Genomic DNA, 113,224 nt, shown 5'->3' with positions numbered 1-113,224 from the left:
TGCTATCACTGTAGCTGTGCTGCCTTAAAATTGAGAGTTGAGTGTGGACTTAGTCATTGGTGAATGGTGAACTTTTCTTCCTTGAATTAGCATTACAGTCAACTGTACGTTTAATGTGAGCTCTAAATAAATATATGCAACGTAGGTTTTTGAAAAGAACGTAGAAGTTTCATTTTTGGAAATAATAGACCCACAACCTAATGCATGGTTTGGGGCTGACTGTCCTGTCTCATTCATGATTTTACTCCCTGACCAGCTTAAAAAAATACATGCATTTGAATTTTAGTAATCTAGCATTATATTTTAAATCTCACATATGTGAGTTATGATATGCAATAAAGAACACGCCTTGCTGATTAGCTACACCCAAGCAGTTTAATATCCATGGTCTTCTGTAATGTTTATACCATGTTGTAAATATTCAGAGAACTTGTTTTAAAGTTTATGCTTTCTGATTCTGTGATTTTCAAAAGAGGAACTTTTTGGAAATTAAGGACTATTGTTTGATAATTATATATGTAATTAAGCTTTAGCCAAGCATTAAATTAATTTTTAAATAGAACCTTTGTTGTATTTGGCTGGCAACTAATTTTAGTTGGAGCATTTCAAATGACTAATATAGTGAGACTATTAGCATGTGTACCCTTGGTCAAGTCAAATAATATTTAGAACAGTGTCATGCACTCTAATTGCTCTGTCAATTTTATCTTTATTGTAGGATCATTGCTTATCCCTACAGATTCATTCTGGATGAATTTTTTGTTACAACTCAGTGGCCTCCTAAATAGAATTAAAATAGAACACTTATTCTCAACTTAAATGGACTAAAACATATAAACTCGCATATATATATGACGTGCACATCATTTGTGCCTTAAATTTGTGTTTCCAAACGCATTGAACCGATTACTTTTCCTGTATCTGCTTTTAAGGACTCTTGAAGTAAACTCAGATTTTTCATCATGTGAAATCCATCAGGCTGTTTTACTTTCAGGAATGAGTTTGAACACCACACTAGGACCTTGATGTCAGGTGAATTTAGCATAGAACTGTGCATAAAACAAGTGGTTTTCGTTTCACAACCCGAAGTTTTTTATTCCTGAAATAGCTAAAGGACGTTCTTTCTTAGGAAGGAAATTGTCAAAAGAGAAATTCAGAGGGTGACATTTTAATAAAGCTGAGGTTTTGTCTTTGCAGTTTTTTCTTTTGGCGCAGTCTTCCAAAATAGATGAGGAAGGTTTTTGAAAAGGAAAGTTATTTCATTGAGACAACATAAACCATAGGCATAAGGAACTGTTAACTGCTGTTCTACCAGGTGAGGATGGTGGCCCATATCCTTACTGATGCCATGGTGTCCTGCATAGACCTGCAGCTCTGCCCGAGGGCTTTCTCTTGGCCTGTGCTACAGGCTGGAGTGTCCACTGCCTAATGTCCCTGGGAGCAACCCTCAGCCAAAGTAAGGAGGGGGAACAATAAATCCCCCAGTGCGTTAGTTCAGGTCATCTGGGGAGCAGTCTCTGAGATGGCATTACATATACTGATACAAGAGATTTGGGGCAGGGAATGACAATGAGGGGCCAAGAGGGAGTGGGAGGAGGTTGGGAGAGCCTTAGTGCTGAGAGGTCGTGAGGCAGGGAAGGAATTAAAGAAGGTGTCAGACATCAGTGCAGTTCTAAGAAAGTTTCAGCAAGGCTGACAAGAGTCCTCAATACAAAGTTACGATTCTGAGGAGTTTCATGTCTCCAGGAGCTGGCCTGCCTTTGTATTCCATCATGCTCAGTAATTGGTGGAGAGCAGTTCTTGGGGAGCATGGCCTGTACAACCAGATTCTCGTAGAAAATCTAAGGCACGATTTCACGTCTACCACACCAGCTTCCTAATCTCATAGGAAAACAGTTAGGTTTCACATCATCTCCCAGAGGGCTTCATTTCATGTGAACCATGGTTGTCTGCAGTGATAACCTCATCACCCAGAACTGGCCAAGAATCTCCCAAGTCTTCAAGCAAGTACCTTCCTCATGAGAATGTACTAAAATGTAGAGTTCCCTAATTGTTTTAAAGACAGGTTTATTGAGGTATGAGTTATAAACTGTAAAGTTTACCCTCTGTAAACATGTATAGTTCAATGAGTGTGGACGAATGCCTAATTCTGTTTTAAATGCTAATTTCCCTTGAAATCATGAAATCCTCCTAAAAATGGTCAGATGTTTTAGAGCTGCAAAATACAATATGAAAACGTCAGTTGCTACATTGTAGTGGTTCTTTACGGTTACAATAACTCTTCTAATTTCTAACATTGTAATATCCATATAGTAAAGGGAGTGTTGCCACTCCCTGATTATGGCAAAGAACACTTTGGTCTGTGGTGTCAAGTAAATGAAAATGAGAACAATTAAACTATCTATGGGTGTTAGGTTCACAGCTGCTGAGAGACTACAGATTGCCCAGCAAAGGCGGACAGGCTAAAAATTGTTATATGGAATTGGTATTGATAGGCAGTGTTGACTGGCCCATGGTCTGCTTCTGGACCTCCGGGCCCCGGTAATTTGTACCGGCTTCCTCCCAGCCCTGTCAGTGCTAACTCTAGCAGAGGCTCAGAGGTTAGACTCATCCTGTACAATGAGAATGCCTAGCACAGAGTTTCTCAGAATGTATACTGTGGTCCACCAGTTCACAGGCTCTTACTTTAAAAGATCTTTAGGAAAATGAGACTTAGCTATAAGACATGACACCATCAAACTCCTAACAGAGAACGTAGACAAAACATTCTCTGACATAAATCATACCAATGTTTTCTTAGGTTAATCTCCCAAGGCAATAGAAATAAAAGCAAAAATAAACAAATGAAACCTAATCAAACTTACAAGTTTTTGTACAGCAAAGGAAACCATAAAATGAAAAGACAACCTACGAACTGGGAGAAAATATTTGCAAATGATGCGACCTGACAAGGGCTTAATTTCCAAAATATATAAACAGCTCATACAACTTAACAAAAATAACAACCCAATTGAAAAATGGGCAGAAGGCCTAAATAGACATTTCTCCAAAGAAGACATACAAATGGCCAACGGCACATGAATAGATGCTTAACATCGCTAATTATTAGAGAAATGCAAATCAAAACTACAATGAGGTACTACCTCAAACTGGTCAGAATGGCCATCATTAAAAAAAATCGACACATAACAAGTGCTGGAGAAAGTGTAGAGGGAAGGGAACCCATCTACACTGTTGGTGGGAATGTAAATTGGTGCAGCCATTATGGAAAACAGTATGGAGGTTCCTCAAAAAACTAAAAATAGAGTTGCCATGTGATCCAGCAATCCCACTCCTGGGCATATATCTGGACAAAACTATAATTGAAAAAGATACATGCACCCCAATGTTCATAGCAGTGAAGTAAGTCAGAAAGAGAAAGACAAATACCATATGATATCACATATGTGGAATCTAAAATACAACACAAATGAACATATCTATGAAACAGAAATAGACTCACAGACATGGAGAACATAGACTTGTAGTTGCCAAGTTCGGGGGGATGGAGTGGATTGGAAGTTAGGGTTTAGCAGATGTAAACCATTATTTATATAGGGTGGATAAACAACAAGGTCCTACTATGTAGCACAGGGAACTATACCCAATATCCTGTGATAAACCATAATGGAAAAAATACGAAAAAGAACGTATATATGTGTATAACTGAATCACTTTGCTGTACAGCAGAAATTAACACAACATTGTAAATCAACTATACTTCAATAAAATAAGTTTTAAAAAGAAAGATCTTTAGGAAAATGTACCATATACCCCATGCTTGATAATTCAAAATACATGGTAAATGATAAAAAGTTTGACAAATCCTGTAGAAAACATTTTAAGCTACTTTACAAAAGCACTTTGACCATGAAAGCTTACCTTTTACACGTACCTTTAGATGTTGAAATTCCAGAGGTGCCTACTGCTTAGGGACTAATAGCCATGTTGAAGAGTGAACATCCTACAGCCCTGATCTCAGGAAGGCCAAGCCCTGTTATGGCTCTGGTCCTTTGATTTCCACAAGAATCCTTGTGTGTCATTAAAACAAACCATCTTAGCTCTCTTGACTTGGTTTCTTTTTCCAAATGAAAACTATTTTTGTCACATACAAGTTCCTTGTTTGCTCCAGTTGCAATTTTTTTTAACTCTGGTATGTGTGAGCAATTTTTCACTCTTTGAAGTTTTTGTTTTATTCTCACAATGATTCTGCTCTCAAACTTACTGTATTTTTGACTGACAAAATTTCTATTTTTCCAGTTTAAAATCTTGTCCTTTACTATGAACTTATTCAAAGCAAACAGCTAACGCTATTTGTAACCTACTGTTGTGTTGCCTCTCAAGACCACCATTTTCTCTTTAACAAGGAGTCATCCCTGCCTGTATAATAGATCTCTGCCGATCCCGATATGAAGGTTAGCTCTAGTCTGTGTAACCTGAAAAAAAGCTATTAAAGATAACTGAATCAGGCTGTAAACATTCCCCAAATTTGCCAAATGCTTTCTAGTATTTTTGATAAGGAAATCCAGGAAAAGTAGGCCCTATTACTAATTTACATGGTGAATCTGTCAAAATTCATAGCCTTGTAACATATGGTATATTTTTTGTCATTGGGATATTCATTTCTAAATTAATAAATCCCATCATTTACCGGGTACATAAGTGTTTTTGACCTAAAGAAACGGCAAATACATGTTTCAACCTGATACAGGGAATTGTCCGTAGGAGAAATAATTTGGTCAAAACCCAACATTTAAAAATCAAGTTTTTGTTTGTTTTTTTTGCGGCATGCGGGTTCTTAGTTCCCCCACCAGTGATCAAACCCATGCCCCGTGCGGTGGAAGCACAGAGTCTTAACCACTGGACCGCCAGGGAAGTCCCTAAAAATCATGATGTTTGCCTTCAATTCATCGAAGCGATTGGAGTTGTTATCTGAAACACCTACGGGCTGTTTTACTGATTGTCTGTGGATGCTGTAACAAATGACCACAAACTGGGTAGTTGAAAACAGCAGAAATTCATTTCCTCACACTTCTGGGGTCCAGAGGTTCGAAATGAAGGTATTGGCAGAGCTATGCTCCCTTCTAAGGCTCTAGGGAAGAATCCTTCCTGCCCTCTTCCAGCTTTTGGTAGCTACTGACATCACTTGGCTAGTGGCCACGTTGTTGCAGTCTCTACCTCTGTCTTCACACTGCCTCTGTGTGTGTGTGTGTGTAATCTCCCTCTGCTGTCTCCTCATAAGTACATTTGTGATTGCATTTAGGGCCTACCCAGATAATCCAAAATAATTTCAAAATTCTTAACTCAATCGTATCTACAGACTTGTTTTCCCTGTAAATTAATATTCACATGTTCTAGGGATTAGGATGTGGATATCTTTTGGAGGTGGTATTTTTCATCCTACCACAGGCCTCACTGCTCATTTTCAAGGTTCAAGATGGTGTCAGCCCATCTCGGTAGGCCCTTAGGACCTCACTAAGAAGTTTGTGTATACCACCTAACTTGTATTTTAAGTCAGCCAACCCCAAAGACACTCTTCAAATTTGGTGACAATTTGTCCAGCTATTTTCAAGTGCTATAATAAAGAAGTATAAATAAGAAAGAGAGACAAGAAAAAGAAGAAATAAAGTTTTTAAAAGTCACTAATAAAATGGCCCTTATGTTTTTAAACCCTGAGCATGTGCTTATTTCATGACTATAGTGATCTATTTTGAAAGGGTTTGGCCAGAGAAAACCATAATTCAAAAAGACACATGCACCCCAATGTTCATTGCAGCACTATTTACAATAGCCAGGTCATGGAAGCAGCCTAAGTGTCCATCGACAGATGGATGGATAAAGAAGATGTACATATATACAATGGAATATTACTCAGCCATAAAAAGGAATGAAATTGGGTCATTTGCAGAAACGTGGATGGACCTAGAGACTGTCATACAGAGTGAAGTAAGTCAGAAAGAGAAAAACAAATATCGTGTATTAACGCATATATGTGTAATCTAGAAAAATGGTACAGATGAACCGGTCTGCAAGGCAGAAATAGAGACACAGATGTAGAAGACAAATGTATGGACACCAAGGGGGGAAAGCGGGGGTGGGTGATGGTGGTGGTATGAATTGGGAGATTGGGATTGATACATATACACTAATATGTATAAAATAGATAACTAATAAGAACCTGCTGTATAAAAAAAAATAAAATCCAACCATTACCAAAAAAAAAAAAAAAAAGAAAGGGTTTGGTAAAGCTGTGGTCTTCTACTGACAGCTCTACTAATAAGAGTCCAGTTTAACTTGAAGAAAAGCAGCAATTCAGACCAAGAACCAAGAAACGTTGACCTAAATTTCCTTAGTTCAAAATCCAAAGAAACCAGGAATAGGCAGAACATCTACTTCTAAAAGGGCCTAGCACCGGTATTTCCCACTCTGAGAAAGGAGAGGTTTCTAGAGCAGCCGCACGCAGACAGAGTTGCACTGGAAGTTTTGCTGTGGGCAAGTTTGGTTTGTGGTCCCAACTTCACTTCAAACTGAGTAATTTTTAACAAGTTAACTTTTCTGTGTCTCAGTAGTCTTAAAAAGCAACTTCCGAGCAACATACTCAATAACATCAACACATCTTCTGGAGCCATAACCTTACATGTGTTTTTCTGGTGCATATCTGTCTGGTATTCCTTCGGGGCTATACAAGTATTATACCTGAAAAGGCAAATAAGAAAAAATCCATTCTCACCCACTCCCATTTCATTTTTCTCTGTCCAGTGCAACCTCCAATTGAAATGGGTTCTTCTGGAGAGGGGGGGAAAAAAAAGCAAGCATGGACCAGTAGAGTATCTTAATGAGTTTAATTCTGAGGCTGCTGTTAGTAACCACTATCGAGCAAAACAGTTTTTCTAAGGAGATGGTACATATTAAGTGAGAGAAATCCCCTCCAGTTCTCAGAACTAAACCTGTGTTTCTGCATATCTCCTTCTATAAAAGAAGTGGTTTCTTTTCTAATGAACTATAGCTACTTTAGTATCCTGAAACCAGGGTGGGTCCAGCTTCTCTAAAATGGATGAAGAAATGTTAAATCAAGCCACATGACAGGGCCTGGAGGGGGAAATGATCTTGTGCAATATGCTAAATTTAAATTCTGCTTTTGCTGTTAATAAAAGCAAGAAGGGGAAGAGGCAAAGAAAGAGCAAAGGCAAGAGGAAACAGTTTCCCGGGGTGCTGAGTTCTTCAGGTTTTCAATTCCTTTTGACCCTCTGGGTTTTGACTTCATTCCCACATTTAGGCCTATTAAGTGGAAACGGAATGAGAAGTCCGTGGGACACACTGATATTAACCAGGAAGCATGATTGTTGAAAAATGAGGATAGGATGAAAGGATAAGATGTCTTTAGTTATGAGATAACACAGTTGGCAGGAGCTACTCGCCATTCAGTGCCGACCATAGCTGCCTCGGCCTCAGTAGAGCCGTGTTGGAGTCTGGAGATCCTGACTTGGGACTTTCCACTCCACTGTACGTACAGCTGAGCAATCTCTCTCTTTTTTTTTTTTTTTCACACACACACACTGTATTTTATTTTTACAAGAGATAAATAAACTGACACCAAGCATTGTAAATGGATGACCACAACAAAAGCAACAATGATTACAATTACCAAACACGAAACACACTCATACTATGTCATAATATTGACATTCAGTCCAGTAATCCTCCACTGTAACAGCTTCTTTACTTTGCAGTGAAAATTGATTTGTATATTTTTTGCCTCTGAGTCCTTGTGGGATTTTTATTTTTTTATTCCAACAGAAAGTCACAAGAATTATAATCATCCTCATCAGTTCACTCAGTCCCATGTAATTAATTAATTTTTTTTCATCTTGATCTTCTGTTAAAACTTTTATGAATTCATCAGTTTTCCATTAGAGTTCTGAAAATGCTTATTCATTCAGTTCAGCAGTATAGTCAGTTACCAGAAACCTGTACTTGTCAGAGTCTTTTCCATGAATTCCTTGAAGATGAAACCCTTTTATAGGAACATATTTGCAAAAGCATCAGAGTACACCCAGAACTGTCTGTAAATGACAAAAGACTTAAAAATGACCACGGTTAAAGATTTGATGAAAGTTCATAATAATGCAATTGACAAGGAAATTTAGTTATTTCTGAGATATACATTTTACGAGCACTCTTTTTTAATAGTGCTCCTGAGAGCTCCAGAGCACACCAGAAGAAAAGGCAGCAAACAGAGTTGTTCCAAAGCAGACATGAGTTTTTCTTCCTGCTACCTACCCAGACGCTCAGAATAAGAACTCGGCGCTGTTCGCGGTGAGACACCATGGACAGCTCTTCAGGCGCTGCCCTGTTGCCCAGCGTGCTGACTGTCCCGAAGCCTCCCCACAGCCAGTCAGGCCGGTGCGGGAGGCAGGGGGTGGTCCTGACACCCTTCTTGGGCACCTATCAATACCCAGCCCCCAAAGCTTTTCCCCTGAGTCCCTCCCCGTGGTTGGTAAGCTCTGAAAAGCCCACGCGAGGGGGCCGGGGAGGCCGCAACCTCCCTCTCCCGGCATCCTCAGCGGTGGGACCTGCAGCTGCAGCTTGTGGAACACGCCGCCCGAGGAGAAGGTCACTGCGCGTGGAGGCGGCGGGCAGCTCACGGCTACCTGGCCAACAGAGCAGCCCAGAGGGGGCGGGACCTCCCCCGACGCCCCGCCCTTCCCCGCGAGGGGCGGGCCTTCCGCCCCCGGCCGCGGCGCCATGCGGAAGAGATGGGCCTGCTGGAGCGGAAGTGACGCTTCGGGCGGCTGTGGTGGTGGCGGCGGCGGCTGCGGAAGAAGGAGGAGGAGGAGCCGGAGGAAGAGGTGAGCCCGCCGGCTGGTGGGGGAGGGGGGCGGGTAGCGGCAGCGGCCAGGCGCACCGGCTGCGGGGCGCGCGGGCCGGCGCTTCCTGAAGCAGTCTCCACCTCCGCAGCCTGGGCGGGAGCGGTGAGTGGCGACCGCGGGCAGCCAGGTACGGGAGGGCAGGCGGGGTGGTTGGGAGACCACCGGTTGTGCGGGGCGCCGCGTCGGGCGTGGGGCAGAGGTGACAGCGGCTGTCAGACTGCCCGCGGGAAAGGCACCGAGTCGGTTTGGGCGCCTGGTCATCTCTTTTGGCGTATAATGGAGGGATCGGGCTGCTCCGCGCTTCTGTCCCCCTGGGAAGGAGCCGCTTTCCCGGAGGTTGACTGCCGGGAACCCCCGAGGAGCCTCGGTCCGGTCCGTGTCCCGACTCGTGACTCTTCCCGGGTGGCCATTCATATCCACGGGGTGCTGCCTGCGGACCCCTCAGCCGGCGGTGCCCTGGCGCTGGGCTGGAGGCGGCGGTAACCTGTACCGCTGCTCTTGCCCTTCACCGCCGCCCCCGGGAGAGCCCGTTGTGTCGGATAATCCTTTCCCTTCTCTCGCCCCCTAAGGCGCTTTGAATCAGCCTTGTTAACCTTCCTTCGCACCTACCTCTTCTTGCCCCGTAGAGGATCGGCTTGAAGTTTTCGAATCGTTTCCCTTTCAACGTAGTTGACAAATTCTGAAGCAGGAAGCTGATAAACAACTCCGAGCGAAATACGCTCAAAATGTTTCCTTTTGGTAAACATTAAGTAAAGGGGAAACTCATCTTCACCAAACCGTTCATGGACTTGGAGTGATAAAACCCTGTCTTGCCTTGCTGTGAGAATTGGTAGCTTTTCCTCTTGCTTTTCGGTAAAATTAAGTGACGACTTATCTTTTGGTATCAACCATTCTCTCCCCAAGCTCCCCTCCCCCCCCCTTTTTTTTTTACCACCCCACCCCCCATCAAAACCTGGCAGGGAGGGACTTCTGGATGCCTTGCAGTCCTTGCTGCAGAAGGAAACATTCGCTTCATTTGCTTTGCTTTGCTTGGTTTTCACAGGGCTGCCTCGGAAGAAAGGAGAATGGCGTTCAGCAAAGGATTTCGGATCTATCACAAATTGGATCCTCCACCTTTCAGCCTCATAGTGGAAACTAGGCATAAGGAAGAATGTCTCATGTTCGAGTCTGGGGCTGTAGCTGTGCTCTGTAAGTCATCTCTCACATCCCAGCTGATCAGGGTCTGTTTTGCTTGAAATAATTCAGATGCAACCATTTTTTAAAGAAGACTCTGATATGCTTTTATTTCCTTTTAATCAGACCTTATTTTCTTTCAAACTTTTATTTTCTTTTCTTCCCCCCACTGCAGGTTTTTGTTGGGGGTGGGGAAGATGCAGGTTTTGGTACAGATTTTTGCTTTCTTGGGTTCTTCTGCTGCTTCTCAAAGTAAATCTTTCTTTCCAAAAAATTACGGTTGCAATGTATAGCATATCACATAAACCTGTAAAATGGCTTGCTTGACAGTTTTGCTGTAATGAACAGCATTTCTTATAGGTCAGTTGTAGTAATGGACTATAAGAGTATTTATTTAATATTGTTGGAGGATTTTATGGTGAGGCGCTTACATTTTCATTAAGAGGATTGTAAACAACCTTCAAAATTTCATGTAAGGTAGGTGATTGATTTCATATTGTTTAAGAAACTACTCTGATAGTTTATTTTAAAGAAAAGGACTACTGCAGCACAAGAAAAATAGTAGATTAGTAAGGCTTGGGTGATTTTGTGGGCAGATGGATAAAATTAAAACTAAAAAGATTAATTTGAATATTACACTTGGTAATATAAGAGTTTGTCTGGTAACCTCAATTTGGGATTATTTCAAATGTGACTGTGTTGTCAGAGGCTCTCTAGTGGTAACGACTTGTTCTATATTATGCTTTTGCTATGTAGGATCAGTTTAGTTATTGGTCATATTTTTTAAAATTAAAAATACCATTTGAAAGGCATACTTACAACTGTAAGCCCCTAAATATTTTAAACTGTTAAACTTTCTCCATATTCAGTAGTGAAGGGCAGAAGACCCTAATCTCTGCATACAGAATACTAACATACAGAATATTAATATCAGTTAAACCTGATTGATCTTAATACTCTGAAATAGCAAAATTTTATCCTGACTGGGGAAAAGGATAGTGACATAATGAAAAGTCTTAAGCAGAGAACAATGTATAAGAAATACGTATTTTTTGGTACATATGGTAACATGGTTTGAGTGACCAGGAAGAGGCTATATGTGTTCTAAGAAACAAGTGTTAGTAATATGGGTTATATTCAGTCAGACTTAATTCATTTACTGATACATTGTTATTTATGCTTAAATCAACTAAAATATCACTTGCTACAATATTAATTTTGCAAAGCATGTTTCTTCATACTACAAATATTATTCTTATACTGATGAATTCTATCCAGATAAAACTGTCTGTGGGGAAAAAGGTTTGTTTTAGCATGTGAAACCCTTTTCAACTGCTTGTGTTTTTTAGTGATTTCCTAATTTGTCTAAATTCTAAATGTTTCTCTAATTGTGATTACTGGTAATAATGGGAAGTCAAAGTTTCAGCTACAAAGTATGTATTACCTAGAGTTATTAGGGTTATTGCTGTACTTTACTCCAAGGTCAGGAAGCCTAAGGATAATCCTACTTCCAAACCTCCAGCAGTCCTCTCTTTTATGCCAAATAATGGTTTAAAAAAACAAAACAAAACAAAAAAACTCCCCAAACCATCCATTTTGGCATTAACATTCATTTTAAGAAAAAGAATCTTAAAAACATTGTCTTAACTATTAACTCTTTTTATTTTCATTAGATTTAGACTATATTAGTAATTCTTTTCAGGAGAATAAAACTGTGAATGTTGCCTCTCTCCGTAAAGCTAACATAAATGGATATATAATCTTTTGGGTATGTCATTAGCTTTTCTACTAATTAGCTTTTCTATGTCAGTAGCTTTTCTACTGTAAACTTTAATATTTAAAATATTAATATTTAAGAGCTAACAGACCTCTTTATAAATCATTTGACTTGTAAAATTAATTTGACATTCAGGCCAGTGATACCAAGATGTGTATTGTGCTGTAGAATGTTCATTTTTAAAACCTTCACATTTTTTCAGTGCCTGTTGTATTCAGGGAGCTGTGCTTGGAAAATACTGTGGTGGTCTGTTTATCTTCACCAATCTCAGCCCTTTGAATTTCAATGCATCTTGCATATTAATCTACCAGAAGAATCTCCTAAAATCATTTTTGATATTAAACCCAAATGTAACCCTATTTTTCAATAAGATTAAGTTCAGACTCCTCAGCCTGTCAATCAAGGTTCAGACTCCTCAGCCTGTCAATCAAGGCCTGCCATCATTTGGTGCCACCCTGTTGGTTCAGTGTTGATCTCCTTTAAGGGAGACTGGTGTTTCCTCAGTGCTCTCCCAAAGTAGCGTGCTTTTTCCAACCGTCATCTTGCAGTCCCTCTTCCTCCAAGACTGCTAGAATGCTCTTTTCTGCCTTTCCAGTCGAAGCCTGTCAGTTCCAGTTTGAGTCTTCTTCCTTCATGAGAATCTGCCCCTCCAGCTCACTCTTGTCTCTTCCTTCCCTTCATTTTGTGGAACTTAGTCTGTATCACAAGATGAATGCTTTTTATATGCTGCTTTTGTTGTTCTCTACATGCTTGTATGCAGGTGTTTTTCTTGAATGTACATGGTGAGAGTGACCCTAGCAGGACTCAGTTTCATGTACCCAAAGTTTGTGACTTCTACAGGCTTCAGTTGCCCGGGTTTAAAGTTTAAACAGTTAGACATCTTAGGCAATACATATCGTTAAGGATTGACAATCACTTAATTTTCTTGGCTTAGGCCAGAAGTGCCATGAGATAACCAATATGAAATGTCATTTTTCCTATTATTAGCACATATTAAAAAATAGGGTGCAAGTGAAAATAAACTCAGCTCATGGATCCTCTTAGGACCCAAGTATCCACTAATCAATCAAGCCTTAGAATTCTGTCTTAATGTTGATAAAGATGTTCAATCAGTCATGATGCTATGACTTAATCAATCGATGAATCAGTGATTTTCAGCCCTGTGTGCACATTATAATTACCTGGGAAGGTTTTTACAAATACTGATGCCTGGGCTCCAGCCCCCCAGAGATTCTGATATAATTAGATTGGGATGACCATTTCTGAGCATGGTTTATATAGGCCTTTCTGTGATAGATTATGGCATAACTTTTTTGGCTCACAGACGCTATCCAAAATAACCATGTTTCCAGAATTTCAGTGCTGTTACTGCCTACTGTGAGGTCCGTAATGAGTTTCCTTGAAACCCTCAGCCTGAACCAAGTGCTGATGTTCCCATAGCACTTTTGGTCTAGTGCTTTTCACAGAACGTGGAACTGTGTTCAGGTTTCTGCGTCTGGATGCTTCACTCCTTGAGGAAAAGGCCCAGGTCTCAGTAATCTTTGTATCCCTAGTGCTTAGTTCAGTGTCTTACTCATATTGCAGAATAAATGATTATTAAATAAGTGGCACGGTGGGAAGACTAACCTAATGTAGATTATAGTATTCTGTGTTTGTAGTGCAGTATTCTGTGTTTGAAAGTGTGGTACCTTTTCATATAAAATTTATTTTCTATCTTTTAAAGAATTGCTGTTTGACCAAACTGCTGATATGAAACACATACGTTACACATTGTTTGGATTTGTTACTGAAAAATTCTCTTGGAAATAACTATTAACCACATCATTAAGGTTTTTCTGAAATGCCAATTAAAATGTGTGTGATGAATGTTCTTCATAACTACCATAAGTACTGTTAACAATTTGTTTTAAAATTACTTTTCTTTAGATGGAAAATAATTTTATCGATTTCTTTCATTGCATTTATTTATTTAAAAAAACCTTTGGACTTCCCTGGTGGTCCAGTGGTTAAGACTCCACACTTCCACTGCATGGGGCACGGGTTTGATCCCTGGTTGGGGAACTAAGATCCCACATGCCTCGAGGCACGGCCAAAAAGGAAAAAATAATAATAATAAAATAATAATAATAAAATAAAAATAAAATAATAAATAAAAATAATAATAAAATAAAAATGTTTATTATTTAATAATAATAAAAATAATAATAATAAAATAAAAATTTAAAAAACCTTCTGAAGCGTTCTTAGATAATAGTTAATATGTTTTTTAGTCACATGCCCATTTTTAATGTTACTCATTTTTGAAAATTACTAGTCCAGAAAAATGTTCAGTTGAACCAAAAATTTGATGTCTCTGGAGCAGTGACTCAGTGTAGCAAGTGGACCGTCTGTGGCCGGTATACTGCGTCTGAACCAGCATAAGCACAAGTGTGATGGTCAGCAAGTTGGAACACTACACCCTTCTTCTTGGAAACTAATTGTTTTTAAGAGATAAAGGAAGACATCTATCAGTTTTGTGTTGAGTTCAGTTTTCCACCACTTTTTTACAGTTAGACACATGAAAAGACCATCACAAGGGACGGACAAGTAGCCAGTCAGACAGATACATGCTTTAAATTCACAGGCTATCTCATTTTTTTACAAGCCATCTCATGCTTTAGTAAAGGTAAATAATTTGCTTTATAATTGTATCCTAAATAGAAGATGGAGTAAAGAGAAGGTCAGCACGTCGGAAATGGAGGATGATTCACATAGACAGTGAGCGTGACATCTGTATTAAACGTAGGAGAGAAGTTTATAAAGGGCATTGGCAGTAAACTCTTTGTTGCAGCTGTTTTCCAAGTCATGTAAATACTTTTTCCTGTGATTATGCATAGCCTTGGAATGGCACCGTTTAACTAACCCATATGTGTTTGGTTTTCAATGGTTTTTTATATTCAAATGTATATGTGGTGCTCACTTTTAGGATCAGCAGTGTTGACCATTTATGCTGCACAGCTGTCTCATAGTCTTACTAGTTGTGTGTGCTTGGTTGACCCTCTGGGTATACAAATGTTAGTCTGAGTGGCGTCTTACTCATTTGTTCGTGAGTGAATGATTGTGCATGTGTTGTATGTCATAGTATGTCGTCACATAAAAGGGAGGGAGCAAATAACCATTACATTAAGATAATATTGGACCAAATGACTTACTTGCTCTAAACAGTTTCTTGTACCCCTTAACCTGTCTTCAGAAGTTGCATAGAGTTACAGTGGTGTGTAAATTAAATATTGTGACGTTATAGATCACCTGTTTAAAAGACGAGGATGTAAGGTGTTGATGTAAATTCCTAACTCTTAAAATGAGAGCTTTTGTTCTTTTGGGTGTCACATGCTGGTATGGTAGGAAGGATTAATTGCTTTTATCTGTCTAGTGGTAAGATTATCTTCAGGCTTTAACTCTGGACCTGGTTTTACCCCACGTTGTCCGTCTAAGTGTCTTTTGTCTACCTTATTTGTTTTCTTTTGTCATGGAAACCTGAGCTGTAAAACTGAGGGATAATATTCTGGAGCTCTTTGTCACAGAATGTGAAGTGTCTTGCCTTTTCTATGAAACTGCACACGGTAAAGGAGTCATACTTGCCATTTACTGGAAGTTACTCTGCTAGTCACAACATTAAGCCAGAGGGGCCTAAGCTTTCTCGTTTCATGGCATCCTTGGGGTCTCATTAAGTTTTTAACAGCACCCGGAAGCCACCGTTCTGTTCATTAAATAGTTAGGTCCAAACAATAAATATTTATGTCCTAACAGCCTTTAGTAGCTGTTTGGAAAAAATATTGCAAAGAAATTGAAAATAATTTATTTCCTTCATAAATAGCCACAGTTCTTTACTTACGGTATGGCAATGCCTGTTGAGCACTGAACAGCTTTTCAGACCTTGGCACCAGATTGAAAAGCACCACCCTCATTGCCTGTTCCACGTTGATTTTGGAGCAGTACTTGTTTTTTTGTTTTTTTTTTTTTAATCGCAGCAACCACTGAAAACCCAGTTTCACTAAGATCTGATGTCTGATGTCATAAAGGAATGTACTGCAATCAAATGTTAAAACTCTGAGCTACCCCAGGCTAATAGTTTGGGCAGTGTCCAGCATGTGTTGAATATCTCCGTGTTTCTTTCCGTTTAAAATATCCCTCGTCTCTCCTGAGAGTTTGCTGAAGTGTCCCAGAACATCTCAGCATACAGTTTAGACTGGCATTAGACATGCTTTATTTCATTTAATTCTGTGGGTTGTACTTTTATCCGCATTTCGCAGATGTGGAAACTGAGGCTTGGAGAGATTAAATAACTTCTCCAATGACATAGTCTTACCATTTGCTTTTTCGCTGTAATTATTATTTATGCTTTTGTTAGGGTGGTGGTTATTATTTGGTGGGGTTGAGAAATGAAGAGCAAAAAGAAAGGAATGCCAGTAGACTTTAAAGTTGAGTGAAATGGTAAGCATTTTCTCATGAGGGAAGTGTTAAACTTGCTGTGTTTTTACCTACAAACTGTTAATATCTAAGAGGGAAACATGGTTTGATTTAGCATTAGGTAATTAGAAACTTTATGTTTTAACTTTGCCGGGCCAAGTTCAATGTCAGGTTTTAGAATTTTGGATGAGGAGTGTAGTAGGTGGCCATGACAAGCAGTGTGCATAGTTTTTTGTTTGTTTTTTTAATTGCCAAATGCTACTAGTCAGCACGATTGCCCTTTAGATAAGTTGCAGTATCTTATCTCTTTTTAAGAAAAAATTTCAAGTTGAGGAAAGAAGTTCCTTTTTTATAGTTGACTATTTCTGTGCAGAAAAATGAAATTTAGACTGGTTATATATCACTTTATGTTAGGGTTGCAAAAATTCATTTTCTTTTTGTAAACAGTTTTTGGAATGTTCGTATTTAATAGAAAAGAAAATAAATAGCAACTTAATATCAACACTTAAAAAAAAAAAATCAACCTTACTCCTCTATCCTGGGCAGCAGGATTAGCCTGCTAACATAGGGCCAGTAGTAGTTCCTAAGTGCCTTCTTTTCTTTACCACTTAAGTGTGCTATGAGGAAGTAAAAGGTGAAGGCAAAAAATTTCTCTCTCACTGAACAGTAAAGCCTTGTTATGTGACTTCTTATTATATGATTTCAGGTCTCTCAGATGTTCTAAAATGTCCTTAAAATATAACTAGGCCAGGAATGTAACAGGATACTTGCTTCTGAGCATGATGGTGTAACAGGATCTGTATTTGCCCTTCCACCTTAAATAACAACAACAACAAAAACGAACAAAAAAATGTGAAACAATTTTCAGCCCTTGAACAATAGGCAGCACAAGACACTGATCCCTAAGAGAAGGGAAACAAATGAGGGGAGCCTTGCGATCGCTGCGTTGAGAGCTTCCAGGCTACAGCAGCAGCAGGATGAACCCAGACAAAGCCTGGCAGTCTCCCTGCGTTGAGGAGATAGAGTAGGGACTTCGGCGAAACGCGAGCATCTAGAATTCTCAGGACTAAGTACCAGAAAAGGGATAACTGCACAGAGCTCTTGAGATTGTAGTGGATTCCACTTGAGACATCAGCTGACTTCTGATTGGTGCCAGTGTATGAGGAAGCTATCAAGGCAGGAAAGAACCACCAAACAGGAGCAGGCAGAAAAATTCCTGGAGCTCAGGGCTGGGCATAGTTCATGCTCCAAACAGCCAGAATAGAGAAAACTGGTAATACTCGGGCGATTGGGTTGAACACTCAGAGAAGGGTATATTACTTCAGTAGTGGAGCCAAGTAGCTCTAGACCACATGCTGCTCTGGTCCTGCCTGACAGAGCTTCAAAGCAAGACCCAAAGGGGTCAAACTGTTTCCAAATAATTTCCAAATAACTCAACTGTATCCCAGAATAAAGATTGACTGTTTATAGGAATACAAAATATATATACATATATCCAGCATTCAACCCTGTCAATTTCACAATGTCTGGCATTCAATTAAAAATTACCATGCATGAAAAGAAGCAGGAAAATATACCCTGTAATGAGGAGAAAAGTCAATCTGTAGAAACAGATGCTTAAATTAATAAGACCATTAAAATAGCTATTATAAATATAGTCCATATGTTCAGGAACACAGGAAAGAATGAACATGTTAAGGAGAGACATGAAAAATGTAAAGGCCCAAATCAAACTTCCAGAATTGAAAAAAACAATGTCTGAAATGAAAAAAATACACTGATGGGGATTAATAGATTAGACTCTGCAGGATAAATGAGTGGCAAATTTGAAGACAAAATAATAGAAACAACCCAAAATGAAGCATAGAAAAGCAGACTAAAATAGATAAACAGAGCATCAGAGGGCTGTGGGACAACTTCAAGTGGCCCCATATGTATGTGCAGTTGGAATGCTAGAAGGAAGGGGGTGGAGCAGGAAAATATTTGAAGAAATAATGGCTGACAAGTTTCCAAAATTGATGAAAACTATAAATTCACGGATCCAAGAAGCTAAATGAACCCCAAGCAGAAGAACCATGAAGAGAAAGAACTACACCCAAATATGTGATCAAATTGCTTAAAACTGGTGACGTAGAGAAAAATCCTAAAAACAGCCCAGGAAAGAAAAAAAAAAAGATATAAATGTAGAAGAAGGAAGATACAAATCATGATAGACTTCAGAAACAGTCCAAGCCAGATGAGAAAGAGCTAGATCTTTAATGTACTGAAATGGAAAAAACAACAACCACCCTGAAACTGTCCACCTAGAATTCTGTACCCAGTCACAAACAAAGATGATGTAAAGACTTTTAGATGTTCAGATGATTAAAAAAATGAGCCAATTATATGAGTAGCAATTTAAATAGTATTGCTTTTCTTTGCATCTAGTGCCAATACATTCAGAAATTTTGAGGTTGTAAAGTCTGAATCGTTACATTTTGTTACTTAGTTATGTTTTAACTCTAAGCTTGAAAGAGGCAGAAAGAGTGGAATGGATTAGTGCAATTGGGGTTAGTCTTGTAAGCAGAGTGCCAAAAGGAGGTATATCTTTAAAAATTGCATATCATGTTTTTACTGGTGACAGTTTAAATTTGCTTGAGTTTTTAAATGGTTGTTAATAAGAATTTGTGTTTTATCTTTTTCCACTAAAATAGATTTTGCAAGTGAAAGCCATTGTTATTCCTCTGTAATGTTACACAATATGAGCAATGCATTCACATTGGAGTGCATTTCATAGCTAACGAACTAATCAAATTACTGTGAGTACATTTGGCATTTGGAGAGGTGCATTAACTCTTAGTGGTCAACTGGACACCTATTTAATTACTCCCTCAGTTCAGGCTGGAAGAATTTATGTACTCTTTACACGCCTGGATGATTTTAAGATAACTTAGTCAGTTAAAAGAAAAAATAAAAAACAAAATACTTCTTATTAAATTATTGGCTAAAACATACTGAATGTTATTAAAATTCTCTCTTCTTCCCTTTTATTATAGTCTTCTTACATAACTTTATAAAGTGTGTTTGCTTATATAAACTAGGTCTTTGCAATAAATATTTATTATGGGTTATGTTTCATTTTGTTCACTAGCCGACCATAGGATTGCTGTCGTCTGTTGAATACCTTACTGAAAGGTAGATAAACAGCCTTTTAATATCCTGTGGACCATGTTCAAAGTATAGGCAGGATGAATCTTATTATTTATTTTATTTTTTAAATTAAAAAAAATATATTTTATTCATTTATTTATGTATTTGGCTGTGCCGGGTCTTAGTTGCGGCACACGGGCTCTTTGTTGCAGCACGCGGATCTTTCAGTTGCGGCATGCATGTGGGATCTAGTTCCCTGATCAGGGATTGAACCCAGGATCCCTGCATTGGGGGCGTGGAGTCTTAACCACTGGGCCATCAGGGAAGTCCTGAATCTTATTATTAAGTAAATGCCTAACTGGTTGTACATTAGTGCTCGTTAGTGGTCTGTCTTGGTCAACGCTGGGGATATGACTTTGGCCTATCTTGTTTCACAATTTGATTATTTTCTTGGAGAGTGGGGTAGAAAGGTCGTTATCAGATTTGTAGATGTTGCAAAGCTGTGTGGGACTGATGCAGAGCTGGGTAGAATAATTTTTTATTTTGGATGGCACAGTTGAGATCCAATTTTTTTCAAACTGAGAAAATGGGTTAGAACCTACAAAATGAAAATGCACTCCCCCTTGTTTGAGTTTTGTGTCCATTCCTGAACCAACTACTGTGGCTACAGGGATATCAGGTGCTACTTGGGTTGGGCAGATGATTGGCAAAAGAAGGTAGAAATTTCTGTGATTGTTTGAGTTCCCATAAAACCCCACCTGTACCATGGCTACATAGTAAGGGAGGGTGGGCACAGGTACTGGGTCGATGGTCACCTTGACCACTGCATTCCTTCAAATCTGCTCTCCTTCAGTCTTCCTTATCTCAGGGGATTGCTCTCTATCCACCTAGCTGCTTAAACCAGAACTTAAGAATCACCCTCTACACCTCCTTCTCTCTCATTTCACACACTCACTCCATTACCACGTACCGTCAACTCAACCTCCTAATTTCATTGAGAATCCACGCAGTTCACCGTTTCCGCTGGTTCTACACCAGTCAAGCCACTGCAGTCTCTTTCATGGACCTTTATAATAGCCTCCTTAAATGGTCTCCCTGCTTCCACTCCCCCTACCCACTCTCCAGTGTTCTTAAATACACAGTTTTGATTTTATTATTCCCCTGCTTAATACCCTTCAGTGGTTGGTCACTGAACTTAAAATCCAAACTCTTTAAAATGACCTGCAATAAAATCGAGTCTGTCTCCCTCTTCAGTCTTACACTGTACTGTCTGTTGGTTTCTGTGTTCCAGCCACATTGGCCCTTTTTTTTTTTTTTTTAAGTTCTGAATGTATCAACTTCTTTCTGGTCTCAGGGTCTTCACAAAAGCTGTTCCTTCTGCTCAGGATTTTATTTTTAAAGATAAACTTGTTCGCACACGTGGAAAAGTACATAAATGATAAATGTTCGACTTGATGGCTTATTACAGAGTGAACATATTCATGTTACCACTGCCAGGTCGAGAACAGAACATTATTGCTGGCTCTCCAGAAGATTCTGTCATGTTCCTTTCCAATTATTATCGCCATCATGATCTGCAAAGATAATCACTGTCCTGACTTCTTACCTCATAGGTTAGTTTCATCTGGTTTTCAACTTAACATAAATGGAATCATTCAGTATGTATTCTGTTGTGCCCAGCTTCTTTCATTCAGTGTTAAATATGGGAGATCATGCATGTTGTAGCATATAGCAGTAGTTTATTCATTTTCATTGCTATGTAGTATTCCATTGTATGAATATTCCACTATTCTGTTGACATTTGCTTTATTTCCAATTTTTCCTATTATAAATGACACTAGTATGAATATCCTTTTACATGTTTTTTGGTGCACATACATACATATTTCTGTTGGATATTTTCTTAGGAATGGAATTTCTGGTCGTAGGGTATGTGGATGTTGTCTGGAACACTTTTACCTGCACTCTTAATTTGGCTAACTTCCTGTTTATTTTTCAGGTTTCAACTTAAAGGTCACTTCTGCAGGCAGGCCGGCCTATTCTAACCAACGCCTTCCCCCACAAACAATTTGAGATTAGGTCCTCCTGTTGCAGTCTGTTGGAACTCCATCACTCTACTTAGTATAATTTGTAATTTTGCAGGTGTATGATTTTATAATGCCTGGCTTCCCAGTGGAAGGTATTGGGGCACTGACTTTTTTAATTCCTAGAACTTTGCCAGGATCCTGGTATATGGTAGGCATTCAGTAAATACTTGTTGCACAAATGGGTGAAAGGTTATTTTTATTTTGAAATGTTGCCAAGATTGGGATGTGCAGTTTAAATAGAACACTAATTTGGATAGCTGAGTATGTTTCAGCTGGAATTTTAGTTATTTACTAATACAAAGAAAACCTTTTTCCTTTAAAATAATTTTCTCTTTATGTGTAATGAAATGGAAAGAGTCTTTACCACCAGCTGGTTATATGATCTTGGACGAATCACCTAACCTCTAGTCTTTTTCTTCTGAAAATGAGTAGCTTGGACTGCACGATCTCAAGGATCCTCTGACTAGAGGATCTCTGCTTCTACACCAGAGTTGTACCTGCATGCAAATAAGCCGGCCACAAACTGCGGTGCATGGAACCACAGGCAAATTGTGTTTCTAGGAAGGTCGTGCTAATTTGTAATCCTGTTTTCATATTCTTACTGGCTTTCTTCAGCTTGGTCTTCTGTATCATCAGCTAAGGAAAGACAGTCTGTTCCCACCTGGAAGGTTTGAGCCACAGCAGAATGTTGACCTTGGATGGCAGGACCTTCAGTGGGTAGCGTAATTATTTAGTTTGAAATATTAATTCATCAGAAGTTAGAGAAATCTACATTTAAATTTAATCCTCAAAATACCATTTAAGTTTTTAAAGAAATGACTTTTTATTTATCTGAATGTCTTAGATAATAAGTTAATTTTATTTCTTTCCATTCAGATGGTAGAGTTCGCAAGGCAGGCGTGACCATCGTGTTGCAATTATCCTATGTTTAATAAGCCTGTATTTTAGAGTCACAACTCATGAAAATCAAGAAATAGGCATATGATTATGTTTTCATCTGAATTTCTGTAGCCTGATCTTTTGTTTCTTATCTTAGTTGCCTTAACTTCTCATTTGAGAAGGGCGGGTGTAACACCAAAAATGCTGAGTAATGCCAGCTATGTCATATGACAGAGTGCTATAAAATAAGCCAATCCAGCAAAAAAAGGTGTTGAGTAATGTGATAGAGAACAATAGGTATGTTAAATTTTGATAGAGAACAATTGATATATTTATACTCTGAGTGTTTTCTGTAGTCTATAAATAGATAATCTCTATAGCTTCTATTTTCATTACTTTCCTGTAGTTTAAATAGGAGACGTAGATTAGGCCTGCCTTCAGTCATGAATTTGTTCAGTTAAAAAACTCTGAAACAGGCACAGAGCTAAAATAATGAATAAGTTATCTGTATTAAGTTGTGGGATATCACTAGCTCGTGGCTTTACGTAGTTTTAAAGACTTCTTAACTCCTTCTGTGATGACAGGTAAAGGTAAGCTTATGATTTTCCAGCTACAAGTTTGACAGAGGAGGATATGAAAGCTAATTTATTTCGGATGAATGTAAGGAAAACATTTGTGACAGAGTATTAGCAATATTTACCCTTCTTGGGCTCTCCATTCTATAATTGCCGAGTCTGCTTCTTTCCCGATTTGTTATATATCTATTATTTGATGAATATATGATAGCCTTGGGAAGAGCAGGCCATGGGGCCATTCTCAGTGCTGTAGAACTTATTGCTCCCTTTCAAGTTTATAGAAGTCCTAGTGCCCATTGAACTTTTGCCTACTTGGAGGAAAATACCTCTCGGATCACTTAGAATCCGAGCAGCCTGTCCTCTCCCACTGACTGGCCAGGTTATCTTGTCTTCTCTCCTCTCTCAGTTTATCCAGGATACCAAAGAATGTTGTCAGAATAAATTTTATCTGGGGAAGTATCAAACATACATCAAAGAAGAGAGGATAGTGTCGTTGATTCCCATGTATCTGCCAGCCAACCTCAGCGATTATCACAGACACTTTTAAAAATATATTTATTTATTTATTTATTTATGGCTGTGTTGGGTCTTTGTTGCTGCGCGCAGGCTTTCTCTAGTTGCGGTGAACAGGGGCTACCCTTCGTTGCGGTGCGCAGGCTTCTCATTGCAGTGGCTTCTCTTGCTGAAGAGCACGGGCTCTACGTGCGCGGGCTTCAGTAGTTGTGGTGTGCGGGCTCAGTAGTTGTGGCTCGCAGGCTCTAGAGCGCAGGCTCAGTAGTTGTGGCACACGGGCTTAGTTGCTCCTCGGCATGTGGGATCTTCCCGGACCAGGGCTCGAACCCGTGTCCCCTGCATTGGCAGGCGGATTCTTAACCACTGTGCCACCAGGGAAGTCCAATCACAGACGCATGTGTTTATCTATATCCCTTATCTGCTATCTCCCCCCCCTCCACCACCACTGTTTATTTTGAAGTAAACAGTGGACATCATTTAATTTCATCCATAAATATTTTTATGAGAATAAATGTTTATGGCACATATTTTATTTTGCTTTAAATTCTTTTCTATGACCTGATTCATATTCATATATTCACTAGGAGTAGATTCAGAGGGCCTTCAGATGATCAGTTCTAATGACGTGAGGATATGTTTAAAAATAGAGCTATAATTATAAATTTACGCTTAAGATAGCTCTGTGTTCTCAGGAAATGCACATTTGCACTAGATTGATGACTAAGATTTAAAGGATGAATGAAAGATAATGTTGAATGTGACATGAGAAGAAAAGTTTTTCCAGTTAAAATAAGGAAAATAAGGAGGGGGTTAGTTACTGTTGATGCCTGAGGTGTCATAGCAGTAACTTCAGAAGCCAGGCTCTGTCTTACCTTCCGGGCTTAACAAATGAGCTGAAGACATGTGGCCCTCCTTACCTCAGCTGAACTGCTCAAGATCTTGATCGGCTCAGAATGACTCCTAAAACAATGGGCTTCTTGGCTATTCCTACCTACCCGTGGTTAGAAATCAGTCACTTGTAAAAAGAAAGGTTTGTTTTTCCTAGCGTTTCGTTTGTTTAATAACAACATGAAAAGGAGGAAAAACAAACCACTTCTCTTTCAAAAAGCAGGCTGTTGCCCTCATGGAAAGCGCAGTAGATAACCTTGAAAGACAGCACTAACAGGAGAGTGAGTAGCCTGAACTTCCGTATCACCATGTTTCCTGAACTTTCATTTCTGCTCATTGTTTCCTCTGAGCTCTCTGCACCCCCTGCCATTTTATACACTCCACAGCTTACACCCTGGTTAACAGTCATTTAACAGTGCCCACTTTCCCATCCTCACCTTCACACCCCACCACAGACGTCACATTTGAAAATTTCCAGACATCACTATGAGGAGCTGTTAAACTTCAATAATGAAGGCATTCAAATGCTATCAGTGGTAAGATAAAATGTTTATCTTTTTGTGTATTATTTTATTTATTTATTTTTAAGTTTTTTAAAAAGTTTTAAAAGTTTAAAGTTTTTTAAAAAAAATTTTAAATTTTTTTATTTAAAAAAAAATTATTATTATTACTATTTTTGACTGTGCTGTGTGGCTTGTAGGATCTTAGTTCCTGGACCAGGGATTGAACCCAGGCCCCCTGCAGTGAAAGCGCAGAGTCCTAACCACTGGATTGCCAGGGAATTCCCCTTATGTATTATTTTAAAACTTACAAAACATTCCCTTTTGTGCCAAAACCTCTCAATTTATTTTTGTCTATTAGATGAATACTTAATCAATAGCTGCAGTGTTTAGAGTCTCTGTGTTAGGTGGGCATCGTGTTGAGATATAAAGAAATAAGACTTAGTTTCTATTGCTACTAGTAGACAAGTGTCTGTGGTATAAAGTAAAGAGAAGAAAGAGATTTCCTTCCAGCCAGAGTAATCAGAGGAAACTTCAGGAAGAAAGCAGCATTTTTTGTTAGGTATTGAAAGGTGGGTAATATTTGGAAACACAAAGATGGCTAACAAGTATTCGGGATGGAGAGAACGTGGTGAACAACAAAAGAGAGGGGAGGGAGGGGAAAGAACATGGAGCCTGTAGGAGGGGAACAAGTTACTCATTTTGGCTAAAGCCTGGGATGCAAGGGGAGAGTATTAAGGGAAAAAGAAAGTTGGGGATGGATTGAGTAAAGTCGTTACAAATGCTGTGTTTTATCTAAAGGTTATACACGTTATTTTAAAGTGTTATGGCTTTCTTTCTTTTTTTAAATTAATTTATTTTTGGCTGCGTTGGGTCTTTGTTGCTGCGCGCGGACTTTCTCTAGTTGCGGCGAGCAGGGGCTACTCTTCATTGTGGTGCACAGGCTTCTCATTGTGGTGACTTGTCTTTGTTGTGGAGCACAGGCTCTAGGCGCGTGGGCTTCAGTAGTTGTGGCTCGCGGGCTCAGTAGTTGTGGCTCGCGGGCTCTAGAGCGCAGGCTCAGTCGTTGTGGCGCACGGGCTTAGTTGCTCCATGGCATGTGGGATCTTCCCAGACCAGGGCTCGAACCTGTGTCCCTGCATTGGCAGGTGGATTCTTAACCACTGTGCCACCAGGGACGTCCCATGGCTTTCTTATTTTAAGTAATCTCTTTGTAGTGGAGGAATCTCAAATTATTTTCTAGAATTAAATTACCAGAGAAGTGGGACAATAATTTAATTAGATCCCTCCTAATCATATATTTCTCTGTATTTCATGGAGTTTCATAAAAGAAGGGAATCTTTTTCCCCCAATTTAAAAAAATATATATGGGGAAGGAATAAAATGGTATTATAAGAGTTTATCTTCATGCCATTTAGAGAAAAAAGCTTCATAACTTAGGAATATGCACATGTATTTTGAAAGTTATTTTTGCTGGCTACATTAAGAAATTTTTTTGAAATTTTTAAATTTCAAATATATGGAAAAGTTGAAGTTTAGTACAAAAGAACTTTTTTTTTTTCTGAACTATTTAAGACTACTAAGTTGCCAACAAGGTACCCTGTCACCCCCAAATACTTTATTACATATTTCCTAGAAAGGTATTCACCTACATAACTCTACAATATAACCATCAAAAAATTAACATTGGTACCTTACTGCTGTCTAATCCTCAGACTCCATTTAAGTTCATCAGTTGTCCCAACAATGTCTTTTGTAGCAAAAAAGATCCAGTTGAATTTTGTACATTTTATTTAGTTATCATGTCTCTTTAGTCTCCTTAAATGCGGAAAAGTTTCTCAGTCTTTGACGTTTATGACCATAAAACTTTTGAAGATGAAGGCCAGTTGTTTTATAGAATGTCCCTCACTCTGGGTTTGTCTGATGGTTCCTCATGCTCAGATTGAGGTTATCTTGGCAGGAATATTACAGAAGTGCTGCTGTGTTCTTTTCATTGTATCCTGTCAGTTGACACAATCTTGACTTGTCCCATTACTGTTGGTGTTCACTTCGATTACTTGGGTTAAGGTGGTGTCTGCCAGGTGTCTCTGGCTGGCTCTTTTTTCCTTCATAATTAATAAGTGTTTGGAGGTGAGGTACTTTGAGGCTATGTATGGTCCCATTGCTCTTCAAACTTTCAGTTTATGGGTTTATTCAGTGGGTTGTAATCTGTTACTCTTATAATTTATTTTGATGCTCAAATTGTCCCAGATTTCACCAGTAGAAGAAGCCCCTTTAAGCCGGCTTCCGCATTTTTGTAACATGCCACCATCATTCTTTGAACACTCCCTTACTTTCTGGTGCAAAAACATGGTATAGGCTCATCTTGTCCCTGCCCTTCCCCTGGAATTTGCTGTTTCTCCAAGGAGTCCTAGTTCCTTTTAGTGGAGAATGGTATTAGAAGGCAATATCTGGGTGCTAGGTGTGCTGTTTGTTATTGGGGTATTGCTGGTCATGGTCCTGTCAATGGCTAGAGCTAAGGAGAACATACAAATGTATATGTATATGCATACATAGTTATACCCACCCATTTGTATCTCTGTCAGTCTGTCTCTCTAGAAAACCGTGAGTTCATACTGGTAACTCCAATTCTGATCATCGCTGCAGTGTCCTTTCTAGTTTTCTCTCTTTCCATGTTTGCAATTCCCTTCTCTGACAGTGAGAAGCCTACTCCTGTGGTCTTTGATCATTCCCCTGTGCATAACCACTCTCCTGTTGCCCCTGCAGCCTCCTTCACTGCGTGGCTGCCTTCTTCACCCCAGTGGGGCTCCAGCACCCTGCCTGGGGCTCCCTCCACTGCACCCTGCCTTCTCAACCCCTCTCAAGCTCCAGCATCCCGTGCCAGGCCACTCCTACTGTCTCTGGATGGACACCACCCTCCTCACTCAGACTTCAGCATCTCCTCCCGGCTGCTCCTCCCGCCAAGTGGATGCTTTCTTTCCCCACCTCTGACTTCAACTCCATGAACAGGGCCACCCTTCTTACTCTACCTAGACTCTCACAGCCTGCAAAGAACCTCCTTCCCTTCACCCCAGACCTTTGAAGCATAAATGGAAAAATAGGTAATCATCTGCAGTCCTTTAGATTAAAAATATTTAAGAAGAAAACACGTGGTTTTCTTTTATGAAATTGGAAGTGTCTAGAGTTAAATGTTTGTATGGCTCTGAAATTGCATTCACTAGTTCATTGAACATAAGTTACTGAACCCCTCCTGGGTGCCAGGCACTGAGCTAGGTCACCGGGGATAGGACGGTGAGCTAGACAAAGCCCCTTCCCTCATGAAGCTGCATTCTCTGACTCTGTTTAAGCTTAAACAGGTTAGTAGCAAATTAGTAATCTCTCTAAGCCTGTTTCCTCATGTCAAGTGGAAATAGTCGCAATTCTGCTCATGGCGTGCTTGTGAAAATTGAATAACACGTGAAAAATACCTAGCCCAGTAACTAGTTAGCTACTGTCTTAATCATCACAGAAACAATATACAAGTACCTCAGCTGAAACAATATTCATCACTCTAAAAAATCATTTAAAATTTTCATTTAATATTTTGAGGGGAAACCAAAAAAATTCCTGGCAGGGAAAAAGAAATCTCATCTATTCTTTGAATCATTTTTTTTTCTTTTAGCATACTTTTATCTAAGAATATGCACTTTAGTTTAAATTGTGTGTGTGTGTCCTGTTTCTGGAGTCTCAGAATATAATACAAAAGCACAAATAACTAAACAGCATGACATTTGTTTGCATGTTTGAATCAGGTGACAGTCTAATAGATGGGTCTTCTTTGGGCCTGAAAGACGTGGTAGATTCATATGTCTGGAGCACAGTTAATGAAAAGGTAATTATTATGCATTATCAGAGAACATTTTGTTGCAGGGTAATTTGTTATAAAATGACTTTCTCTTTTCTAAGGGAAGGCGATGACTTAATATTAAAAATATATTTTCTTTTTAACCCTTACTAGCTGCTGGTATTGGAACCCAACTGGCTGCTGCTAAAACTGATAGATACGTCTAGTAACGTCTGTATTACTCTACTAGTGATAGTATTTGAAATGCATATAGCATGTAACCTGTAAAACTCTGGAATAGTATTTGCCCTGGAAGCCATGCCTTCTATCATCAGAGATATAGCAAGCCTCTCTAAGGTTTGCTTTTGTACATGTGGTACTCTTAACAAGGCAGTATTTAGGGGAAGGAGTTCCTATTTTACTTTATAAAATATTAAAATTTATGTTGTGATGTTTTCTAGCTGTGTTCCTTGTCACTGAGTGTTAGGAGTAACTGTTCTCTAAATACATAGTACAGTAATAATAATAGGAACTCTAGGAATGCAGAATGAAATTCAAATCCCCATAACTTTAGTGGCTTGGTGAAATCTTCCTCACTCCCTAACTTCATACTGGGTGGTTTGATAAAGATAAAGACCTACCCCTAATAATGAACATACTAGAAAATTGTGACAGTATCAGCTAATTGAGTGTCTTAGCCTGTGCTGCCAGCTAGCAGAGCACAGCTCATTCGAAGGCAGAAGTGGGATAACTAGGAAGAAGTACAAGAGTAGATGGTCTGAAAAGAGGTGAGACAGGCGGGGAAAGTGAGCTGGTCTGTAGAACCCTGGAGAAGAGCTTCAAAACAAAGGAAAAGGGCTCTAATGCAGGGTACTGTGGGATATTAGGAAAGCAGTAGACTGAGAAGATAGCCATTTTGTTGGCAATAAAGATTTACAGAGAGGGACTTCCCTGGTGGCGCAGTGGTTAAGAATCCTCCTGCCAATGCAGGGCACACGGGTTCGAGCCCTGGTCCGGGAAGATCCCACATGCTGTGGAGCAACTAAGCCCGTGCGCCACAACGACTGAGCCTGCGCTCTAGAGCCCGCGAGCCACAACTGCTGAGCCTGCAGACCACAGCTACTGAAGCCCGTGTGCCTAGAGCCTGTGCTTCGCAACAAGAGAAGCCACCGCAATGAGAAGCCCACGCACCGCAATGAAGAGTAGACCCCGCTTGCCTCAACTAGAGGAAAGCCCGTGCACAGCAATGAAGACCCAACGCGGCCATAAATAAATAAATGAATAAATTTTTTTAATGTACTATAATTCTGTATCAGAATGTAGTTTATTAGAATTTATAACATACTATCATTCATGTACAGATCATAGAGGAATGAGGAAAGGGGAAAGGGGTAAGTGCAAGAGATAAGAGGTAAATAAGGAGTGAACCAGTCAGCTAAGAGGTGAGTTGGTGGGGTATGGGTAGGGAGTGGATAAGGGAAGGCAGTAAAGAAGAAAAGAACTGGAAGGGAAAGGATAGAATGAGAAAGAGGCTCATACCTTTCCAGATTTGTAGACCTTAGAATGTAGTATTTGTACTCGTCCATTGAGTTACTAGCTGTGGTTTATGTTTCTTTGGTTCTGTGTTCAATTTTTAATAAGTGTATTTGCTAAGAACTAGGCATTTTCCTTTAAAGCTTCAGGATTTGTTTTTTTGTTTTGTTTTGTTTTGTTTTTCCTGAATAGAATAACCACAATAGCCTGTCCTAGGGAAATTATTCTGTGGGTTATATTCGTTAGCAGATAACATTAACTTCATAGCAGAAGAAATCAATCCAGACAAAGACCAGACTGACAGTTTCCCCTCTGCTAGACTCTGTGGTCAAGTACTGCCATTAGCTTTCATTATTTAAATGTTAGTAGCCTTCTGTGCGTCAAGCACTAAGTGTCAGGGATGAAAGGATGAATAGGACAGAATTCCTGCCTTCAAGGAGCAGGCTGGCTAATGAGAAGGACAAGTGTTGAGTATATTTTAAATGTTTGGGCAACGTCAAGAGGGAGCTCTGTGAAAGGCCTGTGCCTGGAGGAGTAAAGAAAGGTTTCCAGAAAGTGACTTTGTGCCTGTGTTTTATAGGGTGAATAGAATTTTGCCAAGAGGCAAAGGTTGGGTAGAGTCTTTCAGGCAGAAAGCCAGATCGCTGTGCAAAGGTACAGAAATGTAAAAGACCATGCTTGGGCCATAGTGAGAGTTTAATCTGATTGGAGCCTAAGATGCAGGGGGTGGGAAGGAGAGGAGAGTTATGAAAAATGAAGCAGAAAGGGTATGTTGAGACCAGATTCTGGAAGATTCTTTGTTAAGGAGTTGGGTGTTGTCCTATAGGGGATACCATAACAGAGAGTGTTCCTGGTATTAGAGTAGGTGAACAGATCAGTGGGACACAGAAGAAAGTTCAAAAGCAACCTCCAAAACATATGAATATTGTTAAAGGTAGTACTTCAGATCTTTAGGAGAGGATGGATTAGTGAATAGATGGGCCTGGAGTAACTTGTTAATTCTTTGGGAAAAACTGTTAAGTTACTGGTTTGAAAAAATATTTTATGCAATGCATTTATGTTAAGAATATCAGATTTAGATTTGGACGTTTTTGCTTGAAACTCTGGCTTTATAGCTAAATAGAATCTGATGTTTCAGGTCCTTTTTCTCACCCTAAAACTATATTTATTTATTTATTTTTATAGCATCAGCAGAAAAAGAAGCAATCAAGAGTACATACTCCAAGGTTCTAGATGCTTATGGACTTTTAGGTGTTTTACGATTAAATCTTGGTAAGTAGTCAATATAATTGATCTATTTTTTTCATTTCTGTTTTTGTCATTCTAAAGATTTGAGAGAGACTATCTATTTCAGACTCTATATCTGAGCTATAAGTGTGGTAACAGCTTTTAAACCTTAATTAAGCTAATCTTGAGATAATGCTTGTTGCCCAAAAAGGCATGCTACACGCTCATGCTCTTGTGATTTTTTTTTTTTTTTGCCAGCTCATTTTATGAGGCTAGTATAATCCTTTTTTTTTTTTTAATGTTTTTATTTATTTATTTTTATTTTTGGTTGTGTTGGGTCTTCGTTTCTGTGCGAGGGCTTTCTCTAGTTGCGGCAGGCGGGGGCCACTCTTCATCGCGGTGCGCGGGCCTCTCACTATCGCGGCCTCTCTTGTTGCGGAGCACAGGCTCCAGACGCGCAGGCTCAGTAGTTGTGGCTCACGGGCTTAGTCGCTCCGCGGCATGTGGGATCTTCCCAGGCCAGGGCTCGAACCCGTGTCCCCTGCATTGGCAGGCAGATTCTCAACCACTGCGCCACCAGGGAAGCCCCTCTTGTGATTTTAAGTTCCAGAGACAGCGTCCTATTTGAACACTTTAAGAGACTGGTATCAGTTGTCAAAAGAGAAAATCAGGGCATTGCCCTTTTTCTTTGTTTCAGTGCATTTAGGAAAAGATGTCTTAGTGGGACCCACACCCTGATTTCCCTGGGTTATAGTGGGAAAGGCATCTGCTTGGTATTCAAAAGGTCTCAGTTGAGCCTGTGTCTGCTACTTAGTGTCACCATGGGCTGCAAAGTAACCTTTATGATTCTATAATGGTGTGACTCGGAGCGTGGCCCAAGGACTGGGCCACGTTCCATAAACTGGGTGAGTTTACGTTCCATAAACTGTTTTGTTATTGGTCTGGATGAGATAAGAAGCCAGCACCATCGTGCAAATCAACACATGGCTTCCTTCATTGATAAAGTCTTAACTATGGAGAAAAAAAGAAGTCAGCGAAACCAAATGGTGAACTTAGTGATGTCGTTTTCTGTTCTGGAAGAAGCACCTTTTCTCACCATGAACTGGTAACTGTGAACTGGTTCATGGGGCATACTTTGAGGAGCTGTGGTCTATCAAATGGAGACTTGCCGTATGTTATGAATCTATCACATGTAAAGTACTGTGCCTGGCGCTTAACTGATACTGTCTTGGGTCATCCTCGCAGTCCAGTGAGATTTGTTTTAATCTTATTTTCTAAGGGTGGATATCTCAGGTTGGTTATGTTAACACAGTGAAGTTGGTCTGGATAATAAGTAGTGGAGGAGCCAAGGCGCAGGGTGCTTCTGCCTACATTAAAGCCCACGTTCAAAGTACACCACTGCTGGTGGTTAAGAATCCGCCTGCCAACGCAGGGGACACGGGTTCGATCCCTGGTCCAGAAAGATCGCACATGCCGAGGAGCAGCTAAGCCCGTGCGCCACAACTACTGAGCCTGTGCTCTGGAGCCTGCAAGCCACAACTACTGAAGCCCGTGCGCCTGGAGCCCTTGCTCCGCAACACGAGAAGCCACCGCAATGAGAAGCCCGTGCACCGCAACCAAGATCGGCCCCCGCTCACCGCAACTAGAGAAAGCCCGCGTGCAGCAACGAAGACCCAATGCAGCCAAAAATAAGATTAATTAATGAATTAAAACAAACAAAAAAAACAAAGTACACCACTGCTGAATTCCACCTTCATACCCATTGCACAGAATTTTTGTCAAAACTAGATGAAAAAATCCCTGTGAGTTTTTTATAAGCCAAATTGCTTTATAAATTGTTTCCAAGGACTTTTTCCACATAGCAGCAGCAGCAGCTCACAGTTATGTGCCATTTTTTCAGCCTTACTATTCACACAGAACTCTCACATTCATTGTCTTGTCTGAACTTCCTAACAATCTTAAAGGAAAGGTAGGGAAGATAACGCATATATTTTTTTAAATTTGATAAATCTTGCATACCCTTCAATTAAGTAGAGGAACAGTTTCATAAATGTGAGATTATCCTGTTAATGTTTAAATGCTTCATTATACTGAATGTATTTAAACAAGGATTTTTTTCCCCTAACTTTTGCCAAAATCTAGTTGTGAACTTAAACATGTCTATGATAAACTTAAAATAACCACAAGGCCAGAGATTTTCAAACATGGAGACACGAGAAGGAAGGCAGAAGAAACGTTGAATAGCTTGAAAAACATTGGGACTTTTCATCCAATTAAAGTCTTTGGTTTTTGCAGGTGATATTATGTTACATTATCTGGTCCTCGTCACTGGATGCATGTCTGTTGGAAAAATTCAAGAATCTGAAGTTTTCCGAGTTACTTCCACTGAATTTATATCACTACGAATCGATTCTTCAGAGGAGGATCGCGTTTCAGAAGTGCGAAAAGTGTTGAATTCAGGAAATTTCTATTTTGCATGGTCCGCATCTGGAGTCAGTTTGGATCTGAGTCTTAATGCCCATCGTAGCATGCAAGAACATACAACCGATAATAGATTTTTCTGGTGAGTTCATATTACATTTTTCCCTTTGTAATCACGTGCTGTGCAACATAGAAGGCTGAGCAGTTATTTCCAGAGATAGCAGCAGTGGGCATTGCCCATTGAGCACACCACTCTTTCCTGCTGCAGGATCCTCAGCAGAGCATAGCAGGCATCCACTGTCATTTTTTTAAAGTCGTCATGTGATGTGAATCCCATTTACTCTCCCTGATCTAGACTGACCTTCCATTTCAGACATATATTTTAAATACTTATTTTAAAATTAGGAACGAATTAATTGTAATACAATTGTGTTACTCACGTCCGCTGTTCTTAGTTTCGAGGTCTTGTCTCTGGCAGCATTGCCTTTCTAAGCCCACATTCCCTTATTATTTTTAATTTTAAGGTTGTAAGTAGATGATCTTGATTCAAGAGCAACCGACTACGAGGAAGTAGTACGCTGGGATAAAGTTTAGCACTGTAATAAAATAAGACTTAATAAAACTTATCATAATAAAGTATGTTAACTGTGCCATATTTCACGATTATGCATAAGTGCGCTGTATTGTTAAGTAAGCACTAATGGGGGCAGGGCCCACATGACTGTAATTAGTATCGCTTTATTGGAGCAGACCAGATTTCTAGTATAGCTGTTCTCTTGTCCACAGTCAGCATCGATGTTGACTTTTTTCCTTCACACAACGGACAAATTTCATTTCATTTGTTTACTTATGTTATAAGGCCAAAGTCCGGGACTCTCTGCTCTCGGTCTCCCTCAGTAGTTCAGATTCAAGGTGTTTCCTCCTGTATGCTTTCCCTCCCACTTTCACTATCTGCCTTTATGGTCCTGGAGAAGGCCCTGGGTGTCAGAGGGCTTAAAGTCAACAACGTTAGGACAGGAAGCTAACTTCAGAGCAATAGCTTGGTCACCTTGTAGCTTACATGGAAGTGTCTTGGCCCAGAGGAGTGGCATGGGGGAACAGAGAGGGCAGAGTGAAAAAGGGCTTTGGAGCACTGTAGTCAGAGACTTGGAGCCTAGCGGAGGAGGAGCCGATGGGGGTGGGGTGCGGTGGGGAGGGCCGTGGGACAGATGAGTGGACGGAGTCCTGTCTGCTTGTGTCAGCCCTACACTTTTCTGACGGAAGAGACATTGAAGATTCTGCAAAAGGTAACGGTGTTGCAGCTGGACTTAGGGCAGCTATCCTTACCGTTTTCCCCCCTGCTCATTTTTACCCAAAGTTTCTTTGATTGAGAGAGAAAAGTTTTCCTGCCATAATTAGAAGTCCAGGCAGGTGCAGATGCATTGGCTAAATGGTCAGCAGTCCAGAACATCACTAAGTTTAATCAGTGGGAATAATTCATGTACCTTTTCATTCAATTATGGCTAGAGGTGGGGCAAATTTAGATAACAGATTGAAGGGTTTATCCAGCAGGAGATAGGCTGAGCGAAGGGGAGGCTGAAATGCCAAAGGTGAGTTTTGCTCATTTTACAGTTTCTACAGTTTTGCTAAGGATTGGATTCTGGAGCTTCACTTTGCATAGAAAAACGAAAGCTCTTAGAACTCATTGTGCATACCCTTGCAGCTTAACAGTAGGAGTATTTTCCAGGATACAGCCAAGTAAGTTTTGTAGCCAGAGAGTAGCAACTTCCTATCACAAAAACCCAGGTAGCTTTACTCCATTGGAGATTTGAGGCTGCTGCCAGTCGAGAGTCAGGTGTGAATTTAAACAGAATCAAAACAGCAAGGCATTGACTGCGAAGAGAAATGAAAACTGACAGCAGAGGGAGAAACTGTACCTGAGCAAATGTATGGATCCCACTTCTCTTTAAATGGGGGACCTCTGCTAGGACAGGGGCCTCAGCTGTGGTGTCTGGACAGGCTGGGCCACAGTTTGAGCTTTGCCTCAGGTCACTGTAGATAATAGTAAAGCGTGGAAGCTTAAGTCCTATTTTGAAATTAATGATGGTCATCGGATTTAATGTTATCGCAGGAGTAATCCTACTACCCATCGCCATTCCAGTATGCTTTCCTGAGTGGATGAGAAGGGCTGGGGTTGTAGCTGGTTTTCCAGGACTGCATGGGGCCACCACCTGTTTTCTCTCTCCTACAGCTGTCGCCTGAGGAGGAGGGTGTTGGGGACAACTGCTCCAGCCGCGTTGCTGTGTATTCTTGGTATTAATGGCCCTAAGGTGTCAAGAGAATGCTGTGACATTGTTTTTCTACCTCTTAAGACAACAAGATAGTGCAAAGCACTTAGGAAAGATTTCCGCTTAAATTGGTAGTTTTAAAACTCAGAGAACCAAGCTTCAGTATTCTAGAAACTTCACTTTTGTAAGGCACCTTTTTATCTGAAAGTACCAGATAGAAAGTTTTTCTGCACAACAGTATATTTGCTTTGGTGGTAGGTTGGTGAGGAGCTTCACATGTTTGCTTTTGGAGGAATAAGGTTCGGACGGAGCGCCTGAGGCGGTCAGCAGGATGAGAAGATGGCCGGCGTGGCAGGACCCCAGCCCCTCATCCCTGCTTTAGCCGTAGCAACTCTGCTTTTCTGTTTCCTAATCACCAGCCTTCTGCGTGTTCGTTTGAACAAAACTCTTTGCCCCAAAAAAGTTTGGCAACCAGGCCCCATCCATTATCTAGAATGTAAAAGTATTTGGAGCAGTGGAAAACTCTAGACATGCGTTAATACGGTAACCACTAGCCCATCTGGCTATTTAAACTTAATTAAAATGGAGCCTTATAAAAGTCAAGCCTTAAGTAGAGCCTTCTAAAGTAGGGTGGGGATATGTGTATGAAACCCTTTTTTGGAACAAGTGATAAATACATTATGAATAAAGGCATAACAGAAATGGGGCCCAGATTCTAAAATCATAGAATGTATGCTTCTTTTCTATGGACCATAGATCACATGTCCAAGGATCTCATTTTACAGCCCTATCTTCCAATCCCTGGCATAGTGAATGTAAATGAATTGATTTATTTTTGGTGCCTTTTAATGTGCACGTTCCAGGAGCACCATTGTGAAACGTACGCTGTGTGTTGTCCAGTGCTCATTACGCTAATGCAGTTACTTCTTTTTTTGTTAGGAATCAGTCTTTGCACTTGCATCTCAAGCACTATGGTGTGAATTGCGATGACTGGTTATTACGCCTCATGTGTGGGGGAGTAGAAGTCAGAACAATTTATGCTGCTCATAAACAGGCAAAGGCTTGCCTCGTTTCCAGGCTAAGCTGTGAACGAGCTGGGACCAGGTTCAACGTAAGGGGAACAAATGATGACGGTCACGTCGCCAATTTTGTAGAAACAGAACAGGTATATGTTTATATTGCTTAATTCATGTATTAGGGGAGGGGCACAGAGAATAATAGAATAACAGATTTTTATTGATTCAGAACTCATTTCGACACTGTAATGTCATTTTATGGTTGTTCTTGCCTACTTATTAGCCTTAAGAAAGGATTCCCCAAAACAAACTTACTTAGCCATGGCTCTTCAAGTAAGTAACAAAACTTTTTGCTAATCAGCATGGCATTGCCAGTGTCATACGTTTTAGTATTGAATTTAAAATCCTCAATTATAGAGCTAGACAACTTAAGAAAAGTGTGTTTTGATGAAATTAAGTCAAACCCAACTCTTAAAGCTAAGTATATAGTACCATTAAAATGAAAAGTTATAATATTTTTGACTATGAAACTATGTAATTGTAAATTCAGGCCATGCCCCCAGTCCATTTCAGATCTTCAAATTAGTTTTTGAAAAATAGAAAAAGCTAAAGAAAAAAAATGAACTCTGAAGGTATATGTATAAAATATTGAAATTCAAAAGGAATTCCTTTTTAAAAGTTGTAATTCTTATGCTTCTATAGTCACTGTTTTCTTGGTTAATGTATATAGAAGAACTATCACTAGTTGAAAAAAGAATCCAACTTATTTAGTGGCCTATTTTGGATATTTTGTTAGGATCATTTGTATATGAGAGATTGGTCATAAGATATAACTAGCGTGCACTAGAAGTTAGTAAATTTGTCTTTTGATGTAGAGGTAACAACTTCGTCTGTGGAAATATTTTACCCATTATTTTTCTCTGTAGGTTGTGTACTTAGATGACTGTGTTTCTTCCTTCATACAAATTCGGGGGTCTGTCCCATTGTTCTGGGAGCAACCAGGGTTGCAGGTATGTGTTTTGACATTCAGTTTTTTTTTCTCTTGAGAACTTTCCATATTTTCTAAAGTTTCAGGATAGTGTATCAGTTCATTGGATAGTTCTATTACTCAGTCTAATAATATTAGCTAGATTCATAAATGAGGATCCAAGTATAGAGGTCCTGGAATTGTTCTAGTTATTTTTTCCTTTAATGTTCTTTTAAATATCCATAGAAATTCAGCTCCCATATTTAATATTAAAATTTTGATGTTTTCATGGCACATTGATTTTCAAAGTGTTTCTGTGCTTACTATCTCAGTATCTTAGCGTATAACAATTTAGTCTCTGTAGGTAGAAAAATGTAGTAGTTAAAACAAAGCTTCTGAAACCAGACTTCTCAGTTTGAACCCTTACTCACCACTACTAGTTTTGTGATCTTGGGCAAGTGATTTAACCCCTTTGTGTCTCAGGTTTCTTATCTGTAACATGGGACTAATATTAGTAGTTCCTACTTCTTAGGTCTTAGGGTTCTTATGAGGATGAAATGAAAAGTGCTTAGAATAGTAACTGACACACACCATCAGCACTAGGTAAGGGTTAGCTATTGTTGTTAATAAGAATATATCTGCTACTGAAATTTTACTTTGTAATTTGTAGTGACTTGTCATCTTGAATATGTTCTCTGTTTTGCTTTCTGATCATTTTTTCCTAAACTTTCCTTTGCTGATTAAATGTCTAACCTTTAAAATGTAAGATTTTTTTTCACCTAAGATCACAATACTGGATTGCCCATAGTACTGTGATTTTGCATTTTATTTTTATTCAAACATGTTTAGTTCTTAAAGTGTTAAATTATATTCATTTTAGGCTTCTGGTATATAATGTGTAGTAAATTTTGTGCCTCAGTCTACAGTATTGAGAAAACGGACAGAAAAAAAAAATCTTGCCTCCATTTAGTTCACAGGTGGATCTCTCTCACATTCTAGGATGGTTATTGTGGAGAAAAATTGCAGACCACTTGAACCTTTTCAATAAGGCAGTTTATTCAAGACAGGCTAAGAATTAACAAGGATTAATACTTGTACTGCTTTGCTAAAATTCCTGAGTTCTCGTTAAGACCAGTTTAACTCATGTGGGTTTTATCTTTGGCATATAGGCGTAACTTAAATAGATACGTTGTTCCCCAAGTCTCTCTTGGGAAAGAATACCAACCCTACCCCACTTCTCCTAACTTTTTGTGACCAGAGAAGGGTGTTTGGAATATTTGCTTTAAGAAATTTCTAAAACCTTGCTTTGATGCAAGGTAAATGCTTTTGCTTTAGAGACAGGCTAGTATAAGAGATTGTAATAGCCTATTTATAGGCCCTCTGTTTTACTGCTTTCTGTGTTATTAAGAAGTTCAGAATTACAGTGTTTGGTTATTCAGTAAGGTTGGATCCTGAGTAGTTACATTGAGGGATCCTCCTTGGGTGGGACTTCCTTCCGACTTCCTTCTGTGTTCTGTGGCCTGTCCACACAGGTAGTCTGGCTGGATAATGTCATTTGATTATGGGCTGAAAACTACAGATTTTTAAATCGTGCCTTTCTTGATAGAGTAATTTTTGAGACATCAAGGCAGTCCAGCAATTCTGCCAAATCGTCACTGAGCTGGCCTGTTGTCTCAGGTTGGGTTGAGGATTGGGTCAGTAGTTCCCAGTTATTTAGCCTAGTAGTTTTTAAAGCCAGCCTTTCTTTGAACAGGGATGGATTCGTTTCATGAGTATCTTTTATCATTTCCCCACCATTCTAAAAGAGTAGGTAATAGAGGAATGAAAATAATAGATGTTGATTTAAAAAAATAAAAATATCAAGACCCCAAGTTCATCTTCTCATAGAAGACAAATAAGGACTCTTGACTTAGGGTGGCTGTAAATGGTCGTTAGGTGTCCTGTGTGTTCTCGGGACTGGGATTTATTTTTGGGGATCCTTGAAGTTAGTGTTGCCTAGTGAGATGTCGTACTTCACAAGTCACGGACAGAGAATCCTCAGGCCGTTGTCCCTTGTTCTACCTCTTTTCCTCCATGAATAATTCCTCTCAGGTTCTTAAAATATTTTAAAGGAATCTTTGGAAGTGATTTTAAAATGCAGATTCATGGCCTCAACTTCACTTGAATCTTTTTGAAAGATTCAACTTGAATCAACTTGAATCTTTTTGAAAAGATTCAAAAATAGAATCTTTTGGAATGGGGCCAGGAATCTGCCTTTTAATTTGAGTGGTTAGTTTAACCACTCAAATTAGAGAACTTGTGTTGTACTGGATCCTTTCGTGCTGCCCTTGCGGCGTATCCAGCCCTGCCTGCTCCAGCGGCCAGTCCTGAGCCAGCAAGGCAGCCCTGTGACGCTTAGCCCCAGCTTTCTCCTAGGTCTTGGGACTTTCTCTTTCTTTTCATTCCCACTCCTGTCATCTCAGTTAAGGTCTTCATAATTCCTTCTTGCCTGGAAGATTCTCACAGTTTTCTAACTGGTCTCCTCCCAGCTTTCTGGCCATTCGTACCACTTTTGATCTATTACACTCATCCGATCTAGGCACCCATTTCTTCACGTTCTGGCTTCCTCTACTTATCCGGCTTCATGCCTGGCTACTTCCAGCAAGAATCCTCTGCTCCCCAAACGAAGGTTTGTTGTCCTTCAGTAGCCGACTCAGATCTCATGGAATGGATTCCAGTCACTCCTCCACACTGATCTCTTCATGAAATCCTTGAGTTCTTCTAAACGTGTATTATTCTGTACACATTAGGTGTATATAGTCTTGTATCCTATGAGAAATTCAAAGACTGTAGTGATGCTTCAGAGAGAGCTTGCAATCTGGGGAGACGCCTTTTATGGAAAAGATAAATATCAGTATCAGTTAGTTTGAGGCATCATAAGAGTTGTCATAAGGTGCTGCTCAGGTGAGAGTGATATTTCAAGTGCTGGCAACTCACTCATTTTACTTATGATTTCCTTTTTTTGAAGGTATTTAGCATTTATAACTTGTAGTGTTCCTCTGCTACTATACCATTACATTATATTATAGCCTATATTAGTCTTAAAAGATGGTAAGCATCATGAGATCTATGCCTGGCGTGGTGTGGCACATTGAATTTTTGGTTGAACTGAAGTTTCAGAAGTGTGTGAACACGAAGCAATACTATTGTCAGAAGATGGCATTCCATACCGCCCAATGAAATGGTTTTCTAAAAATATCTTTGATGTAACTTTTGTTTTAATTGGGTAAATTTATGGTTATTTAAAGCCTTAAAACTTTTATCGCCATTGACATAACTTTCTTATTATAGAATTTTTTTTAACATTGAGTAATAAAACCTAGTCTAGTCTAACCAACAGATTGCTGTAAGTGTTATGATGTGTAGCTAATTGTGTACATGTGTTGGGGAGCAGACAGCAGGGAACAACGACAGCCGTTACCTAAAAAACATGAGAAAACTTGTATTTTTTACACCTTCTTAACAGTTGAGAGTACTGTGCAAGATAAATGTTAATGAATAAACAAAATGCCAAGTCTTGAACTTTTATAGAGTTATAGGCAATTACCTGAGAGGACTCCAAAGAGAAAGTTTCCTGCCGCCTAAAATGCTTAAAGTCCTGGAGCACACGTCTTTCAAAATTTAAGATTTTATACAGTCTATTAAGCACTAGAAAATGAAATGGAATATAGATGTGACATTTGGCTAATCAATTTCTTACTAAGAATAAAAAGCACTAAAGAGAGAATCCACTGATTTCCCAGGACAGTCATTCAGTTGTCTCATCAGATCAGGAGGGGTAATGCTGAGTGAATGATAATACTGTTAATTCAGTTTTGAACTTGGATGGGCATATTAGTGCTTATTTTCTAGTTTTATTTGTCCAACTGCATGACTGATTTGGCAGCCCTCCTCCCATGCCGCCTTTAAAGTCACTTTGTTCACAGATTAGCAAGAACGAATTCTGGGGAACTTTGATCCCAAAGTCTCAGGGAAATGTTTAAAAGTGAAATTCAGGGAAAGAATCTGGTCTCACTGCTGTATATCTTCTTGGCATCTGTTATACCTTTCTCAGTTCTGCCGCATCTCTCTGTCGCTTTCCTATAGGAGAAAAGAAAAACTGTAACAAAACACAATCGGTAGTTATTTTCCATCTTGTTTAATTCTCTTAACCCAGATTTTCTGATTCTGCAGAATGTGCTGTTACTATAGTTGTGTGCCGGAGAGATTGACTTGGAAAGTCTGTTTTTCCAGGAACAATGTTTTTAATTTGTAGGATCTTTGGGTGAGGGAGGAGTGACTAGAGTATTCAGCATAACAGAGAAGAAAAGAATATGTAGACATTGCACTTGTCGGCAGCTTGTCGGCAGCCCGGAAGAGTAGGAATTTTGGTAAGGAGGCCTGAATTGTCATGCGAATATTTTTTGAAATGAATGCTGTTGCCCTGAGAGGACAAGTTTATTCACTTGGCTGTATTTGGTTTTTTATTGCCCAAATGGCAATATCGGTTGACATATAAATGGCACGTAGTTTGAGCTTAAAACAAGGTAATGTATGTGAAAGCACTCTTAAAAATATCTTACATAAATAAAAATTCTTGTTAGTTTACAAGTGTTTCATAATGGTCTAACTTCTAGTTCTTTTTTTGTGAGGTTGTGTTTTAAAAAATAAAAGGGATGAGAACCTCCTAGAACTTGTTTTTTAAAGAATATCATGAATGGCAATCACTCAGCTCACTACTGGGTGTTTAGCAAATGCATTGTTACATACTGTAAACAATATTTCTTTTGTCTACATGTTGGCTTTTGGTATGATTAAACATATTTTTCTTATCTTAGGTGGGATCTCATCGTGTTCGTATGTCAAGGGGGTTTGAAGCCAATGCACCTGCTTTTGACAGGTAAGACTGATTATTTTTACATAGTGCTGTAGGTTTTGATATTGCTAAGCAGTGAGGCTAGTTGTAATTGTATTTACTGATTCATTTCAGCTTTTTTGGCTCTAAGGAAAATTTCTTCTTGACTCCTAATTTAACTGGAGAACAGTGACACTTACTGTTATGAATTCTAGGGGTGGTAGCACTAGGTGTGTGGGTCTTGTTGTCTGGGCCTTAAAACTACCTCTTACCAGTGTGCTGTCCAGTACGGTAGCTACTAGCCGCATGTAACTCTTGAGCGTTTGAAATTGACTAGTCCAGATTGAGATGTGCTGTAGGTATATAATATATACTGGATTTGAGACTTAGTGCAAAAAAAATGCAAAATACTTTATTGATATTTGTTTTATATATCAATTACATGTAGAAATGATATTTTAGCTGTATTGGGTTAAATAAAATGTATGTAAATTAATTTCCTCTTTTGAGTTTTACTTTTTTAATATGCCTTCTAGAAAATTTTAAATTCTATCTGTGGCTCATATTACATTTCCTTTGGACAGCATTGCTCTCTAGCTTCTGGAATGGTTAGAAGCTGGAGCACATAAAGGCTTATATTTGGGGTCTCTTTTTCTTAAGGCTAGAGCTATTAAGGAGGTCTCTCTGAATACTCACGGAGTGTGTGATGTCCCCATGTGTGAGGTGCGCAGCCCTACGCCCTCTGCCCTTGCTGCCTTCCCAGCCAAGCTGGGTGGCTCGTGTTTTCCATGCCTGTCTAGCTTCAGCCTCAGGGTGGAGAGGGATCTGGATGATTCCAACAGCTCTAGCATAGGTGGGAGCTTAAGTCAGAGAGGAAATTGCATTAACTGAGTTTTTATAAATTCAGAGTCTTGAGACCATGTGGAATGGATTTGTATCCAGTTTTGCCAATTCTGTGAGTTTAGGGGCTTCCCTGGTGGTCCAGTGGTTAAGACTCTGCGCTTCCACTGCAGGGGGCTTGGATTCGATCCCTGGTGGGGGAACTAAGATCCCACATGCCACAAGGCACAGACAAAAAAAAAAAAAAAAAAAAAGAAAGAAAGAATAAAATACTGCCGTGTGGGTCCTGTTTAATAATGGGTTCCTGTTGATTGAAAAAAGTTTTTGGCTTGTCATTTGACATATGTTTATTTCCTTTCTTTCTTTAATAGACATTTTAGAACACTTAAGAATTTATATGGTAAACAAATAATAGTAAATTTGCTTGGATCTAAGGAAGGGGAACATATGCTAAGTAAGGCTTTCCAGGTAAGTACGATCATTTTTTTCTTCTGTTCGGGCCCGTGGACACCTAGAATGGTATTTTTAAATAATATAATAATCAAATTCTTCCAAGAAGTAAATTACTTCCTAGAAAAAGATTGGGTACTTGTTGGAACCATTCATTCTTTGGGGAAATTAGGCAACAGTTTAGGGTAATCTTGCTGAAACTGGGATTATGGAAAGCTTTCAAGGCAATTGACCCTGTTTTCTAATCTGCTTATTTATGTTGTAGAGAAGCAGAAGGATACCCTCCCCCTAAAAAATGCTCGTCTGTCACTGGCATAAAGATAACAGGCAGTTTCTTCCTTCATCTGTACATCGTCTTGCCTATTTCCTAGAAACCATAGTCACTGTTTTAAACCTGTGAAATGTTGAATAATGCATTTGTGTACACAAAAGACTTCTTGTACTGATGAGAGAAAATTTGAGAATTTTCATTAAATAAGAACCTAAAGAAATGTCTGACTTCTAAGGAAAAATATTTCTCATAAATGTTTATTGAGTTTGAATTGATATAAATTATAGTGTTACATAAGATTATAAACTTAAACAAAATGGTTAGAAAACATTTTCTAAAGTTTAAGCTAATGAAGTCCAAAATTAATTATTTGGCTATTTTGTTTTAATATTGTTAATAAACAACTTGTACTTTAGAGAATGACTTTTTATGGTAAAGTTTTGAAACGTTTGTATATATTGAATGAAGGTATAAAAAAATGAATTTTTCAGTTTTTGATGGGCTTTGTCTTAAAAAATAAGCTGTTTTATTTTGAGATTCTGTAATAGATATAAACAGTCATTATATTTTTATGGTAAAAGATGAAATGCTGGTGGTTGGAAATCATTTTTCATTTTCTAAACCAGATGGGAATGTTATTTAAGTTCCCTGATATTAATCATGTCATACCCAATCTCTCTGGGATAGTATATGAGGTTTTAGGAAAAAGATGCCATAAGATATCAGCAAGTAATTTTCCATTTTACTGCCAGTGGCAATGAAAGCTTTGTGAGATTAGTAAGATTTCAAGGACCTGCTGAGATTTTCATTTAAAATGTAAAGTTCCATTTATAACAGTATATTGATAAGATCATATTTAGTTAACATTTAAATGAATATTTGCCTTTTATTTTCAGAGTCATTTGAAAGCTTCTGAACATGCAACTGATATCCAGATGGTGAATTTTGACTATCATCAAATGGTTAAAGGAGGAAAGGCAGAAAAATTACATAGTGTTCTTAAACCTCAAGTCCAGAAGTTTCTGGATTATGGATTTTTTTATTTCAATGGAAGTGAAGTTCAAAGGTTTGACTGCTCTGTTTCTCTTTTCTTTAAATTGGGACTTTGCTATAATTCTATTTAATTAAATAAAATACCTTCCTTTATTATACTTGATTTTAAGCTTGTTTTGCTTTCTTTCTAGTAATAGGTTACATTACTGGGCACATACCATGGGTCAAGCAGTACACTTAGTCTTTACAAGTATAATATCAGTTCTATTATTATCTCCATTCACATTTGAGGAAGTGGAGGCATAAAGCTATCATCTGCCCCAGGTCACAGAACTAGGAAATGGTAGAGCTTGATTTATCTGGCTCCAGATCTCATGCTGCTATCTCTGAGGCTATTCCATTTCTCTCTTAAAATTAATGTCTTAATATTTCTTGGCCTCAGGGGCATCTGAATAAGAGTACTCAACTTTTCCCTTTCTCTATGTTCCCAAAAGTCAGGTAACAAGAAAACAATGCAATGTAATTCCTTGTGACTTTCTAAAGTCTTTTGCATTTTCAACAAATTGAATGGAGATAATAAAATCTATCTTGCAAATCTAAAAAAAAAAGAATGTATGGCAGAATGTTAACAGTTGTAGAATCTGGATGGTGGGTATATGGATGTTCACTGTAAAATTCTTTCATCTTTTTTGTATGTTTGAGAACTGTTACACTAGAAAGTTGGGGGGAGAAAGTAGATGCTACACTTTAATCAGCTTAATTTTTCTGAGTTTGTTTTAGGTTTGTTATTTTTGTTTTAAACTATCAGTTTAATTTCACTGAATTTGTTACAGATGCCAGAGTGGTACAGTTCGAACAAACTGCTTGGATTGTCTTGATAGAACAAATAGTGTGCAGGCATTCCTTGGCTTAGAGGTAAAAAGAATAAAATACGTCTATGCAACTTGTATCAAGTGCCTTTTCCAGTGCTTTTGTAATATTTATGTTTCTCATTAATTACTTCTCACAAAATGAAGTTATGCTAAAGGCATTCTTTACTTGTCTTCTAGTCTTTTTCTTTGGGGGAGGGGGCAACATCCCTTTTCATTTAAATGTTTCCTTTATCTGTTCTAAATATGTTCTTTAGATAGCGTCTGTTTCCCTCTATTGTTCCTTAACTTTCCCTTAAAAAAAAAAACCCTGCTATTTATACTATTCCAGTAGTTGCCTCTTCTGCCTGTCTTTTGGATAAAGAAAAGAGATACATGTATATATTTGGCCTTTATTCTCTGTGTTGTCTTTTAAAAGTCTTTTTGGAATGGGGGAGGATCTGTTTTCACATGTACAACCCTATAGGATTATATTTTTGACAGAGTCTGATCCAGTGCCGTTTACATGGCATTTTCAAATCAGTAGTTACAAAAAACAGGATCAGATGAAAATGTCATTGTTAGAAGGAAAGTGAATGAGAGCCAACTTCTGTAACAAAGTCTCTGTCTAAAAGTTTTTTCCTTTACTATTTATCTATCAAATTCAGTCTAATTTAGGCATAATCTCAACTATTTGACAAACTGTGTAGCAATGCTGAGATTTCTAAGTCTTGCCTATAATGCAGCACTTAGGTTCATATGGCTATTGTGGGTCTTCATTTAGTTCCATAGGAACTTAGCATAGTTCTCAAATACTATGAAAAACAGGAATAGGAAGTAACAGGTTCTTATTTCCTCTAACAAATGATCTTACATTTGGCCAGAATATTGGTTAATTAGTTACTCTGCAACTGAGGGTCTTTCTGTCTCAAAATGAAAGTACAATGTATAGAATTGTCTACTACAAAAATGTATTTTTCATGTAACTAAATAAATTTTACTGCTTTGCCTTTTTTGAAATCTGTCCTTGAGGTTTACTTAGAAAATACAACAGAAATAAGTAAAAGCAGGCATTTGGTCATAGGGATGGAGTTTATCACACGGCTCAGGTTTGTTTTAAGTTCTGTTCTGAAGTGGCTAAAAACATTTAGTTAGATTCTGAGAGTAAGGTTAGTGAAATACTTGAACATCTTCATTAAAAGTAGAACAAGTGTTAGAATCTGACTTAGCTGACTACCCACCGTTTGTTGTTAGGTGTGAGAATACTCCCTAGTATAGCAGTTGGTTGACTGGTTACAAAATATACTGCTAATGTAGGCAAAACCAAACTACTTGTAGTGAAGACCACTTTTGCCCAGTTCCTTGAAGAAGGAGGTATAAATTATAAAGGAGATGCCGGAGGCTGATTTTGTTAATACTCCATGCCAGCAAAGAATAGCCCTGGTGTAGGTCTCTAGGCAATCAGATAAACCCAGTATAGGGTTTTGTATATTATTATTATTATTTTTTTTTTTAAAGGAAACTATGTGTTTTTTTGGTTTGTTTTTGTTTTTTTTTAAATGGGAATTATTTATTTATTTATTTATTGCTGTGTTGGGTTTTCGTTTCTGTGCGAGGGCTTTCTCTAGTTGTGGCAAGTGGGGGCCACTCTTCATCGCGGTGCGCGGGCCTCTCACTATCGCAGCCTCTCTTGTTGCGGAGCACAGGCTCCAGACGTGCAGGCTCAGTAGTTGTGGCTCACGGGCCTAGTTGCTCCGCGGCATGTGGGATCTTCCCAGACCAGGGCTCGAACCCGTATCCCCTGCATTGGCAGGCAGATTCTCAACCCCTGTGCCACCAGGGAAGCCCTGTATATTATTTTAATGTTTGATCCCTCTATAGTTATGGATAATGTCCACTTATAGACAAGATAAAAGAAAACACAAATGGGAAGGAGTTAAGTGAAAATGCAAGGCATCGACTAGATTCCAAATAAGAGAAAGAGACTGGATAAGGATTATACGTTGCTTTGCCTTTGCCAGACTTCAAGGCTAAGAGTCATTCATAGTAAAGACCAATAACTTCTCTAAACACTTCCACTGTGATGAAGGAACCGTGGGAGCCCAAAGATCCTTGCATTCCTTGCATGCTGTGTTCCCCCTAGTTCTCCCTTATATGCTTTACTGATACGAATTTTATACATTAGAAGCTGTCGTGACTTTATTCAGAGATATGACTTACTTTTAAAATTTTGATAACAATTCAAGAGCAGCTCAACTTTTCTCACAATCTCCTGACCTTAATTACCCAAATGTGTAGAACCAAATCCAAAATTTAAAGAAACTTAGTTATTTCTACATATATTTAAATAAACTAGGTAAATATTGATATATTTCTCTGCTCCAATGCCTGCTGTTGTGTATTGTTCTTTTAGGTGAACAAGATAAACTAGTCTGATTTATAGGGACATTTTTTTCCTTTTTTTTGGCTGCGCAGCTTGTGGGAACTTAGTTCCCCAACCAGGGATTGAACCTGGGCCCTCGGCAGTGAAAGCGGGGAGTCCTAATCACTGGACCACCAGGGAATTCCCCATAGGGACATTTTGATAAGCTTAATATCATTTAACCAGAAAGAAGTTCTTATTACTGCAAGGGAATACTGAGTTACTTGTAGGTTTCATTGACGTGATATTTACTTTAGAAATTGACATGATGGGAAATAGTAAACTTGTGTTTTCAGAATCCAGACCCACAAAGTCCTGTATCCGTAAATTTTTGGTTTGATTCTGGTAGTTCTTAAAAAGTCACATCATAATGAATGTATTAATATACTTACAAAAGTTTCTCTTTTGCTATTTTAGATGCTAACTAAACAATTGGAAGCTCTCGGCTTAGCTGAAAAGCCTCAGCTGGTGACTCGCTTTCAAGAAGTTTTTCGATCAATGTGGTCTGTGAATGGTGATTCAATCAGTAAGATTTATGCAGGAACTGGAGCTCTTGAAGGAAAGGCTAAGGTAGATCTAGATCTATCGTAACATTATAAAAGATCCTTTTTCCTTCTTTAGTAAAGCTTTAAATGGACTCTTTTTTAAATTAATAGTTTGGTTTTTATAAGATATCTGTTTTAGAATTCTGCTTTGTCATGCTTTTATGGCCTCCTTAACACTTCCTTCTATAGTGGATACTAATGACTGAACGGATAGTTATTCCCCTAGGTTTGAGGGACATGTACATATGACATACTCAGTTGTTTAGTGATAATCCACTAGGCTTAGATATGTGTTCCTCACCTTTTTTTAAATGATTTTTCACCTGCATAATATCTGTTTTACTTTTCATATTATTTTGATTAAAAATATGTTTTTTTTAAACCTTTGGTTTTGTGTGTGTGTGTGTGTGTGTATGTGGCCACGCAGCACGGCATGCAGGATCTTGGTTTCCTGGTCTAGGGATTGAACCCAGGCCCCTGCAGTGGAAGCACGGAGTCCTAACCACTGGACCGCTAGGGAATTCTCCCAAATATGTTTTTCTTTAAAAAAAAATCAGAGACTTCCCTGGCGGTCCAGTGGTTAAGATTCCACACTTCCAGTGCCGGGGGCATGGGTTTGATCCCTGGTTGGGGAACTAAGATCCCACATGCTTGCTGTGTGGCGCAGCCAAAAAATTTTTTATAAAAAATTTAAAAAAGTAAAACAACAAAACAAAAGCTCCCCTCCCCCCCCCCCCCAAATCACAGTCTTCCCAACAAAGAGTCTTGTCTCATTTGACTTTGTTTCCCCAGCACTTGACACAGTGCATTCTGTTGGATAGATGTGTGATAAATGCTGGATGGACCAATAAATCAATGGGCAATTTATGCCACACCCACTGTGAACCGAATGCTATTAGGGCTAAAGTTTTTATTCTTTTTCTTTTCTTACCTTGAAAAGGAGGCTATCAAAATGTGCAAAGGAAGTGTGAAATATGGACGTAATTATAAGTCTGTGCCTCATCATTACTTTTATCTACAGACTACTTTCTCCTTTAGTGTTTGGCCCTTACTGAGGGACTTTGGGTGCATGCTTGAGACATTTTTCATTATTTTATATACTTAAATATTGACCTTTTATGGCTCCTGGCCTCCATTGAATTTATTAATATTCTAAATCCCTACAATTTCTCAAATTATCCCAGAAATAGAAACAGGGACATTAACCACTTTTATAGTTTCTTATTTAGCCGCTTCAATATAGCAGCTGAAGTTCATCATCACAAAGTCTTTTAATTTCCAAATCTTCCTCCTTTTCTGTGTCTCATAAAGTGTCATGCCTCTGTTCAGAGGTATTGGCCTTACCTGCAAAAGTTCCTTTTGTTCAACTCACAGAAGTAATTTGTATTGACATTTACAAATATTTACTTCTTAAATGGTCCCTATTTTTGAAAACCCGAGACTGTTAAACTTTCATGTATTCCTTTTGAATAAAGAACATAATTCTTGCTTTTAAACCTGATTCTCTACAACTATTGCTTAAAATATTCTTTTATGTTCTGCCTTTTTGTTTCTGTAGTTGACTATCTATGTACAGAGGTTACATATATTTTCAATGGTCTTTTATCTCTAACAAAATAGATATGAAATTTTATGTATTAAATATTCTAGTCTGAATTTAACTAAAATCTAACATCTGAACTGCTCTTTCTTTTCCTTTCTCTGGGTTCCTTTTGATTAATTGCCTGATAATGTGAATGGTGAGTCTCTTTTCAAATAATGTCATTTGCGTATGTTTTATGGAAGGAAATAACATTTTAAGCCTCAAATTCCTGTTATTTAAGGAATAAAAATTACATATTGCAAACTAAAGTTCTTTTTCTAAAAGGCAAGAGTTTGTTTTTTTTTTTAAACAATCATCAAAATCTGTAAGATTAAAATATCTTTATGGTAGCTAACACACCTGAGTAGAATATATGTTCATTAGAAGTTATAATTGGCTCTCTCACTGTAGGAATTGGCATATATTTATTTTTATTACTTATATTTACATAGGCAAAGTGACCTAAAATATACAAACTGTAGTTTACATGTTACAGACTAGACCTTCGTTCTCATATTCAATTTTAGTTTTAACTAATATAAGTTATTGGGAGCAATTTCAATTTTATTTTTCTACTCTTAGAGTACTTTGAAGTTTTTCTGAGAACATGCAAGTGCAGTGTATCCTCCTTTATCTCCCCTGCTTCTCCCCACCTATCCCATCCATCCCCAAGTCTAAAAGTTACTATGTAAGAAGTAATTTCCTTGTCTTGAATAAGTACATTTCAGTTTATTTCCTTTATAGTAAACAATTTTAAACTTTTAAGGCTCTAGATATCATTAGTGGATGCAGTTGTGGCACAGAGCTTCTTCTGTCTCTTTGTGCAGAGCTGTTATCCAAAAGAGGAAAAGAAACAGTGACATCTTGAGGCATTTTAATGTGATGGTTTGTTATTCAAAACAGAGTAATTAGGTCCTTTTTATTACAGTAAAGTCATATAAAACTTATTTAAAGTTTAAGAATACCTATTGAATAAAAACAATTTAGAATGAAAAGTCCATGCTTTTTTCCCCAACAGGCTGGAAAGTTAAAAGATGGTGCTCGTTCTGTTAGTAGAACAATTCAGAATAACTTCTTTGACAGCTCCAAGCAAGAGGCCATTGATGTTTTGCTACTGGGAAATACTTTAAATAGTGATTTAGCTGACAAAGCTCGAGCCCTTTTAACTACTGGAAGTTTGCGTGGTATGCGTACTTACTTTATATTTTACTTTATATTGCTTATATTCCTTCTAAAAGTCCAAGAGGTGAATGTAAACTTATTTACATAAATACTTTTTAGATTGAGTTGATTAAAATGGTTTTGGAAGGAATTTCTATCCATGTAATTTTCTAAAATTACATTCTCCAAAGGAAGTTTATCTCTCCTAAAATGTCTATATCATTAGTGGAATTATTAAGCTAAAACCGAGGCCCATGCATGTTTTCTTTTATAGATTATGATTGAGGAGGGAAATGGTTTAAGTATTGCTAACTTTATATAAGGCAGGAATTCATAAAATATTCAGCTAGTATTCAGTAGAGTATTCAATAGTTAAGTAGAAAACATTGCTTTATTGAAAAAAACAATACCTTTGTTAGTTATTTTGCTAATCACCACCCCAAATGTTTCTATAACTTGGACCTACCTTTGAAATGCTATTGTTTGAATGAGCATTAAATCATATTAATAATTTTAAAACGTTGCTTATTATTGGACACTATCATTCCCAATTTTAATATTTGACATAAATATATGGCTTTCAGAATGGCTGTTTATCTTTCACTGTGTCTTTCATTAAAATCAAAAGAATTTGAGCTCATATCAGTGAGCGTATATTAAGCAGTATCGTGGGAAAACTCAATATACATTGTAGAACTTAATAGACTTCCTTAATTTCATATTTTTTTCTATTTTAACACTGTAGCACTCTGAACATTTTTATTTCTTCTGTTACCCCCCCCCCCCAAAACCAAACCTTTCAATTTTCCCTGTTCAAGTAGGAGAAATTGTTCTTCATCAAATAATGTACTCTTGGATCATTACTTGGTCAAGTACGTTATCATGGATTCTTTCAGAATTCTGCATGGTGCTGAAGGTAGTTAATTACAGTCAGCTCCTCAGGGATCTGTGAGTAGGCTGGGGACTGAAGTCTACTAAAGCTCTGAAAACCAGAATCTGATCTTAGCTACTGCTTTTAACGTCAGGCTTTCTTCCTGGCTTCCAGCAGTAGACGCTGACTGATTTGCGTCTTATCACCTCTTTCCACCTGTGCCTACTTTGATATGGAGGCATTTATCAGCAACAACTGAAAGTAAGCCATTGAAGGAAAGAGAAGTGAGGGACCTGAGTAATTCCCAGACTTGATCATCAGTTTTTTTGGTTTCCTGCACATTTTACTATATGAAAAATATACCCTTAAAAAAAGTACAGTCAGTTCTGCTCTAACGCTTATTCTGAGAATGGGAATTTTGTTCCAACATGGATGCTATATCAGGGGACATTTTGAGTATAATGCCAATTCTGCAGTAGTTTATGCATGATTTCACTGGTAATAATGCTAGGGAAATGCAGAAAGCTGCACCCAGCAGAACTGAGTTGGGTAGAAATACACACAACACACATACACATGTGCGTACACCTGAGACATCTCTCTCCCTCCGTTCACCAGACGTATGATGAGCCAGATCCATCCATATCTGGTGTTACAACTTACCGTCCAATTGCAGAGACCCCTCCTCCCAGGATTCACAATTACTCACGAGCACAGGCCTCCTGCTGCGCATTTCTATGAGCAAACCTCAGGTCTTTGTCAAAATGAAGTGCCATATTTTAGACGTATTCGTACATTCCTTAACCATTTAACATGCGTAAAGTTCTGCTACCGTTTTTATATTAGGTTCCTATCTTTCTTGGCACGTCATTGATGAAGTGTTTGAATGTTGTGCCCGAACCCCATTTTTGCCATAAGCCCTGTGCCTGTGGGAATTTGCACCATTTTGCCTAGCATGGTGATTTTGCTGGAATGTACATGTTTTGTTATAACTGAACTGATTGTACTTATCAACTGGTGAGTCCCAGAAGGAATACTACAAGGTGTATGTTAGGGCAGTATCTTCAGTATTTCAAAGTCCTCCAGCCTCTTAGGTTTTCAGGTTCATATTCTCCCTCACAAGTATATGCACGTGCACACACATAGACTTACATACGGGAGCAGCCTGGAAAGCAGGCCTACAACCTTCTGATTGTGAAACTCTGGACATCACTGAGTCCCCATAGGATTTTTCTTAGATGCAGAAGGTTTGCATCAGTCATTGTCATTTATTTTTATCTTTGGTGTCCTACAGCCATCAGAAAAAAATTGACTCATCAAACTAAATCAAAAGAAAGAAATGAGGCCGTCTGAGAATGTTTTGTCAAACATTCTAGACTTCAGCTGTAACTTGCTGTTTTACTAATGATTCTTTGTTTTCTTCTTGATGCATCCATAGTTTCTGAACAGACATTACAGTCAGGTACAGTATAGAAAATCAATCTGTAAATAAAAGCAACTTCTCTATTTTTTTAAAAAGTTGATGTTGTATATAAATAAAGCCGCAAATAAATGGAAACTTTATTTTGCCCTCTGAATCTAACATGATAAATTGATACCTTGTTTTAATCTGAGAAAAAAATTTTAAGTTTGAGAAAACTAAGTATTTCATTTAGAAGGAAATATGCACTGCTCTTTGTATTCCTGTAGCAAATGCTTAATTCCAATTAAATAGAGGTCATCTAGTTTTAATTTTACTTTTATATTTCATTGAACAAACATTATTAGTGTTATATCTCACTCTTTATAGGCTACTGGACAAAACCCAGGTGTGACTCTTTTGGATTAATGCCCGAGTACTGTGATATTTATGACTACTCAACGGTGCTTCTCACACATAATATTTTAAAAGGCATTTAGTGTACTAAAATATGATCTGAAATCTTTTAAAAAGCATTAAGATTGCTAACAAACTTAGAAGAGTTAAGTGTGTGAGACCTAAAGGTCATTATTTTTCTTGCCTTTCCTATTCTTAGGAATCTCACGCCTTCATTCGGTGGACAAGGTTTATGATCTTGTCTTTAAACTTGAATCTGTGGCGAAATGAGCAAAAGCTAAACTCTTGCCAGAAATTTAGCTGAAAAAGACTTTCACTTAAGATTTGATATCCCTTAAGATTTGTTTCACTTAGTTATTGTTCTGAGTGTTTTGAGAAACTATTGGCAACTTTTTTGAGAAGGATGGAGGAAGAGAGCACTTGGATATATTTTTGAGTTATGTCATGATATCCAGTTTCTGAAATGGTATGGTATTTAGGGATGGACATCTGTTTGAACATAGACTCATTTCTTCCTGCACATTAAGGTGCCAACCAGTTAAGAATAAACTAGGAATTTTTTGTAAACTTTTTATTCCATTTGTAAACAGACTTTAGTAGCTCACCCAACGTGGCAACATGTTTTTGTTCACACAATTCATTATTTGTCTTGCTGGATATTTTAAGCTGTTAAATCATTATAGATCTTGGGTTTTGATGTAGAAAGGATTGTAGAAGCTGTTTTCATAGCAGTAACAATGGCAGTGACTTCAATTAGAAAGACCAGTGATAATCTGTAGTAGTAGAGAATTATTCTTTATCCAGGTTCAGCAGGCTTTCAGTTAACCATACCAACAGGCCAGAACAAACAATCTGCTTTCATTACCACCGGACACCTCTATATGAGTAATCAAATCAAATAGCAAGAGGGCTAGCAATGTGCACGTCTGCCCCTGGGAACAGTGGGGACGTGCTTGTCATCTAAATCAGCAGTCCTTTCATGGGATTCACAGGTCAAACTATTTTCACTCTAATCCGAAAAAGTTATTTGCCTCTTTCACTCGTTCTCTCACAAGACTGCTTGCTGTATGTACCTTGGAATCCAACAATAATAATTAATATCATAATAAAATAAGATCCTGTGGTGAAAGGTGAGCACCATTGTGATTTCCCTTTCCTCTTGCCAGTTAACCTCCCGTTAAGGGCATATTCTCTGTCTTTAGACTGAAGTCCTGTTAAGGCTCTATTAATTTAAGTGCCAAGGATTTGACTTAACCTAAATGAAGCATGGTTTAGGAGGAAGAAGGATAGGTGGAAGTCAAAAAAATAGGCGGGGAAAGGATTGAGGATTCAAAATATATTGAACATTTATTCATTTAACCATTACTTACTGAGCACTTACTATGTACCAGGCGCTCTTCTAGTCACTAGGGATATTAGGCCAACATTTCTGCCCTCGTGGAGCTTCCGTTCTTGCGAGGGTCCAGTGGCTGAGCAGTGAGAGAACAGGGATGGGGTGGCAGGTGAGGGCAGAAAGGTGGGGCAGGTTGTTTGGGGCCTAGCAGAACGTTTGTAAGGACTTGGTGTCTCCTCTGAGCTGGGGGGCGTTTAGTCATGGCTTCATCTCCATCCCCTCATTATTGTCCATAATTTGTGTTTTTGTCAGGGAGCCATTATTCATCAAACCACCTGTCAGTATCTAGAATCCTAAATGTAACGGTTCTTGAATGTTTTTGTTTGGGGAGAAATAACATATTTTTACTAGCCTCCGAATGAAAGCTGTATGAAAGTCAGTTGCTATATTCCTAAACATGTGCAGTCTCTGCTTTTGTATTTCATAAAATAGTGTACCATTTCAGTGAAACAGAACTGTTTGTTCTGCATGTTTTTTGTTGCTGCATTAATTTTGTAATAGTTTTTTTACTTGGGCTATTGTACTTAATGTATGATTTTTTTTTTTTTGTATGATTTTTTAAAAGTTGTGTTGGTTAATTGTATTGTGCTGGGCTCTGTGTTCAAGGCTGTCTTTTTTGTGCTTATGCATGTATTTGATGCTTCTTTGTGCTGACGATGGTAATTGTACTTTCCAGCCATCATTTCTCAGTCATGAAAATCAATTTTTTTTTTTGTAAATGGTTAAATGCAGCCAAAATTCTGTTGTGTTTTGTTCTCGATTAGCATCTTCTAAAGTTCTAAAGAGCATGTGTGAGAATTTCTACAAGTATTCAAAGCCCAAGAAAATTCGAGTATGTGTGGGCACCTGGAATGTGAATGGCGGGAAGCAGTTTCGCAGCATAGCTTTTAAGAATCAGACCCTCACTGACTGGCTTCTCGATGCACCCAAGTTAGCTGGCATCCAGGAGTTTCAAGGTTGGCTTTTTATAATACGGATTTAATTAATTAACCCTGACTGTGATTTATTAATCCAGAAAACAAATGTGGCACTTCACAGTATGCGTTACCTTATAAAGGAAACTGGGATTTATACATTTGAAGACCAACATTCTTATAGATCAAATCTGTTCAAATCTTAGGTCTTTTGTATTCCTAGACCTTTATCTACTACTTCATAAGAAAACATGGTAAAATAAAAAATCCTTTTCTTTGTTATTTGAGTCTCAGGAAATTGGATCCGTACATAAATTGATATCTTTAAGGTAACTACACGTATAAGAAAAACTAGTTCTGTTTTTATTCTTTAGACTGATACAAAGCAAGCTTATTTTATGATTGATAATTTTTCAAATTTAATATGTTCTATTTTTCAAATGCAGTCCTTTATTTGCCAAGATAAGAAATAGGGTGGATCATGAGCAGTTTTACAAGACTTGTTTTGACATTCGTTGGCCCTTTATACTAACCAGCACTGATTCATCCTTGTAAAGACTTGTCATCCAGTTGGGTACTCTGCCACCAAGTTCTTAATAGCCAGAACCAAACATTAAGCTGAGGATGCTTGTATTAAGATTTTAACTAGAATCATGGATTTGAGGCCTTCTTTGTTCAAGTCAACTTTAATTCCTTTTTCAAATGGTACATGTTTACCAAGTGTTACTTATGAAGGTGATGTACATAGGAAATACTGTGAGATGCAGATTTTCCTTTTTTAGTTGTCTTTAATCAGTCACACCTTAAACCCTGGAAATTTCCCTAAACTTTTTTTTTTTCTTAAACTTTTATTAAAATGCCCCTTTTCATTTACATTGAACCTAACTTGAAACTGTTGTTGCAGTAGTAATAATAACAATAATAAAATAACAGCTAATACTACAATTCTAACTACTTTACATCTATTCATTTAATCCTTATAACAGACCTAATACACCGTCACTATTATTATTCCAATTTCACAGAGGAGAAACTGAGACACAATAAGAGAAGTGACCTGCCCAAGGTCATTCAGCTAGTAGTGACACAGCCAGGATTTGAACTCAGGCAGTTTGGTTCCCCAGTTGGGCCACTGCATTTTATTTGTGAACTTGGGCAAGTTGCTTAGGCTCTCCAAAGCTTCAGTTTCCTGTCTTTAAATAAAAGGCAAATATAATCTGTCTCATAAGGTGTTTGTGTAGTTAATGAGAAGATTTGTCTATAAGGCTTGCACATAATAGCAGTCAATAAATTTTTTTTTTCTCAGTATTTGTTCATAGTATTTATAAGTTCTTTCTCTAGCTATTTATCCTCATTTCTGAATGCTTGGGACACCCAAAGTACCCTGGGGTTGCTTATCTAAAGCAGCTCTGTTCTCTTTTGGTCTTGTCAGCTATGAGAGAGCTAATGGCTAGAACAGAGGGGTTAGTCTGAGCCCCTGACTCTTCTCATTTTCCTAGACTGCTTCCACTTAAGAATCTTCAAATTTAAGTGTAAAAAATCCCTTTCAACTGTTTCCTCTAATTTGAGACTGTTACTCAACCACTTTATTATTTGTACCCTTTCTGAAAAATTTCTTTCCCTCTCCATTTTGAGTCACTTTAGCCTTTGAGAAGCGGCTTGTTTCTCTGCTCTCCATGGTACAAACTTTAGCAAGAATTCTTTCAAAATGATTTCTGAAAGGACTTAAGGATCTTCAAGAATAACAGTCTTAGATAGGCAAACTTAGGTCACCTAAATAGAAACTAAATGGAATGTAATTTTGTCCCCCTCAGGGGGTTTTGCCTTTAATTTGAATTTGGTTAAACTTGAAACACAAAAATGGACTTTTATGAGATCTGACGTTGATCTTAGTTGTGTTGGGGCGGGTAGGGGAGTTGCCGTCTAACTAAGGCCATCTCATAAAAGTCTCTCCTGGATGCTTCATTGTAGATAAAAGAAGTAAACCAACTGATGTATTTGCCATTGGTTTTGAGGAAATGGTAGAGTTGAATGCTGGAAACATTGTGAATGCAAGGTAAGCCAGCCAGGTAACACACAGGGAAACTTTCTAGTTGACGGACATGGGGAGCAGATAACTAAGTACTTGTTACAAGGATAGATTGAGAGAATATATGTGAAGATGCTTTTTAAACTATAAAATAGCAGTTCTCAAACTTTTTGGTTTCAGGTCTTTCTACACTCTTAAACATACTGAAAATCTTAAAGAACTTTTATTTATGTGAGTTTTATCTCTTGATATGTATCACATTAGAAATTAAAAATGAAAAATTTAAAACATTTAATTCGTTTTAAAATAACAATGATAATAAACTCATTACGTGTTAACATAAATAACACATTTTCTTCCTGAAAAGTAGCTATTTTCCAAAACAAAAATTTACTGAGAAGGATGGCATTGATAGTTTTGCAAATGTCTTTAGAATCTGGCTTAAGACGACTGTATTCTCACATCTACTTCTGCATTAGTCTGTTGCAATATGTTGTTTTGGTTGAATTATATGAAGAACATCACATAAATATGTAGCTGGAAACCGAAATATCTTAATAGCCTTTTCAGATCATTTCTTCTCTGATACCACTTAACAAATAGTTTCCCAAAGGTTAGTTGCAGTGTGGAATCTGAAACCATAGCGATGACCTTTTTGTGCTCAATTATATTAAAACATTGGTCTATCTTTTACCCTTGCGTGATTTTGAAACATCATGTGTTGGTCATTTGGAACATATTAGTTCACTGAGTTATGTAGATCTTCCAAATTTTGACACATTTCATTATACAGTATTAAACATTATATTGGTTAATTTCATCACTCATCAGCAAATTCTTCAAGTATGTGGAAGCTGTCAAGATCAGAGTAGCAGATACAGGTTTATCAAGATTCTCATTTTTGCTTGAAAACATAAATTTTATCATTGGAAAGAGATGCTGGTTTTTTTTCCCTTGAAAACACAGACTTGGCTGAAAAACTTTGCCAAATAATCTAAATCTGAATAACCATAGTCTGTCACTCGTTCTTTCTTATATTCTATGAAAAAAGGGGCATTTCAACTCTGAACTCAAACTATCAGGTGCTTTTCTCTGAAACAACCATGGTGTATGCATTCAGTATGCAGCAGAAGTGCTTGATGTGTATTGCCCATTCATCACACAGAATACTATAAAGATGGGACTCAAGGATTGAGCTTTGACAGAATTAATAATGTTTACTGCTTCATCAGGATATTCTTAGGTGAAATGGCATTTTTTTAAACTGTGAGCGCATGGGGGTAAAGATTTTAAGGAATACTAGTACAGTTTGGTGCCTGGATTCCTGCTAAGACATCAGCACTTTTACTTACTATTTTTGCACCATCATGCAAATGTCAATACAGTGAAAAAGACAATCTCTTAGCGATAGTAGGGAGACAGTTTCGACCTCATGGGTTTTAGGGATCCCCAGGGATGTTCCCCGACCAAGCAGAGAACTGATGTTCTGAAGTGTTATTACAAATACAGATTATTTTAGTGAAATTGAAAGCTTAAGTGTTTTATTTTAAGAAATGATGCTTGCTTTAAAAGTTGAGTAGTTGCCCATCCTTTGTGACTTTTTTTTTTTTAAAGAATCTTTTTCTTTTTTTAATTTTATTTATTTTTTATTTTATTTTATTTTTGGCTGCGTTGGGTCTTTGTTGCTGAGCACGGGCTTTTCTCTAGTTGCGGCGAGCGGGGGCTACTCTTCGTTGCGGTGCATGGGCTTCTCATTGCGGTGGCTTCTCTTGTTGCGGAGCACGGGCTCTAGGCGTGCAGGCTTCAGTAGTGTGGCTCGCGGGCTGTAGAGCACAGGCTCAGTAGTTGTGGTGCACGGGCCTAGTTGCTCCACGGCATGTGGGATCTTCCCAGACCAGGGCTCGAACCCGCGTCCCCTGCATTGGCAGGCGGATTCTTAACCCACTGTGCCACCAGGAAAGTCCTCTTTTGTGACTTTTTAAAAAAGATTTTCAGAATAAAATTATGGGCTGAAATAGTATGGTATAGTCATCAGTCTTGAAAATGACAACTTTCTTCTTAGCTAAAGTGAATAACAGTTTATACAGGGAAGTAGAAAAGAATTCCGACTTCATTCATTTTGCTGTTTGACTCTTCCCTGAAAATACAGATTCAGGTCTTAGAACATATTCTTAGGGCTCCCAGTACCAAACACATTGTTCAGTTGTTGGTCTAAGTAGAGATTAATCAAATTATTCTTTAATGAAAATGGTGATTATTCATTCATATATTTAACCAGTATCTACAGAGCACCTACCCTAAGTGCTAAAGATACATCAATGAATAAAACAGACAAATATCCCTACCTGTGTGGACCTTCTTTTCTAGTGGAGGAGACAGACAATAAACAACTCGAATAAGTAAGTTATATAGCATGTTAGAAGACGGTAAGTGCAACCGAAAGTAGATAGGTAGAGGTCAGGGGATCGGGCATGTGGAGGTGGGGAGGTGTGTGTGGTTTGGAATGGAGTGATCAGGGTCCATTGAGAGAGCTGAAGAAAGGGATGAAAGCTGTCGTTCTGTTTTCAGAATCCAAGTCTTGGTGGTGGGGTTGGTAGGGAATCCGTGCTCTGAATTTGTATTTTGGAGGCAGTATGGCGTAGTGTTAGATAGATTAGATGCGTGGATGTGAGGTCGTATTCTGGCTTACCGTTTATCGTTTGTATGACCTGGAACTACGAGAAGACTGTTTTTGCTCGCCATTGGAGGTTCTTGGGCACAAACTTAATACTCTGAAAATGTATAAAGAGAAAGACGCCAGCATTTTTGCTACCTTCTTTATACAAACTGTGTTTCAGAGTAACTGAATAGTTGATAAGAGAGAAGTTGTTTATAGAAGAATTCCAACTTATTACAAATGCCCATGCAATGCTGAAATTATGAAGCCAACATGTTGTAACCCCTAATGAAATAATGGATCTAGGCAATGATCATCAGTCGATGTTAAAACCTTAGAAGAAGGATCAGTGGAGGAACTTTTTATTACAACGAGTCAATTGTCACGGTCCTAACAGCCTATCAGGTGTAATATCACAGAGATTAGTTCCTGCTATGATGCAAGGGTGACTATACCACCTGTGAGGTTATTTTTGCCAAAACAAATCAATAAAATTGAATGTTTCTCAATCAAGCTTCTAGAGTAACCAGTTTAAAACAGACCTGACAGAGGGACAAGGTACCATGAAGACACATCAGACAAATCCAGACTGTTAAACATTTTACAGACAAATAGCCCAGCTTCTTAAAAAATCAATAGCGTTAAAAAGAGGGTCGGGTGAGCTGAGAGACTGCTAAAGATTAATAGAGATTAAGAGACAAGCAAATGCAATGTGTGGACCTTATTTGGACCCTGTTTTAAAGAAACCAACTGTAAGAAGAGTTTTTTTTAGATAATCAGGGAAATTTAAATATGAACTGAGTACTAGATGATATTAAGGAATCGTTAATATTTGAGTGTGATAACAGCATTGTGACTACGCAAAAATGAAAATGTCCTGTTGCATTAGAGGTGCATACCAAAGTGTTTCTGGGTGAAATGGCCTATGTCTCAGATTTGGGTTAAAATATTCCAGGTTTAAAAAAAGGGGAGGGGGTATGGAAGAAGAATGATTGGCAAAATGTTGATAATTGTTGAAGCTGGATAATGGGTATATGGTGGTTTATTTTATGATTATCTCTTTTTTGTGGATGTTTAAAATTTTCCATAATAAGTTTTTTAAAAGATATTATAACCCATAAAAATAAGAAAAGGTGGGGGGGGGGGAATGTATCTGGAAGCGTGTTCTTCTCTGTTATCCCAGTGAATACTAAGGAAAAAATAAAGTGTACAAGCTTGAGATTACTCACATGGTGAGCACTCATTTAATCAGTAAGCTCATATTTTCTTTGTAAGGGAGTAATAGGATAGACTTTGAAGTGTGGGTGTTCTTTTGGCTAAATTTTGGGTTTTCCTTTTTAAAGGAAACAAACAAAAAAGCCCAGCCTGCATAAAGACTTCACTGTTGGTGTGGATTTCGTGATGTCATAGTTTTATTAAATGTGGGCATATAAAGGTATAATTGACAACTGTCTTATAAAACAGGCTATATTACTGTCACCATCTTTTTGAAGATTCCCTTTTTAATATTTTCTGGTAGCACAACAAATCAGAAGCTCTGGGCCGTGGAACTTCAGAAGACCATCTCCAGAGACAACAAGTATGTGCTGCTAGCCTCCGAGCAGTTGGTGGGCGTCTGTCTATTTGTTTTTATCAGACCACAGCATGCTCCGTTCATCAGGTCAGTAAACAGATCTGTCTCCTAAGGCTACTTCCTAACATCAGATAATAAAAAGGCCTGGCGTGTTTGTGGCTTCAGAGAAACACTTGTTCATGGTTCTTGTTTTTAAATGTGCTTTTTTTTTTAATTGAAATATAGTTGATTTACAATGTTGTGTTAGTTTCAGGTGTACAGCAAAGTGATTCAGTTATACATTTGTATATATACCTATTCTTTTACAGATTCTTTTCCCTAATAGGTTGTTATAAAATACTGAGTATAGTCTCCTGTGCTATACAGTAGGTCCTTGTTGGTTATGTTTTATTTTATTTTATTATTAAAAAAATTTTTTATTGGGGTATAATTTGCAATGTTGTGTTAGTTTCAGGTGTACAGAAAAGTGAATCAGTTATATATATATACATATATCCACTCTTTTTTAGCTTCTTTTCCCATATAGGCCATTACAGAGTATTGAGTAGAGCTCCCTGTGCTATACACTAGGCCCTTATTAGTTATCTATTTTATATATAGTAGTGTGTATATGTTAATCCCAAACTCTTAATTTATCCCTCCCACTACCCCCCTTCTCCTTTGGTGACCATGAATTTGTGTTCTGTGTCTGTGGGTCTATTTCTGTTTTGTAAATAAGTTCATTTGCTTATAAGTGATACGGTATTTGTCTTTCTCTGACTTCTTTCACTTAGTATGACAATCTCTAGGTCTATTCATGTTGCCGCAAATGGCATTATTTCATTCTTTTTTGTGGCTGAGTAGTATTCCATTGTATACATATATACCACATCTTCTTTTCTTTTCTTTTTTTTGTTTATAAAGTAGTACTTACTCTTTTTTTTTAAAACTTTTCTGAAGATTTAAATTTATTTATTTAAAAATTAATTATTTATTTATTTATTTATTTATGGCTCCGTTGGGTCTTTGTTGCGGTGCACGGGCTTCTCATTGTGGTAGCTTCTCTTGTTGCGGAGCACAGGCGCATGGGCTTCAGTAGTTGTGGCACGCAGGCTCAGTAGCTGTGGTATACAGGCTTAGTTGCTCTGCGGCATGTGAGATCTTCCCGGACCAGGTCTCGAACCCGTGTCCCCTGCATTGGCAGGCGGATTCTTAACCACTGCGCCACCAGGGAAGTCCCTGTACCACATCTTCTTTATCCATTCATCTGTGGATGGACATTTAGGTTTCTTCCATATCTTGGCTATTGTAAATAGTGCTGCAATGAACATTGGGGTGCATGTGTCTTTTAGAATTATAGTTTTCTCCCAATATATGCCCAGGAGTGGGATCCCTGGATCATATGGTAACTCTATTTAAATGTGTTCTTGGGTAAAGAATCCCTAATAGTTTCACTGTACTCTTTTACAGGCTTGCCCTCAAAGTGCCCCACAATGTGTAATGTTATAATTATGTAACAGGCATTCCTATTTTCTTATGCACATGGAACTATTGGAATTTCTGATCTTTGATTTAGAATTCTTCCTTTTAAAGGGATGTTGCAGTTGATACTGTGAAGACTGGAATGGGAGGCGCAACTGGAAATAAGGGAGCGGTCGCAATACGAATGCTGTTCCACACCACAAGCCTCTGCTTCGTCTGCAGCCACTTTGCTGCAGGACAATCGCAAGTCAAAGAACGAAATGAAGATTTTGTGGAAATAGCACGGAAGTTGAGTTTTCCAATGGTAAATTCTTGCTGCTTGTTTTTGAAGAGGAAGCTTTGAAATGTGTTTCAATTTACCCCACATTCTATATCAGTTTTTGAAAATTTAAGATAGTTCCTAGAAATGTCAGCAGTGTTCACCTAAATATTAGATACTTCATGTGTAATTACTGTGGGGTTAAATAAATCGGGCATGGCAGGGGTGAGGCAAAGAAAAAGTTGTAAAACATTTTTTTAATTGATTGTTTAAAATTCTCTCTCTTTGCTTCCAGGGAAGGATGCTGTTCTCCCATGACTACGTATTTTGGTGTGGTGATTTCAACTACCGAATCGATCTTCCTAATGAAGAAGTGAAAGAGCTCATAAGACAGCAAAATTGGGATTCTCTTATAGCAGGAGATCAGCTTATCAACCAGAAAAATGCTGGACAGGTAGATACATACTTAAGATACTTGCATTGGGAAGAAGGGGACCTTTGATTATGAAAACATACTTTCCTTAAAGTGTTGCTTTTTTTTTTTTTTTAACCTCTTGGAGTCTCTTTATACTTAGTAAATATATATCTATAGTTTAACAGATAGAAAATTGCCTTCTCTTTTAAAAAAAGAAAAGGAAAGGAAAACTCATAATAATTTCCAGGAGCAAAAATATATTGTGTCTCCATAAGATTCACTTTCAAGTAGAAGAATATGCATTTTTTCTTTCAGTAATACCGAATTTAGAATCTTACTTGTCAGGGCTAGAGCTTTTTGGCTTTAAGATCCTATGGTAATTTGCTTTATTTTGATGTTGTTGTTTCTCATATCATCTGCCTTTTTGAGACTTAGTTCTAAAAACTTGTGACCACAAAAGTTGGAAGAATTTATTTAGAAAAAATTTTTTTAAGAAGAGGTGATTGAAGCCACTTGATATGGTATCTTTCTGGTCATCAGACTTAAATTCTGATGGATACCATGTAACCTTCTTAGGCCCCAATTCCTCATTTGAGAATAAGACATCAAACTATTTGATTTCCAAAATCCCATACAGTTCTAAATGTGTCATGTAGCTCAAAAGTCTGGTGGAATTCCATTGTTCACGTTTTTGTACTTTGCTTAATCAAATGTCAAACAAGTGGCATGATAAAGCCCACGTCTTGGGTTATTTTTTCTTAAGCTCTGTTCCATTCAGTTAGAAGTGTTCATCAGAGGCACATAGATTTCATGAGTCTCCAGCGCATAATAGACATTTAATGCATGGCTGCCTGAATGAAAACAGAACGTTTTTGCCTTTTCGAATAACTTACTTTATGTATGTTTATTTTAGATTTTTAGAGGATTTTTAGAAGGAAAAGTAACCTTTGCTCCAACATATAAATATGATTTGTTTTCTGATGACTACGACACCAGTGAAAAGTGCCGCACCCCTGCATGGACAGACCGTGTCCTCTGGAGAAGAAGGAAATGGCCTTTTGATAGATCAGGTTGGGAAAGTTGGGAAATGGACTTCTTCATTTAAATGAGCTAGTGCAAATTTTACAAGGAAGAAGGGGATGATATAAATATCAAATAAGGCGAGGAGGACTACTTTTTTTTTTTCAACACAGGTTATCTAGAATAAAATAAATTCAATTTAAATATAAAACTTAAAAAAAATTCTCAGACCTGCTTGTAATACTTTAATTTTTCAATCTATTTTCTTTCAGTGATGTAGTGTCATACAAAGAGAAGCAGGGAAACATTTTTACGGAATTGTCAACTGAATGCTAATTAAGATTTCTAATTTGAATAACTCAAGTGGTTTGCAGATATTTTGAACTGCTACTTGTCTGCTCGATTATTTTTGAAACACTATCTGGTCACAGGCCTTTAAGTAGCCTCAGAGTAAAGGCTCATCTTAATTTTAACTAAGTAAAGCATAACATGATAACCTCACCAAGAAACCTTTTTAACTTAACGGTGTCTAGGCTTCCTGCCTGTTAGCAAGTGTGTCTGGCTTCGCAGCCTCAGACAACTGAAGCCAGTGAGATGAAGGAGCTCCACATGATCGGTCGTGCTCAGGTGGCTTCTCTTATGTTTTGTTTTATTCTGACTGCAGCTGAAGATTTAGATCTCCTAAATGCTAGTTTTCAAGATGGAAGCAAAATCCTCTACACGTGGACTCCTGGCACTTTGCTGCACTACGGAAGGGCCGAGCTGAAGACTTCTGACCATAGGTTTAAACAGTCTCTGTATTCCTAATCGTGCTTGAAATTTATTTGAAATGCATCCTTCCTTAAACGTTCCTAACACATCTTCCTTCCTTTACGCCTAAGGCCTGTCGTTGCCCTGATTGATATCGATATATTTGAAGTGGAAGCTGAAGAGAGGCAAAGCATTTATAAAGAAGTAATTGCCGTTCAGGGTCCACCAGATGGTACGGTGTTGGTCTCAATCAGAAGTTCTCTACCAGAAAATAATTTTTTCGATGATGCTTTGATTGATGAACTTCTGCAACAGTTTACAAATTTTGGTGAAGTTATACTCATAAGGTAAGTAAAATGTTTATTGTCCAAAAGCAGCTCATGATTTGTAAATAATATTTTCTGTGTTAGAAATCACTTTATTTAGTATTTGAATAGCATATGAGTATTTGTATTTCCGAACTAAAGGCGAATCATACTATAGAAATATTATTCAAAGAGCTCATAGGTTTTGAAACTGGACTTGCTACTTAGAAAGTTTAAAGTTGAGTAGTAAAACTTTATATGAACAATTGACAAGAATAGGTACACGTTTAGATGTGTTCTCTCAAGATTCCTATACGCTATAACATGTAAGCCCTACGGAAGAATGAACATGTGATTGCTATTTCATTTTTTTAAGGAGTGATAGGAGTAAAGCGGAGTGACTTTTCTGCCCTCGGTTTAAGAAATTTGATGTTTTCTGTAATTTTAAGTCGTTTAATTTCCATCTGGTGGAGGAGCAGCCCTGCCAGGTGAATAGTCAGGAGTCATTCTTTCCCGTCTTGGTTTCCATCACTGACTTAACCATCTGCCTTTTGCAGAACCAGATGCCTCTTGTGTGGTTTAAAAAAACGGTCTATTCCCAATGCCCAGCAATCTTGAGAGACTGAATAACATGTATTGAATTCCATAGGGAAGAGGTACTATCAAATTCCTTTCTGTGCTATTCATCTGTTTATTTAGGGATGTTTTATAGCTATTTAGTGGGCAAATCTCTATATTAGGTGCTGTGGCAGAGCAGAGGACAGATGGAAGACCCAATTCCTGTTTGAAAGCTAGGGAAGATCAGCATGTGTGTAATGGCTTTCCTAGATGCTAAACAGACTACTCCACAGAATGAAGATGGGATAGTTTCTTCTGGAGTGAGAAGCATGCCTGGGAAACCTTACTCTCCTTTCTGAGAGTAAATGGGCAAATAAGAGGAAATTGTATTTAGACTTAACCTGAAATCGTTTGACAAAGATCTACCCCAAAGGTTTAAAATGAAACAAAAAGTGTCTAGAGATCTGAAGACTCTAGCAAGTACATGGTGAAATCTCCAGATGACAGGAAGCTTTGCCAAGCGCAGAAATGCCAAACCACCGGGAGCATCACACGGACTGTGTGAGTGGGCAGCACAGTAGCAGATAAGTGTCCTCTTGAGCAAGTTAAAATACTGCACTGGGCTGGACAGAACCCAGAGTGTGCATGAGGGACGAAAGACTGATGCAGGAAAAGGACCTGTCTGCCTTTATCCTAGTCTCTAAAGAGCTTGGTGTTAAATTAGAGCTGAAAACTTTCCCCAAAATGCTTCTTATCATTGGAAAAAGTATCGGCAACAAAACAAGGCATTATCCTAGCATTATAAACCCGTGCCGTGCCTCCTCACCTGGAATATTCTGGTTGTTACACCTTAGACAGCCAAGGTAGAGTAGAAAAAGCAGGCGATGAAAGCAAACAAGGACGGAACTACTGTCACTGGTAGGCTAAACGGATCATCACCGTTTGCTCTGGAATGAGGCAACCATTCGGGAACGAGTGAAGTCTTTATATGTAAGTAAGAGATCCCCTGGAAATGTAGGTGGGGCAAATTTAGATACTTATAGCAATTGGGGGAAAAGTCTAGAAGCTTTTATCCTCGTGAGTGACAAAAAGGAAGAAATACAGCTTCTAAAAGGTCCTGCATAAATCCATGGATATCAGAACCAGAATCTCTTGTTAAAGTTCAAAATGTATAGGGGGCACGTTGCAAAGTAAGGATAGGACCAAGAAATTAGCCCTGCCACGTGGCCACAAACACTTTGGTACCACTGTCAGAGAACAAATAGGGTTTGGCGTGGGGGAGACTGGTGCAGCGTAAATGCAGCCTTTTGATAGTGATTAAAACCTTTGGAGGACGGATCTGGTCCATTGCCAACGATTTGAAAAAGATCCCCTTCATAGTCTTTAGGTAGGAATGACGTCCCTGTGTCTTTCAAATGACAGCATCCTGCAATTTAGTAACTTTATGCCAAAGAAATTGAGTCTCTTACCTATGTTTTGTGTGTGTGTGGGTATGTACGCATGTACATGTTTTACTGTCTCTCATCTGAAAAATCTGCAAGGATTTCTGAACTTGATTTATACAGTTGGGAGTAGTTCAACTGGTAAAATTGTTTCTGTAAATAAGACTGATAATGTTATAATTTGTTTTTTTTTTTTTTCATGATAACATTATTACGTATCAGTGACCATCTCCTTCAGAGCTTGTTCCAGTGCCCTTTTTATTTTTCCTTTTGGGGGTTTCTTATTTCAAAACTATAAACTTAGAATTATAGCACAGGCCTTTGAAGTCTCAAGAGAGTTAAATGGCTGTCATTGAATAAAAACAAGGACCATAATCTAAGGCTCCTTGGGGCCAGTCTGATTGATTGACTGATATCAATTTTTTTTTTTTTTTTTTTGTGACAACTCCCAGTCTTCTTTCTTGGTCAAAGGGAATTTGCTTCAGGAAAGTCACTGAGACAGTGAAAATACATAATACTGGACTACAGGGTCAGGAGACTTGGGTCCTAGCCCTGTATTTTATTCTCGTAGGGTCACTTTGAACAAACCACTTCACCTCTGGCCCTTTTTCTCCTTGTCCATGAGATGAAGGATTGGATTATCAGGGGTCACAATTGGAGGTCCAACGGTCCATTTCTTCTGGCAGGCTGTTTTATTAACAGAGTATTTGAAAGAAATTTGAATTTGAATGCTTTTAGGGAAAGAGTGCCCTCTCCAGGTAACCGCTGGCCCTGCTGCTCTCGCTCTTACATTTTTACTTCCTGGCCTCTATAAGCCCTTGTTAATCAATAATCATTGGACTAGTCATGGGGCTAGTTATACCTTAGGTATTAATTATGTTTTTTTTATTGTTTGTTTTTCCCTTCCTTAAAGATTTGTAGAAGATAAAATGTGGGTTACATTTTTGGAGGGAAGCTCTGCCTTGAGTGTTCTGAGCCTGAATGGTAAAGAGGTAAGGTAGCGTTTGTTGAGTCTAAACCATTCTGTAATTAAGTGTCTGAAGATTTTATTTTTAGAGACGTGCAGCAAATTATCTAAATGGATTTCCAGTTCAGGAGGATAAAAGACCTAGTGTTGTGCTTTAATATTTATCATTTAGACTAGATTTCAGACCAATTTAGGATAATTTTGGTCCCTCCCTAGAGATGTTAATCATTGATATAGACTAAGAAGAAAACATGTTTACTACCAAATTTTATTTTACTATATTTTCTTATATAAAACTTTAAAATTTTTAATTGGAATAGATATTCTGGCTCATCTATATAGTAGAAAAGATTTCTAGCAAATGGAAGGAAATGCTTTATTTACAAGAAAACAAAGGAGGAATGTGCTCATTATTCCAAGGAACTTGTTTTATTGGCTTGGAGTGTGGTACCCAGGTCCCTTTTTCAAGCGTAGGTAAAATAATTCCCATAGATAACAAATCCATCCCATTGAGGCATTTTAGAAATGTGTAATTAGTGGAGATATTCCTAACCTGCAATTTGAAATGTCATTGATTGGGGGAAACTTACATCAATGTCCTGGAATAGTTTTACTCCTGTAAAGTGCTCTGTCTATTAGTTTTTTCTGAATGCTTTTAGACAAATCCTATATATCTAAGTATATGGTCAGTAGATAGGATGGACTAAAATCCAGGCCTAATTTCTCCAACAGCAGGCAATGCGGTAAAGATTTACCTGAGCTTCCTCTTCTGTTACATAACTTCCACTTCCTTGGAGAAAAAGATTTCCATGTGTATATTGCTTTTGAAATAGATTTCGTAGGGTTTTGCTTGTTTTTCCCAAATGCATTAGTAATACACTCATGCAAAAGTAAATTAAGAAACACAGAAAAGTATGAAGAAATAATAAAGACCATTTGTGGTCCTAAACCTTCACATACGCATATATATATATTAAAACAAATGGGATTACATATACATGTACATATATATTAACAAAAATGAGATATAGATATCATGGACATCTTTCTATATGAACGAATATGTCATTTTTAATGACTGCATTAATTTTATTATGTGGATAAATATATAAATTTATTTAACCAAACTCCTATTAATAGACATCTAGGTTGTTTCCAACTTTTAATTACTAAAACCAACATTCCAGGGAACCCCTGTGTACACTCTAACTTTGCATGCTTATCCTATTATTCCTTAGGATAAATTCTTAAATGTAAATTTGCTACGACAAAGATACTAACATATTAAATGTTGATGCTTGTTGGCTAACTGCTCTTCAGAAGGAATGTATCTAGTTGTATTATGCCTCCGATTACCTAATATCCAACATTCTAATCAGTGTTGGATGTTTTTTAACTTTGACAGTCTGAAAAACTAGAAGTAGTATGTCACTTCTGTGTTAAGATTTTGATTGCTAGCTCTTTTCATTTATTGGTCATTTTGTACTTGTCTGGCGAGCTGTCTGTGACCTTAGCTCTTTTTTCCCCTGGGGTATTCATTCATCTTTTGAAGCTCCCTTGATGTTAATCCCTTTTCATAATATGCTGCAGATATTCTTCCCAGTTTGCCTTATGACTTTGTTGTGTCTTCACCATATGGAAATTACTGATCTTTAAATTTAGTTCTACCTTTGATATCTTAAAAAGTCCTTCCTTCTCCCATGGTGCTGTAAATATTTAAGAGCGGCTCTCAATTTGGCATTCTTTGTCAGCTCTTATTCCCTTTCTGAATATTTCTTGTGTCTTTCCCCTGATAATTCTCCTTGTTTGGTGTTTTCCTCCCTTCTTTTCAGCTCTGTTCCTCACCCTCAAGTCTAGTCATGTATGTTACGCTCTCTTAGAAAGGACCCACCCGTAGCTCCCTTAAAAGATTTTCAAAATTCTGAAAAAATAATGTTTTTGGAAAGTGCATAATAATGTTTGATTTATCCTTTTGAAAGTTAGACATTTCCAAACCTCTAGTCTATCTTTGTTAGTACCACTGTTTCAGCCCAAAATCTTCTAGACGCAAGTAGATCAATAGGAACACTTCCGATCCAGAGGAGAATCTGGAAAAAGTATATAGCGTAAGCAGGGCAAACCTAAAGGATGACCTTCTTGAGCATTTTCTTTTCTGTCGTCTAAATTTCTTTCTTTTCATTTGGCTCTGATCTCTGCCAAGTGGATATTCTTGATGAAGTGCCTCTTAAATGGCCATTATAGTGACTGAGGCTTAAGAATACTTGTTGGTATTCTTTGGTGAATATATAAAGAATGCTGTTGACTTTAAAAAGTAACAAATGGCATATGAAGCCTGTTGCCAAGTTCTGAAATTTAATTGATTTGGTCTAATAAGTGGGGTAACGAATTATTAATTCTTAGGACTCTGACTTCAAAGCTCAGGGTGGACACTAAATTCCTATTAAACACGGCTGTGCTGTTGAGGCCAGCAGCTTTCAACCTCTCCAGCCTATGCCTTCAAAGAATTCTAATGTCAATAGCACGTAAGGAAAGTATTTTTTTTAATACATCCACAGGACAGTGGAACTTGATTATAATATGTTGGTTGTTTTAGATTACACTTTTGTCTAAAAGCTTCTCAGATTTATAGGAAAGGCAGGGTGCCAGTTTCACAGATACCAGTCTTTGTGTTTTCAGAATGATTAACTTTTGTTGAAGATTTAAAATGGTCTTAAATTCTCTCAGTATTCTTCTGACATTTGAAATGCTGAAACTACTTTAACAGTATAGCACCTTTCAAGACCATTATACCAAGTTAGGAAGGTCCAAATGAACAGGGAAAGTATTTTAAGGATTTTCTACTGTCCTTTCTTTAGTTGTCTCATGTAGGAACAATTATTTAATCTGTGAATCAAAATCATAGGAAGTATAAAATTATGTAGTAGAGTTGTCAGTGAATTTATATCTGGCCAGGGAAAGATACTTACTGCAGCAAAGGAAACTTAAATCTGTGTGCATCCTAAGAAAGAAGACCTGAGATTTAGCAACACAGGCTTTTAAAGGGAGGATTGGGGACATTTGAAACTAGTTAAGGGAATTCCCAGGTTAGGACTCCGCGCTTCCACTGCAGGGGGTCCGGGTTCGATCCCTGGTCGGGGAACTAAGATCCCGCCAGCCGTGTGGAGCGGCCAAAAAAAACCCCCCTAAAACCCAAAACCCAAAACCAAAACCCAAACCAAACCAAAACAAAACAAAAAATTAGTTAAAAATACAGTATATGTGAAATGATTATGTTGAATTGAGTCTAGCTGAATTAAGCCTATACTGTTGTTGTAAGTATGACTGAGGCAGGCACTTTATTCCGAGATAGTGAATTTTCATGCAATGAATTTTTATTTTATATCTCTTTTACTCAACTAGTTATTGGGTCGGACTATAACTATTACTTTAAAGAGTCCAGACTGGATCAAAACTTTGGAAGAAGAAATGAGTTTAGAGAAAATCAGCGTCCCCTTGCCGTCCTCAACAAGCTCCACCCTGCTGGGTGAAGACGCGGAGGTCGCGGCCGACTTCGATATGGAAGGTCTGCTTGTTGAACACATTTACTGCTGTCCTTCAAGATGTTTCCCTCCCATCAGTAAAGTCTCAGTCTCCAAGTTTATCCTTCTCTTCCTTCTTGTAACACTGAGAGCAATATTAATGAGATTTTGTTTTGCATCGTGTTGTGTGTCTTTTGCTTGTACCCAGACTTAAATGTATTTGCCATTCTGCCATGCAAAGGTCAAGACCTTTACAAATGTTAGTTTATGTCCTTGTGTCGTAAGAGCACAAAGTGGTATTTTTGGTGTGTGGTTTGGTCCCACTTATTGTAGTTAAGGTAGAAGAGTAGAAGCTCAATGTGCCGAAATGAGTTCAAAATAATTACTACAAAAGAAGATATGTTGCTTTCTTTTTTTAAAATTTATTGAAGTATAGTTGACTTACAGTGTTGTATTAATTTCTACTGTACAGCAATGATTCAGTTATACACACACACACACACACACACACACATATATATACATACATACATTCTTTTTCATATTCTTTTCCATTATGGTTTATCACGATATTGAATATAGTTCCCTGTGCTTTACAGTAGGACCTTGTTGTTTATCCATTCGACATATAATAGTTTGCATCTGCTAATCCCAAACTCCCAATCCATCCCTCCTCCACCCCCCTCCCCCTTGGCAACCACAAGTCTGTTCAAAAGAGGATATATTTCAAAGTAATTTTAAAAGATTCTCAAAGTGGCTAGGAACACATGCATTTGAAACTGAACCCAGCCATATAAATGTGATCATTTCAAGTCTGGAGTTCGGGACAGATTATCTCGATATAGTAATTTCCTTAAATGTGATTAAGAAATGCATTTGCTTTTTAATGCTATATATCTGCTATATTATTTTAGCATATTTTCCATTAAAATGCATACCTTAGTTTATAAAATGACAGTGCATCATATTGTGATACCCTGTATGTCTAGATAATGCATTTAAGAGTTGAACACCTCAGAAGATCATCTCATTTTCACATTTCACTGTTCATTTGTTTACTTGGTCCACACGTTTATGTAGTACCTTTCATGTGCCAGGTACATGCTAGGTGTTGGAAATTCAACAGATGTCATCCTTGCTCTCCCCATACTCACAGCTCAGTTGGTGTTACAAACAAGTAAGCAGGCAATTGTAATCACGTGACACCAATGCACTAGTGAACGATGCTGCAGTAGTTCATGGGGCAGCTGCCTGACCTAGAGTTGGGAAGTCGGGAGAGTTCTCCCAGAGAAACTGAAATTGAGAGTCTATAGATTAAAGAGGATAGAAAGACGTGAACCAGGAAGAAGGAATGTGCAGAGACCTCAGGGGACAAAAAGGATCTAAGTAGACGATGCAAGTATGCTTGTGCAGGAGGAGTGGGTGGGGATGGGAGGTGGATTTGGTTTTGAATATGTTGAGTCTGAGGTGTCTGTGGGGTCCATCAGGCCCAGATGTAGGCTGTGGGTGTGTGGGCCTGGCGCTCAGCAGAGAGCTCTGGGCCCACCAGGCAGCTCTGATGACAGTTTAAGGCCATGCGTTTTTATTAGCTTGGCCAGGAGGATGAGATAGAGACGGGAGAGGACTGGTCCTGGGATCAAACAGAAATGCAGACTTCAAGGACAGGCAGAAGAAGGCTGCCCATAAAAGGAAAATGAGAAGAAAGAACCAGAAATGTCAAAGAGCCAGGAGAATATAGCAGCTTAAAAATCAAGGAAAGAAAAGATAACAAGGGAGAGTGGTCTGTGGCAAGAAGGAGAAGTGAGCACCGCAGCCTGCCCTTTGGGTTTAGTCCCAGGGGAGGAAGCTGTCGGTGACATTCAGGAGAGTGATTTCAGTGGAGTGAAGAAGCCAGATGGTGGTAAATCGGGGTGTGGATGCAAGGCGAAGACGTGCAGAGAGTGTCTGTAGGCAACTCTTTACAGAAGTTTGGCTAAGGCGGGGGAAAGAGAGAGGAAGGCAGCTGCTCCAGGGAGTGTTATTTTGAAATGGGGACGCTTGGGAACACTTAGTGCTGATGGAAAGGGCTGACGCCACTGGGGAGGGGCAGGGCAGAATGAGCGGCAGAGCACGGTCCCTGGGAAAACGGGGGGTGGGCAGAACCCCACTGTTTCCATCCACAGATACCTGAGTGCCAACCACGTGGTTAGGCTCCAGTTGGGGGCCAGGTTGTTGAAGAGACGGGGTCCCATCTTAAGACTTCCCTTTTCTCTGTGAAGTTTAAGGAGTGGGGCAACTCATGGTTTCAGGAGAATCGAGAAGGTTCAAGATAAAGCTCCTGAGAAGGGGTCAGAGGGAGAGCCAGCCAGGAAATTGTGGAATTACCAGGCAGCCCTGGGAGCCCAGATGAGGCTGAAAACCACAGAGTTAACATGGCTTCAGTCATCGGGGCCACGTGGTTGTCTCTGGCTGCAGCACCCAGCAGCCCAGGTGCGCAGTTATGGAGAGGTTAGACAGTGGAATTGATGCAGGCGCGATGGAAGAATAGTGCAGGAGGGGAACGGCCGAGGCGAGGAACCGGAGGATGTGAAGACAGTTGCAGAGACGCAAAATCAAAGGCCTGGATCCTGGTGAAGTCAAAAGAGGAAAGAGTAACTGAGGGCGAGGGTGAAAGTCTGGGGAGTGGTGGTCAGAGTGCAGTGTTCTGAGTTCACTGTTTCAGAGGTACTGCAGTTACAAGGGGCATATGTGTCAGGAGTGGAGGAGAGCGTCAGCAGGGAAAAGACATCAGGTTGTTGATGGGCCGACCACATGGACTTCGATGTCGCCCAGAAGGATGGTAGGACCCAACTTACCAGCTTGCTCTCTCCTTAGTCCTCGATGAATGGGTTCAAGAGACCAGAAGGATGGAGGTTGGAGATTATGGCAGCAAGCGGGGCTTGAGGGTGCTACATAAATTCCTGACAGCACAGCCTCAAAGAAATAGGCCTTTTTGTTCAGGGTTGGAAGATTGAAGTTCTGCAATTGGAATTGGGTTGCAAGGGGCACCCTGACCCCACTTTCCAACCCTAAGGAAGGAGGAGGTGAGGAGACCTCAGGGGAGAACCAACTTCCCCCTGTTGTGTATATGCCAGGTTGGGGGAGTACAGGGGACAGAGTAGCGAGGAGACTTCTGGGGAAGGTGTGTGACTGCGTGAGAGCCTGTCTACTGCAAGGGCAGGACCTGAGTTGAGGGCACTGGGGAGCGGGCAGTTCCATTGGCGAGAAGGAAGGTTTGGAGGGAGAGCATTAAGCTTCCAAGTCAGCCAGCACTGAGACAGCTGCTCAGTGGAATATTGAAAGCTATGGAGTCAGCCCAGCTCCAGGTGTGAAGTCACCACTAGCCTCCTGTTGCTCTGAAACAGAAGACTGTCTTCAATTACATTTCCTATAAGAGCGTTTGCGCTAATTCTACCTTTATACGTATAAAATTTTTATATATGCCCACATGCTTAACCTATATATGTTTGCAGTGTCATAATGTTAAACGTGTTTATTTTATGTATATAACCCCTTAAAGCCTAGATTGGTGACAAAAAAAATCTCTGAGAAAGGTAACATGGTGGTAACTTGGCTGACCTTGCACTTTCTCAGGTGATGTTGATGACTACAGTGCTGAGGTAGAGGAAATCCTTCCTCAGCATCTCCAGCCATCTTCCAGTTCTGGCCTTGGCGCTTCGCCAAGTTCCTCACCCCGGACCAGTCCCTGCCAGTCACCCACCATATCAGAGGGGCCTGTGCCTTCCCTTCCCGTGAGACCAAGTCGAGCTCCGTCAAGAACACCTGGGCACCCAGCTTCACAAAGTGTGTATCTTACCTAAAGTTTTGTATGACTTTCCCTGGCTGATGCATTTGATTTTAGATGGTTAAACCTCTGATGCCTTTGCCTCTCCTTTGGAGACCCATTTTTGTTTTAACTTTCATATCCATAGGCTAAAGTGTAGCATGTTTTCTGTGCATGCAAAAGAGGAGACTTCGCAGATGGTAAGCCCTAGATGGAAAGGGTACTCATCACTGGCACTAGACGAGAATTTTTCTTAGTTCTTTTTCTTTGTGGCCAGGCTTGTCCATGTCTTATCATTGATGGTTTTTTATCGTTATAGTCAAAGCCCATAACTATTCAGGCTTAACTATCTACCTGTACGTTACCTAAATTATAATATGAAGCAGAAAGAGACAAGACAGGTTTTTTGAATTCAACTTAATAGTCATGACTCCTCCAAAGTTGGAAGATTTGTCTCTGGAGGTTGTTACGTTACATGGTTTAGTCACTGTTCCATGCTAACCAATGTCTTCAGAAAATACCTTCCATTTCATAAACTTCTCTAGCTCGCCCATGCTACTCTTAGAGGACTGGCTTCATTCAATAAATTCAAGATAAGCCAGGGTATAGAGAGAAGAGACACCCTTTTCTTTTTCTTCTCTCTATTGGCCAGCAGACTGCAAATGACTTAACTCACACAGTACTTCATGCCATCTATTTTTTTAAATAATATAACCACTGTCTCTCTTTTTTATTTTTTTTCGGCTGCATTGGGTCTTCGTTGTTGCACACGGGCTTTCTCTAGTTGCAGCGAGCAGGGGCTATTCTTCTTGGTGGTGCGCGGCCTTCTCATTGCGGTGGCTTCTTTTGTTGTGGAGCACAGGCTCTAGACACGCGGGCTTCGGTATTTGTGGTATGTGGCTCGGTAGTTGCGGCTCGTGGGCTCGGTAGTTGCGGCTCGTGGGCCCTAGAGCACAGGCTCAGTAGTTGTGGCACACGGGCTTAGTTGCTCTGCAGCACATGGGATCTTCCTGGACCAGGGCTCGAACCCGTGTCCCCTGCATTGGCAGGCGGATTCTTAACCACTGCGCCACCAGGGAAGCCCCCTTTGTGCTGTCTTAATAGGGCCGCTCGATAAATCTCCTTCAGCACCAGGGGCCTGGGTAAGAAGTCCACAGAGAGCTAGCCTGATTGCTCTCATGGTACCAGAGGGTAATGTAGTAGCAGAACTGCTTATGTTATTGATACCAGAAATGTGTGTCATTACACTGTAGTACAAATTTAGAAAATTAGCAAAATAATTTATCATACGCATATAGAAAGTACCTTTGTGCTCACATCCACTTGGAACGTGATCCTCTTACCTCAGGTACTTTTTCGGTAGGTTCTCCTGTTGACGCTCTGCTAGCAACACAACTGCAGCAGAAAGATTCTTCCCAGCCCCTGGAACCCAAGCGGCCTCCCCCTCCCCGCCCAGTTGCTCCTCCTGCGCGTCCAGCCCCCCCACAAAGACCGCCTCCACCTGCAGGTAACAAACCATTTTATTTCCATTTTTGCTCGATTTAAAATCTCCCTCCACTCTGTTTAAAAATGTTTTGCATGTTTCGAACTTCTAACTTCTAGATTTTACTGTTTTTCTATCACTGGTGCTATTTCCTCAGTTTTTCTCTAAAAAACGTGGTGGGTGTGACAGAACAGGGAAAATTATTGTTTCTCAACTAGATTCCTGTAACATGTTTTCAGAGCTGACCTTTTACAAGTGTGAAAGAAGGGTTTGTTTTGTTTTTGCTAATGGGGTTGTACTGATTTCTATAAAATGCATGATTAGAACTGAAAAACATACATATACTTATTTACTATAAAGTTTTATATATTTGTTTAAATGTTCTTTTAAAATAAGTATAATGTTTCTATTTAGAAGCATTTGCATTACATAATAGCTTTTTTATAGCACCAAGACATGAATATGTGGTTTCTACATGATATTTGACATCAGGAATACTACAGTAAATCTTTGACATTTCAATTCTTTATTTAATGTCGTTTCCTTTCTGCTGCACATTCTCTTATGAACCATAAGGGGCTAGGAGTCCTGCACCTGCTAGAAAAGAATTTGGAGGTAACCATTTATATTTGTTGTAATGTATGGATCTTAGTTCATTAATTTTTTTGGAGTTTGATTCCTATAACTGAAAGACATTTTAGGTTTGTTTGATAAAAGTCAAAATGAATGACATTTATATGCCAAGTTAAAAATAGCTCCAAACTTCCATTATATTCCTGTTAAGTAAAAGATTAGAGCTTGGTTTTATTAGTGAATAGTAATTAACAAGAGCTTCCATTTTCCAGATAGTCAGAGGTGAATTTCTCATCAAGGCCTGATATACTTTTTCTTAATAAATACAGTCAATTTGGTTACAAAGATTTAATTCCCCCAAATCATACTACTTTCAAGAGTGATTCAGGCACAATGAATATAGAATGTTTCCCAAGTATTTGATTATATTAGATTGTATTAGCGCTCTAGTACATTCCCTTGCCAGTGGATTAGCAAAGTGTCCTAGAAATGCAATTTAAAGTTAAAATAATTATCTGAAATATAGCTTTCATTTTGCATGGCTTTATCATAACTTGTCATAACATTCATGCCTCATTTTTAAAATGTAAGAACAATTTTCTTTTATATATTTCAATAAAGAAATTCTTACTAACACATGGGTCACTTTTTGTTAAAAGTGTAGTTTACTTGGTTTACATGAAAACTCACAGAGCGTAGTTGGAGGTATACATTTGACAAGCTTATTTAATCTAATTCTCAGGAAAGGCTGAGGCAAGATATTTCAGTCCCACAGAAGAGCTTTTACAAATCCAGTTTTAATATCATTAAGGCTCACTATACACATGCAGTTGGTCTCTTTCTACTCTAGCTGCCTAAGGACATTGCGGACCGACTCGTGTGTTGTTACAGATTGACTTTGCTGTGTGTAGATTTTAATGACTTTGTATAATAAGGGTAGCAAAGTTATTTCAGCACTGCGGCTTCTGCAAGATACTGCTGGAGTATAACTTTTCCATTGACTTACAGAAAACATTAATTTTTCCGGTTTCAAACTTGTGCTTTTATTTATAGTTTCATAATAGACTTTTATTTATTTTCTCCTTTAATTAGGAAAACAATCTGTAGAAAATAAGTTAAATAAATTTGTGAAAAGTTATACATGTTAGCAACTCAGTGGCTTACTTAGAAATCTGATTTAATTTTTAAAAATCGCTTCTCTTCACAATTCTTTTGTAGACAATGTTTGCAGTGTATTTTTTTTAACCCTATAAACCAATAACTGCTTGAAGGCAATAAGCTGAGAGAAAGTTATTACAGTACTTTTAGTTTGTTTTTTTTTAAATAATTTATCGAAAACTAACTTCTCAGAGAGACTAATATAGTCTCATAGAGGTTTCATATGAAATTGGAACCTTAAGATTTTTTTTACTTTTTGACTGGCAAATATTGGAGCTTTTATTAGTGATTTAACACTGAATATAAAGAATGAGATGATCATAAAGCAAAGGCTTTCATTACACATATTTTTCAATTCCCTACTGCTAGTAATGTCAGATATAAAAAGCAAACTGTCCTTCTCTTTCATTCTAACTGTGGAAAGGGCCAGACTCAGGTTTGGGCCAGGCATCTAAAGTCACTTTGGTTTGTATTGATATCTTTGAAGAAATTTAAAACAGTGAAAGAACTTTTTTGCAAAAGTAAGCTTAGCTCAGAAATTGTTTTGTTTGCCTGCCTTTCATTCTGTGCTACGGGCCCTGAACAATATACAGCTTCTGTTCTTTCTCTAAAAAGGTACTGGAGCCCCTCCCAGTCCTGGGGTAGCTAGGCGAGATATGGAAGGTAACAAGACTTTTGCATCATAGAAATGGATCTCTTGTCTTATTTCTAAATGTCAGCCCCTCCAGTGTTTAAAGGCATACCAAATCTTTTCTTGGTCCAACTGTAAACTCCCCCTCCCATCCTTACGTATACCTTGTAATTTTGTATTTTTTTTCTCTTTCCATTCTGTGTTGTATATAGTTTCTAATGGATGTCCATTTAATTTCCCCACAATTCTCATGTTGTTTTGAACTCTGTTTTGTATATATTTCATATATCCTTTGGATGTGAAATTATTGTACAACGTTATTTTAAGAAGAATGCCTTCAAGATTCTCTTCAGAATAAGTCAAATGTTTAGAAATGTACTATACTAACTCTGGAGTTTTAAAAATTAATAATTGTAATTAAACCTTATTAATTCAGGTCCAAGAATATAGTATTTTTTGGATGATTTCAGATAACAGAAATGTTCTAATGTATAATGATGCTGAACTAAATTTGCTTAAAAGGCTATAAAAACTAGAAGCCATTCATTAAGATTATAGTTCTTAAAAAGCTGATGGATTACATACAACAATCACACTTGAATTTCCTTTCAAAAAGAATAAATAAGAGATGCAGGCCTCAATAGTGTCCCCTATTCCTTTTGGCCCCAAAAGTAGTTTATTTCATTTCATCCTTTTGCTACCTTTCTAATGAGTTTGAGCCGTGGTTTAATATTGTCTTGCATGAGGCAGATATTTGGTAATAAGATGTGCCGGTCTTCTACCTTCATCATAGGATTTTGCTATAGAAATCCCAAAGATCCCATCGTGGGATTCCTTTATCCATAATGACATCTACAGCGTGAAGCCCTGAAACAGTGCCATTAGGCGCCTCTTGCGTGACTCGGAAAATGTAGTGCTGTCTGTTTGCTCCGGAGCTGTCTGTCCACCAAGCTCTGGGAAACAGTGGGGCTGCATCTTGTGACCATCCCCCTAAGCTGACCATGTGTTTTCAAGGTTCACAGGAGAGAGCTCTGTTGGGAAAGTCACCTTAAAAGTGACCTTTTGAATGAGGTATCAGACCAAGTGCTAAGCTGGCTCCCATGAATGTCACTCTCAGTATCCTAATTTTTCTCTTTTTGGGGATATTTCCTTCAGAGCTGATAATACCCTTCATCATTATCTAAAGCAAAGTACTTTTGTTTCCATCTCATGCCCCCATTTCTGCTGGTAATGAAACAGAACAGCCAGCCAGTGTTATGCAATATGGCTTGATTGTTTACTCATGACTAATTTTTTTTTCCTTCCTGCTTCAAAGCACCCAAAAGCCCTGGAACGACACGGAAAGATAATATAGGTAAAAACACTTGAATTCAGCTTAACCTTAAAACTGGACTGTGAATAGACACTTGGGGTATAAGTACATGGTTTCTTGTTTCTCTCTTTTTTAAAAAAACTGAAATACATGGTGCGATGTCTTTGTTCCAGGACGCAACCAGCCTTCACCTCAAACAGGACTCACAGGCCCAGGACCTGCTGGATACGGTACAGCCAGACCGGTAGGCAGCACCTCGCTTGGGAGCCAGGAGGTCTAGGTTCTAGGTCCCAATTTGCTGCTAATGAAATGTGTTATCTTGAAGAAATCATGGGGCCCGTTAAGGCCCCAGTTTCCTCAACTCTAAAAATGGGGAATTGCACTTGACGCTCTCCAAGGTACCTTTCAACACTAAGAGTATTTTAACATCCTCTTCAAAAGTAACTAAACATACTTCCTTATTTGAATAAAAGTGATACAATTAAGTAATTACAGTCGCTACATAAATATCTTAGAATCTGTATATGAGGAAGTGATGTTTGGGGACAACTTTTTATATTATCTGAGTAATTCTTCAATCAGAAGGATTTTAAAACTAGATTTCAGAAAACCCATTTATGAGAGTCGGTCAACTAAAACTGGTTCTAAAGGTGTTAAAGGCAGGAGAGCAGATGGCATTGCAGTGCTTTTCCCTGTGTTGTGAATCTGTGGTTTTCTGCGTGTTTATCAGTGTTCTCTTATACACAGAATTATCCTCTTATTCACCCAAGTGAAAATTTTCTCTGGGATAGAACAAGTAACTTAAAGGAAAAAAGAAAGAAAGAAAGAACGAAAACAGAAACCAGGATCAGTCTAGTGGAGGCTGTTGCGAGGCCTCCAGCTGAAGAGTAAGAAGTGGGAACTGTTACTGTAACTGGAAACTGAGAAACTTCCGCTAATGAAACTACTTGTAATTTCTAAGAAATCCTCAGAAGATTTATAAGATAGAAATACTTCGTTCTTTCTCTTGTAGCTTTCTATTTAACATCCAACCTAAAGGCCTTTTTCTATATGTAATATCACACTCCAAAGTAAAATGTCTGTGGAATATACCTGAAGATAGCCATTACCCACTCTCCTTTTTTCCAAAGAAGGGGAAATTGCTATCCATCGATTCTACCACTTCCCACAAAGTACTTTCTTTATTTAATACTGTAAGAATAGGGAAGGAAAGTCAGAATTTTGTGAGATAACATTCATAACTTTTGCTTAAAATAAGGAGTATTGGGGGCTTAAAGTCTTCAGCAAACGTGTGAAAATAGAAAAGACATTTTTCACCAGTGTGTCTTCCGGTGTATTTATTTTAGCATATCGAGTAAGCCACTCAAGAGGTTTTACATCTGTGTTTAAAAAAAAAGACCTCGGCATGGTTTTTCATAAGCCGCTTAGTTACACAGTGTATGTCCCTCTCCACGTCCTCATGACCTGTAAGACCATCCCCGTCGCCCATTAAGGCAGCATTGCACGGGATGAAGAGCACGGCCCTGCAGCCGGTCAGACCTGAGTCTGGCTCCTGGCTCTACTTTCTAGCTCTGTGGCTTTGGGAAAGTTGTATACATTTCTTCATCTTCATTTATAATAGAGATGATAAAAGAATACCTACCTCTGAGGGCCATGTGGACAACGAAATGGAAATGCCTACACAGTGCTTAATTAACACAGCGCCTGGCACATAGTAAATAGTGGAAAATAAAAAGGAAGATCTTTAAAACTTATGACGATGTGGCTATAAATAGAGAGCCATTAAAATGACAAGAGGCTGAGGAAATGAGATGAGATGCAAAAGCAAATATTTTCACCAAATCTTATCTGTTGAAAATAAGTAAATATCTCAACGGTTACGTTTCCCATTGTTAGATTATTCCACCCCGTGCCGGAGTGATCAGCGCCCCCCAGAGCCATGCTCGGGTGTCTGCTGGGAGACTGACTCCTGAAAGCCAAAGCAAACCATCAGAAGTACTGAAAGGTAGGCCCTGTATTAGAAACAGCAGTGCCGTTCTGTATTCTTTCCCTTTTTCCTTTTCTTTTTTTTTCCTTTCTGCAGCGTCTCGCTTTTTACAGCTTACTCACATTGGGATAGCCTCCTGTCTTTCCTCATGCCACAAGAAATGAGGCTGCTTGGGGCCAGGGCTGGGCGGGACAGGGACTAGAATCTCGTTCACTTCACTAAAGGAAGGATAAAAAGTGGTTTTCTAGAAAACACCTAACATCTGGAAGTGACTTTTTTTAGGGCCAGCTCTTCTTCCTGAACCACTGAAGCCTCAGGCCGCCCCTCCTGTGCAGCCTTCTCTGGCCCCGCCAGTTCAGCAGATGCGGGAGCCTCGTGTCCCGGTGGCCACACCTATGCCTCAGTCTGCCCCGCAGCCCAGCCTCGAAGCCGTCCCACAGCCGCCCCCTCGGAGCAGGTCGTCCCACAGCTTGCCTTCTGAACCTTCAGTGCAGCCGCAGGTAAGTCCTGCCAGCCGGCGGAAGATCATCTGGACGCTTCTGTGAGGGTTTTGGCTTATTTTCTGTTTTGTTTTGTTTTTCTGTTTTTCTTTTTTTATTGAGGTATATTTGATGCCTTTGGTATAGTCTTTGAACATACTTATTTTAATTATTAGCTTAAGAGATAAACAAATATGAGATTCACTTTTAAAAAATGTTTGTCTTTTGGTAGTAATCGCATGTTCAGAAATGACTTCAACAGGCGAATGTCATTGGATATCTCAAACCAGTCACACAACAGATGCATGGTTTGGCTGTTTGAGGTTTGGGGTGTTTGGCTGTTTGAGGTTTGGGGTTTTTGTCTGTTTGTCTAACCTGTGGCCTGGATCAAGGGTTCTCAGAGAGTGACCCTAGATTAGGGATCTTTAAGGAATTCCAAGCAGCTCCCAGGCTGTTTTATCTTGTTAATGTTTAAAGTGTTGGTGACTTTCTGGTTTTTTTATGCATAATTTACTTTGGATAGTTAATGAATTAGGATGGACAATAATAATTTATTTTCTTATTGCTCACAGTTAATAAATTAGTTTTGGCTTTTACTTCCTGGAGAGAGAGGCAGTCAGATCAGTCCTGACCATTGGCAGTAGAGTTAATTTCCCGTAATCCTCTTATTCCTCCTGATGCCACACAGCTAGCTCTTTTCTGTGGTGGAGCCGGCACTGGGCTTCCTCAGGGATCTCTAACAGTTTCAGACACTATTGGATCAGTTTAGAAGTTTTGGGCGTGCAGCAGCAGGCTTATTCACCAAAGTAAAAACCATCAAAATAATGTTATCTCATGACTGTCACACAGAAAACAGTGCCATTGCACTGTTGAGGATGCTGAAGATATACAATAATTGTAGAAATCCTTCCAACAATAAATATCCATTATTTTCTCTCTGCCAATCGGCTTTTAGTGCATCATGAATTTTTCTTCTCATTTCCTTGTGAGGTGTACTATTGTATTTTTTTTTTAATGTAATTGGAGGGCAAGAAACTTTCAAAGTAGCTGTATCTTACAGCTTTGTATTACTGTTTTAGGACAGAAAGTGATCATGAATTTCATAGTAAAAGTGAACCCTGATTCCTAAAACTCTATAAATGTTTTCAGTATTGAAAGTAGGTATGGTACTCTGAACAACTTCAGAAAGAACACACTTCAAGTAAGATTGCAGTTCTCAGTAGAAAGTCATCTTATGACACAGAAATACTACAGGATGAATAGTCCAAAGACTGCCATATATCATTTTCTTAGGTCATTTTTCAACTTGTTTTGCTTTCTGATTTTCATTGGAATGGGTTTGGTAATTTGGTGACAGACAGCAAGCCCATGCTTTGTGTGTGGCTCAGTAGATTGTGTTCTTGACTCTTGTATTCTGTTCATCAAAACTATGAAAGATGTTTGTTTTAAACCTTCTTTTTGCCTCAGTCACTGATACCAAATTCCTCTGCACATTATATACACAGACACACTTTTCTTTTGGGGGAGTGGGGTCTTGTTCATGTGTAGACTGTCTTTGTGAAGGATCACAAAGTGGTTAGTTTCCTCCTTGGAGCTTAGAACGCTGAGGGGCTGGAAAGAAAGGGAAGTATTTTACCTTTTGTGCCTTTTGAACTTTGAACCATAAGAATAATACCTATTCAAAAAATAATAGACATTTAAAATTTTAAAAATCTTCTGCAGTGGCTATAAGTTGAAAAGGATGAGATAGTAAAATATGACATTTGATATTTTGGTAATAATATGAAATAGTCTTAGAATTGAACACTTAGTAATTTTTACAAGTCTTTATCAATTCTGCCAAAAATCTACAAGGTATTTAAAACATAAAAACACACATGACCCAGCTTTACTTTTTATTACTATTTAAGTGTCCTTTGATTCTATAATTCCATATAGAAAAGATTCTTCTAATTCATATGATTATACAACACGTTATATATCCTTTACAAAATGTGAAAATGCCTCACCTATCTGACTTCCAACATCTTAGTCATCTGATTAGCAGCTAAAAACCAGAAGTCAGGAATCCAGTGAGAAGTAAAATAATAGCATCATGGCTATACTATCAACGTGATAGCTGACAGTGAGGGAAGAGACCAAGTAGAAGATCTCAGCATTCTGGATCAATTGAATACCATCCCTGTGTATCTTAGTATAAACCCATTCCTATTTCCTATCCTGTGCCAAAGCTGATACATCAAGATCATCAGGAAAGCATTAAATTCAGGAGTCTCATGTTTCGTAGGCAGGAAACTGTAGTAATACTTAATATATTTTAGAATGGTGTCTCTCTAAATTGTCAAAGTGAGTTTTGCTATTTTAAAATAAGGTGAGCTTTAAATATTGGGGAAGATTTGCTCAAACTGTTCCTTGAGAATACTGTAATTTTTAAAAGTACTTCTATATTATGAAAAGATTATGATTTCATTTTTAAACAACAAAAAGAGGATCCAGTTTCTTACCTTGTTGTACCTTCCAGCTCATAAATTATGAAGTGAATTAATGCTAGTATCACCCTTCAGAAAACCTGAGTAATGTAGAACAAGCCTGGATCCTGACCATTTGTTAAATACCATTTTTCACTTTTTTGCCAAGTGATGCCATTTTGTACATTTTCTCTAATGATGATAAACCCACAGACTATCTTAAGGCTGTGTCCTACTCTTCTTGGGCTGCCATAACAAAATACCATAAACTGGGTGGCTCAGACAGTAGAAATCTGTTTTCTCACAGTTCTGGAGGCTGGAAGTCCGAGATCAAGACGCCACCGTGGTTTGGGTTCTGGGCTGTTTTCCTAGCTTGCAGACAGCTGCCTTCTTGCTGTGTGCTCACATGGCCTTTCCTCGGTGCTTGCACGAGGAGAAAAAGAGCAAGCCCTCTGGTGTGTCTCCGCCTAAGGGTGCTAATTCCATCGTGAGGGCCCCACTCCCATGACCTCATCTAACGCCAGTTACCTCCCAAAGGCCCCATCTCCAAAGACCATCACTTTGCGGGTTAGGGCTTTCAACATATGAATTTGGGGTGGGGGGCGACACAAACATTTCATCCGTAACAGGCTGCTTAAAATATTTTAGAGCTTCCAAACCCTATTTGGAATATTATTTTTGGAATAGCCACTTTGAACTAGTTAGTAATCAACCTCAGACAAAATTAAAGTTTGAATACTAATTCAACAATACATTTTTCATTCAAAATGACAGAAGAAATTGGGATTGTCTCTTGATCTTATGCTATGACCTGCAAATAGCACTGCTCTTGGATTTTGTATATAATATAGAAATAAAAGAATTTTGAAGGCTGAATTGTTAGGGTTGTTGGTTGGTCTCCGATTGTCCTCCTAACTCTTTCCTTTGATGTCTGTGTTCCCTTTCTCAAAGCAGGAGCAACCATCAGGGTAACAGGTATTGGATTATTTCTCAATCTTATATGTGCTTTTCATCTGTCTTAGCACATTAGATGTATGAATCTTTTGCTTCATACATCTAAATTTTCACTCATTTTAAAAACCACCTGTCCACATTAATAAATTCTATTATCATACCATAAAACCTGCTTTTTTTCTTAGTATTTTGAATTTTTAGGAACCATTTTAGTTCTTGCTAATGCTTTCCCATTTTTTTTGCTTTGTTTTTTACAAAAATTAACAAGACTAAGAAGTTTAACTTCAAGAAGGTAAGCTTTAGGTATACCTAGAAGTGTATTTGGCAAAACCAAATTGGTTCTTGGTTTTAACAATGGCATAGTTACATAAATACAAAATTCAATTTTTTTTCTTAGATTTCTTTTGGGAAATTAAAAAAAATAATTTTAGTAGCACGATTCTTTTTCGTAAGGAAGAATTGATGATTTACAAAGATGAAAGTTAACATAGCAGGATTGTTTAAGGGCCTTTCCAACACCCTTCTCTGTAAAAATACCATCATCATTAATCTCAAGTCATCACAAATCCTGCTTAGATATATATAAATTAATTCTAATGTAATGAATGATGGTGTGGCTCTCATTATAATTTCAAGTCTGATTGGGCAAAATGATCCTGTTCCTATCAAATTACCTTTTAACTTATTTTGAAAGAAAAAATTTTAATATATGAAAATAAAGATATTTAAATGTATAGCATTTATTTGGCAAGGGCCTGCTATTCTAAGCTGTGCAAAGCATAAACTTCTTACCTATAATGTCTATGTCGTGGACTCTTTTATCTACCATGGGAGAATTGGGGCCCAGGCCCAATCAAGTACTTCTGTTTTGTTATATGAACCATAAATAATCCAGACATTATTGGTAATGTAGAGCTAATTGTAATTTTATGATGTCTGTAATAAATTTGTCTCTCAAGTACTTTAATACACTTAGAATACAGTTTAGAATCCGTGACATGTTTACTCTTCAATTTTGTACAAATTTATTGCCACATTAAGTTTAAAGAAAAACATATTTGTTTACTCAATTATAAAGTATGTTCTAGATCAGCTGAATAAAACAGATACTAGAGAGTGATTCATTTATGAAGTTATCCACACTGTTTCCTTTTGCAAATGAACAGCCTTCCCTATTCTTAAGCACCAAGTTACTGTTTCATAAGATGCAGTTACATTTTAGTGGGACTGCTGCTCTTTTTTTCAACATATTTCATGAATGTTTAGTTACTTGCTTTAACAACGATCTAAATTCATTTTGGGTCGTGCTCTGTTTTGTTACATTGCAAGTCTTGAGCTAAAATCTCCCTCCCCTGTCCTTTTCAACCCAAAGGTTTGTTTTCTTACCTTTAATTTGGCATAAGTATCCAAGTCATCTACCTAGTTTTAATAATTATGTAGGTTTTTAAAAATTATTAGAATGAAGTTCCTGATGAGCCAACTTTCTCATAAGGCCAGGCCCCCAGTTCTGTTTCCAGTAGGGAAGGTTGGCCGTGCTCAGTCCCACAGCCGTGCTCCGCTCCAGCCGGCTTCTTTGTGAAGTAGGCACACAGGGCAGATTTTTCATGACTGTGAAGTAATTCCGACCCCTCCTCCTGCCAGTAACAGTTCACAGCCAACTCTGTCACGTAGAGAGGACTGTGCACCCCCTGGGCACAGGTTCATTTTAGTTTAAGAATTAACATACCAAATAGAAAATGGGACTTCCCCCCTCCACCCCGTTTTAAACAATCATTGCATTTGATTGTTAACAAACGTATCTGTTTTGGAACATTTTTACAAGATGAAGGAAGGTCAGTTAAGGAATATTGTCACGTTATTCACAGAGTTTATCCTGCAAAGGAGAACTTACATTAAAAAGCAAAGAATGCCTTGGAAATTTATTTATCCAAGTAGAAAAGGAAAAGATGTGTTGTCTTCAGCTGAGGAATACAAATATACTAATAAAATTAATTTTCATCCATAAAGTTGAATTTCCATATTTAAATCTCAATGAAAATATATTTAAAAGAACAGTGAAACCACATCATCATCATAGATGGGTGCGGGAAGTTTATTTATAGAGATTTCGCATAAGTTCTAAAGATGGATTTCTTCAGTTTGTGTGAACATCTGATAGAACTGGGCATGAGCAAAACTCATCTGCTAATTCTGTACAGTTCTCCATCTTACCATATCAATACTTGCATGGATAAGATAAGCTCTGTTTAATAAAAGGACTTATTTATTTAGTAGGGAGTTTTTAAAAAATAATATTTTAGCTGTGTTATCTTACTTAAACCACCGGAGTAACAAGCCACACAAAGCTGCTTTTTATTTTCTAAATTTGTATACTTCCCCACCCCCACCCCCAAAATGAAGAATAATTGAGACAGGAAGAATAGGGGGTATTCAAAGTAAATATATTGCTTTTGGGTTGATTATTCAGTGCTCTCTCTCTTCTCCAGGTAAAAACAAACGGAGTCTCCGCCATCAGTCTGGACTCGCCATTAAAGACTGACCCATTTGAAGACCTGTCATTGAACCTGCTTGCTGTATCAAAGGCTCAGCCATCTGTTCAAACCCCAGACCCAAAGGGGTTGATTTCATTGCCTTCTGCAACCCCAGGTAACATGAATACTTTGAGTTCTGTAAGCTGCATGCCGACAATGCCTCCAATTCCAGCCCGGAGTAAATCCCAGGAAAACACGCGATGTTCTCCAAACCCATTCATTGAGAGCTCGAGCAGCACAAATCCTTTCACCGACAGGACTGCCGCTCCCAGAAACCCTTTTAGAGCTGAATCTGAAGCATCAGAGGCCACTTCGTGGTTCTCCAAAGAAGAGCCCGTTGCTCAGAGTCCTTTCCCTTCTCCGAAGCCTCCTGGACAGAACAGCAGCAAGCCTTCATCTTCACTGGGTGGCTTTGAGGACAGTTTTGATCCACAGGGCCCACCTACATTAAAAAGCAGCAACCCAAAAGGATGGGTAACCTTCGAGGAAGAAGAGGACTTTGGTGTGACAGGAAAGTCAAGGTCCACTTGTCCAGACCCACTGGGTGATCAGCCGAGTTCATCTTCTGGCTCCAAGGTGACCTTTAGTGATGACTGGAATAGAGGTACCAGTGTCTCTTTCTGTGTGTTGCCAGCAAGAAGACCACCTCCGCCTCCTGCCCCTCTGCTCCCACCTGGCACCACCCCTCCAGCAGACCCTTTCACAGCCTTGGCCTCTAAGGCATCACCCACGCTAGACTTTACAGAAAGATAATGTTCTACAGTAGAAAGCAGTTGTTTTTTTAGTTTTGGCAGGGTAGAGCCAAAAGAATTGGGCATTCGTTATTCATTATGTGCAATAAGTAATTGTTAAGTGCACTGATGTTGTCATGAAATACCACTATTTAATGTGTACAAAGTTGGAATATGTGTATATTGGAAATAAGGAAAAATCTTTCCCATTATTAACTGGAATTTTGGTGTGTTTCTGTTTGGATAAATACGAGAGAGTAGAAGCCATAAAAAGTGCTCGAAACTACTTTAGAAAATAGTCCTTATTCAGAAATTCTTTGTCAGTCTCCTTTACAGAATCTCAAAAAGCCCAAACAACTTCTAGCTGACGTTACTGCCAGCCCCTTTCGTACTTGTTAAAAATTGGTATTTATAAGTATTTACCAAAGATCTGTCAAACTTATACTGAAACAGAATTTAGAAAGACATTGCTTAAAGAAAAAAAAAAAAAATGTATATACACACACACACAAATATATACACTTACATATTTGTAAAACACATAATTTAAATTCTAAATCAGACCAAATTTTTACCTAAAAATTAGAACATAGTTCTTCTTTCAATATTTCATTATCTAAAGGATGGCTGAAAATGAAATCTGGACATTTCATTACTTTTCTTTCTAAAACTAGAATGATCTCACTAGGGAACCATTATCGACCGCCCCCCCCCCCCGCCCCGTCTGACACGGACACCGCGCACACCCTTGTTACTTGCCACTCTAGCAGGTCCGCCGGCTTTTCCGGGGGAGGAGCTTCTTGCAGCCGGAAGCGGCGTAGTGTGTGGTTACAGTCGGTCACGTGGGCAGACACCCCCGGCCCTTTCAAAAAAGCACACTGGCCCAGAAAGTCGGGAAAGCACGTGCCACCGAGCTCAGTGAAAAGCGTTAGAGCTCAACGTACACGAAGGCGTCCGCTGCCCACGGCCCTCGCGCGCTTCTCTTGCCGCCTCCGCTCTGGAAGTGGTGAGCGGCCGCAGGCGCCGCCCGGGGGGAACTGGGATCTACTCCTTGTGTGTTCTCTCCCGCTCACGAACTACACGACACATCTGTGATGCTGCTTTACGTGTGTAGAGGCTACACCTCAAATTAGCTGTGGATTTCGTCTCCTGCACTGCCAATATGCAGCTGATCCTGCTTTGATTTTATGAAGACGTACACAGAATGTATACAGAATGTAGTATTTTGATACCATTGAGTAATCCCAATCAGAAAACTTGAGCAATAGTTAGTTTTGTTGTCAGTTTAAGATTACTTTTACCCCTTATATTAACGTTCCTTTTATACAAAGAGTTGTATATATCGACCTAAATTCCGTTGTCCGCATTTAACCTTTAAAGATGTGCATTAGCGGAATATCAGAAAAAAAAGAGTTCCTGGCTAAGAATACGTAAAATGTAAAAGCACAGCAAACTGCATCGCACTTAACCGCATAAAGCAAATCTGTTAGGAAAAAAGCACTTTTCTAAATACTCAAATGTTATCAGAATACTATGTTTATAAAAGTAACCCTGTCTCTACTAACAGCCAGGATTTGCTGTTAGACATAACTCGTGAGTTTTATATTGCGCTTTTTGGGGGAGTTCTAATCATTTCAGCAGTAGTACATTTTAAACAGCAGTATTACTATAAGCAGTGTGCTTCAAAATGTGAATTAACTTGTTGAATCTGTGGCTTTAACATCTATGTGATTAGTATATATAGTATTCAATATTTGCTCTCCATTAGCAAAATAATTCATTATGAACTTCACTAGTGCAGATTGCAGTTCTGTGAGCAATGTTTCCTATTGAATATAAACTACTGTCTAAAATATACATATCATCTAGCAGCTCAGCCTTTATCAGGAAATTCTACTTGGCAAGTTGCTGAAAAAGTGCACAAAGTTATGAAAGTTAAAGGTATGCTGCAAATAACTAGCCACTATTCTGTGTATTATTAAAATATTTACCAGTTCTGTTAAAAGCAGAGCAGAAACTAGACACTAAGGATCTCTTTGTGAATTCTTCGTTCTCTATAGTAGATTGCTGTTTATATGTAAGAATTTTATTGCTTATGTGGCATACAGTATTTATAACTATATACTTTATAGAAGTACAGTATTAAAGTCAGTGGTATGTAAACACTCTGTACATATCCTGTGAACTGTGCTCTCATATGAAATAAATATACCTGTCTTTACCACATTGACTACTTTGCTCAAAAGGGAGGAATTTTTCTCAGCCATTTTCCTTGAACTTTATATATACGGGTTTGGTGACATTTGGGGATTAATTCTTGTTGTATAAGTGGGTATTTTAATTCAAGATCTTATTTTCATCCATTTCACTTCTCTATGTAATATTTTGGCTAAAAGTAAGAAGAATGCTATTCTGAGATTACTAATCATCATTAAGAAGCCATGCAGTTATTCTGCAAGAGAGGCCCTCATGCAAAATCTTGTTGGCTCGAAAATAACACGTGAAGCCTGAATGATGATTTTCTAACCCAGAGCGAGAGAAACAGCCTGGGGGGTCAGGGGGAGGTGCAGAAGGGAAACAGGCGCACGAGGAGCCAGGCAAAAGAAGAGACTGCCTTAAAAGACCCAAAGTAAGAGACCGAGGCCAGTAGTTCCTGTGAGTATTGCCTTTTTTCAGATTGCCATTTAAAACAATAACCTTGATTCTTAAATAGTTCAGTTATGTTCATTAACCTCTGATTAAGAAGTTACAGATACAGAATAATAGGCTTTGTAAAAACTTTTTATTTTAAGGTAAATTTGTATGCAGTTATAAGAAATAATACAGAGAGATCCCAGTTTCCCAAAACTGGGAAACTACCTTTTACCCAGTTTCCTTCAGTGGCAACATTTTGCAAAACTATAGTACAATACTACAACCAGGACATTCACATTGACACAAGACCTTCCCATCACCACAAAGATCCTTCATGTTGCCCTTTTCCCGCTTCCCTCCCATCCCATGCCCCTCTCCTGTGTCCTTAACTTCCGGCAACCACTAACCTATTCTCCATTTCTACAGTTTTGCTACTTCAAGAGCGTTAGGGACATGGAATCATGTGGAACCGTTTGGGATTGACTTTTTTACTCAGCATAATTCTCTGGAGATTCATCTGGATTGCATGTACCAATAGTTTGTTCCTTTTAATTGCTGTGTATCAATAGTATTCCATGGTATGGATGTACCACAGTTGGGTTAACCATTTCCCCACCCACTGAAGGACATCTGGGTTGTTCCAGTTTGGGGCTATTATAAATGAAGCTGCTATGAACATTCATCTCAGGTTTTTATGTGCAGAGAAGTTTTCATTTCTCTGGGATAAATGCCCAGGAGTGCAATTGCTGGGTTGTAGGGTGGTTGCATGCTTGGATTTTTTTAAACTGCCAAATTGTCTTCCAGAATGACTGTACCATTTAACATTCCCATCAGCAATTTATGAGTGATCCAGTTTTTCCACATCCGTGCCTGCATTTGCTGTTGTTACTATTTTTTACTTTAGCCATTTTGGTAGTAAATATTTCACTGTGGCTTTGTGTTTCCCTAATAGCTAATGGTAGTGAACATATTTTCATGTGATATTTGCCATCTAACATCTTCTTTAGTGAAATATCTATTTGTGTCTTTTGTGCATTTTCTAAATAGATTGCTTTTTTACTATCGTGTTTTGAGGGTTCTTTTTGTATGCTAGATACTCCACCTCTGTTGGATATGTGGTTTGCAAATATATCTCCCTGTCTGTAGCTTATCTTTTCAGCCTCTCCACATAATCCATAGCCAGATCCTGAGCCCCGCAGGTCCACATTTACAGCATGAGTGATTGACACAGGAAAACCAAACTCACAAACTCATGTATAAATCAAAATGCCAATTTATTAATGTTAGAAAAGTAAGTCTAACCACATCAAGATTTAGCGAACATGTGGAAATATGGGAACTCATACACTGTTGGCGAGAGGGCAAACTGGCACATCAGTTCTAGAGAGCAATTTAGCAACATCCAGTAAGGTTCATATATTCTATCACAACCAATTAGACTTGGAGAGAAACTCTAGGACATGTGGAACGGGATGTGCGTTGTTTGTAATGGTGAAAACTAGAAAGAAACTAACCATCAAGAGGGGAATAGAGTGACATATTCATAGTGGAATACTATACAGCGGTGAAGTGAATGAAATATTAGTAAATCTCATTATGGAGCCATAAAGCAAGGTACAAAATAATACAGTATGACATTAATTACATAAAATTTAAAACATGCAAAACAATATTCTCTATTCTTTAGGGATACATACGTGTGTTAATGGTATTTAAAAAAATTTTTTTTTCAGTACAGTAAAAACGTGCTCTTTTCCTCCCTGGCTACCTGATATCTAGCAGCCATCATGAATGGCCCATTAGTTATCTGTACCAGAGTGTTCATCACTAATGCAGTGCTTCAGCAGATACAAATGGTCATAAGATGCCCTTTACCCTAGAAAGGCAACAGTACCTAAAATATTGAGACAATAAGCTAAAGTACACAAGACCACCCAGATGTCATCTTTGTCTTCAAATTCAGAACCCACTTGGGTGGTGACAAGACAACAGGCTTTGGCATGATTTACGATCACTTAAACCACACCGAGAGGGCTTCCCTGGTGGTGCAGTGGTTAAGAATCCACCTGCCAATGCAGGGGACATGGGTTCGAGCCCTGGTCCGGGAAGATCCCACGTGCCGCAGAGCAACAAAGCCCATGCACCACAACTACTGAGCCCGCGTGTCACAACTACCAAAGCCCACGCACCTAGAGCCCGTGCTCCACAGCAAGAGAAGCCACTGCAATGAGAAGCCCGAGCACCGCAATGAAGAGTAGCCCCCGCTCGCCACAACTAGAGAAAGCCTGCGCGCAGCAACGAAGACCCAACGCAGCCAAAAATAAGTAAATAAATTTATAAAAAAAAAACAAAACACCACCACACTGAGAAAAAGCTACGCACAGAATTTGTAAGACATGGCCTGTATGAGAAGAAAAAGACCTAAAGAGAACACTGAAAGGAATGCAACGAAAGATTAAAGTTAAGAGGACTACAAAGGCAAATATCAGTGCTGACAAAGATTAAAGATGGTGTAAGGGCTCGATCTGTGACAATCTGGCAGATTTTCCAACAGATATGTAGTTAATAACTACATATTTAAACAAAACTGAGTGGCCAGTACAAACATGGGTTTTCTATACTATTCATTCATTTTATATTATTAAAAATTATATCCAGAGACCCTGTAGTACATGAGTGTGTGGATAAATGGTTCTCTCTACCTAGAAGGCTATACTATAAACCAAGTTTTTAAGCAGGATTTGGCTTGATGGATACGCAGCTGGATTCAAGAGAAATAGGGGGATGGTCTTACAGCCAGCAGTCAGGAGCTAAGTGACCACAGTAGGCCACTTTCTTCCTCTGAGGAAGAGAGACATTTGCCAATCTGACCAGTACTGCATGTTCCAGGGCTTGGGTGAACCCTGCTGCAACAGTACTAGAGATGAAAACACATCTCTCCCTGGGCGCCATCCGCGTCTATCCAGTGTCAGTCTAACGGTCTTCACATGAGGCTCTGGATTGGCTTTGGGCATATCCAAGGCCTACAGTCACACACTTTCTCCACTCTGCCCCGGAACTTCAGGGATACGGTTTCAGTGGAGGGAGGCAAAGTTTCAGGTACACAAAGTGGCAGGTGCTTGTAATATTCAATTTGCATTCGGCAATGGCCCTTCCCAAGGAGATAACCAGGGGTAGGGGCCTTGCACTATTTTAGCTTTGCTAGCGCCTCGTTATCAAGGCCTCAGTACAAATGTTACCCAAGGAATGCCTGAAGGCTTAAGGCATTCCTTGACCATCCAATCTAAAAAGCCAGTCACCCTGTTCTGTTTTTATATCTATTTGAATTTGCCTTATCCGTTTATTTTTGTTTTTTCTTTGTCACTTACACTGAATATAAGCTCCATGAGAGCAGTGACCCTGAATCTGCCTCCCTGTCACCGGCGCCCGGAAGAAAGCGCCGAACCCGATTGCCTTTAATAAGAATTTGTTGGGCAGTGAGTTGCTGGATAGTTTGGGGAGGGTCGCTACGGCAGCAGCCGCTCGAGCCACTCCAGAGAGGCGAATTCGAATCAGCCCCCACGAAGGAGGACGGACACTTTCCCTGACCCCTCAGTGCTGAAAACCGGAGCAGAGGCAGCAGACACCGGGGATCAGCGATCCGAGACAGCCTCTTCTGAGCGCTCCAGACCCGAAGCAGCGGGAGGAGTTTCCGGAAGTGGAGACTGGGGGCGGTGGAAAGGCTACGGAGGCTCGGAGCTGCGGTGGGGGGACTGCTGCGGGGCTGGGCACCTGTGGGTTCCCACCACCCCACCCATTCCCGACCTAGCAACCTCTTTCCCACCCACCCATCTCCCTGGGTGGAATCTTGGGCCCCAGGCGAGCCGACTGGGCGGCCAGCGCTCCACTCCGCCGGCTGGTCTGTTTGAGGGTTGCCCCGACGACAGCCACTTCCGGGAGCAGGGCTCGGCGAATCCGGCTCGGCGGGTGCGGGCGGGCCCCGGAGGCCCTCCCGGACTGTGTGGATCGTTGCTCGGCAGCACCTGCTCCCGGGAGTGGAGGGCGGGGTCTCCGCGCACCATAGCTTCCCCAGCCTCGGGGTCTGACCTTGAGCTGCGGCCCTCAGACTGTTTCTTTGTGGCTCCTGGCAACAGCCACTTCCGGGAGCGAGTGCAGTTCCCCCAGCAACGCGAGCCCCGGAGGCCCGGGTTTCCGCCTCCCAGCGGCAGTTAGTCGGTCGGTCGTCGCTGTTCGCCGCTCATCCTGGGCCTTCTCGCCGCCTCGGCGGGACCTCCAGAGCCACCATGGTTCTGCTGCACGTGAAGCGGGGCGACGAGAGCCAGTTCCTGCTGCAGGCGCCGGGGAGCACGGAGCTGGAGGAGCTCACGGTGCAGGTGGCCCGGGTCTACAACGCGCGGCTCAAGGTGCAGCGCGTCTGCTCAGGTGCGGCCCGGCGGCGCGGCGAGTTTGCCGGCTGGGTTGGGGTGGGGGCCCGGACCGCGAGGGCCTCGGAAGGGAAGAAGAAACCGGGCCATCTGGGACGAAGTTGGGCGGGACCCACGAGGCTTTGTCGGGCAGGCCGGGGCCGAGGATCAAGTTTGCGAAGATTTGCAAAGATATGCGGCAGCCGGGCTTGAAATGGGACAGCGGGGTTCGCCAGAGATGCTTCAAGAGCTGGCGGACCGCGAGGAGAGGCTCCCGGAGCCGGCGGGGAGGGCGCACCCCAGGGTCTGGGAGCCGGGATTGGGGCGCTGTGAGCAAACCGAAATAGACCCTGTACAGAGGACGCAAGAGGCACAGAAGGGAGCCGGAAGCTTGGGCCCAAGAGCAGGTGTAGTGGATTTCAACAAGTGTGAGAGGTGGCACGACCACTGGGCCGTTTTTTCAAAGTGAATTTCCTATTTTGAGACTCTGGAGGTAGAGCAGTTTCCGGTGGTGGGCCCCCCACCTTTGGGATGGCTTTCAGAGGTGAGAAACAGTGAGCGAGCCTCGGTGTTCTTGCCTCCCTTGGTGTTCCCTTCTCCAGGAAGCAAAGCCTGATTCTCTTGTTACAGTGTTTTGATCACCGTCCTCTCGACACTCTGGAGCAGTGCCGTCCAAGGGAGCTTTCCACCGCGATGGAAAATGTTCCCAGGTTGTGTTGTCCAGTGAGGTATCCACTAAGCACAGGGCGCCGTTGAGCACCACCAAGAAACTGCGTTTTTTATTTCATTTCATTTCAACTTAAATCCAAGTAGCCACGTGCAGCTAGTCACTGCCACATTAGGCAGCGCAGTACTTGACAGGATGCTACTCAAGGTGTGGTCTAGGGTGTGATTGTGTCTATAATTATACCACGTGATTTTTGTACCATGGAGAACCCCTTAAGGGTCATGGTTTCTACCTTTATGGGTCATACGTATAGTTTCTTAGTAAAATGTACTGACTCCAAAACAAGCTCGATTAAGTGTTATTTTAAAATGAAAGCATTTGGGGGAGAAAAGGGCCTCAACTTCTTTTTCTATGAAATTATTCATTGAGATGTGGTGCTGATTGTTCAGGCATGTTAGTGAACTTAAAACCCATTCATTTGGGACTTCCATGGTGGTCCAGTGGTTAAGATTCTGCGCTTCCAACGCAAGGGGTGCGGGTTTGATCCCTGGTGGGGGAACTAAGATCCTACATGCCATGCGGCGTGGCCAAAAAAAAAAAAAAAAAACCCATTCATTTAATCTACAGTCCTTGTTATCAGCCGTGGTTCAGGCAGGCCCCAGTGCTATACCCACCGAAGACAGGGATGAATGAGACCAGCTCCGTGACCCCCAGATACTTACGGTCTGCTGGGGAGAGAGACAATAAGTATCCCATAAATAGTCCATTAAGTTCCACCATTTGTTCCATAGTATTGTATTATTATAGGCCACCTGGTGTCTTCACACAGTGCTATGGGAAGACTTAGCTCCACGTACCTCTTTCATGTGAAAGAAAGAAGGGAGAGAGAGAGAGAGAGAGAAGGAAAGAGAAGAAAGAAAGAAAGACAGTTTTGCAAGGTTGAAATGTGGATTCGTTTTGGGATGAATGTATATGGAATAGGAAAAATACAAAGCATGCATTTGAATAGTGAACATGATACTAGAAAATCAAGGTCTTGTCTCTGCCACTGTGGAAGGGCGTGAGCTGCCTTATATCCTCCCCAATGATCAGATGGACATAAATCCTTTATAAAGTTTTATATACAGTAGTTGAAGTGTGACCAGAGCAAGCCTCAGGTGATACAGCTGCAAATTAGGGAAGATGGGGATGTTGATAACGGCCTGGCCTACCTCTCAAGGTTAAATTAAATAAGTTATGTGAACACGCTTGGAAAACCATAATGCCCTATGTGGATGTGTATTCAGACCGTCAGTGAATTTGAATTTGTGCCTCCTGAGTGCCGGGAAGTATAACATAGCACAGAGGGTTAGAGCACAGAACCTGTAGCCTGTGAACGGTGGGTAAGCACCCAGACTCTCTGCTTCGGTTGACCTAGGACAGATTGGTGAGCATTTGTCAGAGGTCAAGGACAGGTCGGGCACATAGCAAGTGGCATCAAAGTGTTTGTTAAATAAAATAGCCAATGGGCAAGACGCCCGACCACTAGGGAGCTTACATTCCAATGAGGTGTAAGGTGTTACGATGATGACGGCCATACATATTGTCCAACTTTCTCTTGTTTTTAAGAAATGGAAGAATTAGCAGAACATGGCGTGTTTCTCCCTCCCAATATGCAAGGACTGACTGATGACCAGATTGAAGATTTGAAATTAAAGGATGAATGGGGTGAAAAGTGTGTCCCCAGTGCGGGTTCAGTATTTAAAAAGGATGATATTGGACGAAGGAATGGACAAGGTAATGCAGCATTTTTCTTCTCTCTGCATGCCTGAGTATAGCAATAAGTACGAAAGCAGTTCTTTAAGTTAAAAAATTGACCTCAGTATTTATATGCAAACTTATAAAATAGCGCACCATATAACTACTTGTAAAACACTAATCCAGGGCTTCCCTGGTGGCGCAGTGGTTGAGAGTCTGCCTGCCGAAGCAGGGGACACGGGTTCGAGCCCTGGTCCGGGAAGATCCCACATGCCACGGAGCAACTAAGCCCGTGAGCCACAACTACTGAGCCTGCGCGTCTGGAGCCTGTGCTGCGCAACAAGAGAGGCCGCGACAGTGAGAGGCCCGCGCACCGCGATGAAGAGTGGCCCCCGCTTGCCGCAATTAGAGAAAGCCCTCACACAGAAATGAAGACCCAACACAGCCAAAAATAAATAAATAAATAAATTAATTAAAAAAAAAAACAAAACAAAACACTAATCCAGAATGAATTAGGTGGAAAAGAAGGCATCTGTCTTCTTGCTCTAAGTTGCAGCTAGCTTTTAAATGTAATAGATGAACCATAAGAAATTACCATTTTTGTAGGCAACAAGTGATTGAAAGTCGGCATTTTCATGTGGTTCGACCTAATAGTTTGAGGGGATAATCATTGATAATGTATTGAAGGGTGTGTTTTGTTACAGTTTGCAGATCAGGGTTTATTTAGAGATTCTGTGTGGAAAGAGGAAATAAATGTCAGCCCAACAGTCTCCACTCGAATTGAGGACATGCCTCTCTTATGTACAAAGCAGCTTAGGACATGCCAGAACACTGAAGAAATTCCTCTTGTTTTAGTATATGGTTGTTTGTGTGGAATTGGAAGGAAACAGGGATGATAACCCATTTTGATAGCTTCTTATCCCTTTTAACCTGCATAAAAAACTCCATTTAAAAGACTATAATTGGGACTTCCCTGGTGACACAGTGGTTACCAGTCCGCCTGCCAATGCAGGGGACACGGGTTCGAGTCCTGGTCCGGGAAGATCCCACATGCCACGGAGCAACTAAGCCCGTGCGCCACAACTACTGAGCCTGTGCTCTAGAGCCCGTGAGCCACAACGAAGAGTAGACCGAACTCGCTGCAACTAGAGAAAGCCCATGCGCAGCAACGAAGACCCAATGCAGCCAAATAAATAAATAAATAAATAGTTTATCATGGGTTCTTTAAAAAAAAAAATAAGATAAAATAAAAGACTATAATTGATCAGTTAACAAATACCTAAGTATCTACTATGCCCTTAAAACGCTATTAGGAGCAAAAGAAATAAAGTGTCCCTATGAGGCCTTTGCATGCTTAGAAATTTTTTTTTTTAGCATTGAAGATAATAGGAATTTCTAGTATTATTTCTTTTGAATTTTAACCTAGAAAATAGTTGGTTGTCTTCCACATCTTTTCATACCTAAACCCATTCTCAATTTGGAGAGATCTTTTGCTTTTTAGGAGGAATTGCATCAATGAAAAAAATAATGGTACTTGTAAGAACAGTTAACAGTTTATTTTACCAGTTCATTATTCATCTTTAAACCAAGATAGTCTTAATCACTTTTATTTTAATACAGTTTTATATTTCTAGTATTTTCAATGGCTATGTTATTTATTAAGAATATGAAGTTTGAAAGATTTCTACCTAATTTCTTACAGCCAGCTTTCCTGTATCCCTCAGCTGAATTCCATTCTTGTACTTTCTCTCATCTCACTTCCTCCCTGACTCAGACAGAAGGGATTAAGATGTTTAAGAAGAGTTTTAACGATGGCTGTCTCTCTCCCCCTTCCCTTTTTTTATTTTTATAGCTCCAAATGAAAAGATGAAGCAAGTTTTAAAGAAGACTATAGAAGAAGCCAAAGCAATAATATCTAAGGTTAGCTTTTTAAATGAAGCCTTTCGTTCCTTTCCTTTCCCCCCTCCCTCTCCCTCTCTCTCTTTCCTTTTCTCTTTCCTTCTTTCTCTTTCTTTCTTTCTTTCTTTCTTTCTTTCTTTCTTTCTTTCTTTCTTTCTTTCTTTCTTTCTTTCTTTCTTTTCTTTTCTTTTCTTTTCTTCCTTTCTCTTTCTCTCTCTCTCTCTCTCTCTCTCGTTCTCTCTCCCTCCCTCCCTCCCTCCCTCCCTCCTTCTTTCCTTCCTCCTTCCAGAGGCAAGGGAAACAAGCATGTTTGGGGTGGGCCCTAGCTTTTCCTTTTCATAATTGTGACAGTTGTCCTCAATCCTCCCAGTTCTTTCAGGTCTGACAGAAATGGTTATTGGCTTGTGTAAATGTGGTTCAAATATGAATTGATGCATATATGATTTTGTTTCCTTAACTTTTTTTTTTTTAGTTGAAGTATAGTTGATTTACAATATTGCGTTAGTGTCAGGTGCACCGCATAGTGATTCAGTTGTGGTTTTTTCTGATTATATTCGATTTGAGGTTATTACAAGATACTAAATATAAGTTCCTGTGCTATACAGTAAATCCTTATTGTCTATTTTATGTGTTGTAGTTTGTATCCCTTAAGAACTAATGAAAGTGGAATGGGGAGATGCGAACATTGTAACCACACGCTGGATCTACAGATACCTGACTGACACAGCATGTGTTTATTACGAATTAGCTTTTTGTAATTGTCTTAAGTATTAATACAAAAAGTATTTCATTGAAGGAGAAACATACCATTGACATGCATATACTGTGAGTCTGGAGGAGAATGATTTAAGGATTTTTCAAGAATTGAACGTTTTTTTCAGTCGCTGTTATTTATGCGTTGCTGATACTAGTTGCTCCTGCCCGCCACTGCAGGCCTTCTCACTTGATAACTGCTTTTTCTTCCATTCCTCTCAATGCACTGGGCATAACTGTCATTTCTAAACCAACATTTCCCAAATTCTTCAAGCTCTTAACTACTCCTTTAAGTGCTTCAGGAAAGGCTGCCCTTCTGCCTGTTAATATAGGAAAGGCTCTGGGAAAGCCTACAAGGAAGGCTTCGGTTCGATCCAACGTTTGCAAAACGCATTTGACTGCAGAACCTTTTTTTAGAAGGATAGATAATAGCTAGTAACGTCTAGCCAAACGGGCACATCTCAGAGCACGTTAGGAGAACAGTGGCCTGGACCCTGCTCCGCCCCCTTCACTCCCCGCTCTTGCTTCTGTGGATATCCTTCCTATTCATCTGTATCACTTCTTCCCTTTGCCTGTGTGTATTTTTATATAGTCATGTCATAGTTGAGAGAGAGGGGTTTCCCAGAGGCTCCAGTCGCTTTGCTGCAGCGATTTGCCCAAAATTGCAGAGCTCTTGGGTGGCCAGGCCTCACTTCTCACCCGGGGCCCTTCCACGCTGCTTCCAAAATGCAGCTGGCGTCGCTCTCGCCTCCCTAGACCCTGCCCTGCGGGGGGCACTTAGCCCTGTGGGTCAGAACCCACTGGGCAAGCAGGGAAGGAAGGGTTCAGGTCCCAGCAGCCCCACTGTGACCAGTCCCTTGGCCCTGGGCCTGGGACTCCGCCTCCATCGCTCAGGTTCCTCAGGGGGAGAGTGGAAGACGGTGGAATATGGAAACTGGGGCTCCTTGGGGTGGGACGATGGTGTCCATGCCGCCCCTCTTCCTGAGACCCACCCTCTGCTGTGAGTGGGAGACCCAGACAGCGGGGAATCTCTGTCGTCCTGAGGCCGCACCGTGAGGTTCTGTCACCCAGCCGTGGCATCTGGTGGGGAATCCCCGCCCTTGACATTGGTGGAGTTTTTGTAGAAAATGACCCCGTGGCGCCCCCTTTCTGCGTATATTGGTAGTGGGGGGTGGAGCCCTCTGAGTGGGACAGCTTCCCTCCGGTGACCCCGGATCCGGTAGATCGTCACGCTGTCTCTACGGCATGTGCCCCTCACGGGCAGGCCTGATTTATTTTATGGGGACTTATGACTTGGAAACAGTTTCATAAGCCGCCCTGGGAGTAGGTAAGGCAGGAATATTACCTCCATCTTACAGATGAGAACGTAGGTTTAGAGGGTTTAAATCTGGGCCTCCAGGGCATTCTGCCTTCCTCCCTGGGGTGCCTCAGCGTCAGGCCATGGGTGCTGCCGGGCCCCCTGGCCCCCCCGGGACTTGGGCGTCCACGCTGATGGTCCGTGTTGTACCAGGTCACAGGACGCCTGCATTTCCTCGGAAGCAAGGATTCTCACCTCCCTTCCATGTCACTTGCCTACAGCTCGGTCCGGTTATAACTCACAGTTACTCAGAGCGGCTCCGTCTCAGATGTGGGCCCTCATGTTGCCCTCGTGGTGCAGGATCATCCATCCTTCCCTGCCCCCTCCCTTGCCCCCCAGCCCTTTGTCAGCGTGCCGCGGGTTCCCGATAGCCCTCTCCCCTACCTCGCCGCCCAGCCCAGTGGGGCCCGATGTGGCCTCTTCCCGGCTCTGGGTCTCTGCGTGGCCTGTGCTCCTGGCCTGACCTCCTGTGCTGAGCAAGCTCGGGCCTCATGGGGACTGCGGGCCCGCTGGCCCTCCCCACAGCCTGCCTCAGACCCCTCCTCTCCTTGGGCTCCTGCCCTCTCACCGTCTCCGTGGGCAGCTTTGCCTCCTGCTTTGGCAGTGAGGTCAAGGCCGTCTGGCACAAGCCCTTGGTTTTCTGTCCCCCCTGCAAACTGTCTCTTCCTGCATCTCTCTCGTTCTTCCCTCGAAACTCTGACCAGTGTCTCTTGCCCCTGGGCTCTCCCACTCCAGCTTGGCTGCATCTCCCCTTCTAGAGACCCAGGAGGAATAATGCCTTTAGTCTCTCCCGTCCCACGGCAGCATCTACTCTGTAAGCACACTCGGGCCTCTTTCCTTAGCCTGAAATCAATCCTCTGCAGCGTAACTTTCCACCTGCCCCCCCCCGACACTCGCCTCCCCCATCTTCCCACCCCCAGCAGCTTTCCCGAAGGAGAGGCCCCCAGATCCTCGGGCCAGACCCTCCCGGGTTTCTCAGAACCTGGCCTCTGTTTTCTTCCGCCACAGAAATGGCCGCCTCAGGGCCCCCAGTGACGCCCCTCCTGCAAATCCAGGGGCTTCTCCTGTCGGACTGCTGGACCCCTCTCTGTCTTTCAGCCACATCCATGAGCCTCCTCCGCCCTGGTTCCCTCCCGGTTCCTGGCTGCTGTTTTCTCTGGCTCTTGCCTCTGAAATTTGGTGTTTCTCGAAGTACTTTATCCTGACTCGCTTCTCTTTTCTTTCTGCTCTTTCTTCCTTGGCATTTTATCTTCTCTGCCAAATACAGATTCCACTCTCCACAGATAACTCTCAAATCTCTGTCCTCTACCCCAGCATCTTCCTTTACTTGCAACCTGAGTTTCCAGCTGCTTTCTAGAAGGTTCTACCTGCAAGTCCAACCAGCACTTCAAACTCAAGTTTTCTAGACCCGAGCTCATTGATTCCTCTGCCCTGTCTTCTTCACCCAAGAGGAAGCACTTCCTGCAGACTTTCCATTTCTACTAAGAGCCACTGCTGTCTCGGTTATCCAGGCTCAGTGTCACCTTCGTCACTTCCTCTCTGTCACCCGTATGCCTTAAGTCTGGTCCTGTACCGTCCACTCCCATGGATTTAAGATGCATCTTAAATCCAACCCCTCCTTTCATTTCCATGGTCACCACTTTATTTAAGGCTCCCCTGATAGCCTTTGTGTTCAGACACCAGCTGGGGGGCCTGCACCTCAGCTCTGACCCTAACTACCCAGAGCTGGCACGGACCCCGCAAGCTAAAGGATGAGGTCCCCAGCCAGGCTTGCCCGGCTTCAGGCACCAGGTGACCTGCACTCTGTCTGACTTGGCTGCAGATTTGGAGGTTCCCACCCCCCCCCCCTTCAGGTTCAGTAATTTGCTTGACTGATGCACCAAACACGCTGCAAGTGCTGTGTTTCCTGTTTTGTTATAAAGCATACAACTCAGAAACCGCCGGATGGGAGAGACCCATAGAGCAAAGTTAGGGCCAGGGGCAGGGGGTGCAGAACCTCCGCGACCTCCCCTCCTCCATGGACCCCGGGCACTCACTTTCCCGGGCACACACCTTCAGTGTGGTCTCCACCCAGGAGCTCCGCTGAGCGTCAATGTCCAGAATTTTTAATCAGGGTTTCACTGTGTGGACCTGATTGGTTAAATCATTGGCCACGTGACTGAGCTCCTCTCCAATCCCCTTCCTTCTCCAGAGGTGGTGATGGTGGGGATGCGGGGGCGGGGGGATGCGTCTGAAAGCTCCAACCTGCTAGTCCCAGCTTGGGCTTCCTGGGGAGGCCACCCCTCCCCAAACTATCCAAGGGTTCACAGGGATCACCTTGTCAGCATGAACCCAGGTCTGGTCAAAGGGTGCTGGTTACGAATAATGACAACCCTATCACTCAGGAAATGCCAAGGGTTTTTGAAGCTCTGCACCAGGAACAGGGGACAAAGACCAGATACACTCTTGATTACGTCACACCTTTCTCTGCACTCTTCAGAGCCTGCTACCAGTCTCCCCCCGCCTGGGTCCGTTCTACAGCCACTGCAAGATGAGTCTCGCAGTGTCACCACTTCTTCCCAGAGAAGCCACTCGCTGCCCATCGCCTCACTGTCATTGCTAACTCCTCAGCCTGGCGTTCACGGCCATCCCAAAACAGGCTCCAGCCTGGCCGGCCAGCAGTGTCTTCCCTTCCCCGAGCTGCGTGGGCTGCTAGCTGTTACCTGCTTTTCTTTGCTGCTGCTTGTCCTGAAGCACTCTGTTCCCTGAGATGCCGTCCCCTCTGCCCTGTTTCCTGATGCCCTCTCGTATCTGTACCGCTGGACTGGGATTCCTCCCCCCAGAGTGTCCTCTGCACTTCACCCCTCTTGGTGCCACTCATATCCTGCTTTATAACCTAGGTCGTGGTGGCCATGGCTCAGCCCCAGAAATAGACTGTAGTCACTTTGGTAGTGAGCACCATCTGATTCTTTCCGTTGCTCTGGCAGTATCTGGCACGGGTCTCGTACAAGAACTTGATTGATATTTGTTGAATTGATTAGCCGCATCGTAGATAACAGTGCCTGTAATCATTTTCAGAAACACGTGGAAGCCAATGTCTGCGTTACCATGGAGATGGTGAAAGACGCCTTGGACCAGCTTCGAGGTGCAGTGATGATTGTTTATCCCATGGGGTTGCCGCCATACGATCCTATCCGGATGGAATTTGAAAATAAAGAAGATCTGTCGGGGAGTCAGGTATGTGGCTCTTGGGGTTTCTTCCAGGTGAGTTCATTCCCTCCCCCAGCCCCCAAACAGCAGAAGCCCCTCAGATTTGACCTTTCTCTGCTGATATAGTTTGTTGCTTCATACACAGCTTTCCATCTTGCTAGACTAGGCTTCAGAGCAGAGTTGTGAATTCAGGGGAGGACCCCGAGGACGTGCTCCTGGTTGAGGGCTTGGCCCACACACACAGGGGTGGCAAGAGACAAGGGAGTCACTGAAAACATTCCCATTTTCTTTGACCACTGGGAAGCCGAAACCCTAATTTGTGCCTGTTTCTACCCAAACATATTGGTCCCTTTGCATGGAATTTTGTGTTCTAGCTTTATCTCTTCCCCCCACCACCCCAATACATTTATTTATTTATTTATTTATTCATTCATTCATTCTTGGCTGCGTTGGGTGTTCATTGCTGCGCATGGGCTTTCTCTGGTTGTGTCGAGCAGGGGCTACTCTTTGTCGCGGTGCGCGGGCTTCTCATTGCAGTGGCTTCTCTTGTTGTGGAGCACAGGCTCTAGGCACGCGGGCTTCAGTAGTTGTGGCTTGCAGGCTCTAGAGCGCAGGCTTAGTAGTTGTGGCACACGGGCTAGTTGCTCCGCGGCACGTGGGAGCTTCCCGGACCAGGGCTCGAACCCATGTCCCCTGCATTGGCAGGCGGATTCTTAACCACTGCGCCACCAGGTAAGTCCCTAGCCTTACCTCTTGCTCCTTATTATTTTCTTAGCTTTATGTTCCACTTTCCTTTGTTTTTCTCATTTTCTCATTTCTCATTTTTTCATTCCTTATCCTATGGGACAGTATCTTTTTCTCTGAGCCATCTTAAATAGGCAGGATATGCAGAAGCAAACGAACAGCCCCATTATACCTATACAGCTCTTCCTCAATTTATGATGGGGTTATGTCCCAACAAACCCAGCGTAAGTTGAAAATATTATAAGTTGAAAATGCATTTAATACATTTAACCTACCGAATATCATAGCTTAGCCGAGCCCACCTGAAACGTGCTCAGAACACTTTACATTAGCCAACAGTTGGGCAAAATCATCTAACACAAAGCCTATTTTATAATAGTGTGATTTATTGAATACTGTACTGAAAGTGAAAAACAGAACTGTTTTCTGGTACAGACAGTTGTATTGGTTGATTACTGTGGCGATCACAAGTTACTGCCGCTGCCCAGCATCACGAGAAAGTCTCATACTCTACATCACAAGGCCGAGAAGAGATCAAAATTCAAAATTTAAAGTGTGGTTTCTACTGAATGCGTATCACTTTCACACCATCATATAGTCAAAAAGTCATTAATCGAACCATCGTAAGTCAGAGGCTTTTGTATTTAAACACCCAGCAGGATCCCCGTATTCTTCCCTGGCAGTAACCTAAAAATCCATCTAAGACGGACCTTATATCATGGATGAGGGTGCAAATGAGATAGGATACCCGCCACTTCCCAGAAGTTACCTGAGTCAGGGCATGAGTTGAAACTAACAGGGAAGGTGCTGAAATGAGTGAGGGCTTTGAGTAGGGGGGGTTAGTGCTGCCCGTGGGGGAGGGCAGGGGAGGGCAGGGTGCTGGAAGCCTGTCCCACTTCCGACGTGGGGAGGGGCATTGGCCCGGCTCCCTGCCCGCAGGGCCGGACCACACCCTTGGCCGTGTCCTGACTCCCTTAAAGCTGGTTCTTACCGTGACCCCAGGCAGCACTCAGTGTCATCACAGAATCAGAGGCACAATTGTGGTGGGCAGCGAAGGAGCTAAGACGAACAAAGAAGCTTTCGGACTACGTGGGGAAGAATGAAAAAACCAAAATTATCGTCAAGATTCAGCGGGTAAGTACTGTAACATGTCACTATTTTTTACTTACTTGCAAACTGATAAAAGTTGACATTAAAGCTGAAAGATTCAAACTCTTGTGCGGACACTTTAATCCTGCCGGTCCGGGCTTAAAGTCAAACTGTCCTCTTTATGGAGCAACAAAAACGTGAAGGAAATATGGATCGATTGACAGTATCTGGAGTTTGTTTTAACTGGGGGGGAAAGGAGAGTATGCTGCGTTCATTTCAACTTTAAGAATGGGGCTTACAAGTAACTAAAAATGTTTCTTGAAATGAAAAACACAGCCCAGAGCACTGATCTCAAGTTTTTCTGAGTGCTGATAGTCTGTGAATGAGGCGGAGGGCTGGAGACCTGTAAGGACTTCGTGTGGAGCCGTATACCTGCAGGCTGCTTTGTTCTGTGCTCTCTCCTAAATCATCTCTCCATAGTTTTGGGGCAACAGGGTCCCCCCACGATTATCCCTACCCCTCCCTCACTGGACCTGCAGTGGCTGACTTGGGAATGGCTGTGACCAACACGGCACCACCCAGCCTCCACTGGGAGGGCCCAGGGCCAGAGCGAGACTGCCCTCGTGATTCGCTGTGGATGATCAGGAATGCATGACCTGTTTATCTTTAGCAGTCGGCGAAGGCAGTTGTAAGACGTGAGCTGTAACTTCCCGGGTCGTCCTTATAAGAACGCCTTAATCCGCAATTTGCCGTCCCCCCGCCTTTTCAGAGGGGGCAGGGAGCTCCAGCGCGAGAACCCATCATTAGCAGTGAGGAGCAGAAACAGCTGATGCTCTATTATCACAGAAGACAAGAGGAGCTCAAGGTACCGAGTGACTGACGGCTTCTCAGCAGAGCTGGCGCCTGGGGCGTTCACCCGCTCACCCCCATGCCTCACTCTGGGCACGGGGGCAGCTCGGGGGGCGGTGGGTTCTGCAGGATGTGGTGAGGGCACCTCCTGAGCTTCAGCCTCGCCAGGGCTGTGGGGACCCTGCCCGGTGTCCACCTGCCTTAGAGTCTGGAGGCGTCCTGCTTCTGGGGAGGTGGGGAGCGAGGAGGTCGGTCGTGGGTTCTGCAGAACGCTTTCCTGAAATGCCTTCCTGAGCAAAACACGTTTATGTCCAGAAATTGGAAGAAAATGACGACGATTCCTGTTTAAATTCTCCGTGGGCAGATAACACTGCTTTGAAAAGACATTTTCATGGAGTAAAAGACATAAAGTGGAGACCAAGATGAAGTTCACCAGTTGATGAAGCTTTCTAAAATATTAGCTCACCTTTCTTTTGGCAAAATAATAATAATAATAAGTAAAAAGGGCACCCACAACTCTCTTTGAAAGTTGTTGAAATTTCTGGTTTTCCTAGTTGTTTTTTCAGTTTGAATTTTTAAAATAAAAGTTATTCAAGGTTGTAGAACTTAATAAATACATCCTCAAAAGAATCCGCCTAAACTATTTTTATTTCAGGACGACTATCTACTAATCTGAGGTTTTTCTTTGGCAAAATACGGAAGATATAGTTACAAACATTTTTTTCTTTCTGATTGCTTTATTTTATATTCTCATAACAGCTGTTGTATTACAGGAGGTTGAAAGTACCTTTTCTCCCAGGGATCTGCTGTGCAAGTTGGCCGTCAGTGGCCACTAGAGGCCGCCCGTCACTTCCTTACCCGCATTTTTCCTGGGCCCTCCCTGTGGAACTGTCAGAGGCCCAATTCTCAATCTTGTTTCAGAGACTGACACGGGGTCTAACTGTAGCCTTGTGTCTCCCAGCTTCAAAGGTGAAGTTCACCCCCTGGCTGAGACCTGGCTGGTCTTGTCTTCCAGGTGTAAAGACTGCACCTGTGATGGAACTTGGGTGGCCAAACTAGACTAACCTTGAAACTGGACAAATTCTTGTGTAGTTTCCGGGCTTTTCCTGAAAACTAATGCAGATCCTGGTAACCGATGGTTCTCCCCGTGGGCTCACAAGAGCCTGCAGCTCTTGTCGTGCTGAGGTTGGTACCGAGGCTGACAGATGCAAACGTTGTTGGCTCAGTGACCATCTGGCCACAGGACACACTGGCTCACCTGTCGTCCTGACTGGTTTTCTAGGACATCTTTGATTTTAAATTCTCCAACTCATCACCTCTGCAAATGCTGACGTTTCAGCAGCTCAAGTACATCTCAGATTGTGCAGCCAGAAGTGGCCTAGACGTCTCGTCCAGCTACATTTGGTCTGTAGAAGACTCTTCCCCTAGTTGGAGGAAACGCATCATGCTCACTCTGAGGAAGAGTGAGGTGACAAGGACACTCCCTGCCCTGGTCTCCCTGTGCCCACTTCTCCTCGCCCACCACGGTGCTGGAGCCCCCCCTGTACTCACACAGCCACAGGGATGGGGCTGGGGGCGGGGCCGGGACCCTGGGTTCCCAGACCCGATTTCACTGTGGAGGGTGAGGACCGTCCACGTCTCCCCCAGCCCTTCACACATCAGCGAGACCCACGCAGAGTGCCCTCACCTCGAGCGGAGGCCTTGGCTCCTGGCAGAGACTAGTCCCCCT

The 113,224-nt window shown here is 40.1% G+C and overlaps 2 protein-coding genes across 7 annotated transcripts; both read left to right on the top strand.

Annotated features, from left to right (window-relative positions):
• The first annotated feature begins 8,784 nt into the window (after positions 1-8,784).
• Positions 8,785-92,683, top strand: SYNJ1 (synaptojanin 1). 4 transcript variants are annotated; one of them, XM_068546979.1, is made up of 29 exons: positions 8,785-8,888; positions 9,952-10,097; positions 31,421-31,507; positions 33,758-34,025; positions 37,090-37,315; positions 38,093-38,176; positions 42,990-43,051; positions 44,218-44,314; positions 45,464-45,633; positions 46,394-46,475; positions 49,248-49,400; positions 51,976-52,141; positions 56,963-57,154; positions 59,084-59,168; positions 63,317-63,457; positions 64,943-65,135; positions 65,386-65,544; positions 66,419-66,575; positions 67,190-67,307; positions 67,407-67,622; positions 70,494-70,572; positions 73,947-74,109; positions 77,678-77,887; positions 79,231-79,374; positions 83,028-83,066; positions 83,198-83,268; positions 84,921-85,029; positions 85,294-85,511; positions 91,399-92,683. In XM_068546979.1, exons 1-29 carry the CDS (start codon positions 8,785-8,787, stop codon positions 92,194-92,196), a joined length of 4,737 nt encoding a protein of 1,578 aa, XP_068403080.1. In that variant the 3' UTR covers positions 92,197-92,683. The 4 variants fall into 4 exon arrangements, with proteins under 4 accessions (XP_068403080.1, XP_068403081.1, XP_068403082.1 ...); XM_068546981.1 differs by lacking the exon at positions 8,785-8,888 and adding an exon at positions 8,934-9,036; XM_068546982.1 differs by lacking the exon at positions 8,785-8,888 and adding an exon at positions 8,938-9,011.
• Positions 92,684-98,554: 5,871 nt separating this feature from the next.
• CFAP298 (cilia and flagella associated protein 298) lies at positions 98,555-112,111 on the top strand. Of its 3 annotated transcripts, XM_068546975.1 has the most exons (7): positions 98,558-99,230; positions 101,487-101,654; positions 103,468-103,535; positions 108,682-108,840; positions 110,560-110,691; positions 111,416-111,511; positions 111,811-112,111. In XM_068546975.1, the coding sequence occupies exons 1-7, from the start codon at positions 99,092-99,094 to the stop codon at positions 111,919-111,921; spliced, it is 873 nt and encodes a 290-aa protein (XP_068403076.1). In that variant the 5' UTR covers positions 98,558-99,091; the 3' UTR covers positions 111,922-112,111. The 3 variants fall into 3 exon arrangements, with proteins under 3 accessions (XP_068403077.1, XP_068403078.1, XP_068403076.1); XM_068546976.1 differs by lacking the exon at positions 111,811-112,111 and having other exon boundaries at positions 98,555-99,230; positions 111,317-111,466; XM_068546977.1 differs by lacking the exons at positions 111,416-111,511; positions 111,811-112,111 and adding an exon at positions 111,320-111,407 and having other exon boundaries at positions 98,555-99,230.
• The last annotated feature ends 1,113 nt before the right edge of the window (positions 112,112-113,224 follow it).

This window comes from Eschrichtius robustus, chromosome 6 (assembly GCF_028021215.1).
Source record: "Eschrichtius robustus isolate mEscRob2 chromosome 6, mEscRob2.pri, whole genome shotgun sequence".
Taxonomy (NCBI): Eukaryota; Metazoa; Chordata; class Mammalia; order Artiodactyla; family Eschrichtiidae; genus Eschrichtius; species Eschrichtius robustus.
This window is presented reverse-complemented; position numbering and strand designations above follow the sequence as displayed.

Coding starts and splice junctions, on each gene's coding strand:
- SYNJ1 (XM_068546979.1), top strand. CDS start 8,785: ATGCGGAAGAGATGGGCCTGCTGGAGCGGAAGTGACGCTTCGGGCGGC. Junction 43,052..44,217: donor AATGCACCTGCTTTTGACAG/GTAAGACTGATT, acceptor TTTCTTTAATAG/ACATTTTAGAACACTTAAGA. Junction 65,545..66,418: donor ACCAGAAAAATGCTGGACAG/GTAGATACATAC, acceptor TGTTTATTTTAG/ATTTTTAGAGGATTTTTAGA.
- CFAP298 (XM_068546975.1), top strand. CDS start 99,092: ATGGTTCTGCTGCACGTGAAGCGGGGCGACGAGAGCCAGTTCCTGCTG. Junction 108,841..110,559: donor AAGATCTGTCGGGGAGTCAG/GTATGTGGCTCT, acceptor CCGTGACCCCAG/GCAGCACTCAGTGTCATCAC. Junction 110,692..111,415: donor TTATCGTCAAGATTCAGCGG/GTAAGTACTGTA, acceptor CCGCCTTTTCAG/AGGGGGCAGGGAGCTCCAGC.